General features: G+C 40.8%; 1 protein-coding gene and 1 pseudogene across 1 annotated transcript; both read right to left on the minus strand.

The window, feature by feature from the left end:
- Nucleotides 1-961: 961 nt before the first annotated feature.
- Nucleotides 962-119,701, minus strand: RASGRP1 (RAS guanyl releasing protein 1). Its single transcript, XM_043988003.1, is given in 24 exon segments — nucleotides 962-3,944; nucleotides 7,559-7,941; nucleotides 8,554-8,706; nucleotides 11,546-11,582; nucleotides 13,622-13,766; nucleotides 19,064-19,143; nucleotides 19,145-19,210; nucleotides 21,393-21,497; nucleotides 23,342-23,364; nucleotides 23,367-23,421; nucleotides 26,177-26,268; nucleotides 26,271-26,291; nucleotides 26,294-26,372; nucleotides 26,374-26,451; nucleotides 27,517-27,633; nucleotides 29,614-29,735; nucleotides 29,738-29,786; nucleotides 33,400-33,455; nucleotides 33,458-33,552; nucleotides 37,886-38,017; nucleotides 38,603-38,665; nucleotides 46,900-47,005; nucleotides 110,257-110,438; nucleotides 119,377-119,701. Coding segments are annotated over 24 exon segments (2,418 nt in total). The 5' UTR covers nucleotides 119,418-119,701; the 3' UTR covers nucleotides 962-3,806.
- Nucleotides 83,738-83,910, minus strand: LOC122743213 (annotated as a pseudogene).
- Nucleotides 119,702-144,179: the final 24,478 nt, after the last annotated feature.

Here is a 144,179-nt window from a genome sequence, read left to right on the forward strand (position 1 = left end):
CTAAAGACTATACTGCTAATTCACCCAATTTTGAAGGTCTACTCTGAGGCTGAGCTGTCTTAAAATTTGAGGGTGAACTAAATAACTAGCTAGTACCAAACTTGCTTCACATCCCATCCAGTCATTGATCTAACATGTCTTGTCCTCCCTCCATCCTCCTGAATCAGCATCCTCTGGATCAAACCTCTGGAGACATGCCTTTTCTGGCTTACCTCTTCCACCCCTGCAGGTTAATGGACTCAATTTTGGAGTGAATTATTAACTTCATTCATTGAGTAATACTGGATGCTCTAAGTCCAAACTTTGGTCCAGCCTAACTACAGACAGATTTCAAATATGGGCCTGGATTGGTGATTCAGTGTCTTTTGACATTAACAGACTAGCTAAATCAAGAGAGGTTCATCACTGTTGATGGCAAGGAATTAACTTAGCACATCAATTTCTAAAGACTACTTCCTAATTTTAGATATTGATTGTGACCTGTTCACGTTTAGCACAGTTCCTGGCACATAGTAGATAAAAGCTTGTTGATTGGAGGGGGTACCCATGCTGTCAAAATTACAGAAGGTAGTACTAATGAATGTTTTAGCATGACTTTTCAGTTTCTCAAATTGGTTGTGAATTAGTGAATCGATGTGCTTGAATACTTTGCCGTTTCTTTGGACTATATACTGGTTTTTTGTGTGTGTTTTGTTTTGGTTTTTTAGTGGGGCAGTGAAGGTTAAGTGACTTGCCCAGGATCACACAACTAGTTAGTGTCAAGTGTCTGGGGTCAGATTTGAACTCAGGCCCTCCTGAATCCAGAGCCGGTGCTTTATCCACTGCACCACCTAGCTGCCCCTTACTTTGCCGTTTCTTAAAAGCCATAGGTCAACATCCCAGTATTTTTCAGGCAGTTAAAAGGTCTAAAGCAAAGCTTTTCTGATTATCATTAGTTAGAAGAAATCACACATGATGATGGTCCTAATATATTTTATCATATAAATATTAAACAAAGGAAGCTCACATTAGGTATCAAAAAGACTTTACAATCTGTACATTTGATTTTTCTGTCAGTTCTTTTACATTATACAACTTTGGACAGGTTTACAAATGACAACAAGGGAGGGTGCATCACAGTTACACGTACCAGTGAAAAATGAGACTGTCTACTAACAGTAACACTTCTGAGAATAGACATCTACTGTAAGCACACAAGACCAGAGGTGGTTAAATTGTGGTAAAGCAGGTATTAACAAAATTGTTGCTCCACTTCAATCCTGTAACTTCCACAACTTCATAAGAGTTCATGTAAAAAGCCTGCCAAGCTCTGTTCATTCTTTGTATAGTGGTTCTTACCTTGGGGTCTGTGAACTTGGTTTTTTAAATGAATATTTTGCTTGACTATTCTGATTTAGTAATTTTACATATTTCATTTTATTCATTTTAAAACATTATTCCAAGAATGGGTCTTTTGATTTAGCCAGACTACTAAAGGGGTATGGATTCATGACAAAAAAAAAAAGAAAAATTTATATATATATAAACAAGCCCCTGTGGGCTTAGTGGTTCTGGGAAAATTTGTGGCAAATTAGCCACCTCTCTTCTGATGAACTTAACGGTACCTAAGTAAATGTTTGGGGTCATCTGGGAATGTTTCTTCTGGTTAGTGAGGATGGCTTTGGGAAAGCTGACCATTCAGAATTTAAAAGTGAAAGCCATCCCAAGATAAAAGATGAAGCCAAATTCTCATTTGGTAGAGTGAAAGGGAACCAAAACAAAAGTTGGCAAATCCGACAATTTCAGACAAACCAGGCTAATTAAGTTAAATGATGCATAATTCCACGATGGTGGACAAGGTAATTAACTCAAATTGTGTTACAATTGACTAATAAAAATTTACCATACCATACTTTGCATGTAACAAATGACAATATAGTGTAAATCCGTGTGCAAGATATTTTACTATTTTCTAATTTCAGACTACCTTGGTGTGTTTGGAATTAACATAGGAATGTCCAAAAATTGTACATATTTCACATTCACATTTTTTACACAGGAAAGAAAAACCTCAGCCTACATGCAGACACGATATTTTCTATACACAATGTATACATATTTACAATGTCAGCTATTATCGAAACTACTCGTCTAATTAGCTTATACCTCAGACAGTTTTACTAAGAAGAGAGGGTATAATCTTTCTCCAAAACACATACATTGAAACAAAAAGAAAAGAATTTTGTCATGACCAGCTGAACTTTCAAAGGTTTCCCGGAATTAAGAATTAATTGCAGAATAAACAGAAGGGGTTAAGAAAAAAAGGAACTCTTTCTAGCTACAGTACAATGTAAATGCATGTACCAATGTGTTAGTTGGCTGTGTCACACATCTTTAATGCATGCTCATCAAATACAAAAATACATGTTTGGAGATAATGTATGTGTTTTTCTCAGCTACCACTGATGCTTAAGCCATATGATAGGGTAATAGATTCCCAGGGACTTAATTTGATGGCAGTGGACTTAGGAGTTACAGTATCTGGCCCTGCCATTTTACTAGGCATATAATCTTAAAACAAGTCACTTCTGAGATTTCATTTTTTCATAAATAAAATGGAGGTGATAACTCATATGCTACCTATCCTGCAGAGTTGTCTTCACCATTTATAAGCCAGGTAATCCTGAAAAAACACCCATTTCTTTATCTGAGCCTTGTTTTCTTTTCCTTTGAAAAAGGACTGGAAAAGATAGTCTTTTAGGTTCTGCTAGCTTTAACATTTCTACTCTAAAAGAAATGATAAACGTGCTTTGCTTGTATTGTGTATGGTGCTTTATAAATGTTAAAAGCACCAAATAAATGGGCAGTCATGAAGTTTGAAGACAGGATCTTTGTTCTGATTATGATCATCATATAGACCAGATAGTTGAGATGAGAAGATAACCTCCCAATTGCACATAGTGATATTTTGTTAGGCTCTTTAAATGAGGACAAATGAGTTCACTTTCAGGTAGAAATGTCTAGGGATAGAGGAAGGAGAAGTGAGATTTGGAAGAGTGAGAGAAAAGGACAATGGCCACCCTACTGGGAAACCTAGGGACACCCAAAAGACAGAATAACTGGCCAGTCTTCTTCAAAAACATGGGATAATGGTGTTGAGATGATCCATAATGCCTCACTGAGATTAAAGGTGCCAGGATTGGAGGAGGGAGATGTAAACTAGTCTACTGACAGACTAACATTCTCTTCCTCAACTCTGATGGGAAGAGGATACTGTTGCAGACTTGAAGCAAATTGAATGGGTGGGACAAAATGAATTCTGTCCTCTCGGGTAAAGTAGCTTCTGTCCCACAGGACAGGTTTCTTAGGGCTGAGTTTAGAATTTAGTCTGAAGTACATAGAGATCATTTGAGGTTATAAAAGCGGGATTTCAAAAAAAGTTGGGAGCCTTGTCAAGGTCTTTCAACTCCCTGAGAGCTGGGGGAGGAAGGTCGTGTTGGAAGGAGATGTCTATTGCATGGAATGACATGTATTGTCTAGCTCCTCCCCCTCCCCCCCCCCCAGCTAGGAGAAGAATGGGGAGAACATCTCTGGAGAACACCCCATTGAGAACATACTTCTTCCTCAAATGAATGGGAAAAGGAATGAGGGTGTGTGTTTTTCCATGAACATTTTTTGGGGGGGAGTTGAAAAGAAGGTGTATATTTTAAACAGAGTACTACCTCTCTCTAAATCCCAATATCCTGGCTTTTCCCTATTCCTTTGTGTTTGATAGTTCTGGAGAAAGTTGAGGTCTACATGACTCCTACATTCTCCCAGCTTCAGGGCTAGGAGCAATCTTGATGTTCACTACGGCTCAGGACATGGTTGTTGCTTCTTTCAAGCCGGAGAGACTCAATCTTCTTCTGAGCAAACCTTAGTTCAGTCCTTAGAACTTCGTTGTCTGCCTTCAGAGTATTTATTTCCTGAGGAGAAAGAATGAAGAGAATGTTTTAAGAGTCGCAGTGAAAAGCAAATCCAGTTTGGTGATGTTCCAGTACGCTGTCTTTGATTGGCATATCCCATTCACTGTAGGGCAAATTAAAAGTGATTTTCAAGATGGTCGGTTTTTTTTTTCTCTGTGTAGAAAATAACATCTTAAATATCAAACCAGCATGTGCAAAGAACAATTAGTTCTTGGTTTCATAACTCAAGAATGCATTTGGCTCCCAGGTATGTTAACCCATTATAGTTGGAAACTGGGATCCCCTAGACCCATCTGTTTCGGTGCATAAGCTCCCAAGTTAGCAGGTTGGAGGGTAGCAAAAACACCAGACAGTCAAGTCAGCAGGGGCCTCAAGTGATCACTATTAGATCTTTGGTAAGAGACATGTAATAAGAGATTTTTCAGAATTTAATTGGGAGAAGGAAACCGGCTCTGGTCAGGCAAAGTGAAGAGAAAACCAGGGATGGGGGATTGGGCTACAGCAAAGAAACACGGGAGGGTTGACAGTTGTGGCAGTTTTTCACTCCATCCCACTCCCTTAACCTCTGTAACAATCCATGTGGTTCAACACATTTCACATCTCACTTCTACCCACTGCTTCTTTTCATCTAGAAGCATCTGCCAAAACCGAGTTTTTCCTGCTAGTGAGAAGCAGACAAAACTCTTGAAGATCACTTGAAGCTCCACTCCAGATGCTGAGTGGATTTGCCATATCTGCATTTCCAACATTCTCCTTTCCACAGGGCTCCTCATTCCCAGAATTGCTTTTTGATGTTTTGACATTTACCCCCCTAAAAAAGTCCATTACCCAAATCTCTATTTTGTTGCTTTCTGAAATGACAGTGTTCGTGGAGCATTTCTCCCTTCCCTTATTTCAGGCAAAAGAATTCCTTTCCTTTCCATTAACACCAAGAGACTAGCCCCTTTCTCCAGCTTCATTCAGTTCAATTTCTGAGTGCCAAGCTTTGATGAAGGCCTGCAGGGCTGAAGGGTGAGTTCCATAACTATAAGGCAGACACATCAGAGAAAGACAGCATGGTATAGTGGACAAGGCATTGGGCTTGAAGTCAGGAAGATGTGGATTCCAATCTCACCTCAGACACTAGCTTTGTCACCTGGGCAAAGAATTTAACCTCTGAGTCCTAGTTTCCTCATCTGTAAAATGAGGGGATTGGACTTGATTTCCAAGTTCCATTCCAACTCTAAAACTATGATCCAGTAAAGTTGTGAACCTTATTTCTTATTTGCAATGCCTGGTTTCTGAAAAGCCCTTCCAACCTCAGTGCTGTGGGAAAAGAGGCAGGTTCAACCAGGATTTCCCTCAGATTTGAAATCCTGGCTAATGAGGATGTTCAGACCCTTGATTCCTTGTCCTGAAAAGGTGGGAGGTGATTGAGAAATGAAAGGTTAGCAGGTAATATTGTAGCAAGGGTATCTATTGAATGAAGTAAGTCATCCCCTAGCTCACCTGAGCACCCACACACAAAGAACTCACTGAAAACCTGCCAAGTCTGACACCTTTTTTTTTTTGTTACTGGTTGAAGGAATGCCATTGCCAGCTTTGCCTGTTTTTCCCAGCACCTGCTTAACTGTTCTCTTTCCTTGAACTACCCCACCCCTAACTCAATCTCTGTTAAACTCCCTGCCTGCTTTCCCTCCTAATTCTCCACCTCTAACGGGCACACACTCCAAACTGACCCACCCACTTTCTTGCCAGAGGGAGGCCTAGGTATCTAGGAAGGATCAGCGATTTCAAGCTGAAAGGAACTACAAAGGACTGGTCTATTCTGGTCTACTTAGTGGGAGGCAGTAGGGTATAGTAGAAAGAGCACTGATTCTGGAGTTAGGATTCAAATCCTGTCTCTAAAGTTTGCTGCCTGTGTGACTTTGGGCAAATCCTGAGCCTTGGTTCTCTTTTTTGAAAATAAGTGGGTTGGGATGGAGCCAAGATGGTGGAGGAAAGGCAGTGAGTTCCTGAACTCATGACACGATCGCTCCAAAAATCACCCAAATAATGCCATAGGAAAATCCCTGGAGCAGCAAAACTCACAGAAGAATGTGCTGAAATCATCTTCTAACCAAGAACGGCTTGAAAAGTCAGAAGGAGGGAGCTGCTGTGCTGATACAGGAGTCGAGCCCAACCCCACAGTCACCCTGACACAGATCCAATCCCAGGAAGGCCTCACCAGAGAAGCAGACCCCCAGAGCCTCTGAATCAGCTGAAGCACCAGTGTTGTCTGGAACTAAGCTCACAGTCTGGTGAGTGGGCTGAGCCCTGGACAGGGGGGAGACTACAGGGGTCTATGCTGGTGCTAAGGCAGAACTTGGATTTTACACCCCTGCTGAGAACCAGGAGGTAGGCTCAAGAAGCAGTGGCCCAGGTCGGGATGGGGCTCAGGCTCATCGGAGCTAACAACCACAACACACAAAGCTGGTTGATTAGCAAGTTGGTCTGGGGTCATCTAAAGACCAGGGAACAGGCCTGGTGAATGAAGAACCTGATCCTCCTTAAATCATACCACTTGGGACTTCTTAAGCTTGGGATACTGCAGCCTGGAAACAGTGCCCCACTTTAAGGAGCTAAAAGTCTAGTAAAAGAAAGGCAAGATGAGCCGACAGAGAAAGGGGAGGACCATAGAAAGTTTCTTCAGTAACAAGGAAGACCAAGGGGCACCCTCAGAGGAAGATGTCAACATCAGGGCCCCTATATCTAAAGCTTCCAAGAAAAATACGAATTGGTCTCAGGCCATAGAGGTGCTCAAAAAGGACTTTAAAGATAAAGTTAGAGAGGTAGAGGAAAAAATGGAAAGAGAAATGAGGGTGATGCAGGAAAGACATGAGAAAAAAGTCAACAGCTTGAAAAGAAAATAAGTGGGTTGGACTACATGGTCTCTGAAATCCTTTCCAATGCTAATATGGTTCTGGCCCAAACCCTTCCAACTTAGAGATAAGAAATTTGAGGCTCAGAGGGGTTAAATAAATTTTTTTTTTTTGTGGGGCTATGGGGGTTAAGTGACTTGCCCAGGGTCACACAGCTAGTAAGTGTTAAGTGTCTGAGACCGGATTTGAACTCAGGTACTCCTGAATCCAAGGCTGGTGCTCTATCCACTGCGCCACCTAGCTGCCCCAGGTATTATCTTCATTCTACAAATGAGGAAACAGGATTAAGAAGGTTATGTGGGGGCAGCTAGGTGGCGCAGTGGATAGAGCACCAGCCCTGGATTCAGGAGTACCTGAGTTCAAATCCAGCCTCAGACACTTAACACTTACTAGCTGTATGACCCTGGGCAAGTCACTTAACCCCAACTGCCTCACTAAAAAAAAAAAAAAAAAAAAGGTTATGTGACTTGCACTGGGTCAACTTGCACAAGTGACTGCGATGGGATTCAAATCCAGGTCTTCTGAGTCTAAACCCAGTGTTCTTTTTATGTACCAAAGGTAGTTCCATTCCCTCACTTTACCATATCTGTCCAGTGACTGACTGGTTTCAGATCCCTAATGAGGCATGATTCCTGGGCTTTCTGACTTCAGCTTTCCCCCCTGTCTTCTTCATTAGGAAAAAGGGGAAGGGATAGGAGATGGGGAGAGGAGTACCTGCTCCAGATCCTGGTAGGTGGGGAGTCTGAGGTGTCGGAGGTCCTCCTTTGATTTTGTGATGGATTCCTTGTTCTCCCACTTCACAAAGGCCCGCTTACGGACCAAGACTGGGCTGGGACAGGGAGACATGGAGCTGGGCAGTAGATAAAGAGTGTCCTGGGCTCCCTTTCTTGGAGAAGACATCAAGAACGATCCGCTAGAGCCTTCATGGCCAACCCAAGTGATTGCCTCAGTCTGTGTGCCCTTGTGGGCCATGGCCCGCTTGAGCCGGACAGAAATCTTCTGAGCTGAGACACCCATCAGCATTATTGTCCGATCTTTGCTCTCCTCGTTGTGTTCCATTGCCTCCCCATTCACTAGGAAAGGTCCTTCCTCCGATCCTAAGGGTAGACATACAATATTTCAGCCAAGACACCCTTGAAGAGTTATAACAAGCAATTTTCACAACTGGGGCAGCAGAAAACATACCCCAGAAGAAGTGACACAAAATGGACCCTCAAATCAAAAAAAGGTGAATAATGCTGGAAAAAGTCAACTACTTCACAACTTTAATTTGCTGCTTTGAAATAAAGGCTATACACCAAATCAAATCAATTTTTAAAGACATTCATTTGAGGGAATAGGTGAAAAGAGACCCTAGGACACTTCTCATAGTGGGGAGACAGAGACTCTGAGACACCTCAGAGAGGAAGCTCAGCCATAAATAACTAAATATAACTAATACAAATAATTATTCTTGCTAACTAGGGGCCAAGCCCAGACAGACAATTCTAAACTGAAAGACTGCAAGTGTTAGCAACCTCTAAATTTCAGTGCATAGGGGCCAATGGTCCAACTACCCTACCCTAGTTATGACCCATGACTCAAGGTTCTTGGATGAGATTGTACCCATAGTGGGAGGTGCTTGATAGGACCTTGCCTGTCCTTCCTGCCCCATTCCATCTCCTATTCCCCAGATCTCAAGATAGCAGCTCCAAGTCCCACACACTTACCATGTAGTGGATCTTTGACTCCTAGTGGGCAGAGGGTAGATGCCAGCCCAGCAGAGGTGCTGTTCTCCGCAGGCAAAGCTGGGCTCTTGGATCTCTTCTTGCACTCAAACACAACCAGATCCTTGCATTGTTTGTGGCAATTCATCCCACAATCTGTAGACAAAAGTCCTAGTCAGTGATTCAGTTTCCTTTCCTTTCATCCAATTTAAATTAATAATTATTAAGAACCTTCTATGTGTGTGGTGCTGTGTTAGGTTCTGGTGACATAAAGACAAAAGTGAAATAGTTCCTGCCCTCAAAGAGTTTATATTCTATCAGCAATAAATCTGTATACATATTGTACGCAATGTGTACACAAAATGACATAATACATGGTACTGAGGAAGAGAATACCAATGAGAGGAGAAGGGTGGAGGTGATAGAATCAGTGATGGCTTCATGGAGGAGAGAGAACCTAAATTGAGACTTCAAAGAAGTCAGCTTTTCTGAGGTAGACATGAGGAAGTGCATTCCAGGCACGAGGAAAGGCCTGTACAAATAAATACAAGGAAGCAGGAAGAGTGTGAAGTTCAGGGACCAGCCCGTACCACAAGCAGGAATGAGGACTAGATAAATCCTGATTGGCACTAAGCTTTTCCAAGCTCCCTTTGCAGTTCTTTCTGAAGCTAGGAAACTAGATAATCTCTTCACTTGGAAAATTTGGAACCTTTGGAACCTTTTGACCTCATTGGAATAAGTAGCAAGGGTCATTCTTTTTTTTTTTTTTTTAGTGAGGCAATTGGGGTTAAGTGACTTGCCCAGGGTCACACAGCTAGTAAGTGTTAGGTGTCTGAGGCCGGATTTGAACTCAGGTACTCCTGACTCCAGGGCCGGTGCTCTATCCACTGCACCACCTAACTGCCCCAAGGGTCATTCTTAATGAGCTAATCTATCAAACAGGTATTTTGTGTCTCCAAATCAAAGGTTATTTTGTCTTCTCTCAAGGTTAGGAGATTAGAGGCAAGCTGTGAGGGAAGTGCCCAAGGCAAATAGATGGTCTCCCTGGGAGATTCCCGCCAACCATCTCTTGCTCCTCACTTCTGAATACCTTGATACCTGGATTCAGGATTCTGTCTTGGGGTATGCTGAATGGAGACATGCTAACCAGAGTTTTGGGCCATCACTTAGAATCACAGAGTCTGCATACATCCTGACAAGGATTCATTCCGCCTACCTGAAAAAACAGCCCATTCCATTTCCATACACCTCTAATTGTATTAGACCATTCTTCCATGCACTCAGCTGAAACCTGCCTTCCTAGAATTTGTCCTGCTCATGGGTTAAAGTGCTGTCTTTTGGGGTCAGGCAGATTCAATCTAATGCCTCTGACACATTATAATCTTTCCATCATATGAAGATAACACCACATTTTAGGAGAGACATCAGCCAACTGGGGCCAATTCAAAGGAGGGCAACTGTGATGGTGAGGGGACTTGAAACCATGCATTTGATGATGGGTTGAAGGAAGTGATGCTATTTAACCTAAGACTTGAAGTGAACATGATTTCTGTCTTAGGTCACTTAGTGACCTATATAGTCCCTTCCAATTCTGAGAGTCTGTAATTCTAAGTGATGGCCCCCAAACCATATAGTCTAAGTGGTGCCCAGAACTGAACTGAGTATACTCCCATAAGCATACTCCAGCACAGACTTTGAGGAGACTATATCTCCTCTTTTTATATATACTAGGTTTCTAGTAATGCACACAAACATTGGGCTAGCTTTTCTTTTTTTTTCTCTTTTTTAAAAATGTATTTATTATTTTGGGCTAGCTTTTCAAAGCAATAACCATTTGTCCCATAGGTGTGGCTCTTCCACTGGGACTGAAGGGCTTCTCTATGCTGGCTACAAGAGAAGCAGAGACCAAGATCTTTTCCTATGCCCATAGCATAGGTAGGGAAGAGATCTCTACCTTTACCTTTACCTCTACCTCTGCCTCTGCCTCTACCTCTCTGTCTATACATACATGGATACATACACACACACAAACACACACGTGTATATAGATACCAGCATACACATACACATATATGTACATATGCACACACATACACAAGTATAACATGTATATCTATGTATATGCATATATATATATACCCTTACATGCACACATACATGTGTATTATATATACATATACATACACAGTTATCCCTTCCACATCACGACTTTCTCTGTTGATGTTTCATTATATTGTTGTTTTTTTTAAGTGAGGCAATTGGGGTTAAGTGACTTGCCCAGGGTCACACAGCTAGTAAGTGTCCAGTGTCTGAGGCCGCATTTGAACTCAGGTACTCCTGACTCCAGGGCCAGTGCTCTATCCACTGTGCCATTTAGTTGCCCCTGTTTCATTATATTATGGTTCAGCATAAGAAATTAAATAGGAATTTTGGGGGTTTTACAGAAGCTGCAGACAACATGCAAAGGCTAGCAGAAGACACAGAAAAAGTTTAGAAACTCAGAAGTATATAAAATATATGCATAATATTGTATAATATTAATATATTTTATCTTTTAATACTGTAAACACCCTGTAAAAGAAAAAGAAAAAATTCAGACTTCTCTGGTATGAAGGGAAGGCCAAAAAATTTTATGTGGATTTTCCAGATTGCAGGGGTGTTGTACTCCTAACCCCTGTGATATATGGAAGGGATAACTATGCATATATTTGTGTATACACACCTATACACAAATATATGTATGTATAAACATTTGATATAGATGTAGATATAACTGGTCATCAGAACATGGTGATTATCACCCCCAGAGGGGGTGGATTAGAGAAACTAGTTTGGAAATGAATTTGAAAGCTGTAGAATGAATGGGTGATGGCCAAGAGGATTTTCTTCCTTTGAAGAAGGCATGAAGAGCTTATAAGTTGACTCCACCTAATATTTCTAAAAGTCACTAAGTCATTGGTCAGCATACAAAACAACACAGAAGCCTGGAATTTACCTTTGCACCGATAACCTTGCTTTATCACTCCCCAGAGCTATAAGGCAAACATGAGACATGTTAGAAAACCTCCTTCCACAATGGTGGTCCACTTCATCCATCTTGTTTGATTCCCAATGTTTTGAGACCTGATATTTCTCCTCCCTGATCCTATTTCCCCCTCTTTGTATATTTGTCTTCTGGGTTGCCACAGCCAAAGAATTTGTCATCAAGTGGTCAGTCTACTGTTGACAAGACTCTCCAAGCTTAGCTAGGTTAATCTTTGGAAAGCAGATATGGTCTACCGCCTGGACCACGTTTAAAGCCTTCCCTTTTTTTTGGGGGGGGGGAGGGGCAGGGCAATGAGGGTTAAGTGACTTGCCCAGGATCACACAGCTAGTGTCAAGTGTCTGAGGTTGGATTTGAACTCAGGTCCTCCTGAATCTAGGGCCAGGGCTTTATCCCCTGTGCTACCTAGCTGCCCCCTAAAGCCTTCCTAACATGGGTAGAACCTGCCAGAGATCAGGATATGTGAAAGTAGCCCTAGACAATCACAGGTCCTCTCCATGGAGGAAAGAGTGTCCGATTAGGATTTATGGAGATGACTTTAGGGAGAGAGTCACCATCTCCCCTATGTCTTATCCCTTATGTCCCTGAATGGTCAACAAGGAAGCTTATGCTAGTTCAGAGACTAAAGTGCTCAGAGAAAGTCAGCAGTGGGGCAATAGTCCTTTTTTAGCCTCAAGGTACTAAAAGTCCTAGAACAGACTGCTTTAGCCTTTCAGATAGTCAGGGGCTGGGTGAGACAGAGCCCACTCAGTTCTTCTTTCATGTGGGCTCCTTTTAGCTCAGATTTCATTGCTTTCCCATTTCATCTTGTATCTGAACACTTTTTATTTATTTTTGTCTGCTATCAAAGCACCTGCCCACCGCATTTCCCTAAGGCTTCATGCCTCAGAAGGGGAAAACAAACCATTTTAGGGGCAAATGCTTTGGGGAGGATAGTAAGGTATAGCAGGAGACACAATCGGAAATGAGAATCCGATGTCAGTCTATTCACAGGATCCTAAGATTTAGAGCGGGAGGGGACCCATGGTCTAGCCTCTTCACTTGGCAGATGAGAAGACTTGATTGATAGGGAGGGTAAGCCAAATTGTAATCTATGTCAGTGTTCAAATTTGAGTCTCGTTCCTCTGATTTCAGAGTGAGTGAGTGTTCATTCCACTGAGATACACTGCGCTGTGGCTACTTTTTAGGTTCCTGGGCTAAGGTAAGAATTCAGACACTTGCTAGTTGTGTAGCTGTAAGCAAGTCACTTAAACTCCGTCAGCCTCAGTTTCCTCATTTACAAAGGGGAAAATAATGGTACCAACCTCACAGGGTGCTGTGAGGATCAAATGAGATAGCCTGTAAATTTTTTTGTAAGCCTTTAAAGTTCTATATTATGTAAATATTTGACACAATTGCCCATGTGTAACCTCTATCTGATTGATTAGTGTCTCAGGAAGGGGGGTGGGGGGGGAGTAAGGGAGGGAAGGATAGAATATGGAACTCAAGCTTTAAAAAAGTTTAAAAATGTTTTAGCTTGTAATGGGAAATAAAATATATATTAAAATCAAATAAAATGAATCATAAAAAGTTCTATATTAATTGTAGCTGTTGTTATTGTCATTATTATTGCTTTTGTTGATAAGGGCAGCTAGGTGCACAGTGATAGAGCGCTGGCTGGGGAGTCAGAGAGACTGAGTTCAAATCCAGCCCCAAATACTTACTAGCTATGTGACCCTGGGCAAGTCACTTAACCCTGTTTGCCTCAGTTTCCTCATCTGTAAAACAAGCTGGAGAAGGAAATGGCAAACCACTCTAGTACCTTTGCCAAGAAAATACCCAATGGGGTCATGGAGAGTCAGTCATACAAGACTGAACAAAAACAACTATTGTTGTTATTAGGTTCTTGGAGTCAATGCCTATGTTGTGGTGAGTATATGAGTAATAACTGGCCACCCTTTTCTTCTCTCCTTCCACACCTCCCCTGTCCCCACCCTTCATACCTTTATCTCCCCTCTCCAGTCCCAAAGGTACAGAAAGGAAACTCACAAATCCAGCACAGTTGTCACAGAAGGTGGGCTTTAGGTAAGTTGTTTCCTGGAAATTATGAGGAAAGCCAAGGCCCAGCTTGGAATAGATTGAACTGGCCCTCATGAAGTAGGCCGTGATTTCATCCCGACTGATCAAGCCTTCCCTGTTGGCAGACCAAAGAAGGAAAGGGATGAATATGTGGGTGTGGAGTCTGATGGATTGGTTGTGAAGGGATGATGAGCACAGCTGTTACCCAGAAACTCCCTTCCCCACTGGACCTGGGCATTTCCATGTTGTTTCTCCCCCTATGGTTTTTCATCTTTTTGTATGTCCTGGACCCCTTGGGCAGCCTGGTGAAGCCTATGGAGCCCTCCTCAGAATAACATCTTCAAAATCATAAAATAAAAATAGGGGTACAGAGGAAACCAAATCTATTAAAGTTATCAAAACATTAAGGAAACAAGTCCATGGACCCTAGGTTAAGAACTTTTGCTCTAGTGGCAAAACCCATATTCCTTAGAGTTAGACTCATTTTATGTCCATGAACTCATTCATTGAAGAGGACTCAGTTATCAGGACAATGGGACACAGGCATGGTTGGAAGAGAGACACTTCCAACTTCCATGGCATTAGAAAGCTTTGTGAATCTGGAGCTGCTTCTCTCTGTCTCTCTGTCTCTGTCTCCTTGTCTCTCTCTGTCTCTGTCTCTGTCTCTCTCTCTCTCACACACACACACACACATACACACACACAGTTTGCATCTGATACCCTCTAGACAATATTTCCTCCAGTAGAGAAAGCAGGAAAACTGTCATCCACCTGCAGCCCATTCTTCGAGCGAGACCCTGGTCCCACAAATTGTCTTCCCCATCCTCCCATCCCAGAATTATTTAACTAGAAGAGCAGATGGAGAAGGAGCCAAGGTATGAGGGGATATTAAGTACTAGCTTTCCCCCTTATCTCCTAGGTAGAAATGGGGATATGTTACAGTATGAGAAACATAAATTGGATATAAGGAAGAATTTCTTTTCTTTGGAATGTGGGTTACTAAAGTAGATGATGGGGTCCTTTCCTGAGTTTGTTTGCCTGTTTGTTTGTCTGCGGGGCAAGGAGGGTTAACTGACCTGTCCAGGGTCACACAGCTAGTAAGTGTCAAGTGTCTGAATACGGATTTGAACTCAGGTCCGGTGCTTTATCCACTGCACCACCTAGCGGCCCCTCTGAGGTTTAAAATGACATGCTTTCCTCCAAATCTAGCATAGTCTTGATGGAATCCTGCCTGAAAGCACTATCAAGGATGTAGTAAGGAGTCTTAAAAAAATTTCAGGGGCAGCTAGGTGGCTCAGTGGATAGAGCACTGGCCCTGGAGTCAGGAGGACCTGAGTTCAAATCCAGCCTCAGACACTTGACACTAGCTGTGTGACCCTGGGCAAGTCACTTAACCCCAACTGCCTCACCAAAAAAAAAAGTTTTCATTGATATCATCTGTTTCTTACATTATCCTAGTTATCCCAAGTATCTCTCCCTTTCCAAAGAGCTATCCATAGAAAAAATAGTCATTTTTATGTGAAGATCGGCTGATCTAAATACATTAAAAAAAGTCTGAAAACATATGCATTATCTAATATACCTTCCACCTCCACAAAGACATGTCCTCTCATATGTTTTTATTCAAGACTTGCTTTGCTTTTGCTTTTGTTGTTGTGTCATTGTTATTTCCATTTCTATTGTTATAATTTACTGTATGTTTTGTTTGCTTGGCTCTATTTATTTCACCTTTCATCAATTCATATAGATCTTCCCATGCTTCCCAATATTAATCACACACATCATTTCTTATAGCACATAATATTCCATTACGTTCATGTACCATCATTTGTTTAACCATTTTCTAAGCAATGGGCGTTTACTTCATTTCCAATTCTTTCCTATCATAAAAAGTGCCACTATAAATATTTTGGAGTATATGGGGGCTCTTTTCTTATCAATGACTTTGTTGGGGGTAATAAGCCCAGCAGTACAGTCTCTGCTTCAAAGGGTAGACATTTTAGCAATTTCCTTTCCATGATTCCAAATTGCTTTCCACAATGTATTATTTCATTGCTCCACCAACAATGTATTAGTGTGTATATCATTCCACAATCACTCCAACATTGACTATTGCCATTTTTCAAAAAATTTGGCTAATTTGCAAGATGTGAGGTGAAACCTCAGGTTTGGTTTGATTTTTCATTTCTCTAATTATTAGGGATTTGGACAGTCTTTGAATATTATGTAAAAGAAAATGATAACGCAACACACCAAAATTTCTGGGCTATAGCTAAAGCAGTCCTCAGGGGAGAAATTATATTCTTACAAATATACATAAACAAAATAGGAAAAAGAAGGATTAATGAACTGAATATGTATTTTTTAAAATTAGAAAGCCAACAAATACACAAACCTAAAATAACACAAAAGAGATATTAAAATTAAATAAAAACAATCAATGTAATTAATCATATAAAAAACCAAAAACACCCCCAAATCACAGGACCATCTTAATAGATGCAGAAGAAGCTTTTGACAAAGTACAACACTTCTTTATGCTAAAAATATCCTACAAAGTATAGGCACAGAGTGACCTCTTAATTTTAATATGATAAAAAGCATTTATCTAAAACCACAAGCAAGTATCATATGCAATTGGGGATACACTAGAACTTTTTTTCAATAAATACAGGAATGAAGCAAGGATATCCTCTCTCCCTACTATTATTTGATATAGTTCTGGAAATGGCAGCAACAGCAATAAGACTAGAGAAAGAAATTAAAGGCATAAACTCCCTTTACAGACCATCTCTCTTCACCCATAGGAACATTCATCAGTGGAAACCCCTCTCACCAGCCAATCACGGTGTCCTTCTTTTCTCACTCTTTTAAATCTTTCTCCCCCCCTCTCCCCCTTTGCAGGCCACTCTTTTTCTGATACCACAGGGGTCAGCTTCCCCTCATTGCTAGCCCTTGATTCGACCCTAGCACATCACACATTCTTCTCTATCTTCCTGTCTTCCCACTCCCCTCTTTTATGTACCCCTCCATGTTGTAAAGTAGTCCAACAGCAACAACAACAACATGCAACAACATTCACCTGTAGCAGGTTGTTTCCAGGTTTTGTCCATAATGCCCCAGGCCCTCCTCTTTACTGTTATCTCTAACAGACTTTTGCCTTTACCCTTGTCTCATTGTGTACATTTAGAAAGGAGTTTTTAACTAGTCTATTGCTATTGCTGTCCTTGCTTGATGCATTTATTCGCTCTTTCACATTCATTCTCTCTTTATTGTCTGTTGTTTTGGTGTATTCTAGAAGCAAATAGTCTCTTAGGTTTTGATTTTCTTCCTAAAAACATTTCAAATGCCTTTTTAGCATCCATCTTTTTTCCATGTATGGTTGATTTTGTATGTATTTATTTCCATTTTTTTATTTTGAGGGCAGGTCATCGTGGGCTGTATCCTGAGATCCATTTCTCTCAGAACACATGATTCCATTCCCATCCTTTGTCTTCTGGTAGGTACAGAATAGTTGTATATTATTTGAATTTCTTTTTCTTTGTATTTAAGGTTTGCAGAACTTGTTTTTGAATGAATTGTTAAATTTAACCACTATGTGTCTTGGAGTGTGCAGCCTTAGGTTTGTTTTTGTTTTGCTTGTTTTTTTTTCTTTTCTTCTTCTTCCTGGAGCTGATCTATGAATTCTTTCAATTGCCTATTTTATTTCTTTGTTCAGAAGTTCCTGGAGAGTTCTCTTCTCTCTGTTTTCCTGCTTTGTGATGTTAGGGTTTTTTTTTTTTTTTTGTCCTATAGTATTTTTTTTTTTTTTGGTGGGGCAATGAGGGTTAAGTGACTTGCCCAGGGTCACACAGCTAGTAAGTGTCAAGTATCTGAGGGCGGATTTGAACTCAGGTCCTCCTGAATCCAGGGCTGGTGCTTCTATCCACTGCACCAACCTAGTTGCCCTATACTATTTTTTCTAGGAGACATATATTAGGTTGTCTGTACAAATCTTGTCATCAAGATCTGTATGTTCTGCTTACATAGTGGTTATTTTCCTTTTAATATTACTGGATTATTTTTGTTGTTGTTGTTTCTCTTCTTCTAGATGGTCTTTATTGCATTCTCAATCTACTGTTCCTCTTTTGTTTGTTTCATGAGACTTGCTTTCACAAATCCCAGTTTTTCTATTCTGCCCATTATTTTTGCTGTATAGGATATAAATTCTGCTTTCATAATTCTCATTTGTCTTGTGAACCTCTCAGGAACAGCGTGTTGTGGTTCCATGTTCTCTTCACATTCCACAGGGTCCTCTGTCTCATCAAGTGTGGCATTATTTTCCTTGGTTTTGCAGTTTTTATTCATGGATGCCTGAACGCATTGACTAGCTCTGAAAGCCATATTTCCTTCTGTTGTTAATGTTTTCCCTGTTGATTTATCTGCTTATGTTCAAGGTCTTTCAGTTTTCTTCTTCCTGAGATCTTTGGTAATTTCAGTGTCTCCCTACCTTTCCCTCCCCCCCAATTTTCCCCCATTCATTTTCTGATTGTTCCTTCCGATGTTTCCTTTGGGGCTGAATTTCAGTGTCTCAACCTCCTCCCAGGTGAGCAATTCATGGTTCACCAGCCTAGATCTCTGCCCCAAGTGACTTTTGGGTAGTCAGAACCTGCTCCATCTGGACGCTGTACTCTTTCCCTTGGCTTAGTGGAGTATTCACAGCCCCACCTTTACATAAGGTGGTTTTTCCTTGTGACCTTTCCCACTTCCTCTGTTTCCTTAGGTCTCTGCCTGGCTGGGCCAGTTCAGAGAGCTGCCCCACTGATGCTATGGGGCCGTCCACCCCCAGCTCCATCAACTGACAGCTTTGTAGCAATGGCACTATAGGGTTGTGGCCAATGTCTATTTGTTGTGGCCTGGGCAAAGTTCCACAGCCTGGGGATGGGACCTCTATGCCACTGAAAGAAGAGAGGAAGGACTGGGGTGTTGGGATGGGTTGTACAGTAAGCCTGTGTTGGGTTCTTAGGTCTACTATTGCAACCTTGCTGTTGGCAGCATGGGTGGTAGGGAAGGGGTGCTGAATGAGCCTAGGGTCACTAAGTATCAATTCTAGGCCTTTTCTGACCTTCTTTTGGATTCTGGATGTCTTAGAGACAGCTGAAGTTGCTCTATCTTTGGCACATAATTTCTGTTTTGGAGAAGTCTGAAATGTAGTCAGGATCTGAGAAAATGTCTAGTCATCTATCTTGTTCCTATGACCTAGCAGAGAGTCTTAGCTGAAGGGAAGGGAATTGACTAGAGGTCCCATCTAGCCCTGTATTCAGTGTAAGACCATGGTAGTATGCCCTTGTGTGGACATATTCCCCTTGTAACACTGTTTTCATCCACAGAGACTCCCATCTATGTACGATGCACACACACCCAAGGCCTCACCTGTCTTTATCCATCACACAAAAGGAGAAGGGAAGCTGGCAGCAATCTTTTCAAAACTCTTCCTGGGAAATATATCCATCGTTGGTCATGATCATAGTTCTTGAAACAGACGTGGAATAAAGAGTAGAAAAGAGAATTTTCTGATGACTCCCAAAGAACCATTGATGATTTTTCATGTTAACTAAGAAACCAATGATCAGGAAGACCTAGATGAAAGCCACTTATTACCCTAGTAGGGGAATATTGAACCTTGCTCCTCAATCATCAACAAAGTACGATGTGTAAGTTACTCCTACATCCTTTGTCATTTCCATTATCTGGAGACTGAAATGTGCTCCCAATGCCACTAACACATCCAATATATGATTAACCTCTGGTTACCCAGCCCTCTTTGCTCATCAGAGATGGGAAAGCCCTCTTTCTCCCTCCCTCCTGCCTAGCCAAGCCCCAACCATCCTTCAAAACGTAACTCAAATGCCAACATCCTTACCATACTAGCCCACTAGGGGATCTCTTCTACCACTGAACTCCAAGTGCACTTCTCTCCTTACTGTCTCTTTTCATTCAGTGCCTTCATATTGTAACTTTTGGGGCTGGGTGGGATGAGTCTATGTATCTTTGTATCTATGTATCTATCTATCATCTACCTATCTATCTATTACCAGTCTGTCTGTCCATCAGTCTGCCTACCTGTCCATCTATCGTTCCATCTGTCCATCTACCAACCTACCTACCCATCTAGCATCCATCTATCCATCCATCCATCCATCTATCTATCTATCTATCTATCTGTCTGTCTGTCTGTCTGTCTGTCTATCTATCTATCGTCATCTATATATCTTTCTATCATCTGTCTGTCCATTCATCCATCTACCTATCTGCCTGTTTGTCTGCCTGCCTGCCAGTCCATCTGTCTGTCCTTCCATTTGTCTACCTACTTACCCACCTCTCTGTCTGTCTAGAGATCTATCTGTTTATTCTTTGCAAGTCTTATTACAAACTTCTGGAAGAAAGGGGCCATCTTACCCTTCTTTATATCCCCTTCAATATCAAGACAAGCACCTTGAACTTAGCAGGTAAACAATCAGTATGTATTGATTCCTGTGCCCCAATTACTTTGTATTGATTTAGTAACTAGCATTTATTAAATACCCACTAAGTACAAGACATTGTTCAAAATGGTCAATTTAAGTTGTTCTGTCTATCTCTTTTTTGCCTTCTTTTATTATCTGTACCCCTGTTCCCCAGGAAAAAAAAATTCCTCAAATAACTAAGAACCCTTAAGATAATTGGGATATTCCCTTGCCTGTATTTGTTACCTTGAGGTGCTGTCTATCTGGTGCAGGTTTGAGAGAGATGTATCTCTTTGCACTCAGGGGCTAAAGCATACTGTAGTGAACTGTTAGGAAACATAGCTCTTGCAGTTCAGAGTCATTCCCTCCATTCATTCTCATTCCTGCTTCAGAGGACAGCTCTCTATCTATGCCTTCCATATGTGTGGAAAGTGTTTCATACACATTATTAAGATTTCAAACTCTCTCCTGTTAAATCTTTTCTTTTTTAAATTTTTATTTTTTTTACCTTCTGTTAAATCTTTTATCAGAACCATCAATGAGGAGTAAATAAGGACTGCTCTGAGGTTCCTAACCCTTCTGTTCAATTTTTTAAAATTGGGGAACACTAACAAGGAGGAAAATGGCCCAAGGCGAGAGAAGAAACAGAAGTATGTTAATTCTAATTTAAAACTTAAGGGGTCAGCTAGGTGATGCAGTGGGATAAAGCACCCTCGCCCTGGATTCAGGAGTAACCTGAATTCAAATGTGACCTTAGAGACATGTGACACTTACTAGCTGTGTGACCTTGGGCAGGTCATTTAACCCTCATTGCCTCACAAAAAAAACAAAAAATCTCCCAAACCCCCTTAAAAACACGTAAATTCTTTTTTTTCTTCCCCTCTCCCCCCACCTCTGTCCTAGAGATGACTATCATTAGACACAAATATGTGTATATCATCTTTTTTTTTTTTTGTGGGGCAATGAGGGTTAAGTGACTGCCCAGTGTCACACAGCTAGTAAGTGTCAAGTGTCTGAGTCTGGATTTGAACTCAGGTCCTCCTGAATCCAGGGCCAATGCTCTATCCACTGCGCCACCTAGCTGCCCCGTATATCAGCTTTTAAAAATTATGCTATGTTATGGAAATGCTTGTTTTATTCCACTAACTCATTCTCATGAGTTCCAAAATCACCACCACATCTTTTCCCTCCTCTCCCCCATGGCTAACAATGTCCTTGCTTCAGGATCTCCCCTGTAGGAGCAGTTTTGTACTTACATCCACCATCCTCTGCACGTGTTTGCTGATGGTCTTTGGATCAGGTTTGGGAGATATTCCCGACGCCCAGTCTACTACAACTGGAGGCTTTGAAGGAGTTAGAGGCTGGGAGAAAAACATTCAGAGAGAATAACACTGTTACTATTACATGAAGTTGTAACTAGCAGCTCTCCCCAACCCTGACCCTACACAGAGGTTGATAGAGATTCATAGCTCTTAATTATCTGCAGTGTGAGAATACAACCAGAGGTTGGTAAGTTATTGCCCATTTTTGAATAGCCCAGGAGCTAAGAACAGTGTTTACTTTTCTAAATTAAATTTTGTTGTATTTTAAAATGTATGGCAGCTAGGTGGCACACCTAGCTTTAGAGTCAGGAGGATCTGAGTTCAAATGTGACCTCAGACACATACTAGCTGTTAGCCCTGGGCCAAGTCACTTAACCCCCAATTGCCTCTACATTAAAAAAAAAAAAAGTAAAAACTATGCTTAATTCTCACTAGTACAATAGTAGGCAGAGGGCCAGACAGCCCTTGAACCAAAGTTAGAAACCCTTGGTATAGAGAGTACAGAGACATACATGTCTTAAGTAAACTAAGGGCTATACATTATTTGGGTATAGCAAGGCAGAATTAAAAAAAACACTGGCCTTGAAATCAGAACCCCTGGGTCATAATTTAGATTTTCCATTACTAACTGTATAACTTCAAGAAAGTCAATTGACCTTTCTTGGCTTCATAGTTTTCTCATCAGGGCTGTTGTGAGGAAAGGATGTGGATTGGACCTGTGATTTCATCAACATAGGAAATTCCTGCATGTGGAGACTACCTCTGGAGATGCAAGTTGTTGGCACCTTCTCTGCAACTCAACCATTTTAGAGAGTTGTCTAGAGCACTGACACGTTAAGGGACTTGCCCAAAGTCACACAGTCAGTCTACAGCAGAGGCTGGACCTGAACACAGATCTTCCTCGTTCTGAGGATAGCTATCTATTGCCTTTGACTGTGAGGAAAATGTTTCATTGATGTTATTATCATTTCAACCAATCTCCTGTTGGATCTCTTATCAGAACCATCAACAAGGAGTAATAAGGGCTGGTTTGAGTTTCCCACCCTTCTGTTCATTTTTTTAAAAATTGGGAAACACGAAGAAAGAAATAGCTCAAGGCAGAAGAGAAACAGAAGTATGTTGATTCTAATTTAAACATGTAAATTTCTTTTTTTTTCTTTCCTCCCCCCAAGATGGCTACCATTAGATATGAATATGAATACACCATCTTTTTAAAAATTATACTCTGCTAGGGACATGCTTGTTTTATTCCATAAATTAAAAATAAAAAAATTTAAAACTTAAATTAAAAACAACAAAACCCATAAAAACATGTAAAATTATACTATGTTGTGGAAATGCTTTTTCATTCCATAAATTCAAATAAATAAAAAAATATAAAAAACCTCACTATTTTGAAAAAAAAACCCTTAAAAACAAAAACAAGGGGAACATTCTTTTAAATGTCCTTCCAGCAAAGTCCCCGCACCAACTTGCATACTTTTGAGGTGTGAGATTTTGAAGGTGCCTTTTTCTTAAGTGGACATCCTCTTCCTGTCCAACAGGAATGATAAACTTGCTCTCTCTTTATACAGAGGAAATGAAATTCAACACTCCAAGGTAGTTATCTTGGGCTTCACATGGTAGCACTCTCTTTACTCAACTTGCATTCATTGACTCTGGTCTAAGATCCTTCCCAAAGGAATGAGACCCACCCCCACCATTACACAAAGTTCCCTGCACATAGCAGTTATCCCACAAGGACTCGATAAAGACTTGTAAACTGGACTGCATTAGCATCCAAAGTTTGGTCTTTACAATGACCATTTCCAGACCTGCCTGCCTGTGTTGCATGAGGACACATGAATGGGGAGTGGGGGAGTCAGGATATGAAAAACTCTTACAGGGGCTTTGTGATTTCTTGGTCTCGGGCATAGGAAAGCTCATAGATTTCATCTTCAGTGTAGTAGAGATCCAGGGATAACTGCAGATCAAAAAAAGTCAGGTTAGTCTCTCAGATGGTTTGTCTTTTCCCTGCAGAATTGACGTAACTTTTCTGTTCTTAGTCTACTCTCCCTTCTGGGGCTGGTTGCCACAGCGAAGTCGATTTTTAACAACTCTGACTAAACATGTGAAATGATCCAATCTGGTGGTGTTCATTCATCCAAGCAAATAGTTGCTATTATGCAAAGGGTGGGGATTAGCTTCGGATCAGCGTTTGCGTATTGGGAACTTAATTTTTTTAGGAACTTTAAAAATAGCAATATGTTCACTTTCTCATTTGAGTGCAGGTCAGACTTGGATTGGGCCTTAGAGAACACTGAGTCCAATCTTACAGATAAGGAAAGTGGCAGAGCAAAGAATAGGACGAAGGCCTTCTGATACCCAGCCTGGGGTTTTCTCTACTATGCCCTTAAGTACTCAGCAAGAAAGGGATCTTACGAGGCCATCCAGCTCAACTTCCCAACTTTTTTTACAGATGAAGAAACTGAGTCCCAGAAGAGAGGTTGTGACCTGCCCAAAGTCAAACAGAGAGCAGAGGCAGGTTTTGAACCCAGGACCTCTGACTCCATTAGATTGTAAGCTCTTTGAGGGCAGGTGCTCTCTTTTTGCGCTCTTTTTGTATCGCCAGTGCTTATCACAGTACGTGGGTACTTGATAAATATTATTGATTGACTAATTCCTAACCTGGAGTTCTTTCTATTTCACCATGTGGGGAGGCTATGATGATCACGCTCATTTTATAAATGGATAAATGAAAGTACAGATATTTTAATTCATTCAGGACTGTAAAGGTCCTTTGTTGTTATGCAGATGTGTCTAACTCTCTGTGGCCCCATTGGAATTTTCTTGCAGAGATATTAGAGTGCTTTGCCAATTTCTTCTCCAGTTCATTATACGGATGAGGAAACTGAGGCAAACAGGGGTAAACTGATTTTCCCTAGGGTCACACAACTAGTAAGTATCTGCAGTCAAATTTGAACTCAGGTCTTCCTGACTCCAGGCCAAATGCTCAATCCTACTGAGTCACCCAGTTTGCCCTTGTAAGGGTCCTTAGAGATTATCTAATCAGATATGCTCATTTTTATATATGAGTTATAAGGCTGTAATGTGCCCAAGGAAGGAAGGAAATAAGCATCAATTAAAAGTCTATGGGGGCAGCTAGGTGGCACAGTGGATAAAGCACTGGCCCTGGGTTCAAAAGGACCTGAGTTCAAATCTAGCATCAGACACTAGACACTTACTAGCGTGTGACCGTGGGCAAGTCACTTAACCCTCATTGCCCCACCAAAAACAAACAAACCAAAAACAAAAACAAACAAAAGTCTACTATGTGCCAGGCACTATGCAAAATTTAATATTTTAAAAAATATTATCTTATCTGATTTTCACAATAACTTTGTGAGGTAGGTGCTATTATCTTTCTTTTACAGTTGAGGAAACTGAGGCAAGTTAATGATTTGTCCATAGTCATACAATAATTACGATAATGATGACAATAATAACTAACCTTTATAGAGTGCTTACTATGCACCTGTCACTGCGCTAAGAGCTTTACAAATATTATCTCATCTATTCCTCACAACAACCCTGGGAAGTAGGTGCTGTTATAGTCCCTTTTCACGGTAGAGCAAACTGAGGCAGACAGAGGTTAAATGACTCTCCCAGAGTCACCTGGTTAGGAAGTATCTAAGGCCAGATTTGAACTTAGGTCTTTCTGACTCCAGGCTCGCTACCATCCTCTGTACTTCCTGGGTACCTCTGCCACAGAATACATTAGTGTCAGAAAGGGACTTTGGCGGGGAAACTAGGTGGCACAGTGGATAAAGCGCTCAGGAGGACCTGAGTTCTAATATGGCCTCAGACACTTGACATTTATTAGCCGTGTGACCCTGGGCAAGTCACTTAACCCTCATTGCCCCCCCCCCCAAAAAAAGAAAGGGACTTTAGAACTCAGGTCTCACAAAAGGAATCTTGTCCTAATCATTCTTTTTTTTATTTTTAAAATTTTTTTAATTAAATTTTTTTATTTGGTGAGGCAATTGGGGTTAAGTGACTTGCCCAGGGTCACACAGCTAGTAAGTGTTAAGTGTCTGAAGCCGGATTTGAACTCAGCTACTCCTGAATCCAGGGCCGGTGCTCTATTCACTGCGCCACTTAACTGCCCCTTGTCCTTATCATTCTAATGGCTAGTGTCCTCTCTCCAAAACTTGCACTGCATTTATATATGCACATGTTGCCTCCCTGAGGCCAGAGACAGTTCCTTATCTGTGTTATTCTTTACGAGAGGACACATTGGCTGGATCATAGTAGAACCTTAATAAACATTCACTGACCGACCAGACCACACTGCCATCCATTCTCTGCCCTGGTTTGTCACCTGGTTGTTTCCTAAGGTTCTTGGGCTTTCTCAGGTATATGGGGAACATTCCCTATGTTTGTTCTCACCCTATCCCTTCTTGGAGGCAGCTAAGGTGGCTCAGTGGATAAAGCACTGGACATGGACTCAGAAAGTCCTGAGTTCAAATCTGGCCTCAGACTCTTACTAGCTGTATGCCCACGGGCAAGTCGCTTAACCCCCATCTGCCTTAGTTTTCCCATCTTTATAATGGGGATAATAACAGCAAATCTTTATGATGATAAATGAGATTATATTTACAAAGAACTTTGCAAATTTTATAGAACTATATAAACATCAGCCGTGGATTATTGTAATGATGGTGATTGGGCAGCCTCACCGTCAGCAAGTGCACCAAGTCCTTATTGGCCTCAAGGGGCGGTGCTACCTCCTGTAGTTGGACCAGCTCGTTGATGTGGTTGTAGAGGGCAGCAGCTTGTGGAAATTCACTTTCCGTCTTCCAGGTAGTCAGGCATGGCCTCATGCAGGGAGATCAGATCCTTGAGGTGTACACCGAGGATGGGAATCTTGAAGTGGGGTACACTCCCCATAGGCTCGACCGGTAGTGTCATAGTTTCTACAGGAGGACAGTAGCTCAGTCATTTCATGAAGAACCTGGGAGAGACGAACAACAAATCTGGTCACAGGGAGAGGGACAAGTTTTTTTTTGTTTTTTTGGTTTTGATGAGGCAATTGGGGTTAAGTGACTTGCCCAGGGTCACACAGCTAGTAAGTGTCAAGTGTCTGAGGCCGGATTTGAACTCAGGTCCTCCTGAATCCAGGGCCGATGCTCCATCCACTGCACCACCTAGCTGCCCCTGGGACAGGTTTTTTTTTTAAGGTTACCACTATTTACCACAATTTCCTTCCCATCAGTAATCCATGGGATGAGGGCAAAGGGAAGAGAGGGAACCCAGCAAAAACACTGAGGCTCTACATATTTCAAGGAAGAAAGTACATATGTGTGATGTGGCAGACACAGTGCTGGACTTGGGAGTCAGGAAGATCTGAATTCAAATACTGAGTCAGACATCACTAACTCTGTGACTTTGGGCAAATCACTTAACTTCCCCCAGCCTCAGTTTCTTCATCTGTAAAAATGGACATAATAGTACCTACCTCACAGGATTTTAGGGAGGTTCAAAGGAGATACTAAAACATGTCAAGTGCTTTGCTAAACCTTAAGAGATTCCCCCTTTCCCCTCTCTTGTCTCCCTCCCTCCTTCCCTTCCTTCCCTCCCTCCTTCCTTCCTTCCTCATCACATCTTCTATACAGACCTTTCTCAGTCCCACCAGTGACTACCACCTTTCCTCTGAGATTACCTATGATTTCCAATATTAATAAGGAGGAGGGTTAAAGAGGGAAAAGTAAAGGGAGGGAGACTTAGAATGTGAGCTCTTTTAAGGCAAGGACCCTGTTTTTGCCCTTTTTTGGTATATCAGTACTTAGCACAATGCCTGGAATACAGCAAGTGCTTAATAGATGCTTATTGACTGACTTTACCCTGTTATCACATGGCTTCCTTTATGTTTACATGCCCTATGTAAATAGGGGTCCTTATCCCACTCCTGGGCTGGCATGGGGAACCCAAATCTGTCACCAATGTAAGAAAGCTCTGGGCAGTTTTCTGTCCTGGGCCTCCTGCCAGGCACCCATGGGATGAAGAGGATGATACTGACCTTGCTGATCTCATGGGGAACATAAGAACTTGTCTCCTTCAGCCTGGAGATGGAGCTGTGACACAATCCTCCGATCACGGCCATCAAAGTGTTAAAGTTCTGCAGCTGATGGAGTTTCTGTGTTACAATCCCAATAGAACAAGTGGTGGTTAGCGGCACATATCCATCCATCACCCAGGGTGAGAAGAGCCTGCCTTTCTCTTTCCCTCTAACTTCCACCATTGGTTGCTGCACAAAATGGAAGACTAAGAATCTATTTCCAAACCTCTCTGTATTTCCCTCCTCAAATCTCATTTGAGACTCTGGGATATGAGACTGAGGCTAGATTTCCAAATCGTAATGCTTGAATTTGCAGTGGCAGCTGGTTTTATGGGGTCAACTTAGGCTTGTTATTCTTTGTTGTTGTTGTTGTTTTTGTGGGGCAATGGGGGTTAAGTGACTTGCCCAGGGTCACACAGCTAGTAAGTGTTAAGTGTCTGAGTCCGGATTTGAACTCAGGTACTCCTGACTCCAGGGCCAGTGCTCTATCCACTGCACCACCTAGCTGTCCCCCACTTAGTATCTTAAAACCTTGCCAGGTAAGCTCCTTGAGGATGACTATGGCATTTTTTTTGGTGGGGCAATGGGGGTTAAGTGACTTGTCCAGGGTCACACAGCTAGTAAGTGTCAAGTGTCTGTGGCCACATTTGAACTCAGGTCCTCCTGAATCCAGGGCCGGTGCTCTATCCACCGCGCCACCTAGCTGCCCCAACTATGGCATTTAAAAAAAATCTTTGAATACCCAGAAATATGACAAATGAAAAATCACCTCAAAAAGCCAGGGAGGGGGCAGCTAGATGGCGCAGCGGATAGAGAACCGGCCCTGGAGTCAGGAGTACCTGAGTTCAAATCCGGCCTCAGACACTTAACACTTACTAGCTGTGTGACCTTGGGCAAGTCACTTAACCCCAGTTGCCTCACTAAAAAACAAAAACAAAAACAAAAAGCCAGGGAGACCAGGTTCCCACCATTGACAGATACTGGCTATGTGACCCTAAGCAAGTTCCCTAATGCACTAGACAACTATCTAAAGCTGGAGACTGTAGAGATGGGTGCCAACTGCTATTCTTCTGGGAGTTTCTTAATCCAATGAAATCCTAGGTCAAGCAATTTAGTACAGTGCCTGGCACATAGTAGGCCCTCAAAAAAGACTTACTGTGTTGGGTTTATTGAACAAAAATGAGCAGAGTTTCAAGGCCCTGAAATAAACTAGGACCATCTTTCCCTGGTGTTTTCCTTAAGAGATCAGAAGAACAAGGATGCAGGAGCTGGAAGGGTATGAGAAATCATCTAATAAAGCATTGGGGAGAACCCTGTAGGCTGATATTCGTCTTTGGGGGGGAACATTTTTAATTGGCTGAAAATCTGTCTTGAGCCTTGTCCTGAGAATTGAGGTAGGTTGTTCAGTAGCACTGAGGGATTGCTTGGGCAGGAGCACAGAAGTCACTCTAACGATCTATTGAATAGGGTAGGGTTCATTAGCATCAAAATAATGATCAAAATGGCAGCGAGGTGGCACGGAGGGTAGAGGGCCAGGCATACAGTCAGGAAGACTCATTTTCTTGAGTTCAAATCCGGCCTCGAACACTTTTTAGCTGTGTGACACTGGGCTAGTCACTTAATTCTGCTTCTGGAAAATGTCAGTATCTTTGCCGAGAAAACCCAAATGGGGTCACAAAGAGTCGGACCATGACTGAAAACAACTAAACAACAACTGTTATCAAAGTCTTGGAGCTTTACAAGTTTTGATGATGCGGTTTATTTTTCACACCACATCCATGCCCCAATTTACCTGTCCCTTCCCCTTGTAACAAAGGGAAACAGTGAAGCAAAAGTAACCCACAATCAACTGCATTTAAATGTGTCAATAATATTCAGCATCCACAGTGGAAGAAGGAAGTATACTTCATTTTGTTTTCCTGGGACTTCTTCATGAATACAATATCCTGCTCCTCCCCACCACACCCCAAACTTTCCCAGAAAAGTACATTTTGGGAGAAACCTTAGAGGACTGACATGTTAGAGACCAAGGTCAAGGATTTGAATCAAGTTACTCACCTGAGCCACCTTAATGAACTTGATGAAGACTTCAGCCCGGAGTTGTGGAGTGGGACGACTGAGCACCATCAGTTGCACCCACTGGGAGATGCCATTGCATAAGGCAATGGACCGTTCCATGGTGGATTCTCTTTCACACAGCTATTCACAATGTAATTTTGATAATCAGAGAACTGACAAAAAAATAGAGGAATCATCAGGAGGGCTCTGCTCTATTTTTGGGGAAACCAACTGTGTTGCATTTGACACCGGGGTGGACAGAATCTGCCAATAACCAGATTTATGGAGTACTTTATAGTTAGCAAAGACCTTTCCTCATCATGCCTATGGGAGGTGGAATGAGTAACGCATTTATCATTCATCCAACTTAGAGATGGGGAGACTGAAGTTGATCAACTTGCCCAAAGTCACATCACCATAAGAGGCAGAGCTGGCCCTCGGATCCAAGACTGACACCAAGTCCTTTCAAATATCTAGCTAAGTGGTACAGTGAATAGAACACTGGATTTGGAGTCAGGATGACCCAAGTTCAAATCCTGCCTCAGATAGTTACTACAAGTTGTGTAATCCTGGGTAAGTCACTTGATCACTCTTAACCTCAGTTTCCTCATCTGCAACATGGAGATCATAATAACTTCAACATCACAGGGTTGTTGTGAGGATCAAATGAGATATGCGAAAAGTACTTTGCAAACTTTTAGCCCTTTATCAATACTAGTTGCTATTATTCCTTAATTATGTACCATAGGAACAATACCCACTTCTCTTTGACTCCATGTTCATAATAATAGCTCACTTTTATGCAGAGTTTTTAAAATGTTTACAATGGGCTTTCCCTCACATCACCCCTTTGAAGTAGGTAGTGTTAACATCAATGCTCCCATTTTGCAAAGGGACTTTAGGAAATGAAATGAGTCATTCTTGTTCACACAGTTATTAAATGTCTGGAGGATAGGAACCTGGTCTCCTGACTCTAAGGCCAGTGAGCTTACCAGTGTGCTGACACTCCCAGCTCTTACCACTATACCATACTGCCTCCCATAGGAACAGAAATGACACGCTCCTAGTAGGAAGGGACTTAAGAGGCCCTGATCCAATTCATAATGAAGTAAGGATCTATCCTGAAAAGAGATCATCCAGGCTAGGGATGACTGTCAATCCTGTGAATATGAGCTATGGAAAGTGTGACAGATCCCTCCTCTAGGCTCTTCCTGGTTCCCCCGGGTATTAGTGATCCCCCAAATTACTTTATACATATGTACATAACATATACACATATATCCAGTTACATACTTATATACTTGTATATACTTATATACATAATGTATATACTTTTATACACTTGTATATACTTATATATGTGTATATACTTATATACACTTGTAAATACTTATATACACAATGTATATACTTATATACACTTGTATATACGTATATACACAATGTATACACTTGTATACATTTATATACATTTGTATATACTTATATATACAATGTATATACTTATATACACTTGTATATACTTATATACACAATGTATATACTTATATACACTTGTATATACTTATATACACAATGTATATACTTATATACACTTGTATATACTTATATACACAACACACATATGTGTGTATATATATCATTTGTGTGTATATGTATGTATAAATATAAATATAAACAAAAAATGTCACATTAAGTATTTGAGGCCTAAATGTACATCCCAGTTGCTATGGGACCCCTTAACACAAATGTGCCCCTGCTAAATCAGCACCACCAATAGGAGGCAGGTTTTTTTTTTTCTGTCTCCAGCATAACCCATAACCTCTAAAAGGTGGTCACGTATTACATAGGCAGTATTTCAAATTATTGCTATTGCTAGTATGCGACCAGAGGCAGTGAAGCATTGTATTTTAGGTAAAGATTTCACAGGTAAAGGTAAAAAAATGTCATAAGAAAAAGGCCCCCAGGATTCATGTATGGGTAATGGCTACTGGATCTGGACCCCTGCAAATATGAGGCTTTCAGAAGAACCTGCTTCTTTAGGATTTCAACGCATCATTTCTCAGCATCTTTCTCTCTTATATGTATACATTCTTTATTTCCTTTTCCCTCTTAATGAGGGAAATGAAGGAAACATTAAATACCACTATCTATTTCCAATAGGAGTATAGAGAACATGACCTCTTGCATCCTTCCTCCATCCACCCTTATAGGCAAGATGATATTTTTAAAAGTGCCTAGATAAATACAGGCATCCTTTGAGAAATGTGCTATGAAGGGGCCAATTTCCAGGGCAGGGACTGGCTGCTTCTCATTTTTAAAAATTTTTCTTTGTATCTCCACTTCCTGGAACAGTGCCTGACACATAGTAGGAGTCTAATAAATGCTTGTTGAAGGAATGAATGAAAAGGAGTTATCAACAGAGTATGCCAAGGAAAATACCAACTATGAGTGCTCACTTTTGCAATGATTTCTCACTTCCCCCACAATTTATGTGACCACTGGCATCAAGTAGTTCTTCAGTAGGTCTGATTGGGAAGGCACTCCCAGGGTAGATTTCCAGGGGTGATAAACTACCCTCTTTAGTTCTGCTCTAATGTGATTGGTTGGAGGACCTGCTCCCTGATGGCAAGTGACATTGGCAAACCCAGTAGGGTGTCATTTGTTTGAGGCAGCTCCTTCTGTTTTGGGGTAAGGGTGGGTGGGTAAAGAGATCAGGGTTTAGGAGAGTGGCACATTTGGGAGAGTGATTTACCAAGTGGCTGTGGGGACAGAGGTTCTTGACAGATGAAGGAAGCTGCCTAGCAGTGGGGCTTCTTTTGCTTTGCTATGATTACAAAGGAGGAAAAGGCCTTTCTTAAGCTGCACTACCATCCTCCAGTGGCAGCACAGTACGAGCAGTTCCTCTGGCTCCACGTGCAGTGGTATTCCCATTGCCCTATGCTATTTGCCTGGGTTACAGTCTTTCAATGTAGTGCAATGGAAGGAGAGGTAGAGTCAGGACCCAAGAACCTGGGTTCAAATCCTGCTTCTGCCACTTTCGACATCTTCTGACCCAGTAGCTTTACCTTTTCTGGGTCTTAGTTTACTTATAGATAAAATAGGATGAAGAAAGAATTGGATTAGATGACCTTTTGGGTCCCTTCATGATCCTGGAATCCCTGATATCTTATAAGCACTACAAAGTGTTGGGTGGTGGCAATGTTTGGAGGGTGGGTGGTTTGTCCTGATAGTGAAGGTCACTGAGTAAAACTGGGAAGAGGGGCCTGCTGCCATGCTGGGGTCCTAGAAAGCTAAGGAGAGGCTGAGTCAAGGTCATGGTCAGAGGTGGGTGGCATGGCGGTGGCAGACGGATCACCCAAGTCTTTGAGATGTACTGGCGGAGAGTGTTCTGTTGGAGAACACTAGGCCAAGACTCAGGAATCCTTCAGGGTTAGAGGGATCTTAGATGCAGAGCCAGAAGGAACCCCCAAGACCATCCAGGACAACCCCTTCATTGTACAGATGATGAACCTGAGGTCCGGGGAGGCTGAGTCATTTGTCCAAGTTTACACAGACTCTAACTGCGAAAAGCAGGATTTAGACCGAGGTCCCTTGACTATAGAGCCAGAACCCTTTTCACTTCACCCTGAGTGAAGGTCAACAGGCATATCTGCACACCCCTTGTTCCTTGCTGGTTTATGCCCTGCCTCTTCTTCTTGAGTCCCAGCATGCATAGATCCTGTTGCTCAGGTAGGTGTTTTTCTCAGAGGCCCCAAAGCATTCATCAGAGTCCCGGAAACATACCGATATCCTGCGGAAGGACTTGAATTCAAGATAAGTAAGGTGCTCAGACAGCTCTCAGGCTCCAAATGATCAAAGAGAAGTGAGACTTTCCTCTTTTTACTGGTGTTGGGCTTTATCCTTTGAGTAAGCTTTCTAGACCAGTCTCGAGCATTGCTTTTGTTGTGGGAGTTCAAGACAGATAAAAACAGGAGATGGGGAAGGGGAGGGGGGAGAGAGAGAGAGAAATAAAGTTGCTTTAAAAAAAAACCAACTCCATTAACATTTCCCACAAGAATATAGATAACATTTCTTTGTCTAAAACAAGATGTTCTCAGAGTTTCCCCAAATCATTTTTAAAGATGACTGCAACCAAGAAATCTTGTTGGTTCTCAATAAGCTCTTCAAATATGCTCCAGGGTAAAATGAGTTTACTTCAAGTTAGTGGAAGAGCTTAATCACAAGCACTGGTCACAGACTCAGTTCCCTAATATTAGTTCTTTTGTCGAAGTATGTTGTATCACCTGCTCTCCTTGCTCCTCCAAAGTGTTCCCCATCTTAATTAATGGCTTCTATGACACTGGGTCTGATTCTGAAACTTAGATGTAATGAAGAGATGTATATAGATAAGAACAATGAGATAGCATCTTTACCTGACATTTTTTTTAAAATCCCCATTCACTGGTACAGTATATCCCCCAAATTTCACTAATCAAATACCTTAGGAAATGCAATATATTGATGGAACTCAAATGCTAGTCTAGGGTAAGAACACCCTCCCCCCAAATGGAAAGAAATAAGAAATCAAGTTGCCATTCCTAATGAAAACTTGGCACACATAAGTATTTTTGACAAACGCAGAAGTTTCTATTTAACACTTAAAAAGGAAAATATTGCTAGCATCAAGGGTTTCTTTGAGCATCCGTATTCCCATCACATGCAATGCCAGAGCTCTGTGGGATACACATGCTGTCCTAGGTAAATGTACAGAAGGCTGCTTTGGCATACAATACAATGATGTGGAAATTCCCTTGCATTCCTTAAGACAGCCAAGGGTGTTGGACTGGCCCAGGCTTCTTGTTATTCATTCATCCAGTTGTGTCCAATTCTCCATGACCTCATTTTGGGGTTTTTTTAGTTTGCCATTTCCTTCTCCAGTTCATTGTACAGATGAGGAACTGAGGCAAACAGGGTTAAATGACTTTCCCAGGGTCACAAGGCTAGGAAAGTGTCTGAGGCCAGATTTGAACTCAGGAAGAATCATCTTCCTGATTTCAAGCTTAGTGATCTATCCACCGCCGACTCATTCTGTTTACTCTTCCTCTTATTTGTTCACTGTATGTATTCTATTCTTTTAGCCTTGCTTTTTTCCCCTTTGTATGTTTCATAAAGGTCTTTGCAGATTTCTTTATATTACTTAGAATTGCAAGGGATCTGAGTGACCAACTTCTTAATTTTACAGGTGAGAAGCTGAGATGGAGAGAAATTAGGTAGCTTGCCTAAGGGTTACATAGGTAAAATGTAGCAGAACCTGTATTTGAAACTAGGTCTAGTGTCTCCAGATCCTACACTCTTTCCACTGTAACACACTATTATTGAATTTTTTTTTTTTAGTGAGGCAAGTGACTTGCCAGGGTCACACAGCTAGTAAGTGTTAAGTGTCTGAGGCCGGATTTGAACTCAGGTACTCCCGACTCCAGGGCTGGTGCTCTATCCTCTGCGCCACCTAGCTGCCCCTATTATTAACTTAAAAAAATCATACTATTGGGGCAGCTAGATGGCGCAGTGGATAGAGCACCGGCCTTGCATTCAGGAGTACCTGAGTTCAAATCCGGCCTCAGACACTTAACACTTACTAGCTGTGTGACCCTGGGCAAGTCACTTAACCCCCATTGCCTCACTAAAAAAAAAAAATCATACTATTTCTTTACATTAATGTATAGCAATTTATATAACCTTTCTTGAATTGCTGGAAATTTAGGTCACTTTCAGCTTTTTGCAATTATTCATGATTCTACCATGAAAATCTTTGAAAAGATAATTTTGGAAAAAATAAAAACAAAAACAAAAATCAGAGGGTATTTTCAGCAATGGAATTATCCAGTTAGATAGTTTAGTTCTTTTTCTAACTTTTTCTATGAACTGCCAAATTGTTCTCCAAAACAGTTTTACAAATCTGCTATCTGGAAAACTATTAATGAAGGCACCTGTTCCACCACAACCACTCCAACATTCAGTTTCATCAATTTAAGTTATTTTCTTACTTTTGGATGGGTACTTTAAGGTTGGTACTTTAAGGTTGTGTTAATTGCATCTCTTTGAATGATGAGGTTCAAGACATTTTTCACTATTTGTGTTTTAAAAATTGTCTATTCTCATCTTTTGAACACATTTATCTATAATGGAATGAGAATTCACTTTGCAGATTTTTTAACAGTTCCTTATAAATTTTAGATGCCAAGTTTTTAATTTATCACATTTGTCATGAGTGTTTTCCCAATCTGTCATTTTTCTTTGATTATATATTTTTTACAGTTTTTTTATTTTAATGTAGTTGAGCACACCTGTCTTGTCCCTAATAATTCTTTCTCTTTGTTGAATTAAAAAAGGGCATTTCTCCTCCACAATTAAAATAAGTGCATTATTCCTCTGTCTTCCATATTTCATTTTTAGTACTTGTTTTTATGTTTACCTGTCATCTAGGTAGAATTTGTTGTATTATATGGTGTGAAATATGGATTTGAATCAGTTTTCCACCAACTTGCTATCCAAGTTCCTCAAGTACATTTTTTTAAATCATGAAACCTTTCCTTAATTTTTATTTTCAATGTCAAGCACTAGTCTTTTGTCTATATTTGCTTGGGTATCTGTTACTCTAACTCAACTTATCTATTTTTTGGTCCAGTACCAGATCATTTTTTTTTTTTTGCAGGGCAATGAGGGTTAAGTGACTTGCCCAGGGTCACACAGCTAGTAAGTGTCAAGTGTCTGAGGCCAGATTTGAACGCAGGTCCTCCTGAATCCAAGGCCAGTGCTCTATCTACTGCACCACCTAGCTGCCCCCAGATCATTTTTGGTTTTTGTTTGTTTATTTTGTTTTTTGGTGGGGCAATGAGGGTTAAGTGACTTGCCCAAGGTCACACAGCTAGTAAGTATCAAGTGTCTGAGGCCGGATTTGAACTCAGGTGCTCCTGAATCCAGGGCCAGTGCTTTATCCACTGCACCACCTAGCTGCCCCCCAACTCTTAATATTTTATGAATGTCAGTCTTCAACAACATGTTGTACTTTATTACATAATATATACTCCCTTGGAGTAGGGCCAACTAGATGGCTCAGTGGGTAGAGCATTGGGCTTGGAGTCAGGAGGACCCAAGTTCAGATCTTAGCTCTTCTCCTTATTTCCTTTATGGCTTTGGACAAGTCATTTCACTTTTCTAGTCGATCCTCTGAAAAATTGTAGGGATTGGGGCAACTAGGTGGTACAGTGGATAAGAATACCAGTCCTGGAGTCAGGAGGACCTGACTTCAAATCTGGCCTCAGATATTTGACATCTTACTTGCTGTGTGACCCTGGGCAAGTTACAAAAAAACAAAACCAAACAAAATGAAGGGATTGGACCAAATGACCTTTAAGGTCCCTAGGTCCTTTCTAGCTCTAAAGCGAAACCCTGTGATGTGTTCATCAAATTAGACAAAGCATTTAGCACTGTGCTTGGAACTCAGTAGACACTTAATAAATGCTTGTCATTCCCCAACCCACACTGCCTCATCAAATTTTTACCAGCTCTTTCTGCAGTAGTCATGGCTGACAACACCATCACCACCACCACTGTCATGATAAGTAAAAATTTTAGAGCATATTTTACATTTTGCAAAAAAAAAAAAAAAGATTTACATGTTATCTTCATCTGATACAACAAACTCATGAAGTATGTAGTATATTAATTATACCCATTCTATAGATGAGCAAACTGAGGCTTGAAGACGTTAAATGGCTTGCCCAGAGTTACACTTTCAATATTAAAATCAATGGGGGCAGCTAGGTGGCGTAGTGGATAAAGCACCGGCCCTGGATTCAGGAGGACCTGAGTTCAAGTTTGGCATCAGACATTTGACACTAGCTGTGTGACCCTGGGCAAGTCACTTAACCCTCATTGCCCTGGAAAAAAACAAAACAAACAAATATTAATATCAATGAAGAGTCATTATCCCTCAGCCTACTTTTTTTTTTTTTAAACTAGGATCAATTTCTCTCTGGCCCAGGGATCCATCTCCAGCTACAGTGTCAGTATATTTTTGTTCTTTACTTCCTGGTTAAAGAATCAGGCTTTTCCCAAAGCAAAAACTTTTCCTAAAGTAACGTGAGTCATCCTGACAGACAGGAAGGCTTCTCTGAGCTTCTCTGCTCACAGCGGTTAGCAGCAGTTGCCTCTGTTGTGGCAGCCCTGCTATGACTGTATTACAGAAGCAATGTGACTTTGAAAGGTTACTCCAAACCTTGACACTCACATTTGAGTTGTGTCAATTAGGCGGCAGTGTAACTCCTCACCGTTAGCTTTCACCAATTCCTGAAACTCCTCCATAGTGTTTGTCAAGCTGGCGTCCAATTTAAACATGACCCAGAATTCTGTTATCCAATATCTACAAGGAGGAGATTAAAAAAAAAAGAGTCAGTTCAGAGTGTAAGAAAGAAAGGACTTTTTCCCTTGGGTAGATGCCCCCAAATCATGGTAGCAGGTCTGTGGCTTAATAAAGAGGCCTTAGGGGCAAAAAAAGGAAGAGTCTGGTTTTTATCCATTTTTTAATTTTAGTAGCTTAAAAGAAAATGTAGTCATTGGCGTCCGCTTGGCTTTAAGCACAAAAACACATGAAATTCAGATGAATGTGTGTTAAAATTGATGGGAGCCTTCATCATCTTTTGACATTTCCACTTATACTCTCAGTCAAACAGTTAAGAGGATTCAGGGATGAATTTGCATACTTTCTTGTGGTTAAAAGCATCGGAGTTAATGAGCTCAGTCACATGGACGTAGAAATTAGTATGGATTTCCAGAGTAAACATTCTGTCATTTACATTCCAATTCTGGGAGATACATGCAAGGAATGAGAGGAAAAAGGTGGAGGCATCCTGAGAAAGAAAATGGATATCACTGTCTCTCCCATACCCCCTATACTGACTTCCTATCTCCCAGCTCTGGAAAATGACTGACCAAACAGAAACCTTACCTTACAAAATAGCAGATCTTCAGACAAAGGTTGGGTGAATGCTTGGCCAAAGCATCCTTATATGTAGGGACTAGGTTAAGGAAAAAGGAAGCTCGCGCTCACCACATGAACATAAAACACGTCTTCTCCTTATTGGGAGGCACAAGTCCTTACAAAATACCTTTTCCTAGTACCCAAGCACCAGATATCATTATCTTCCCCACCTACTTCCCCTGCCTCCCTATTTTAGGATGCAAGCACTGAGAAGTATTCTCTTTACGTCATAGAATGGTGATTGGTTTTCTGTCTAATCCAGAGTTTGTTGTTCAGTCATCTCAGCTGTGTCTGACTCTCCGTCCCTAGTTGGGGTTTTCTTGGCAAAGATACTGGAATAGTTTGCCATTTTTCCTTCTTCAGTGTTTCGTGACCCAGCTAGAAAGTGTCTGAAGCCAGATTTGAACTTAGGAAGATGAGTTTTCCTGACTCCAGACCCAGCACGTTATCCACTGTGCCACCTAACCCATAGAAGCTATACTCAAAAAAGAGTGTTCTAACTTAAATGAGTTACAAGGAAAGTTGGTGACATCTTCAGATCAAAGGACCATAAATCTTTGTGGTCATATATTCTAGGCCTATTTTTTCAGATGAGGAATCTGAGGCTCAGGGAGACTCATAGGTCATCTAGTCCGAACCCCCTCATTTTACAGATGGGGAAACAGAGGCAAACAGGTTAAGTCACTTGTCCAAGGTCTCACAAGTGCCAACAGGTAGGATTTGAACTTATTTCTTCTGTCCATTTCAGATTCCTGAAAGTCAATTCTGGCAAGGCCCTGTGCTAGGGGATGTGGAGGGTCATGGCAACATGAGGATGAATAAGACATGGTCCCTTCATGGAGAATAGAACATGATGGGGGAAATAAAATAGGTAGACATCAGTATCACAGGATTAGAAAGAAATAAGGGTCATAAGAGGCACAAAAGAAGCAGTGTGGCACAATGGAGAGCCAGACTCAGTTAGGAAGCCTTGGGTTCAAATCCAGCCTCAGACACTTGACACTTACTAGTTGTGTGACCCTGGGCAAGTCATTTAACCCTGATTGCCTGGAAGAAGAAGAAGAAGAAGAAGAAGAAGAAGAAGAAGAAGAAGAAGAAGAAGAAGAAGAAGAAGAAGAAGAAGAAGAAGAAGAAGAAGAAGAAGAAAAAGAGAAAAAAGGCCACTGGATTTGTGATTAGGAAGTAACTGGTGGTGACTCTTCAGATAGAAGTTTCAGTGGAATGCTTGGGGCAGAAAACAAACTGTAAGGAGTTGAATCAGTCTGTCAATCAACATTTATTAAGTGCCCATGGACACGACTGAACAACAACAAAATGTGCCAGGCACTGTGCTAAAAGCTAGGGATACAAAAAGTGGCAAAACATAGTTAAGGAGCTCACAATCAAATGGGAGTTAAGCCCAAATAGGAGATGAGGAAGCAGATATAACAAATCCTCCTGGGTGAAGTTTAACAGTAAAGAGGAGAGAGATATACTAGTTATTTAAGTGGTTACTAGGGAAGAGGAACAAAGGAAGGAAGGAAACAAACATTTATTTATTTGTTTGTTTGCTTTTTTTTTTTTTTTGGTGAGGCAATTGGGATTAAGTGACTTGCCCAGGGTCACACTGCTAGTAAGTGTCAAGTGTCTGAGGCCAGATTTGAACTCAGGTCCTCCTGACTCCAGGGCAGGTACTCTATCCACTGTGCCATTTACTTGCCCCAGAAACAAACATTTATTAAGCACCTATTATGTTCCGGGCACTGTGCTAAGCATCTTACAAATATTATCTCATTTGATTTGATGTTCACAACAACCCTGTGAAATATGTGCCCTTGTTATCTCCATTTTACAGTTAAGGAAACTGAAGCAGACACTAGTTAAGTGATTTGCTTAGGGTCATACACCTAGTAAAAGATGAAAGACAAGAAAACTATGGCATAATTCTGTAAGAACAGTGTCAGGAGTGAGCTGAGGCTGCCAAGTAAAGCTTAAGATAAAGAAAAATATTTTGAAAAAATCTATATCCAGGGAAAGGAATAGGATGAGAGAAGGGGTAGGGCTGTCGCTCAGGGTGAAGGGGAAGATGATAATGGATGCCAGAGAGAAGTCCAAGCTGCTCAGCTCCGATTTTTGTTTGTTTGTTTTGTTTTGTTTTTTTCTGCCAAGGAGAAAATGATATTTGAATTGTGAAAGAACAGAGCAAAAATGGCTAATGGGGAGTTGAACCCCAGATAAGTAGGGAGATAAAGCACCTAACTTTCCTTTAAGAAATCAAGTCAGGGGCGGCTAGGTGGCGCAGTGGATAAAGCACCGGCCCTGGAGTCAGGAGTACCTGAGTTCAAATCCGGCCTCAGACACTTAACACTCACTAGCTGTGTGACCCTGGGCAAGTCACTTAACCCCAATTGCCTCACAAAAAAAAAAAAAAAAAAAAAAGAAATCAAGTCATTAGATGCCTATGTATTACATCCTCTGTTACTAAAAGAACTGGAAGATAAGATTTCTGAGACATTTTCAATGGTCTCAAAGAGTTCATGGAGAGCAGGAGAGAAGGCCCAGGACTGGACAGAAGGGCAGATATTGTTCTCATTTTGAAAAGGGGAAAGAAGGAATTGAGGAAACAATGGGCCAGTGAGCTTATCTCTGACTCCTGGCAGAAGCATGAAAAGTGATGGTTAGGGAACATCTAGTAAAAAAACGTGGTGGCGGTCACAAAGACCCAGCATAGCTTGCTCAGGAACAATGTGGATTGTTCCAGGCAGGAATCACTTCATTTTTCTTTCATGACTGAGAGAATACTGTAGATCTAGTTTACTTAGATTTCAACAAAGCATTTGACCATATCTCTCGTGCCATTCTTGTGGAAAATATGTGGGTTGGATAATACAGTTGGGTGAATTTGAAACTATGATAATGACTGGACCAAAAATATAGCTACACATGGTTTAATGCCAACTTTAAGTGAGCTCTCTAGGCAGCATGAACTTAGTCCTGTGTAAATGTTTTCCATCAGAAGCCCAGGTAAAGTCATAGACAGCATGCTCATCAAACTACAGAAGACACAAATGTGCTTAGAATAGGTAATATTTCAGATGACAGGCAGGAGCCCCAAAGGTTAAAATACTTGGGGAAAGTTCAATGAGATGGAATTTAATGAGGGTGAGTAGAAAGTCTTATGCCTGGGTTCAAAAAATCAACTCCCTAAGTACAAGATGGCAGCAGTATGACTATACAGCATTTCCTTTATTAAAAAAGAAAGAAAGATCTGAGGGTTTGTGTACCAAAAGCTCAATATAGGTTAATAGTTTGATATGACAGTCATAAAAATCTAATTCAATTTTAGACTGTATTGAGAAATCTAGTTTCCAGACAACCAAGGAGGTGATAAGCCCCATTGGATTCTGTCCTAGTAAGACTATACTAGAATACTAAGTTCAGTTCTCAGTGCCACGTTTTAGAGGGACATTGATAAACTAGAGAGAATTCAGGAAGGGAAGGAGGGAGAGAAGGGAAAAGCATTCCTTCTATATGCCACGCATGGTACATGGCACAGGGGGATACAAAGAAAGGCAAAAGGCAGCTCTTGCTATCAAATGGGGCCTCAGAGTTTAATGGGAGAGACAACATGCAAATTATGTAAAACAAGATATACAGGGGATAAACTGGAGATGATCAACAGAGAGTAGGCACTAGAATTAAGGAGGCTTGGGAAAAGCTTTTTGTAGAAAGTAGGAATTTAGCTGAGACTTAAAGAAGGCCAGGGAAGCCAGGGGGGAGAGAATCCCAGGCATGGGGCAAACTGAGAAAGCCTCCAAAGCTGAGAGATGTAGGGCATTGTATGAGGAACAACATGGAGGCCAGTCACTGGGTATCAGAGAACGTGGGGGGATATAAGGAGTAAAAAGACTAGAAAAGTGGATGTGTGTGTGTTGGTAGTGGTGGGGTCTTTATACAAAGATTAGTGGACCACTTGTCATATACATTGTAGGAGAGATTCTTGTTCGTGTAGATTAGTAGAGTTGGCTTATGATATTCTGTGATTCCATACTTTGAAATTTTGAGAATTCTGAACATTTCCTTTAAAACATCTCCCTTGAAATATCATAAAATAGATTTGTATTATGCAGGAGAGTATAATTTTTAGTATTAAAATATATGGATTTATAGAGTATAATTTTTAGTATTAAAATATATGGATTTATAAAAACTAATATTTAAAAGTATCCTTCTATTTGGTGTACTCTGGGTGACTGTTTACCTTGCCCACCTTAGTCTCAGCTCTCTAAAAGGGCACAGGTACCAAAATCAACTCTCTTACTGCTTGTGTGAACTTGGGCAAATTCTTTTGTAGTTGGGTTTTTGTTTTTTTTTTTTGAGTAGGGCAATTAGGATTAAGTGACTTGCCCAGGGTCACATAGCAAGTAAGTGTCAAGTGTCTGAGGCCAGATTTGAACTCAGGTCCTCCTGAATCCAGGGCCAGTGCTTTATCTACTGCACCACCTACCTGCCCCGACATTTTCATTTTTAATACAATAAATATCTAAAGATTATACACATAAAAGCTCTTGTGGTGGGGGGTTTCAACAATTTTTTTCTTTCTTTTTGCAGGGCAATGAGCATTAAGTGACTTGTCCAGGGTCACACAGCTAGTAAGTGTCAAGTATCTGAAGTTGGATTTGAACTCAAGTCCTCCTGAATCCAGGGCTGGTGCTTTATCCACTGTGCCACCTAGATGCCCCCATCAACAACTTTTAAGAGTGTAAAAGGGATGGGGCAGCTAGGTGGCACAGTGGATAAAGCAAAAGGCCCTGGATTCAGGAGGACCAGAGTTCAGGTCTGGCCTCAGACACTTGACACTTATTAGCTCTGTGACCCTGGGCAAGTCACTTAACCCTCATTGCCCCACCAAAAAAACAAACCAAAACCAAAACCAAAACCAAACAAACAAACAAAAACCACCCAAGAGTGTAAAAGGAACAAGAGACCAAAACCTTTGAGAACTGCTAGCTTAGCTGATCTCCTGAAGTCACAACCTCATTGGGTCCCCAGCCAGAGCAAAACAAAACAAAACCCCAAGAAGTGAGGGAATATCTCTTTTCAGCTGCTTGAGTCAGCTTGGGGGCATTGTGTAGTCACAGGGCATATGAAGAAATGAATATTTACAAGAGGAGTGACAGCATAGGGAAGCTCGGAGCCCCTGACTCCCTGTTTTCTGCAGCTCAGAGACCTTACTTTTCCTAAGCTCCACCCCTGCCTCCACTTCTTCCCATTGAATGCTCTTAGGTGAGTTTCCAAATGTTCCACCTGGAGTTTTCAGGCATTTGAACTATGTGAGGTCTGAATTTTTTTTTAATGGAAAAATGCAAAACAGACTAGACTGAGTGAAAAATTCTTATATTTCTGAGCAAGGGCTGAATTCGGAAACATCCTACATCAAGGGCAAAGGATTTTCTTGCTTGTAAATCTTGTTTATTTCTGGGTGGCAGGTGTGACCCATCCCTCTTCCAAGGGATGATGCCATGATGAAAACTGGCATTCTAGAACATGATAGGCTAGAACACAAAACAAGAAATGGCATTCATACAGTATTTTTAGGTGTGCAGAACACTTTCCACATATCTTGGTTGAGTCTTACAAAAACCCTATGATGTAGGTACTCAATATAGCAAGGCTACTTTTTTTTTTTTGGCAGGGCAATGGGGGTTAAGTGACTTGCCCAGGGTCACACAGCCAGTAAATGTCAAGTGTCTGAGGCCAGATTTGAACTCAGGTACTCCTGAATCCAGGGCCGGTGCTCTATCCACTACACCACCTAGCTGCCCCCACAATGCTACTTTGCAGGCGAGGAAGCTGAGGGACAGGAGAGGTTAAGTGATCTTCCCATGGTCTCCCTGACTCCAAATTAAGCACTCACTACATGGGGGAAATCCCAAGGGACTTCTCTCTATCAAAACATTTGGAGGGGCAGCTAGGTGGCACAGTGGATAAAGCACTGGCCCTGGATTCAGGAGTACCTGAGTTCAAATTCGGCCTCAGACACTTGATACTTAACTAGCTGTGTGACCCTGGGCAAGTCACTTAACCCTCATTGCCCTGCAAAAAAGAAAAAAAAGTGAAAAAAACCACATTTGGGGTTCATTCTTGGCTATTGAGTCACTCCCTGGTTCCCTCAGATTTCGGGGCAGCTGTCTCAAGACACCAGCTTTTATCTTTTTCAGGGACCACCTCTTGCAAATGAAGCACCCTTGTTTGGGTGGGGGATGGAGATAGGGAATGGGGATAGATGGACTAGAGGAAGATCTCCTATCTCTACTAGTTTTGCACCCGAAAAAAAAGAGGTAGAGAAACAAACAAGACCATCTTGGCCACTTGCCAGCCTTCCTGCGTGTGCTTGCATGATACAAGCTGTTGCTTCTAAAGCTTGTGACATCTGTAAGCTTTCTTCAGAGTCTCAGCCTTCCTAAATAAATGGGAAAATTGAGGACAAGACAGGCATGCTACAGGAATCCACCATCTGAGAAATGGAAATATCTCTTACATACCAGCTTCCCACATCTCCCTGTCTCCTTCCTTGGGGTGTGTAAGAATTTTGGCCGAGTTAGTAGAAAAAAAATCTTTTGTTTCACTTAGGATCTGTGTGCATGAGAAGGTCTGGAAGATGTCTGCAGCAACATTTTCTCAAATAACAATTACCAGTGAGAGTTTCTACCACCTTCCAAGATGAAGGTACACACTCCAAAGTGGACAAGGATTTTAAGTATCCTCAAAGAAATTTTCAATGAGATGTGCTTGAGCATCTTGTTGCTCACGAGATTCCTCTCAAATCTAGTATTCTGCGTGTCTCATTGTAATTACCCTCCTTGGTCTACTGGGAAGCAATAATGATCAGAAATGGATCCATGATGACATCATTGTTGCCATCCTCACCACTGTCATCACCATTGATCAGTCAGTCAACAATGATTTATTAAGGGCCTACCATGTTCTAGGCACTCTGCTAAGAGTTAGATCATAGCTCAAGAGGTAGAAGGAATCTCAGAGGCCATCTAGTGCCCCCCTTCATTTTACTGATGAAGACGCTGAGGGAGGAGAAATGATTTGCCCAAGGTCACACAGGTAGTGAACATCAGAGGTGAAATCTGAACCCAGGTCTTCTGACTCCAGAGTCACTCTTCTTTCCATTGAACCAAAAACTTCTGAATGAACAGGAAGAAATAGAAAGGTACAGTAGAAAAGATACTAGCTCTGGAGTTAGAGGACCTAATACTACCCCTGACACTGCCTACCTCTGTGACTTTGGGCAAATCCCTAAACTCCTCTGGGTCTCAGTGTTCTCATCTGTAAAATGAGGTCATTAGATGGAGTTAAATGCTATGAACTTCTGAGTCTACAAACAGGGGTGATGTCATTTTCTCTGTATGTACTTCCTCAGGCAAAGCAGAGAGCAGTAGTTTATTCATCTTACCCTTCGGGTCATAGACAAAATCACCTAGCACACTTTGGACATGTACTTCAGCTAATCTTTCTCTCTCTTTTTTTGGTGTGAGGCAATTGGGGTTAAGTGACTTGCCCAGGGTCACACAGCTAGTAAGTGTTAAGTGTCTGAGGTTGGATTTGAACTCAGGTCCTCCTGAATCCAGGGCCAGTGTTCTATCCACCGTGTCACCTAGCTGCCCCTTCAGCTAATCTCATTACAAATTCCCCTTGTGTTCTCAAAAGCTGATCTTCAGCTTGTGGGGAGTCTCAGGACCCTCTGGTGCTCCTAAGTGACTTCCTGGGAAGGAAGACTAAAGAACATTGAGTCAGTAGGCCCAATTCCTTGGACACAGAGAAGTCACATACATCTTCTCTGGTTTGTGTCCTACAACACATCACATCATTATTGCCTCCTGCAGTAATATTTGCAAAGTTTTTAGCATAGTGCCTGGTACATAGTAGGGTCTTCTTGTTGTTCAGTTATTTTAGTTGCATCTGACCTTTTGTGACCCCATTTGGGGTTTTCTTGGCAAAAACACTGGAGTGCCTTGCCATTTCCTTCTCCAGTGAATCCATTCACTGTCAGGCAATCAGAGGTTCAATGACTTGCCCAGGGTCACACAGCTAGGAAGTATCTGAAGTTGGATTTGAACTCAGGTCTTTCTGATTCCAGGCTCAGTGCTCTCTATCTACTGAGCCACCAACTGCCTCTATAGTAGGCACTACATAAATGTTTATACCCTTCTGTCTCCCCCCATTTCCCCTTTCTGCCCAGCTTGAAAACAAGTTACGGTGTTAAAGGATATAGTGAGATGAGCTTTTGGAGCAAGTCGGTAGAGGAGATGAGAAGACGGTGCATGGTTAGCATTACTTGTAGCAGCTGGTTACTCCGACACAGGTTTCCATCTGTATCTAGAAAAGTAAATTGAAGCATATGTATTAGGCATGGGCAGAAGAGTGGTAACCCAACAGAAACACAAGCCAGCTATAAGGGAGTGATTTTTTTCAAGTTTTTCATTTATTTGGAAACTCTTTGTGCCTCCCTGCCTTTCCCTTTTCTTTTCTTGCCTCTTCTCCATGCCTGTTCCTTAGCCTTTGTAACTCCCATCATTTAGAGCATTTCACTGCTTATTAAAATCTCCTTCTGAAGGTGACAAGAGGCAGGGAGAAGAGGGAAACTCTCATCAATCCATTTTTGGCCTTCGTCACCAGATGGCTGGGGAGGGAGGAGGCTGAGGCTGATGGTAAATGTGGGAGCTGGGGGTTATTTGTGGAATCCGCTAACCTATGGTCTGTCAAATCTCCAACAGCATACGCAGCAGAGGACTGATGGCATCCGTTTCAGCATTCCTAGTCCAACCTGGGACTGTATTCTGCACTAGAATTCTGCATACTGATTTTGGAAAAAAGCGGCTGAATTTGCTGAGCGGCCAGTATGGAGTATAGAAACACAATTATAATTGAGAATTCAAAGTTACTGGGTAAAGAGCCTGATGTTTCCTTTCTGGACCTCATTCAAAGTCATAGGGGAAGTAAAGCAAGCATCATTTTCTGAATTTTACCAAGTGATCAAAGACTCAGTACATTACCTGGGCTTAGGACCTAGGAGCTTAGGTTCAACTTAATAACTGGCAGATCTTTGTTTTCATCACCAGCTTTTTTATTAAGGTCTTGAACAATTTGTGGCTTGTGTAGCTTCGATTGGTTAATATGCCTATTTTAATCTCCCTGTGTTGTTCTTTTAAAATGCCAAATATGACTTTATTTTTCTCGAGTATTCATGTGGAATAAATTATGTTTTTTTTTACTAAAACCTTCATTAATTATTTTGAACCACAGAGATATAGTAGTATCGTTAAATAAATTTCAATTTGATTCAAAATCTCTTCCTATGTGCAGATTACCATATGAGGTCATAGGATCATAGATTTTGTTCTTTTTTGTTGTTGTTGTTGAGGCAATTTGGGGTTAAGTGACTTGCCCAGGGTCACACAGCTAATAAGTGTCAAGTGTCTGAGGTCCAATTTGAACTCAGGTCCTCCTGATTCCAGGGCCAGTGCTCTATCTACTGCACCACCTAGCTGCCCCTAGGATCATAGATTTAGAGATGAAATGAACTTTAGAGGTTATTAAGTACAGCCCCTGCATTTTATGGTGAAGAAACTGAGGCACAGAAAAGTTAAGTGATTTGCCAGAGTAACTTATTAAGTACTTGAGATAGGATTTGAACTCAGTTCTTCCTGACTCCAGGTTCAGTGTTCTATTCACTATGATGCCTAGCCACTTAGGTACTGGGGGAGATTTCCTATTTAGATAAGATATTGTCTGTCTCTGACTTCATGGAACATATATTTCTTTTTTTTCCATAAAAGTATTTTATTCTTTTCCAATTACACGTAGAGATAGTTTGCAACATTTGTTTTTATAAGATTTCTAGTTTCAATTTTTTCTCCCTCCCTCCCCCCTCCCTAAGACAGCAAGCAATCTGATATAGGTTATATATGTACAATCACATTAAACATATTTCTGCATTAGTCATGCTGTGCAAGAAGAATCAGAGCAAAAAGGAAAAACCTCAAAAAAGAAGAACAAAACAAAAAAAATAGAGATAATATGGTTCAATCTGCATCTAGATTCCATAGTTCTTTTTCTTTTTCTTTTCTGGATTTGGAAAGCATTTCACAACATGAGTCCTTTGGAACTATCTTGGACTACTGCATTACTGAGAAGAGTCAAGTCTATCACAATTGATCAACACACAATGTTGTTGATACTGTGTACAATGTTCTCCTGGTTCTGCATGGAACATATATTTCAGGACAACAAGGGAAGGATGATTGAAATCTGAAGGAAGGGGACAGCTAGGTGGCACAGTGAATAGAGCACTGGCCCTGGATTCAGGAGGACCAGAGTTCAAATCCGGCCTCAGACACTTGACACTTACTAGCTGTGGGACCCTGGGCAAGTCACTTAACCCCAATTGCCCTGTGCAAAAAAAAAAAAAATTCTGAAGGAAAACATCCACCGGTAATGCCCCGAAGTACCATTGGCACTAGGTATGCTCTCCTCATCCTTTTCTACTCTGACCTCCAGCCAGACTCAAAGAGGACTAAAGTAGAAAATGCTGAGGAATGGAGACCCCGGCTACATGTAGCCTGGGACTACAGGCTATTATCAGCTGCATCTGGATGCAGAATCTCTAGAAACAACAAGCACTTGGTTCTCCTTCACCATACAATTTTCCTGGTCACCACTAACACTGTCCCTTATATTCCTTATTTCAGCCAATGGAAAGGACTCTACCTAGGAAACTTTTTTTTTTTTTGGTGAGGCAATTGGGGTTAAGTGACTTGCCCAGCGTCACACAACTAGTAAGTGTCAAGTGTCTGAGGCCACATTTGAACTCAGGTCCTCCTGAATCCAGGGCTGGTGCTTTATCCACTGCGCCACCTAGCTGCCCCCTACCTAGGAGACCTTTACACTAGAATTCTTTTTTTTTTAAGGCAGGGCAATGAGGGTTAAGTGACTTGCCCCAGGTCACACAGCTAGTAGAGTATCAAGTGTCAGAGGTCATATTTGAACTCAGGTCCTCCTGAATCCAGGGCAGGTGCTTTATCCACTGCACCACCTAGCTGCCCCTACACTAGAATTCTAATTGGGATCTAGGCCCCAATTTAGTCTACAGGTTCCTCCATACTTTCTTTTGTCTTTGTCCTCTCACTCCTGCAATCTGTCTAGGTACTCTCATCCCTATCTGGTCTGCCCATATCCTTCCCTGGTCCTTCCCCATTTTTTTCTTCCTTTTCCTCTGGGACCCCATCTTATTGTTAACAAATTTCCCTTCATCCTATAAAAGTACCTTGCTATGTAAATGTAATTATTATTGTTGTTCCTCTCACACTCTTTTTACCTTCTAATGCCCACCGAAACCTGATCTTTTTATAAAAACATCTGATGTCTTACCATCCTCTCCATTGGTTACTGTCCCTTGGATACACTGGGCTAGGAGTAGGCATACCTCTTACCCTCCACTACAACTCACAGAACTTTCATTTTCAATGATCCAGCCACCTCTCTTCCTTTGAAGTCCACTCTATCCATCTTTATTTCCTTGTCAAGATCCTTGGTGTTAGCAATTACTGACCTCCATGTCACTCTCCCGCTTTTGTCACTGGCTCACAGTCTTCCTCTCTCCAATCCATTCAGCTTGGTATTACTTTGAACGCCCTGATTTCCAAGTTTATCAGCCTTTTTTCAACTCCCAATACTCTCACAGAGCAGTGGCCTCAAGCCCATTGGCCCTACTTCTAGATGGGGCCCCATGGCCATCATTAAGGGGAAACAGTCACTTTGGAAAAAGAGGCCAAGAGCTCCCAGAGAGTCAGATCCACCTTCCCCTGACCCCTAGCCTGCCCAGACATCTATAACCATCATCCTGGGACAGTACCGTTGTGGAGACTGGACCCAGCAGCAAAATGTGGCTTCTGCAGTCACAGCTACTGAAGGCTCAGAAAGAAAAGTTTTCATTGCCAGAAATCTTGGCACAATCAAAGGGTTCAATATCAGAAATGGATATGATTTTTATTAGTGGTGATAACACGAAAGAAGATGCATTACCTTCTGCTTTGCTGCTGTACCCCAAAGAGAACCTTTCTATCTGACTTGCAACTGAAAACCTCTTGTATGTGCCAACCCCCTCTTTAGAATGTGGGACTCCCCTTTGAGAACAGGAACTGTCTCCACTTTTCTATTTGTAGACCCCCAGGGCTTTACACATAGTAAGCACTTAAAAATGCTCATTTGGGCCAGCTAGGTAGTGTAGTGGATAAAGCACCAGCCCTGGATTCAGGAGGACCTGAGTTCAAATGTGGACTGATGTCCTCAGACACTTGACATTACTAGCTGAGTGACCCTGGGCAAGTCACTTAACCCTCACTGCCTCACAAAAACCAAAACAAACAAAAAATGCTCATTCATTCATTTCCACTCCATCACAGTAACTCATGTGGGTGGTCATATCTTAGATTTGACCACTGGGGCAACTAGGTGGTATAGTGGATAGAGCACTGGCCCTGGAGTCAGGAGGACCTGAGTTCAAATCTTGTTCTCAGATACTTTGCACTTACTAGCTGTGTGACCCTGGGCAAGTCAATTAAGCCCAATTGCCTCACCAGCCCCCCCCCAAAAAAAGAAAGAAAGAAAAAATGATTTGACCATTATCTGAAACTATTTTATCTTAAATGATCTTAAAAAATTTCCCTCACTAACCATAATTCCCTCCCTTTCCACTTCTCTCCTTGCTTTGTTAACTATCACATTCCCAAGAGTCCTAATTTTCAATTTTTTTCTCCACAAGCCTTCCATTCCATCTTCATACTCCCTCTCTATTAGCAGATGAACTTATGTATTTTTACTGAGAAAATGAATTCTTTCTCACCTATTTTATCTAATTTCTTCTATCAACTAGAGGCAGCTAGATGATGCAGTGAATAGAGCACTGGGCCTGGAATCAGGAACACTTGAATTCAAATCTGTCCTCAGAACTAGACTGGGAAAATCCCTTAATTTCTGTCTGTCTCAGTTTCTTCACTTGTAAGATAGGAACAGTAACAGACTTACTTTTCAGGTTTGTTGAGAGGATCAAATGAGATAATATTCGTAAAGCATTCAGAACAGTACCTGGCACAGAAGAGGCACTTCATAAATGCCTATTTCCTTTTATTCCACAACTCAAAAACCTCTATTTTCATCCATTCTCTCCTGTTTTGCTTCATTCTTAGGATGGGGTGGCCCTTCTTTCAAACAAGGCCAAATTCCTATTTGTGCCCTTAATCCCCATCACCTTTGGGAGCAATCTCTTTCATCTTCAATCCTTTCCTATTGCTTACAAACATATCCAGTTCTCTCCATTCTTAAAGAAGACCTTCCCAAAATGTGGCCCTGTTGTCCTCTCAAACTATTGTCCCACATCTTTTACTTCTAGACTCATAGAAAGAGTAGTCTACCCTTGCCTCTTCACTTCTCACCATCCACCCTCTCCTCAAGCCCTTCTAACCCCACCTTTCGAATGAAAATATTCTTTCAAAGATTAATCATTATTATCTATTTCCCATGTGTGGGTCTCTCATTCATGATCTCTATGGAGGTTCACTCTCCATACTGATGTATATATGTACACACACACACACACACACACACACATATATATATATACATATACACACATACATATAAATACAATCTATCCATCCATCCTTCGATCCATCCATCCTTCGATCCACCAATCCATTGATCCATCGATCCATCGATCCATCAATCCATCCATCCATCCATCTATCTATCTATCTATCTATCTATCTATCTATCTATCTATCTATCTATCTATCTATCTATGTTGCCTTACATTATGGGAGGGGAAGGTTCCATTGCAAAAAATTTTTGCATTATTTTAATTTTGTTAAATGCCTTTTCTTTGAAATGATTAAGTCTTCTGGTTAACTAGAGAAAAAGTAAACACATTTGAAAGTACTCCAGAAGCTAAGTCCAGGGTGAGCACGACTAAATTTATTTTTTTTTTAAACTTTTACCTTAACACGTTTCCTTCCAGAGTTTCAACACAACTCATCTTGTGAATCCTCACACCTTCTTTGTGGGGGTGAGGTGGTATTAAATGGCTAAGCACTGAGAAATGGGTTACTCATAGAAGGAGAGGGGAAAGAGGGAAAAGAGGGAAAGAGAGAGGAGAAGACTTAACTCTTCAGATTTCCAATTCAGACTCCTTGCCAATTTGTCTCTGCCTTCCCACCCCACTATTTTCCAACATAGGATCAAAAAATCACAGACACCAGAGCTGAAAGGAATCTGAAAAAGTTACTTACTCCAATTCTTTCATTTTAAAGAGATAGCCTTTTATCAGTTGGTAGTGAAATTAAAGAAGATGCATGACCATCACTTGGCTGATGCTTCTGAAAGACCATGGGACCCCTCTACCCGACTTCCAACAAAATCACATGTGTTATCTCCTACCATCAGAATGTGAGCTCTTTGATCGTGGGGACTGCTTTTTTACCGTATGCCCAGAACCTAACACAGTGCTTTGCACATAGTAAGCACTTAGTAAATCTTTTTTTCATTCATGAAGAAATGGTCTCAGAAGTTCAATGTCTTGCCCAAAGTCATACAGGTCATAACAAATGGCAGATCTGGGTTTCAAACACAGGTCTTCTGACTCCAAATCCAGTGTCCTTTTCACTGTACCATGTTATTTTCCATCTGGGAAGGTTTTGTGTTTTAGAATGGATAATGTTTCAATGGAGATAAAACCAGTAAATGAGAAGAGAATAAAAATGAGACAGAGTGATCCTGAAGGAGATGAGAGCATATGGTACTAAGGGCACAGATAAAGAAGTTTAGCCTTGTTAGAGAAGGGCTACCCCATTCCATTGACTTTTAAGAAGCCTAGCTTCTGTTCTTGGGTCTTCTGTGTATGTCACGCCTATAAGACTGGAGCAGAGCTGTACTACCGCTCTGTCAGGCAACCAGGTGGCACAGTAGATAGAGCCCTGGGCCTGGACTCAGACTGATCTGAGTGCAAATTCAGTCCCAGACACTTACTGGCTGTGTGACTCGGGGCAAGTCCCTTAACCTCAGTTTTTTCAACTATAAAATGGGAATAATGGAACAGCTAGGTGGCGCAGTGGATAGAGCACCAGCCCTGGATTCAGGAGAACCTGAGTTCAAATCTGGCCTCAGACACTTGACACTTACCAGCTGTGTGACCCTGGGCAAGTCACTTAACCCCAACTGCCTCACCAAAAAAAAAAAAAAAAAAGGGAATAATAACAGCACCTACCTTCTAGGGTCATTATGAGGATCAAATGAAATAATATTTGTAAAGCTCTTAGCGCAGTGACTGACACATTAAACAGGTGCTTAATACATGGCTGTTTCCTTCTTCCATCATCATCATCCCACAAAGTTTATGCTCTTTGAAAGAAAACACTAAGTTTTCAAATAGGCTTATTGAGGGAGTGGCTTTAGGAGAAACATTGTCCAAACTGCTCATTTTTATTTGGATATGCTGTTATTACTGCCACCAAATGATTTAAGTATTTCAGCGAATAATTATAATTTTTTGTATCCTCAGGTTTATTATAACGTAGGATATCATATTAAAGATCTAATAAATAAAATGTGTAATAGCAAAGTGTGCTTGCCTGTCTGCATTACCACATAGTCCCTGCCACCTTCCATAAAAAGAATTATTTTTAAAAAGTGTTTGAAGGTCAGTGAATCATAGAAATGTCCTATTCTCATACTCTAGCCCTTTACTTCATGTTCCTAGAGAAGCATTTCAGGCAAGAATCCTTGCTTGAAATCCAGCTAGAGAGGAAGGACATTTCACATAAAAGGATCACTCCTTTATGATACCAGACAGTGACCAGGAAGGGCCAAAGACAGGACATTAAGTCCAAAGGATCAGTTTCCTCATCTGTAAAATAATTAAGTTGGATAAAAGTCCTTGGAGGTCTTTTCTAGCTCTGAATCCATGATTTTTTTTTTTTTGCAGGGCAATGGGGGTTAAGTGACTTGCCCAGGGTCACACAGCTAGTAAGTGTCAAGTGTCTGAGGCCGGATTTGAACTCAGGTACTCCTGAATCCAGGGCCGGTGCTTTTTCCACTGCGCCACCTAGCCGCCCCCTGAATCCATGATTGATAATAGTTAGTGTTTATATCATGCTTTAAAGTTTGCAAACAACTTCAAAAACATTATCTCATTTGATCCTCCCCCAAAACCCTGAGAGGCAGGTGCTATCATTACCCCATTTTACAGATGAGGAAACTAAGGCAGATAGAGGTTAAGTGACTTATTCAGGGTCAAAGAGCTAGTAAGTGTCTGAGGATGGATTTGAACTCAAGTTTTCCTTTCTACAGATACAACCCCATTCACTATTACCATTTGGATTGGTCAGACAACAGGATGTGAAGGTTGAACTGAACCATTGTTAACCAGTGAAAACCACTCTGATTAGTCCCAGTCTTGAGGGATCCATCTATGCTAAGAATAATAAACCCCAGAGACCAGGCATTACTCTTCTCCCACCCACTCCCAGCCTCTTGCTGGATGGTACAGTTAGACTTTCTGGGTTAGACTCTTCCTTCCTCTCTACTCCTCATTTCTTATGAGGCAGTTTAGAAATACCCTTATTTTCCCAGCCCCAACCATTCCATCCTCTGGATGACAGGGCAATCTCCTATTTGTACCAGTTGGTTCTTTGTCCAAAACTCTATCTTAGCTTGAGCCCTGAGGTACTCTGGGCCTTCTCCTGGTATTCAAAAGCTATTGAATGGCTTTATGTCTGGAAGTCAATACACCGTTGCTACCCTCAGATAAGGGAAATGGGGACCACCCAATGAAACTGTTCCTTGTTGGCATCTGCTCTCTCTCCCTCTCTCTCTCTCTTTGACAGCAATAATCAAGTCTCTTTAATGGCCACCCCTGTGTGGCTCTGCTGCTCTTCGTCCAAACTCTCCTGCACGGCCCTCATTTTCTGCTTCCCCATTTGTCCAGCTCATGAGAGCACACTTAGAACCTGAGATGCCTAGTTACCCTCCACCTCTAAACAGGCTTTCTAGTCACTTCCTCATTTGGCTGAATCCTGACAGAGCTGTTCCCTTCCATCTGCTCAGAAACACTTCCTGCCAATCAGGGCCCCATGGGAATAAGATGAAGATGGGCTGAGCTCCAAGACTCTTGGGTTCCTCACAATATGTAGCTGCTTTTCTTCCTCCTTATTCAACAAGAGATATGTGTGATCAACTCCTTTATTTTCCCATAGGAAGAGATGTAGCTAGTCAAGGGACCCAGGATTCCTATGTCACCATTAAATGCATTGGATTTGTTTGGGGTCTTTGTACTCTCCATTTGTTGTCCTGGTCAGAAAGTCTGGTACCTCCTTCTAAATGTTTCTTAGGAAGTTGAATCTTTAACAGATACACAGAATTTAGCACATATACAAGTCCATAATTTTCCTACCGTTTAATAATCATCCATGCTTCCTCTTCTTCATCCTGTGTTTTGCAACTTACTACCCATATAACCTTTGACAAGTCACTTATGAACTTCTTTGGGCCTCAGTTTCCTTTACTGTAAAATGAAGGGATTGGACTAAATAACCTTGACAATCCCTTCCATCTCTAAAGCTGTAATTCCATGATCTGAGGAAGATTGAAAACTACCAGTTGTAACGCACACATGAAAATACATGCATGCCCACCTGAGAGAAACCTGGAAACTTAGTATTCTCTGTCTCTTCCTTCCCTTTTGGTTTGGTTTCCATGGAAACCTGTGGGGATGTGTGGGATGATGCTTAGGTTCTCTAGGGCGATAGGGGAGCAGGAGAAAGGAATGGTGAGGAAGGAATAAAGTACCATCTGACAATGGGATCGTTGCTAAGTTTCCTTTGGAATCCTGCTAAGTTTCCTGGTATTTTACCTGGTACAGGTTTTTCTCATGAGAAAAGAAGTTCATTGGGGGCAGCTAGATGGTGCAGTGGATAAAGCACCGACCCTGGAGTCAGGAGGACCTGAGTTCAAATCTGAACTTCGATACTTAACACTTTTTTTTTTGACACTTAACACTTACTAGCTGTGTGACCCCGGGCAAGTCACTTAATCCCAATTGCCTCACCAAAAAAAAAAAAAGTACTTGATGCTTATAAAATGCTTTATATACTTTATGCCATTTAATTCACACAACAATCCCATGAGGTAGGTAGGAGGTTCAAGTATTATTAGTCCCATTTACAGACAGGGAAACTGAAGTTCTGGGGAGTCTAACTGACTTGCACAAGGTCACAGAACTAACAATGTATCCAGAAATGGAATCCAGGTCTTCTGACTCCAAGTCTGGGGCTCTTCACAGCATATCACCCTGTCATCTCCAGCATGTTCCAAACTGACAAATTCTGGCTGAAACCAGGGCCAAAATATGACAGCCAGATCTTACTTGAGAAGTGTGGGGAAAAAATGGTGAATTGAAAATAAACCCTTAGCTTATGGTAGCTGTGGCTGGGTCAGGAAAGATAAGTAAAGAAAAGCTTTGGGAGAATGCTTTGGACTCATATAGCTTCTTCCAGGATATCTGCTTGAGACATTTTGACTAGCATTATCTTAGTCATCCTATAAGGACACCTCCAGGACCTTGGAAAGGGGAAAACCATATTCATCCCATTTGACAGATGGAGAAAATCATGGTCAGAAAAATATAAAGTAAAAGCAGAAAAAGGAATCCGTGTGTAGTGGAAAGAGGACCCATCTTGGCAGTGGATGGAGACAAGAAGACAGGAAGTGTCCCTCAGACACTTAGCATTCATATGACTGAGCAGTCACTTAACCTCTGCCTGTCTCTGTTTCCTCATCAGTGAAATGGGGGTAACAATAGCACCTACCCTCCAGGGTTATTGTGAAGATAAAATGAGACATTTGTAAAGCACGGTGCTAAACTTAAAGGGCTATATAAATGATGGCTTAGAAACAACTGATTTCAGAAGAGGCAAATCACTGTCTCCCTCTAAGTCTCAGTTTCCTTATCTTTAAGATCAGAACAAAAATACTTGAACCAAATCTCTGGAAAAATCATGGTGGGGCACCTAGGTGGTGCAGTGGATAGAGCACCGGCCCTGGAGTCAGGAGTACCTGAGTTCAATTCTGGCCTCAGACACTTGACACTTACTAGCTGAGTGACCCTGGGCAAGTCACTTAACCCCAATTGCCTCACTAAAAAATAAATAAATAAATAAATAAATAAATCATGGTAAGGGAAACACTTTGTAAACTGGAAAATTCTGGATTATTGTTAGTGGTAATGATTATTTGGCATGGGTTAGACAGTGCAGCACAGTGGAAAGAGCATGAGATCTGGCCTCTGAGGACCTGTTCCACTTATTCCTGCTACTTCTCTGGGCCTCAGTTCCTCATCCGTAAGGCAAGGGGGTTGGAGCTAATGATCTCTGAGGTCCCTCCCAGCTCTAAAATAAGATCTAGTTTCCAAATTACTGAAATTCCAATGGCTGGTCTTATTCAGGCAAGATCGTTGGGCCTGACCTGACCCCACCTCTCCTCTGGCTTCTCTGCCCCTGGGGCATCCAGGACTCTTGCATTTACTCAGGCAGCCCCCACTTTCTTGATTTATCCTGGCTTTCCCTTGGCCAGTTTCATTTCCTCAGGACCTGCTAGAGATGACTAGTTAGCTAAACTGATGGACTAATTCTCCCCTCAGGTATTAATGGCCCATAATAACTGGAATGTGTTACCCCCCTCAGGAGGGTCAGTGATTCCATCCAACAAACATTTTAGGTGTCTTCTCTAAACCATCTGCACTGTGCTTGGGACTGAGAACATGGACTGAAAAATAACGTGTTCTTGCCCCCAGGGAGCTTAAATTTTAGGGGAGATAAAACATCTACTCAGGCAAGGATCTTACAAAGATGGAAGATGGGAAGATGGTAGTAGTGATGACGCTCCCTTCTGGGAGACTCAAAGTACTCTGGGTCAGTGATATCAAAGTCAGGAAGAAATTGAGGGCCACTGAACCACATTTAAGGATCTCTGCAGGCCACAAATTGACTTAGAAAACCACATATTACCATTATCTATGTTCTATTGAATTTATATAGTTTTTGTTAAATGTTTCTCAGTTCCATTTTCATTTGGTTCAGGCAGCCCTGGGGGTGTTGCAATGGTATGTGTCCCAGGTCTGCTTGACATCTCTGCTGTAGGCCATGGGCTCGCTCTTTCTTTCCACCTTCCTTCCTTCCTTCTTTCCTTCCTTTCTTTCTTTTGAACTGTAGCCCTAAACTCCAGGGTTGGTGCTCTTTCTGCATCACCAAGCTGCCCCTGGCCATGGGTTCTTAATTGGTTTTGTGTCATGGATTACTTCTGCCATCTGGATCCCTTCTCAGAATAGTGTTTTTAGATGCAAAAATAAAATACATAGAATTACAAGGGAAGTGATTATATTAAATGACCATTATAGAAAGAGAAAAAACAAAGAAACTTGTTCACAGCAGACCTCAGGTAAAGAGTCCCTCTCTAGGGGAATGTTGAGGAGGAAGTGAACGCCTTTCAGCTGGGGGGATTGGTGGCAGCTAAGTAGGTGGTATAAAGGATAAAGTACTGGTTCTGGAGTCAGGAAGACCTGAATTCAAATCTAGCTTCCCACACTTAGTAGCTGTGTGATTCAAAACCACTTAACCTTGTTTGCCTCCGTTTCCTCATCTAATCTGTAAAAGGAGTTGGAGGAGGAAATGGAAAACCACTCCACTCTCTTTGCCAAGAAAACCTTACATGGGGTCATGAAGAGTTGACATGACTGAATAACAACAACCCAAAGGAGTCTGTACTTGAGTTGAGCCTTGAAGGAAGAAGATTCTCAACATAAATAAGGAGAAAGTATTTGAATTTTCCAGGGGTGGGCCTGGGAGATAGTCTTGTGAAGGATGGAGCCTGGAGGTGGAGATCCTGTTAAGGTAATTCCTGATAGTTTGGTTTAATTGGAGACTTTGTAAGGGAAGAAAACATGAAATGAGGCTGGCCAGGTAGCCCATAATTGCATCCAGAAAGAGAACGGATAAATAGAAGAATGTATAGACTAATTTACATATATACATATGTATATTACATATATGTGTACATATAATATATCTTTTCTATCTATCTATCTATACCTATTTGTATCTAGTGGTAGCCATCTCTGGGGCGGGGAGGGGGGGCGGGAAGGAAGACAAAAAGGAAATTTACCTGACAACTTTGTTGTCTATTTAAAAGGAATAGCAAGTTGTACATAGTAGATTTGCAGTTTCATGTGCAATCATCTTTTTTTATTTATTGTTATGGAAATACTTGTTTTATTCCATAAATTAAAAGGAATAACAATTAAATGAAAAAAAGAAAAGTAAAAAAAAAAATATGGCTGGCCGGGTAGGCTGGAGCCAGATTGTAGAGGGCTTGAGATGTTAAAAGATGAGTTTATATCATCCCAGAGGTGATAGGAAGCTGGTGAAGGCTTGACTGTCATCATCACAATAAGAAGCATTTATACAGAGCTTTAAGCTTTGCAAAGGGTTTTAACCCAAAAGACTGAATTTCTAATTGTAGGGATGGCAAACCAGGGCAGGAGATGGTTTGGGGCTGGGAACCTTTCAGCAACACCCACCTCCATCTGAGGCTGGCCTTGCTCTTTGCACCGTATCACCTCTCTTGGCAAACCAGGATATCTAAATATAGAAAGGAGAATTGGGAAGCCGACTGCTTTGGTGATGAGGGCACGTACCCAGGCAGAACGTTTTTCTGATTCTATTTATTTGTGGCAAATAGGGACACAGTGTCACAGATCAACTCTACACCTCAATTTAACCATTAGCTATAAATCCAACTTTCTCCTCAACATGAAGTTTAAGTAGGTCTACTAGTAAGGAAGGAAATGGCCTGATTTGGGTTTCATCTTGTCATATCTCAAAGAAGCTGGGAGGGCTCTTTAGAGATCATCTGAGAAATAACCTGCCCAAAGTCACACATTGAGTTAATGGCAGACCCAGGCCGAACACTCAAGTCTAATTTTCTACTGAATTTTCTACTACCCCATGCCTCAATCTTCTCTTGGTTCCTACCAAATCTTTGGTATATAGAAAACAAAAAGCAATTTTGTGTTACACCCCTATAAAATCCATCCTGGGAAGCCCATGCTTTTGATAGGTCAGGCTGGCCAAACCCTGAGGCAACTTAGCAGACCAAGATTCTTACCATTCATAGACTTTAGAGTTATATAAGGTTGTTAGCTAGTTGAACCTCTTTATTTTATAGATGGGGAAACACAGTCAGAGCGTTCACCCTGGTAGTGAATGGGAGGGCCGGAATTCAAATTCAGAGCTTCTGATGCCTCATCACATGCTCTTCCTACTTCACTAGGTTTCGGTGCCTCCTCGCCTCTCTGGTGGCCTGGTTAGCAGCAGTGGGGAAACAGTGCCTCTCTGCCTGAAGATAGCTTTCAGTCATCTATGCTGCCCAGCAACAATATGACCTCTGGCAGAATAAGTCTCTGTTCCCTATAACCTCTCTCCCCTACCCTGAGACAGATAACCAAGTCCACTAAATTCCGCTTCAATCCAAAGATTCTTATAACGACTGTTGCGAATATGGCCAAGAGTTATGCCTCCTTCAACTCGACAACTCCCTATGATACTTTTCACACACACACACACACACACACACACACACACACACACACACACACACACACACACCACCTTCCCCCTGAAAGCTTAGATCACTTAATAGACACGGTCTTGTTCTTCTCTCTTAACAATATCATAGGGAGATGAGAAAAGGCTAGAAACTCTTAGCCCCTCTTTCATGCTGGGGTCAACTGAAGTCCAGGAAGGTTCCTTTATAAGATGAGTCATTAGTGCAACCAGGTATGGCATTAATGCCAATTCCCCTGAAGCCTGAGCACCCTTCCACATTGGCCCAGGCCTTCCTCCTTCTACTAGATTTTCCATTTTTGTGAATCCCATTCCTTTACTTAGCAGTGCCAGACACATGGGTGAGCGTATGTGCACATACACACACGTGCACATACATGCACGTGCACACACGCGCACACACACTTATCTCTGGGCATGATTTTTCTTATGAAGCGTGGAGCTCTATGTAAAGAATGACCTAGTTTTGTTTTTTGAGGTTTTTTTTTTTTGGATGAAAGATCATAATCTATAAATGTCTAACTGAGAACACAAGCTCCTGCTGAGAAAAAGGGCTTTTAGCTGCATTACCTCTACTGAGCAAGGTGCCTGGGTTTCTTGTTTCTCCCTTGAGATCTCTTACTCACTTCTAACTTGCCACCTCCAAAGAAACAGGGGGCTGAGAGAGTGGGGAATACAAATTGTCCCTTCCAATTCTGCACATTAAAATATCAGCCCGCAGGCCCTGGGGATAAAGTGAAAAGGGAAGAGAGGGGGCATCCAGGCTACAGCAGATAGACCACTGGGCCTGGAGTTAGGGAGACCTGAGTTCAAATCCAGCCTCAGGCATTTACTTGCTGTGTGAACCTGAGCAAGTCACTTAAAATCTGTCTGCTTCGGTTTCCTCATCTATAAAATGGAATAATAATATTACTTCCCAGGGTTGTTGTGAAAATCAAATGAGATAATAATTATAAAGTGCTTAGCAGAGCGCATGGAACATAGTAAACAAACACTATATAAATGTTACCTATTATTATTATTATCATCATTAACTGGATGTAGTCATTATTGCCTTGAAAGAACCTCAGGGGCAGCTAGGTGGCACAGTGGATAGAGCACCGGCCCTGGAGTCAGGAGTACCTGAGTTCAAATCCGGCCTCAGACACTTAACACTTACTAGCTGTGTGACCCTGGGCAAGTCACTTAATCCCAATTGCCTATCTAAAAAAAAAAAAGAAAGAACCTCAAATACCCAATGCAGTTTGTCTCATTCATTCATTTATTCAATAAACATTTAAGTGCCTATTATGAGGCAGGCACTATGCTAAGCACTGGTCTCCGGAAGTTGTTCCAATGGACAACCCTAACAATTTTAATCCACTTCTAGACCAAAAAAAAAAAAAATCTAACATTTCCATTTATTAAGTAATTAGGTCCAAACAACTGAATAAATATTTATGCCCTACCAACTTAGTCTCTGTTTGAAAAAGATACTACACATAAACTGAAAGAAAAATCCTTTTATTTTATTATTGAATAACCACAATTAGTAATGTGTCTCTCAAACCTTGGAATCAGATTGCACACTGCCACCCTCATTTCCTATTCTACATTGATTTTTGCTTCATATTTCATTTTTATCATTGCAACTGCTGAAAAAGGCAGCTTCAGAGTTGTGATGTTACAAATGATAAAGCAGCTAAAATTACAAATAAATACTTTTCAGCTTCCTTTTATGTATTATCTTTCCATTAGATTGTAAACTCTTCGAGGGCAGGATCTTTTTTTTGTTTTTTTGTATTCCCAAGTGCCTGGCACATAGTAGGCAGTTAATAAATGTTTGTTGAATTGAATTGATCCACTGTGCCACATAGCTGCCTATAATTTTTATTATGGATTTTTGTATTTTATTATAGATTTTTTTGAGAGATATAACTCCTTATAACTAACTCCCATTACAGTAAAAAGAAAAAAAGAAAGAAAGAAAAAGAAAACTTTCAGTTGTGTTTACTTGAATAGGCTTTAGACCTATATCCATACACCCCTAGCACCATCTGAAGGCAGGAGGTGGGATCTGATAGCCTCTTCTACTCCTAGATTCCAGGGCTTGAAATCTTCAATACAGGGAAAACTGAACTGTATGTAGATTTGGGGCAAGTAAATATCAGATCTATACAAATCTAAAGTAGAGAAATTATAAGTTTGCTGCAAAGAAAAAACCTTGGCAAATGAATCATCAGTCAAGAGCCACAGAAGTAGTATATTTCAAAACATCCAAAGCCACCAACTGGCACTGTGTATTCATCTTCTGACAATAGCATCTGACAGGCATCACTGGCAAAAGAAAATGTTCTTTCTAGTTGGTAAATGGCAGAGAAAGAAGGAGGGGGGTGGAGAGAGAGACAGACAGAGAGAGACAGAGAGAAACGGAGACAGAGAAAAACAGAGACACAGAGACAGAGACAGAGACGGCAAAAGACAGAGGAAGAGAGAGGGAACAAAAATACTTGAATTGGGGAGAATTTGAAGCACTAAAGCAGGAAACCTGGCATTCTAAGTTCAGTCACTGACTCTCCTGTGTAACCCTAGACAGTTCTTACTATCTTGCTAAGCCTCATTTTATCCATCTGTAGAATGGAGTCTAATGACACTTCCACTTCTTCATCTAGGGATTTTTATAAGAAATCTGTTGTATTGTGACTGCTGCCCCCCCCCCCCCCGCCAAATTCATTTCTTAGTAGTTCCTCCCCAGTAAGCTATCTCTTGTAACAAAGAAAAAAAAACACTAACAAGCATATCAACTCTCTCTAAAGTATATACATATGAAGCACTTGGACCCCATAGATCTCCACTTCCAAAATGAAGGAAGACTGAAGATGCTTTAAGAATTGAGGGGCCATATGTAAAAAAAAAAAATCTATAGCAACTCTTTTTGTGGTGGCAAAGAATTGGGAACTGAGCAGATGCCCATCAATTGGGGGAAGATTGTACAAGTCATGGTAATGTGAATGTGATGGAATACTATTGTGCTATAAGAAATGATCAAGGGGATGGTTCAGAAAAATCTGGGAAGATTTGTATGAACTGATGCAAAGTGATGTGAGCAGATCCAGGAGAACAATTCACGTGATAAAAGCAACATTGTAAAGATAACCAACAGTGAAAGATTTAGTAATTCTGATGAGTACAATGATCCTCCCCAATTCCAGAGGACTTGTGATATAAAATGCTTTCCATCTCTAGATAAAAAACTGATGAGCCTAGAGTTCAGATGGAAGCGTATTTTTTCTCTTTCTTTCTCAGAACATGGCTAATACGGAGATGTTTTGCATGATTTTATATGTGTGATAGGTATTATGCTTCTTGCCTTCTCAATGGGTAGGGGTGGGGATAGAGGAAGGGAGAGAATTTGGAACTGAAAATTTTTAAAAATTGAATAAAAAACAAACAAACAGAAAGGATTTGAGGGGGTGGTGAGAGGAAAAAGGGGAAAGGGATAAGATTTCAACCATCCTACTCCTAAAATTAGAAGAAAACAGAAGGGCAGAAGGAATCATAGATAAGCAGGACAGCTTTGAAAGTTATATGCTGACCAGAGGGGCAGTCATCAAATGGAGGAAGGCTGAACAAATTATGTTATATGAATGGAAAAGAACACTATTGTGCCATAAGAAATCACAAGGAAGATTTCAGAGAAACCTAGGAAGACTTAAATGAACATATGCAGAATGAAATGAGTAGAACTAGGAGAAGAGTTTATACTATCATGCTGTAACAACATGTAAAGAGAAAAAGCTTAGAAAGACTTAAATCTGATCAATTTAATCCCTCTTAAATCTAGTTCTTTCCTTCTATTGATTATTTATAATTCATCCTACATATTACTTATTTATAATTTGCATATTTTCTCCCCCATTATACTGTGAGCTCCTTGAGGGAAGGAAAGGACTGTCTTTTGTGTTTATTTGTTTGTTTGTTTTGTATCCACAGTGCTTAGTGTGGGGACCAATTTTTAATTGGGGAATGTTAGCTAAGCGGTTCGCCACAATATTAAGGCAAGGAAAGAGACCGGCAGCCTCCCTCAGAACAGGATTTATTTTAACAAGAACGAACTTAAAAAAAAAAACCACAAACAGGATCAGTAGGATCAGGGGAAAGGAAATAAAATGGGGAAAGGGAAATTATACAACCTGAAAAAATACCACCGCCCAGGAATCAGTTGAGAATACACAGCAGCACTCCTGTTGCCTTCCAGCTTCCAGCTAGAATGGCGAATTCTCCTCCCCCTTCCCAGCAAACCCCAGCAGCCCCCAACCAATTGGCTGGCTGCTCTGACAGTCACATGATTGCCCTCACTAGGCTTCCAATCATTATAATTTTGCCAGGCTCATGTAGGCATTGGTGAGTGGTGATGACGTGAGGTACCAGCATCATGGCAACGGCTACAACCAGTGGGTGGAGCACCGTGAGGTTTGTGGAGCCCCAGGCCAGTGCGTGCTGAGGTTTTTTTTTAATTCTAGCCAAAAGATGGGGGTCATAAAAACCTCAAATAACAATTAATTCTTTACATTAGCCTGGCACATAGTAGATGTTTAATAAATGCTCATTGATTGACTGACTGACCAATGGAATGACCAACCACAATTCTAAGGGACCAACGATGATACATGCTACACAGTTTTTGAAAGAAAGTTAATGTACTCAGGGGACAGCTAGGTGGTGCAGTGGATAAAGCACCGGCCTTGGATTCAGGAGGACCTGAAATCAAATCCAGCCTCAGGCACTTGACACTTACTAGCTGTGTGACTCTGGGCAAGTCACTTAACCCTCAATGCCCAGCAAAAAAAAAAAAAAAAAAGAAAGAAAAGAAAAGAAAGTTAATGTACTCATGATGCAGAATGAGATATATTTTCAGACATGGCCAATGTGGGAATTGGTTTTGATAGGCTATGTACATTTGTTACAAGATTTTTTTTTCCCCTTCAAATTTGGGGTAGGTGAGAGAGAAAGGAAGTTATATGTTGGATTTACTATATACTTGAAAAGTAAGCTCTATATAGTAGAGATTCAAAACTCATGGACAATCCTGTTCTGTTCCATATCACATATAGAAATGCTCATTTTGGGAGTGTTCGAATTTTTAAAAAGGATTCAGATCTATAGAATCAAAGGAACTGTAGATGTTTGGTTGTTTCATAAGTATAAGGTATAACAGTTATTATTCAGTATCATCCAAACTTAGCCAGGGCCTGTGGCTCCACAGTCAGAGAAGAGCCTTCTTACCTCCAGGCAGGGAGAGCCACAAGCATAGATTGTTTTTATTTTTCATTATTTATTTATTTATTCATTCATTCATTTATTTATTGTGGGACAATGGGGGTTAAGTGACTTGCCCAGGGTCACACAGCTAATAAGTGTCAAGTGTCTGAGGCCAGATTTGAACTCAGGTCCTCCTGAATCCAGGGCTGGTGCTTTATCCACTGCACCACCTACCTGTCCCATAGATTGTTTTAAAAACCTGTTCCAGTGTTTACAACTTTTGGTGTTCTGAAAATCTGAAATCTAGCCCCAATCCCTCTTGTCACACTTTGATCCCCTTTTGCTTCTATGAAGTAAATTATGAATGTTTTATTTGTCATGTTGTACAGAAGGAAAGCAAGCAAACAAGTGAAAAAGCAAACAACACCACACGTTACCATCTTATACTTCCAGAAGAAAATAAAGGCCCTTCAGAAGAAACTGAATTTTTAGAAATTTATATATATATGTGTGTGTGTGTGTGTGTGTGTGTGTGTGTGTGTATACACTTGCCTCAGATATGTTTTCTAAAATGGTTTGTTTATTATGCTCCATGCACTAGGTTTGTTCTCTGCTATCATGTTGAAGGGGCTAGGTCAGTGACTTGTATGTCAAGTTTTTAGACACCAAAGACAGTATCAGTCAGACTTTTAAAAATACATGGGCAAAGATTTGGGGGAATAGGTGACTGTTTATGTCTTTCATTCCAGGGATCCTAGGAAGGCTCCTCTTCACCCTAAATTCCTGACCTCCACTATTGGATAGTACTTGAAGGTCCATAAAAATTTCATTCTCTTAGTTTGTCAATAGGAGTCTTTGTTCCCATTAGAAACCAGTCATTTGGGGCAGCTAGGTGGCGCAGTGGATAAAGCACTGGCCCTGGATTCAGGAGTACCTGAGTTCAAATCTGGCCTCAGACACTTGACACTTACTAGCTGTGCGACCCCGGGGAAGTCACTTAACCCCCATTGCCCCACAAAAAAAAAAAAGAAAAAAGAAAGAAAAAAGAAAAGAAACCATTCATTTATAACTACATTTGAGAGAATTTACCATGAAAGAAAATTTTAATAAGGATTTGGGGAGAGCTTAAATAGAATAAAGGCAAGAAAGACAAATGGATCCTCTTCTCCCAGCCACTCCCTATCCCCCATAATTCTGCCTATCCACAGTCTTGAGAGTAAAGCTGGTAATCTCATTGGAGTTTCACAGTAGATGAGGACAAATTCTTTGTCAAGTTAAGGAATGTGTCTTAAGTGACTTTGTTATGCTCAACACTTAGATCTGTGATGGAGAGGGAGAAATGCCCATGTGTACAGACACATGCAAGAAGGGATGAGATTTGGTCTCTGCCCTCAGGGACGTTATAATCATGCTGATGGTAGAGACCCTGAAGAAGCTGGTACTCTACTGTAGGGGTCCTTTATCTTTTCTCGGTCATGAACCCCTTCGGCATTCTGGTGAAGCCTATATACCCCTTGTTTAGGATAATGTTTTTAAATAATTTAAGGAAATACTAAGTTTCCATTGGAGGTTAGTAAGAAAAAAATGTGTTTTTTTTCCATCTAAATTCATAGACCATCCTGAAATCTATCTACCTGTGGATCCCAGTTTAAGAACCTCTGTTCTACTGTAACCTGTATCAGCTACATGCTTTACTAAGCCTAAAAGGAAAATGAGCAACAGAAAAGGGGGAAACTGAGGTTTGAGTGGGGCCTCCCAAACCAGGGGTCAGGCCATGAAGAACCTCCTGGGTTCCCTTAAGAGTGAACTAACTCTGGGGCAGCTAGGTGGTGCAGTGGATAAAGCACCGGACCTGGATTCAGGAGGACCTGAGTTCAAATCTGACCTCAGATACTTGACACTTACTAGCTGTGTGACCCTGGGCAAGTCACTTAACTCTTATTGTCCCACCAAAAATTTTTTAAAAAAAAGAGTGAACTAACTCTATTTTGAGATTCTGATTTTCTTCCCTGTTAAAATAAAGTAGGGAGGAGATCTACCAAAGCTTGACTCAAAAGTCTCATGGTACATGGAGGTATCTCTACTTGGGATGATAAACTTTGGCAGGTTCAAACAAACTGGAAAGTGTTCAAGAAGGGTCTCCAAAATGGATTTCTTCTGAGCTATGCTCTGAGAGGTTCAGTGGGAACTCAGAGATTACTCAATATAATCTCTGTCCCACAAGGATAGAAGTATCAGCAGATGCTGCAGTTCTCTCTGTGCCAGCTGTGACTCTGGTGGCCTAAACTATCATTCCTAAAAAAGAGAAAGCAGCCTTTACCGTTTTGGTTCCCTGCCCAAGGTGCTGATCTAATTGCTGCCAAGAGAGTTGATCAGAGTATGCAAATCCTATATCATCAAGACATCTCTAGCCTAGAGGCTGGCCATCAAATGATAATAAAATCAATAGCTAAGATTTATGAAGTGCTTTAAGATTGACATATTTTATGTCTTCTAATCTTTACAGCAACCTTGGGAGAAAAATGCTATCATTCCCATTATACAGATGAGGAAACTGAGGCTAAGAGTGGTTGTATGACTTACCGATGGGTCACACAGCTAGTAAGAAGCAGGATTTGAACTCAGAGCTTTCTGAAGCCAGTCCGAGCACTCTAACTATACACCTTAGATTTTGATTATAGCAACTCATGAAGGCCAAAGCAACTCTACCAGAGGGGCTGTAAATGCATGGGGTCAGGGAAGAGAAATATCAAAAAGAAAATGTAAACCAAAAGAGGGATAAGTACAAAAAGAGACACAAACACAGTCTCTGAAAATCTATGGTGGCAGTATAGAATCCTGACTGCAGTGATAAGAATCAGGTAAATATTAACTATATCAGAGATGGGAGAGACATCAGATGACAGGCAGACAGAAGTTTAGTTTGGCCATGTAATAGTTTTGAGCAGATTACTTCTATTATCTGAGCTTCCAGCGATATGTAATCTCCTTGAGGGTAGAGTCTATTTGTCATTTTTGTTTCTGTAGTCAGAAGGCCATGTCCAGTGTATGGCATATTTTAGGTATTTAATTATATTTTACTTTTTAAAAATGAGCAAATATTTATTATTTTCTTTTTCCTATCTCTTCCCCTCTACCCACTGAAGGAAAAAAAAAATCAAAACAGTTGTAACAAATATGCATAGTCAAGGAAAACAAATTCCCACAATGGGTAACTCAGAAAATATGTAGCACATTTGGAATAACTTCTTCTTCTTCTTCTTCTTCTTCTTTTTTTGGTGAGGCAACTGGGGTTAAGTGACTTGCCCAGGGTCACACAGGTAGTAAGTGACAGGTGTCTGAGTCCGGATTTGAACTCAGGTCCTCCAGAATCCAGGGCCGGTATTTTATCCACTGTACCACCTAGTTGACCTGAATAACTTCTTTATATGTAAAAGAAGGTGGTGGTGGAGGAGGAGAAGAAAAGGAAGGACAAAGAAAGAAAAAGAAAGGAGGGAAGGAGGAAGGAAAGAAGGAAGAAAGGAAGGAAAGAAAGAGGAAGGAAGAAAGTGTAAAGTTGCTATCTAGTTTATCGTCTAAAATATCTAATGAATGGTCACCAATAAATTATAAGCTTTAGCAAGAGTTTAGACTTTTAAGCATTTGTTTTTGTTTTTTTTTCAAGGCAATGAGGGTTAAGTGACTTGCCCAGGATCACACGGCTAGTAAGTGTCAAGTGTCTGAGGCCAGATTTGAACTCAGGTCCTACTGACTTCAGGGCTGGTGCTTTATCCACTGCACCATCTAGCTGCCCCTACTTTTAAGAATTTATTAAGGAGAATAAGAATTTGGTGAAGAGAGAGAAAGAGGCCTAGATGCCTACAGCTATCTATTTCAGGGAGCCAGCATTTTTGCTCCACTCTCCAGGAGAGTCCTGAGGAAAGAGAGTGAACCACACCTTCTTTGTCCCACAAGCCTCCTGTCTAACCCAGAAACATCAAACGTCACTTCCTGATGCCAAGGAACTGACCTCCCAAACCACATGGCTTGCCCTCAGATGCCTTCTCCTCATGGAGGAGCTTTCATACAGTAACTCTCCAGCAGGTGGCGTCACTCCAATTGTTAAAGAAGGAAGGAAGGAAGGAAGGAAGGAAGGAAGGAAGGAAGGAAGGAAGGAAGGAAGGAAGGAAGGAAGGAAGGAAGGAAGGAAGGAAGGAAGGAAGGAAGGAAGGAAGGAAGGAAGGAAGGAAGGAAGGAAAAAAAAGAAAGTAAAAACTGGAAGCAAGTTTCTAACCTATGAAACTTTTCTTCACCCCCCCCCCAAAAAAAATATTTCAGGTGAAACATTTCAGCAGGTATTGTAATACAACATATGCCCCAAGGCCATATGCAACTCAAGTCATTTCTGAGACCTTCTTAGCATTTCTACTTGCATACCTAGAACTAACCACACACCTCCTGCAGAGTCAAACCACTAAGTGAATACCCAATTGAACCAAATATGTGAATGTCAGGGGTGTGGTTAGGTCATTTTACAGTAAAGAAATGCTGGAGTCTGGGAGAAGGGGTAATGAGATCTTCCAATTAGGTTAGTTTTTGCTGAACTACGTTGTTTTTAGAAAGGTCAATCATTAGCACTTGCTAGTTTTCTTTTCCTTTGAAGTTGTATTAACCAAACTTACCAAGTCAAGAACTATTTTTCAAACATAGAAATATTTAAGCGAAGCCAATGTGCTGCCAAGACTCATGGCCTCCCACAAGTAGAAGGATGTTGCATGACCTTGGACAAAGCATTCAGCTTCTCAGTTTTTAAAAATTGTAAAATGAGGGATGGAGGAGTTTGATTAGATGACCTCTGCCTCTTTTAAAGAAACCTAAGGGGGCAGCTAGGTGGTGCTCTAGGATAGAGCACTGGCCTTGGATTCAGGAGGACCTGAGTTCAAATCCAGCCTCAGACACTTGACACTTATGAGCTCTGTGACCCTGGGCAAGTAACTTTACCCCTGTTGCCCTGCCCCCCCCCCAAAAAAGGAAACATTTTGGAGGGTACATTATACTTTTGATTAATGCTAAACTTGTAGCTAGATGGTGAAATGGTTGGAGCAACAGGTCTGGACTCAGAAAGACTCATCTTCCTGAGTTCAAATCCAGCCTCAGACATGTGCCAGCTGTGTGACCCTGGGCAAGTCACTTAACCCCATCTACCTCAGTTCCTCATCTGTAAAATGAGATTGAGAAGGAAATGGAAAATTACTCTAGTATCTCTGTCAAGAAAATCCCAAATGGGGTCACAGATAATCAAATACCACTGAAATGAGTGAACAACAACAATGCTTGCAGTCTACTACCCCACTTCCCTTCTTTTTTGGGGAAGCAACTGCTATCTAGCCAAGCCTTCCCTTCCTCTTGTACTTGTGAATTTGATGTTTTTGAACCCCAAGTATAATAATCTACCAAGCTCCTTTTGGATCCTGACTCTACCATCTAATATATTAGCTCACCTTCCCAGCTCTCCTTTATTTATACATTTGATAAGCCTATTGTCTATGCCTTTATCCAAATCATGAAAATAAATAAATAAATAAATGTTTAACAGCCCAGGCCCAAAGCCGGATTTGGGGAGCTGTCCTAAGCTGTATCTAAAGATCTTTAGTGGCCTGACCAACATAACCACAACCTAAGCTCTGTAAAGCCAGTCCTCTCTATACATCTGATGAAGTCCTTTATTACAGCTGTACTTACACTCTTACTTCAGGGCACTGGATCAATTTAGAGTTTAAAAGAACCTTCCAGGTCATCTAGTTCAACTCCTTTATTTCTAAGAGGAAAGAAATAAGACCTAGAAAATGGGAAGCGACTTATTCAGGATTCATGGGGTTAATAACAGCCCTTCTCCAGCTCATTTTACAAATGAGGAAACTGGGGCAAACACGGTTAAGTTACTTGCCCAGGATCACTCAGTTTTTAAGTGTCTGAGGTCAGATCTTAACTCAGGTCTTCCTGACTCCAGGCCAGTGTTCTATCCGTTGTGTCCTAAACATCAACAACAAAAACAGAAGTTTCAGAATTCAAACCCAGGTCTTCTGACTCCAAATTCAATGTCATTTCTGCTGTGTCACATTTTAGTCAATGCAATTATTGCTGCTGAACTATGCAAAAGTGTCTAGCAAGATTTTAAAATGTCTCCAGGGTTGGTCCTGAGGGAAATTACAATGTAGTAGATTTTGGAGCCAACTTTTCTTTTCCTTTCTTATTCTTTTTTTCTTTTTTCTTTTGGTACCTTGAAAATCCTGGTCAGTTGCATACCAGGTCGCCCTTCTATTCAATAAACCTTCAGCAGCTCCCTATAATCTGTACGTTGTGTGTGTGTGTGTGTGTGTGTGTGTGTGTGTGTGTGTGTAAAAATCTCTTGCTGGGCATTCAAAGCCCTTCATAACCTATCCTTAACATTCTAACCTCCCCCTCCCCTTTTACACCTTATATCTCCTCAAGCTGTTTCTTGAATAAGACACTTCATCTCTTGATACTGGGCATTTTCTCTGGCTGCCCCTCATGCCTAGAATGTTCTTCCTCCTCATCTCTGTATCCTGGCTTCCTTGACTTCCTTTAAGTGCCAACTAACGTTCCATCCTCTTCAGGAAGCCTTTAATAAAAAAGGGAAAAGGACCCACATGTACAAAAATATTTATAGCTGTTCTTTTTGTGGTGGCGAAGAATTGGAAACTGAGGGGATGCCCATCAATTGGGGAGTGGCTAAACAAGTTGTGGTATGCATGTAAAAGAATACTATCATGCTATAAGAAATGATAAGCAGATGGATTTCAGAAAAAAAAGTGTAAAGACTTAAGTGGACTGATGCTGAGTGAAGTGAGCAGAACCAGGAGAACATTGTACACTGTAACAGCAACATTGTGTGATGATAGACCTAGCTCTTCTCAGCAATACAATGATCTAACACAATGCTAAAAGACTCATGATGGAAAATGCTCTCCATATTCAGAAAAAGAACAATGGAATCTGAATGCAAATTGAAGCATACTATTTTCACTTTTGTTATTGCTTTTTTTGTCGTTTATTCTTTCTTGTGGGTTTTCCCCCCTTTTGTTCTGATTCTTCTCTTACAGCATGACTAATGTAAAAATATGTTTAACATGATCATAATGCATAACCTATATCAGCTTGCTTGCTGGCTTTGGGAGGGGGTGGGGAGGGAGGGTGGGAGAAAAATTTGGAACTCAAAAAAATATTTTTATACACAATTGAAAAAAAAACTTTTTAAAATCCCAACAAAATAAATAAATGGGGTATATGGAACAAATTTTAATTGGGGAGTGTTAACTAGGTGGCTTGCTGCAATATTGGGGCAAGGATGGAGACCAACAGCCTCCCTCAAAAACAGAACAGGGTTTATTAACAAGAACAAACTTAAAAACACAAGCAAGATCAGTAGAATTAAGGGAAAGGAAAAAAAATGAGGGAATGGAAACAGTACAACTTGAATAACACCACCGCCCAGGGATCAGCTGAGAACACAGCGCTACATCCTCTCCCTTTCCAGCTTCAAGCTAGAATGGCGAAACTCCTCCCTTTTTCTTCCCAGCAGACCCCAGGCTGACCACACACAGCCCCAAGCCAATTGGCTGGCAGCCCTAACTGACAGTCACATGACTGCCCTCACTGGGCTTCCAGTCATTATAATTTTGCCAGGCCCATGTATGCATAGGCAAATGGTGATGATGTGAGATGGCAGTGCCATGGCTACAATTAGTGGGTGGAGCACTGTGCCATTTTTGGAGGTGCTGCGCCTGAGCCCCAGGTTAATGTGTGTGCAGGGTTTTCAACAATCCTAGCCAAAAGATGGTGTCATAAAGCCCTCAAATAATAATTCATTATTTATGGGGGGGGGGGGAGAGAAGAAGTGTTTGCCAGAGGCAAGAAAAGAAATACACAATCACTGCAGCAATGCAAACTGAAAGGACTACCCCACCCCCACAAGAAAGGTGAATGTTGCAAAATTACAAATGAGCATGGCTCAAAAGATAACATAATAGCTAGCATTTGTATAGTTTATTATGCAGGTAGGTGGCACAGTGGATAGAGTTCAGGGCCTGGAGTCAGGAAGACATCTCCCTGAGTTCAAATCTGGTCTCAGACACTTAACTAGCTGTGTAACCCTGGGCAAATCACTTAACCCTGTTTGTCTCAGTTTCCTCATCTGTGTAATGATTGGAATGATACCACCTACTGGAGACTTGCTGTGGGAAAGCTCCACCATGAGGAAAATGCCTCAGAGACATTGTGGCTTTTCCTTGGCGTCAGGAAATGACGTTTGCTCATGGGTGCTGTCTATCAAAGCTACCAGCCAATCAACTTGAGGAGCCTCCTATTTTCTGGGAGGAGACAGGAAGGAGGAAAGGGAGCCTGCGCGGAGAGCTCTTGCGCTTTTGGGTTCCTGACTTGGTGGTGGTGGCGGCAGAGGACTTCACAGGAAATTTGAGAAAAGATAGGAATGCCAGGCTGTTGGAATTCTGTTTCTCAATCTTTTTCTTTCTATTTTCCAATAAACCCTTAAAAACCTAGACTCATTTTATCAGTGATTTTAGTCAGTTCCCCCCCCAAAACTGGGGGAACAGATTAGAATCCACATTTAGAATCTTAAATTACACATCTGGAAAATGAGCTGGGGAAGAAAATGGCAAACCACTCCAGTACTTTTGCCAAGAAAATCCTACATGGGGTCATGAAGAGTGAGACATGACTGAAACAAATGAACATCAATTTATATAGCACTTTAAGGTTTGTAAAGTGCTCTACAAATATCATATCATTTTATCCTCACAACAAACCCAGAAGGATAGGTGCTCTTATTATTCCCATTTTACAGTTGAGGATACTGAGCCAGACAGAGGTCAAGTGACTTGCCCAGGATCAAATAGCTAGAAGTTGTTTGGGGCAGGATTGGAACTCAGGTCTATCCTGACTCCAGGTCCAGCACTTTGTCCATTACATTACCTAATTGCCTCTAGAGATATGACCCTCCCTGTTGTTGTTCATCCTTCCCATTGGAAGAGGACCAATGACATTGTGGGGTGATGTTTTGACTTGTGAGGGAATTGGATTTAAAGGTTGCACAAAGTCACCAACCTCACTCTCTCTTCCAGAGTCATCTAAGTCCAGTGGCAAGACAAAAATCAAGGTGACTGGGGGCAGCTAGGTGGCGCAGAGGATAAAGTACCAGCCCTGGATTCAGGAGGATTCAGGAGTTCAAATCCAGTCTCAGACACTTGACACTTACTAGCTGTGTGACCCTGGGCAAATCACTTAACCCTCATTGCCCCCCCCCCCCAAATGAAGGTGACTGATGATGGCCTGGGATGCAGTAGATGATCTTGGTGAATGCAGAGATGGGAGGTCCAGGGGTATGGCACACTGCATGTGTTTTTTGCAATCTATCAATCAGTTATGCTGACTTTTCTTCTTCTTTTTTTTGTCTTTAAAAACTACTATTTTGTTATAATGGGATGGCTCTCTTGGAAGGGGAGGGAGAGGGACCCTGGGGTCAATCATGGCAATGCCAAGAAATGAGTCATTTAAGGGTCACTAAAATTTGCAATGGCAAGAATTAGTGGGAGAGATTGGTGGTGAGGGTGGGCATGGGAATGTGTTCCTAAAAATCATATTGCACCGATATTGTGAAGGTGGCCAGCTACTCTTTGGAGAGTTTTAAATTGCAGGGCTGGGGGCGGGGGAAATGGTTTTCTTTTTTGGATGCTTAGAATACAGACCTAACTAGTCAGGAGAATGCATTGATCAGGTGTCTTTTAAGCCTAGAATGCAGCAAACAGATGTTTTAGTATTATACTGTGCCAAGTACTTATTAAGCACTAGATTTCTATGGATTGAGAATATGTGCTGACAAATTTGCTTGTTGTTGTTTTTTTTTTTTTTTGCCTAGACCTGTCAATCATCAGTGATTAGGAGTTCCTGGTATGGCAACTCCCTCCACTGATACAGAGTGGTAGATCATCTGTAACTTAAGAGTCTTAGAAAGTTGACCCAGCAGCCCTTTTCTGGTGCAAAGAATTAGAAATTGAGAGATGCCTATCAATTGGCGATAGCTGAACAAATTGTGGGATGAGATTATGATGGAACACTATTGTGCTATAAGAAATGATAAGCAGGATGCTCTCAGAAAAACCTGGAAAGACTTACATAAGCTAATGCAAAGTGAAATGTGTTATATACAAAGTACCAGCAATATTGTAACATTATCAGCTGTGAATGACTTAGCTATTCTCAGCAATACAATGATCCAAGACAACTCTGAAGGACTTATAAAAAATGTGATCCATCTCCAGAGAAAGAACTGATGGTGTCTGAATACAGATTAAAGCAGAATTTTTTTTAGTTTCTTTTTCTTAATTTTTTTGCCTGTTTTCTTTCACAACCTGAATAATATGGAAATGTTTTGCATGCCTGCACATGTATAACTTATATTGAATTGCTTGCCATCTTAAGTGGGGTGGGGAGGAAGGAAGAGAATTTGGAACACAAAGTTTTAAAAATCAATGTCAAAAATTGTCTTTACATGTAATTTGAAAAAAAATAAAATTCTAAATAAATGAAAGGAAAAAAAAAAGAAAGTTGTCCCAGACCCTGAGAAATTAAGTGATATTCATTTAGTGATATCCATGTTCATAATAGCTAGAAAAGTGTCAGTGGTAGAATCTGAACCCAGGTCTTTCTGACTGTCAATGGCTGGCCCTCAATCCATTATATGCCAGGCTATCTCTCTCATTTGCCTTGGTTAAGATAAAGTTGCATTACTAACAGACATCATATACCTAAGGCCAGGGTTTGGGTTAGTAGGAGCAGCAGAGAATATCTCAAATCATTCTATGTCTTAGGAAAACAAAGTTAAAAGGGGAAGTTGGAGAAGTGTGACAAATAACACTCGTCTGCATCATGGCTTAGCTTCCCAGAGTTCAAAGGTCCCCTGATACATCCTATGCAGTCTCATTTCAAGAAGTAACATTTCACCATTGAAACCATATAGGCTGGGACCCTGGATAACCCAGCAGTGCCACAAAGTCAAAAAAATTAAAAAAAACCCCAACCTTCCCTTGGAAAAACTGCCCACTTAATGTCCCTTATTCCTGATGTCTGAGGAGCATGTTATACTAAACACACACAGTAGCACTTTAATAAAATGCTTACTGATCAGTTGACTGTTATAGAATCAGAGTCCTAGATCTGTGAATTTAGAGCAGCCCTGGGCAAAACTAGTTTTAACTTCATTTGTTGACATATTCCTCTTAGATCTATAGGAAGATTTAAAATGAGCTCAATAGAGAATTTCCTTGTCTCTAAAAGTACAGACAAGGTCTAATTGTCCTAATAGATTAGAATGCCCAGAATCTTGAGGTACCAGAATTCTGAGATATTGGGGACTGTGGAAATAGGAGACAAGCATTGTGGTCAGAGCTAAAACCTAAGAGAAGTTTAATTTTGTATTTCTCTTATTGCTAATGGTTTGGAATATTTTCCCATATACTTATGAAGATTTTGCATTCTTTATTTTTGAAAACTTTGCCGACTAATCCACTGAGGAATGGTTCTTAGTGTTATATTTTGTGACACCCTGGTTCAAATTCTAGCTTCACTACCTGTGTGACCTTGGACAACTCATTTGACTTTTTCAGGCCTCAGTTTCCCCATCTGAAAAATAAGTGAATTGACCTAATTGATTTATAACTTTCTTTCTGGCTCTAAATCCCTTTATCCTAAGAACTGCAAAAGAGGATGTGATAAATACTGAAGAAAGGTCCATACAAAGTGCTATGAGAAATTGCAGGAGGGAGAATTCACCTTGAACTGGAGATAGAATAGGAGCGTCAGGGCAGGCTTCATCATGGAAGTGATGCTGGCCCTTGGAGGAAAGAAGGAAAGGTTTTGGACAGATAGAAACTGGCATATGGAAAAGTCCATTCCAGGCACAGGGCATACATGGAATGAGCAAAGGCACAGAGATAGGGGACAAAAAATAAAGATGGGGAACAGTCAATAATTCAGTTTGTCTGGAAGATAGAATATCCAAAGGGGCTTAGAAAGACATTAGATGAGAGAATAAGAGCTGCTCACTAGAACATAGACTCCTTGAGAACAGGGGCTTTTAAATGTTAAAATGTGTGTCCCCAGTACCAAACACAGTGCCTGGCATATAGTAGATGCTTAATCAATGTTTGTTCATTGATTGAACCAGACTGGATAGAGAGTTGGCCTCAGAAACCAGAAGACTTGGGTTCAAAGGTGGTCTCTAAAATATACTGGCTATGTATATTTTATTCTTTTTGGGGGGGGCGGGGCAATGAGGGTTAAGTGACTTGCCCAGGGTCACACAGATAGTAAGTGTCAAGTGTCTGAGGCCGGATTTGAACTCAGGTCCTCCTAAATCCAGGGCTGGTGCTTTATCCACTGTGCTACCTAGCTGCCCTCTAAGTATGTTTTGGAAGAACTTTCTCACTTTCTTAGGCACCTAACACATAAAAATAATGTTCAGTCGTGTCTGACTCTTCATGACCCCATTTGGGGTTTTCTTGGCAAAGATACTGGAATGGTTTGCCATTTCCTTCTCCAGCTCATTTTCCAGATGAGGATACTGAGGCAAACAGGGTTAAGTGATATGTCCAGGGTCATAGCTAGTATGTGTGTGAGTCCATATTTGAACTCAGATCTTCCTGACTCCAGGCTCAGCACTCTAACTACTGCATCAATTAGCTGTCCCTCTAACACATGGTATACACTTAATATATATTCAGTAAATCAATGTCTAAAGGCTGCCAGGTAGCAGGAGACACTGCCAACCTGTAATGGCAGGGCAGCTACCTCATTTGGAAGTTCTCTGTACTATTTAAATCACAGATTTAGTTCATTATCCCCTCATTAGAGAGACTTTTTAGCAGCTTTAGTAAAAGTGGGTGAAAGGAAAGATACAATTGGTGATCAAAATGAGACTTTTGGGGTTCTTACATTGTAATTATCTGTACTACCCTCTCTCTGCACAATTAAACATTATGTCTAAGAGACTGTTCACATTTTATTTTTCAATCTAATTTATGATTTCATCTTTTTGAACCCCTGGGGATACCAAATCTGATACCATTCACCTGAAGCAGTTTCACTTGAGCATATGGATGGAAGAGAGAGACCCCTTCCGAGCCAGGTTTTATTTAATCATCCCTTTTGACTCACTGGAACAGGGCCTCTAGGACCTGAGTCACCCCATATGTTCTCCCACAGACTCCTGCCCTCACCCGCCTCTTCTCTCAAAAGTACAAAGGTCACCACCTGTTTAAACAAAAGTAAAAACAGAGAACTTTCTCCTCCACAGGTTTGCTGCTCCAAAGCACCCATTCTTGCTGGGTGACAAAACCCAAAAGAGTTTTTTTTTTTTCTATTTCATATTCCTCTTGGGAGGCTGTTGTGTTGTTTGTCTTAACTGGGAAAATATTCCTTATGTCTGATTGGATTCTCATTGAGATGGAAAACAATTGAAGCCTATTGAGGCCAGGGACTTCACCTTGGCTAAAACCATACATATGTATATGTGCATGTGCATGTGCATGTGTATGTGTATGTATACGTGCATGTATGTGTGTATGCTCTCTATAAACACATATCCATAAATTATACATATACACAAACATGTGTGTATTTATTTATATAGACATAATATACATAAATATATACATACATATATCCAAAATCTAAATATATGTGTATATGTAAATATACATTCCACCAGTGCTTCACACAGAGTAGGCACTTAATAAATATTTGTTTAATGGAATAGAGTTTCTTTTCTGTAATTAAAAATTACAGAGAAAGGCCCGATCTGTACTTGGTAGAGGAAGTTCTTTACTGGGACCTCCCTATACCGGTGAAATTCAAAAGTTTCATCTGGTTCAAAACTATACTTGAATATAGTAATTAAGATCCCGTTGACATAAAACACAGAATTGCTCTAATGCTTTCTATTTTCTAGATTTGACAGACTTAAAGGTTTTGTATTTTCACCTTTCTCTGCACAATTTATTTTTCATCGTTCAAATGACATTGAGAGGCAGTGTCCATTGAATCATTGGTCCAGTTCTTTTATGACATTTTGTGCTCTTAGCTTCTTCACAAACATCTAAAAATGTAGAGATCACCTCAGCACATGAGACAATAATTGTTGTAGTTCAGTTGTGTCCAATGCTTCATGACCCCTTTTAGGGTTTTCTTTTTTTTTTGGCTGGGCAATGGGGGTTAAATGACTTGCCCAATGTCACACAGTTAGTAAGTATCAAGTGTCTGAGGCTGGATTTGAACTCAGGTACTCCTGAATCCAGGGCCGGTGCTTTATCCACTGTGCCACCTAGCTGCCCCCTTTTAGGGTTTTCTTACCAGATACTGGAGTAGTTTGCCATTTCCTTCTCTAGCTCATTTTACAGATGAAGAAACTGAGGCAAACAGGGTTAAGTGACTTGCCCAGAGCCACACAGCTAGTAAGTATATGAGATTTGAATTTAGGTCCTCCTAATGCCAGGCCTGGTGCTCTATTCACTGTGCCACCTAGCTCCTTTCTGCCCTTTAGAGTTCGACAGAATAAGTTTCATCCCTCTTCCATATGACAGTCCTTCAAATATTTGTGATGTCCCTCCTCCCCGACTACCTTTCAAATCTTTTTTTCTCCAGGCCAAATATGTTCAGTTCCTTCAACCATTCTGCATCTACGCCTTCCAGGCCCTTCACTATTCTATCAACCTGTGAGATCTTTGAGAGGAGTACAGTGCACAGTACATAGTAGGTATTTAATAAATGATTGCTGACTTGACCTGAGTGCTTTTCTTCATATAACACTTTAATTTATCACTACGTCCTTCTTGAATTATGTCACACAGAACTTAATTTAATATTGCAGTTATGGTATTATCATAGAACAATGGAACTATTAGTTGCTTCATCCATATCATATACCATATTTCCATTAATGCATCTTAAGAGAGCATTAGTCTTTTTTGGGGGGAAGTTGTAGAGGGGGCATCCAGGTCATACTGTTGGCTTGCAAAGAACTTGTAGCTTAATATTCTAGATCTTTCCACACACCCCTTCCCCACATTAATTAGGGTAAAGCTAGGTCACCATCATCCAGTACTTATGTAGCTGATTAAAAAAAAAAAGTTCTCCCTCCTCTGACCCATAAAAATATTTTGTTGTTGTAAATAAAGATACTGAATGCTCGTATGGTATTATAAATGTGTTGTTCTAAATGTAGTAATACTACTAACTAAATAACTAGCATGTCCACAAGTCTGCTACATTAATTATTAGTATTGGTAGACATTAAAGTATAATTATGTGTATATCTCTTGCCTCCTTGAGGCCGGGGACCCTGCCACACTTATTTTTGTACCTTTCACAATGTCTGTTGTAGAGGCTTACATTTTTAGGAACTCGGTAAAGGTTGAATCCAATGAAACAAATGCTATGCATTATTTCCAGTTAAATTATATTGTTTTAGTCCACTATTCAAGCTTAGCAATTTGGAATATAACTTTTAGTGTATTTCCTATCCAGTATGGCAAAAGGAAAGATTTATGGATTTAGGACCAGAGGGCCAAATAACAGCCCTCACCACTTAATTCTGGACCTTGATTTCCTAAACAATAAAATGAGGGGTTGGTCTATATGACTTTTAAGGCCTCTTCTAAATCTATTATCATGTTTCCAGCTTTTTATTACTTGTAAACGTAGAGGTCATGTTGTCTATGTCTTATCCAAGTCAATGACAAGGGGCTGAACAGGACAAAAACTGGCCTCATAGGACATCCGGATGCCACTTTATACACATGTAAGATACCCCAGAAACTTCATCCTAGAAAATCACTTCGCCCTTGGAATTGACACTTTGTAAATGCCCCAAGACTTTTGGCCTCTCCCTCTGATTGGATGGCTCCTCTTAGAACCTCCATTTAAGGAAAGATTCAGGCTACCCATCTTGTCATTTCACACCAGGCTGCCAAATGGAATTCTCCATCATGCTTCTGTACTGGCTACCATCCTCTCCCCCTCTCTTGCTCCATTTTAGCTTTTTATGTCTTACATATATTGTCATTGCCACATTTCTTCATCTTGTTCCCAAGTTCATAGACTTGTAATAAGCTAGAAGGGACCTTAGAAATCATTTATTTCAATATCTTAACTTCCAGATGATAAAATCAGGACTCAGCAAGATAAAATGACTTCTTCACAAATACATGTTAGAGGCAAAGAAGTATGGGAAATTAGGTCTCTGGGATCCTAAGCTTTCTAGGAACAGCCAGGTGGCACAATGGATAGAATACTGGGCTTGGAGTCAGGAAGACTCATCTTCATGAGTTCAAATCCAGCCTCAGACTCTTATTAGCTGTGTGACCCTGGGCAAGTCACTTAATCTTGTTTGCTTCAGTTTCTTCATCTTAAAATGAGTGGGAAATAGCAAAACACTCCAGTATCTTTGCCAAGAAAATCCCAGATGGGGTCACAAAGAGTCAGACACAACTGAAAAATAAAAAAGCTTACCAGATCACTATTGCCTGCTACTATTGTAAGAGTCTTAGCCAAAGGCCAATGAAAAATTACATGATACATTCCTCTCATCTACTAAACCTGAGATCTTATTGATAAGGGGAAATTACATTCTCAAATTCCCATCTGCATTTCCACACCAGTAGAGGTATTAAAATGGACCTCTAACTAGCAAGATAGAAGTTAAGTTTTCTGAGAATCTTTAAACTATAACATTGTTCCGCTATTCCACCACTGATTAAAAAAATCCCAACAATCAACATGTTAAGTATTATTTCGCTGTTGTGTCACCAGACAGAGGAAATTACAGGTAAGTTAGTTCAACCATTCATGCCCACCTGAGCACATATGAGTAAATGAGTAACTCCATCTCTATTCTACCTTCTTTCTGCCCTACATGGCCCTAGACGATCTTTTTTTTTTTCTTTTCTGAGTTCATGCTTTATTTCAAGAACTATGGATCACATTGTAAGTTGACAGCAGGCCTTTCAGCCAGGGAACTTGATGATGGGCAAAGTAGACATATCCATAAACACACACGTATACTGTACTCCATTTATGTTGCTTTCACAGCTGGAGTTTTTTTAGACCTTGCCTTGAAGTAAAGTATGAGCAACGGGATTCCTCCATAAGTGGACAGCACATAATTCTTTCTGCCATTAAGGGTGTATGAATTGAAGTATTTCTTAAAACCAGTGAATTGATACTGTCAGATTCTGGACCTGCCATAATTGAAATCCCAACTGTAGAATCTGCCACAGCTGCTGACCTTCACTGTCTGCTGCCACCGTCCCCAACCCCGATGAGCCTCCTAAACAATCTTTATCAACGCGAACAAAACCAACAAACCAACAAACCAACAACCTAACCTGACTCCCTTAGAGTGTCCCTTATTGAAAATCCTGAGTTTTGGCCACCCTGTAATGCAAAGATGAGTTTGAATTTTAAAGTATTTTCTTCATTTGTTGACTTTTTTTTTCTTAAGATGTACAGGAAAATCCAAAAGTAGCCCAGTAAATACAACAGACAACCACTGTCACCATAAAGTGCCACATGCCTGAGGTTAACAGAAGCCTCTGACACTGGCGATTGTTGGAAGCAGGGCAAAACAGGGTTTTTCAGGGGTGGAGGGAAGAATTGTTTTGGGGGGCATTGAAAAGGGATCCTCAGAGTGAGTCACAGTGGGACCAGAGCTCAAATCTGCGTGGCAACTAACAAACAAACAGAAAGAACAGCAGAAGGGCCAGCATGTGGGTGTGTGGTATGACACAGCTCTCTTCCTGGAAGCAGACAGACTGAGCCATGTCAGAGATCAGCCTTGAAGTGACACTTTGTCTTACCCTCTAAATAGCTGGCTGGCTTCCCTTGCATCTGGAATTAAAGAATCCCGAGATCAGAAGATCTCAGAAGACATTGAGTTAGCAGGCAACCGATCTTAAGGTCACCTAGTCCAATAAAACTGAAGCCTAGAAATGTTAGGAATTTGCCCAAGATCACATAGGTAGTGGATGACAGAGCTGGGAGATGAATTCAAGTTTTCTGACTCCAAACCCAGAATTTTTTTCCATTACAGATATTACCTGTGGCAGGATATAGACACTCCCCCTCCCCCAGATGAGATCATTCTGGAACACAGAGCTCTTAGGAACATGGGGAAGAGAACCCTAGTATTATTAGCAATGAATAATAAATGAGTAAAACATGAACTAAAATTATAATAATTAAATTTAAGGTTGCTATGTAGAAGGTGATTTACATTTTAATATATACTCCTACCCACCTTAGAGGACTGTTGTGAGGATCAGATAAAATAATATATATTACATTAGTTATTAGGACAGTACTATAAGACAATGCCAGAGGGGGCAGCTAGGTGGCGCAGTGGATAAAGCACCGGCCCTGGATTCAGGAGTACCTGAGTTCAAATCTGACCTCAGACACTTGATACTTACTAGCTGTGTGACCCTGGGCAAGTCACTTAACCCCCATTGCCCCGCAAAAAAAACCAAAAAAAACAACAAAACAAGACAATGCCAGATATAAGAACAATAGGGACCTTCTCTTTCCATTTTTTTTCTTAATCTAGACTCGTCGGAAGACACATAACCAAAATGGTGGCTCAAGTACATTAGTGTGGTAGAAATGGACAAAACAACAATAATAACAGTATCTCTTGCCTGATTCCTCCTTGAAATGAATACTGCCTAACAATGGGGCACTTAGCACATATTCCCAGGCCCTTGTTTCTCCTTTCTCTTTCCAAGTTGACTTTGATGGATTCCACTTTCTGGTCTTCTCCTTCACTATATATTCCTTTTAGTCTTTATTTCTTATCTCTATTTCCTTCTTACCCCCAAACTATCCTGGCAGTATTTCTTCTCCTTGAGGACTCCTGCATGAACTATAGGACAGCTAGGTGGTGCAGTAGATAGAGCATTGGCCCTGGAGTCAAGATGACCTGAATTCAAATCTCATCTCAGACACTTACTAACTGTGACCCTGGGCAAGTCACTTAACCCCAATTGCCTTAAAACATTCGAGGCCATCTCCAGTCGTCCTGATACATATCTTGCCACTGAACCCAGATGGCTCTGGAGGAGAGTGAGGTTGGTGACCTTGTACATCCCTCCCTCAATTAATTCCGATTCAGTGTAAGTCACAACATCACCCTGATGTCACAGTTCTCTTCAAGAATGAAAGACAAACAACAACGACATGAACTATAATAGCTTTGGCCTTGGCCCATGGGAATCAACCTTGAGCCTTCTCATGTCACTGTGCCAAGATTACACCATTTTATTTAGGAATCCATTGAAGATCCAGTGCCCAAATCCCTGTCCAGACCTATTTTGTTGTGTAGAATGACTCTTTCTACACTAGCTTAATCTAGCTTCTTATCCTTCCTGATTACCTGACACCAATGGATACTGGTATGTTGTTGTGTTTTTTAACTATATATATATTTTTTTCTATTGTTATTATTTGTGTCCACAAAATATTATTATAGGAAACTTCAGTCATCAAGTCAGTTATATTGTGATTTACCCTTATATAGTAGAGAATAATTTAATCATTTCTGTATAAAATCAGTGTTATCCTTGTTCTCTTAGATATATGTGTACACATATATACATATATGTGTATACATACATATACACATATACATATATGTGTATGTATGTATATAAATATATGTATGTATGTGTGTGTATGTATGTGTATATATATATATATATGATATCACTTTACCTGGTTTACATACAGTCAGTTCTCTGAAGCAGAAAGAAAACCTGACCTTTTTAATGATGGAGAAGTTTGCTGAGAGGTTGTCATTGACCATTGATCATGTTTCATCAAAACAACTAAAACATTCAGTCATCAATCAAACTGATATTTAGTATTACATAGATAAATCTTAGACTGGCATCCCAGTGTAGTAGAAAGGGCAATAGATTTACAATCAGAGGACATGGGTTCAAATCCCACCTCCACCAATTTCTAGCTGTGCCTTCTTGGGCAAATCACTACCTTTCTTCGCCTGAGCCTCCTCACACAGAGAATAAAGGGGTTGGAGGCAGTGATTTTTAAGGTTCCTTTCGGCTCTAAAGCCTGTAAGCTGAAAGCTCATGAAAGGCAAAACCGATTTTTCCTTGGTCCATATAATAACCTAAGAAATAGCAGTGGTGGGTAGGTGAGTAATCAGATAATGTTGAGGAAGGGTTAAACATCCTATTAGTTGCTTTATCTCTTAGACCTCAGCATGCAATATATAAAGACCGCATCCTCCCTCACTTCAACATGTTGCCCACCTAGCAATTTTTGTACCTAATTAGCTAGTGCATATGAATGAATAGATTAGTAGAGCTGTAACTACATACTTTCTGATGCTATTACATAACCACACTAGCTATCTTGGATCAATTAGTCATTGCTAATTTAGTTAGCAGTAACTAATCATATAATTAAATTGATTCCTTCCCCTCCCAGCACAGAACATTTCTGATCTGATCTGCCTCTGCTTTATTCCAATAATTTTCTAATTTCCTTTTTTTAGTGACTATCTTTATTATTTCTCTGACTATAAATCAGTTTCCATTTTGATGTTCACCCCGATCTCTTTTTCCTCTTATCTCTGACTGTAAACAATAGTCATTGCCTGATTTTTTCCCCCCTGTGTTAAGGGCTAAAATTCTAGCTAAACTGTCTAAAATATCTAATGAGTGGTCACCAATAAATTATAAGCTTTAGCAAGAGTTAGACTTTTAAGCATTTATTAAGGAGAATAAGAATTTGGTAAAGAGAGAGAAAGGCCTAGATTCCTATCTATTAAAGGAAGAGCACATTTCTAGCTCCGCTCTCCACCAGAGTCCAAAGGAAAGAGAGCCAGACAGAGCGCTAGTCTCTTCCTTCTTCCTCCCACTAGCCCGAGTCACTTCCTGATGCCAAAGAAAAGACTCCTGGTCTTGCCCTCAAAGACCTTCGCTTCATGGGCGGAACTCTTCTACAGTAAGTCTCCAGCAGGTGGCGTCATTCCAATCATTACAATTTCCCGCTTTGTTTCCTCAAGAAACGGTACGTTTCCTTGATGAAACACCTGTTAAGAAGAGTTTTAGTAGAATATAAGTTCCTAGGGAGCAAGGACTAGCTTAGCTTAGTACACAGTTGTTGAATAGAATCCTCTTGGGTTCACAGACTCATAGTTCTAGAAAGGACCTCACAGACCATGTAGTCTAACTTTCCTATTTTACAGATGAAGAAATTGAGGCCTGAGGAATGTTAATGACTTGCCCAAGGCCACACAGGTAGTAAGCATCAGAACTAGAATTTGAACCCAGATCTTCTGACTCTAAAGACAGGGTTCTTTCCACTCTACCATGTTATTGTTGTTCTCTCAGTTTTGTAACAATTCACCACCCCCCTCAAACTTTCACACCTTTTAAAAGTGCTATATGGGGGGCAGCTAGGTGGCACAGTGGATAGAGCACTGGCCCTGGCTTCAGGAGGACCTAAGTTCAAATCCAGCCTCAGACACTTAACACTAACTAGTTGTGTGACCCTGGGCAAATCACTTAACCCCAATTGCCTCAGCAAAAACAAAAAAACCCAACAAAAACAACAAAACAAAACCCCCCACAAATGAACAAAAGTGCTATATGGTATATATTTATTTTTAAATTTAAAAGTGAGTTAAAAATCATTTAAAAAATAAATTTCTTGTAGTCTCTACTCCCTGACTCTCTACCTCCATCTTACACACTGATTTCTGTTCTACTTCAGCCCCAACCTAACAGCATCTTTTCATCTCTAGGACTTCTAGTCCCATTTTGGAAGGTGCCCTCCTAGACCACAGAGCTCCTTCTTTTCACTGCCTGCCATGCCCCAGACTTTTCCATCTAGGAATCCTAGGTGGACTAAACTGTGACATTCTAAAGGTCTCCCAATATGCCTTTCTTGGTTGGTTGCTCTAACAGCTTCCATGGAAATAATGTCCAGAGAGTTAGTAAAGAAAATGGGTTTGCAGGAGAACATTGTACACAGTAACAGCAACACTGTGTGATGATCAACTATGATGGACTTAGTTTTTCTCAGCAATACAGTGATCCAAGACAGTTCCAAAGGACTCATAATGCAAAATGTTCTCCCCATTGAGAGAAAGAACTATGGAGTCTGAATGCAGATCAAAGCATACTATTTTCACTTTTTTTATCTTTCTCATGGTTTTCCCCTTTTATTCTGATTCTTCTTTCACAACATGACTAATGCAGAAATATGTTTAACATGATTGTAAATGTATAACCTCTATCTGATTGCTTGATGTCTTAGGGAGTGGGAGGGAAGGAAGGGAGGAAGAAAAATTTGGAGTTCAAAATTTTATAAAAATGGATGTTGAGACATTGTGTGTTGATCAACTGTGTTAGACTTGATTCTTCTCAGCAATACAATGGTCCAAGATAATTCCAAAGGACACATGATGGAAAATGCTCTCCAAATCCAGAAAAAAAGAACTGTGGAATCTAGATGCAGATTGAACCATACTGTTTCTAATTTTTTTGTTTTTCTTTTTTGAGGTTTTTCCCTTGTGTTCTGATTCTTCTTTCACAGCATGACTAATGCAGAAATGTGTTTAATGTGATTGTACATACATAAGCTATATCAGATTGCTTGCTGTCTTGGCGGGGGAGGGGAAGGAGGGAGAAAAATTTGGAACTGGAAATCTTACAGAAACAAATACTGAAAACTATCTCTACATGTAACTAGAAAATAATAAAATACTTTTATAATTTTAAAAAATGAATGCTGAAAACTATCTTTACATGGAATTGGAAAATGCTATTAAGCCAAAAAATGGGTTTGATACTATAAGCTAATCAATCTATTTATTTATTTATTTATTTAAATTTATTTATTTTCATTTCCAAATTCTCTCCTTCCCTACATCCCCTCCCTTACCCATTGAAAAGATAAGAAATATGAATCCTATTAGATACAGGCCAATATAAAGGGTTTTCTGAAAGAAATGCTTGTCTCCCTCCCCTCTTCCCACAAATACCCATCTGAAATTTTCCATATTTAAAGGTGAAAGGTTCCCACAAAGAATCTTGGGCAAGCTTTAGCCTTTTCCCATTTACTACCACAACTAAAATCAGTTCTCCTTAATTCAATTAGCACTAAGCTTTTTGAAGAGGCTTCACAACACTACTCTTCTTGTAATGGCATTAATTCCTCATTAACATAATTTCTGTTGCCAAGCAACATTCAAGGTTATGTGCCATATTTGAAGGAGTCGTGCCAGGTTGTTTAAAAAAAAAAGACCACTCCTTTTTAGTACAGAATAGCATCTCGAGAAGACTGCTCTCCTCATTGGGAATGGAAGCATCAGTGCTAACTTCAGAACTATTTTTTGACCAAACCTCTGATTTCATTGATGCAGGGAGCTCCCAGTGAAGACATTTCCTCTACCAAAGTAGATTTGCATCTGCTCTGGAAACTAGAGACTTAGAGAGTTGCCTGAGGTCATTGAGAGGTTAAGTGATCAGTCATCCAATCAGTATTTCTAAGAGTTGGTCTTCCTGACTGGAGGTCAGTTCTCTAGAGATTCACTATATTTGGCTGCTTCCTTGAGTACCATATTCCTTTTTGATTTTGATTTTTTTAAAAAAGAATTACTCCCTTATGGAAGGCAAACAAAATGTACTTTACAAATGAAACTAAAAACAAAAGGTAAAAATGAAAGTAGGCTCACTGTTTGCAGGTGTCCTGACTTCCACAATATATCTTTACCTTTTGATGTGAAACTCAGTCTAGAAATGTACAAACAACAGATGCATATATGGCTGGTTCTCTCCTCCCCGAACCCTTCCCCCGTACCCCATTTAGAAGGGCACTTAGTAACTCAGATGGAACACAAGCTCATTGAATGTGACACATCCCTCTAAAAAAACCCCAACAACCCTGAGTATTGCCTGAAGGTATATATGATGGAGAAGGCATGCTGCCTTGGCTTGCAAGGAATAAAACTATAGAACACAACAGACATCCATCTGTATCCTGCAGACTTGTTAATATCTGATATTAGTTATGCCATCTCATTAGGAACCCTTTCCATAGGGATTTGAATGGCTTATCAAACCCATTTGTTAGGGGAGGAGAAAAAGCTCTGAACAACTTGGGGACCAAATTCAGAAATAAAATTCCAGTTGTCTCCCCACTCAACAGCATTAGCAACAAACATTTCAGAAGAATTGCTGGATTGTATCTCTAATACTTTGGGTTTAACTGGGGACAAATCACTTAATTTTTCTGAGTCTCAGCTTCTATTTGTGTAAAATGGTCAAGATCCTCATTCCACTGATCTCATGGATTCGATGTGAGTAAAGCATTTTGCAAACAGCTGCACCAAGAATAATAGCTAGTATTTAAATATCACCTACTATGTGACAGGTACTGGGCCAAATACTTTATAAATATTATCTCCTTTGATCCTCACAAAAACCCTGGGAGTCTAGATGCTATTATTACCCTCATTTTACAGTTGAGGAAACTGAGACAATCAAAGGTTAAAGTGACTTGTCCAAGGTTACACAGCTACTAAATGTCTGAGAGTGGATTTGAACTCGGTCTTCCCGACTCCTATGCTTTATCTACTGAGCCACCTAACTACCTTGAATGTACATTACATAAAGGTGACCTGTTGTTATTAACTCCCTGAATACAAGGCATTTTTGTTTAAATGCCATGGACTCGGCAAAAGGCCAGTTAGATAGATGTTATCAATATTGCTAAGAAAGTTATATAATGGGAGTACATAAGACATAAACTGAATCAGAGATGAATGTAGACAACATATTAAATATTAATAATATAAGCATAATTTACATATTGGCAGCAAAACTAGCCAGTGGAAATGGCTACAGCACTGGGCCTAGAGTCAGAAATCCCTGAGTTCAAATCCAGCCTCAGACATTCATTAGTTGTGGGACCCTGAGAAAATGAATTAACCTGTCTGCTTCCATTTCCTCAACTATTAAATCAGGATAATAATAGCACTTACCTTCCACAGTTGTTGTGAGGATCAAATGAGATAATATTTATAAAGTGCAAAGTATAGCACCTGATACATAGTAGGGGCTTATTAAATATGTGTTTCTTTTCCTCTTTTACATTTTTATGGAATTGAGGTTAATTAAGCAGGTAGGTGTTATATAGTGGATAGAATGCTGGTCTTGGAGTTAAGAAAATTTGAGTTTACACCTTAACTGAGATGCTTACCCTGGGCAAGTCATTTAATCTCTTTCAGTCTCAGTTTTCTCATCTCTAAAATGGGGATAATAATAGCATCTAATTCACAAGGTTGTTGTGAGAACCAGTTAAAAATGTATACATACAGGGCAGCTAGGTGGCACAGTGGATAAAGTAATGGTCCTGGAGTCAGGAGAACCTGAGTTCAAATCCAGCCTCAGACACTTAACATTTACTAGCTTTGTGATCCTGGGCAAGTCACTTAACCCCAATTGTTTTGCCAAAAACCCCACAATTGTACACACACACATATATATATATATCTAGGTATATCTATGTATCTAGACATATAGATATATCTATATAGACTACATCTATGTCACATATCAAATACACGATCACATATATCTATATCATAATACATGTGTATTTATATTTATATGCACATATATGTGTGTTACATAAGTCTAGACTTATGTCTATATATATTTGTGTCATGTCATATATCATATATGTTCACATGTCTATATATCAAAGCTATATTTGTATACACATATATGTCTATATATGTGTTATATAGGTCTAGACTTACATCTATATACAATATATTCATGTCATATATCATATACTATCACATATATGTTCACATGTCTATATATTTAAACTATATTTATATACACATATACATATATGTCTAGATATCTACATCGATATATTGCTTTTGTATTATCGGTGCCTTGCATATGTTAAGCACTTAATAAATGTTGGTTGGATTGAATTGGCCCCCAAATCCTCAAACTGGATATAACAGAAATCTCACAGTAATTATGGTACAAAGCAATAAGTCTAACAATCAACAATTTCTTGTAGGCCTCTGGCCTTAGGAAAGAAGGGTGGATAGTTGAGTTGAAGCCTTTGTCATTCTAGATAATACAAGCAAGAGTGCTGCCTGATTATAAATACAGACATCCATCTATATCCTGCATACTTCCTGACAAAGAAAGTCAAGTCTTGTACAGTTCATAATTAACCAACAGATTAACCAATTATAAATTTCCAAATTTATAATTGGGGCTCTAAAATCCATTTTCATTTAACAAGAAGTGATAGAAACAGAGGAAAGTACCCACGTGTGTGAGCGTACCTCCAGGCTAATGCGGAGAAAACCTCATTTATAGAAATATTTTAACATCCAAATTGGACTCCTGGTTTCACACATGCTCAGAAATTGGTTCTCTCTCTGGTCTGAATTTCTAAAATCTTCTCTCTTATTTCCTAATACTACCCTGCTCAAAAAATCTCTAGCAGCTTCCCAATTCCTAAATGAAAAATTTTTTTTAAAAATCCTTAGTCTGTCATTTAAAACTTGCCACAATCTGGTTCCCACCTACATTTCCACTTATTTCCCATGACTTCTTTTCACCCACTCTACGTCAGCCAACTGGGCCTACTAGCTACAGCCCAAAACCCGATCACACATCTTCCATCTTTACTCAGGCTGTCTATTCCCTGTGCCTGGAATGCACTCCTGAAATTACCCTGTATTTACTTCCCAGTACACTTGTCATACTTCCCCTTTGCACTCTCAAAAGGATGTGAACTCTTTAAAGACAGAGAATACAGAGAATATTTCATTTGTCTTCATAACTCCAATACCTTAAGGACAGAGCCTTGCACATTTGTTGCTGTTTGGTTGTTTTCAGCTGTGTCCAACTCTGTGACCCCCTTTTTTAGGGGGGATTTCTTGGCAAAGATACTGGAGTGCTTTGCCATTTCCTTTCCTTTGCTCATTTTACAGATGAGGAAAATGAGATAAACAGGGTTAAGTCAGGGCTTCTTAAACTTTTTCCACTTGTGACCCCTTTTTGTCTGAGAGATTTTTACATGACCCCAGGTATATAGATACATAAAATAGGTATGCATAGCCTTTTACTGTTGCCAAATTTTTCACAATCCCCACATTCATTTACATGACCCCATATGGGGTCTTGACCCATAGTTTAGGAAGTTTTGGGTTAAGTGACTTGCCTAGGGTCACCCAGCTAGTAAGTGTCTAAGGCCAGATTTAAACTTAGATCTTCCTGACTCTTGGCCCAGTACTCTATCAACAGAGATATGTGGCTATCTCCTAGGCAAACAGGGTTAAGTGACTTGCCCAGGGCCACACAGCTAGTAACTGTCTGAGGCCATATTTGAACTCAGTTCTTCCTGACTCCAGGTCAGGCATTCTATACACCTCACTACCCAACTATCCTGCCTTGAACACAGTAAGCACTTAATCAATGCTTGTTGAACTGAATTAAAAAAAAACACACATGGGGGAGCTAGGTGGCGCAGTGGATAGAGCACCAGCCCTGGTGTACTCAGGAGTACCTGAGTTCAAATCCAGCCGCAGACACTTAACACTTACTAGCTGTGTGAGCCTGGGCAAGTTACTTAACCCCAATTGCCTCACTAAAAACAAAACAAAACAAAACAAAAAACCCATACACAAACAAACCCAACATTTATTCATTTTCTGGCCTATGCAAATGAATAACCTACTGACCCTGACCCTGTTGTAAGAGAGGAACAATGCTGTATCTTTTTTTTTTTTTTGAGGCAATGAGGGTTAAGTGACTTGCCCAGGGTCACACAGCTAGTAAGTGTCAAGTGTCTGAGGCCAAATTTGAACTCAGGTCCTCCTGAATCCAGGGCTGGTGCTTTATCCACTGCGCCACCTAGCTGCCCCCTGTATCTCTTTTTACATGAGAATTTGTAACCTTCCTTGATTTTCAAGATCCTAACTTTGAGAAATTTTGAAAAGGAGCTTGAAAGACAGTTCTAGGAACAAGGCTCGCTATTATTTTCTGATGAGACAGTTAAACACCAATAACCAGAATACCTGAGTCATAATTTGACCTTATGTTTTCATCAACGATTTCCACATTGTTTCCAAATGGGTTCAGCATCCCTGCATCCTGCATTGTGAGGACGGCCACCTGAGAATCCGGAGGCAAACTCATATCCCCAAACTGTGAGCCATCCCAGAGGAGCAGGGGCAGAACATAAGAGAGTACCAAATGATAAGAGCAAACAGCTTTAACCATTATTCTGGAAAAAAATTCTGAATTAGTAGTGACAAGTTCCACAACTATTCCCAGCCTTTGACCCAATGAGCTCACAACTCAGTAAATACTCCAAGTAGATCAAACAAGAAGAAGAAGAAGCACATACTAATCTCAGGAACTGTTCTGAGGTCTGGAAATATCAATACATGCAGAAAGAAAAGATAGTTCCTGCCCAGAAGTAGCTTACATTCTGATGGGGAATGACAAGACACAGGTCAAAGAGAAGTCAAAGGGAGAAAAACCCAATATCAACCATCGTATTGGATACAGCAGCACTTTATGTGGTAGGAAAAGATGGGAAACCTAAAGGGCTTTTACTGATTGTCTAATGGACAAATATAGTTGTAGTACAGGAATGTAAATATAATTATATGTTTAAAATTAGTGTATGTATAATTATACGTATGTAATACATATGCAAATGTAATTAATTATACTGTAATAAACGATGAATATGAAGAATGCAGAGAACCATGAGGAAGAGTTGTATGAACTGCTGTAAAGTATATAGAACCAGGAGAATGGTATACACCATTGCTATAGTGGTATCAATGAAAACAATGCCAAAAAGTGGCTAAATGGAAGAGCATTGACTGGAGTTAGAGGACCTGGGTTCAAATCCCACCTTTCATCCTTGGTATTTTTGTGTAAGGGCAGTTAGCCAGCACAGTAGATAGAGTGCCAGACCTAGAATCAGGAAGGCGCATCTTCCTGAGTTCAAATCTGGCCTCAGACACTTCCTAGCTGTGTGACCCTGGGCAAGTCACTTAACCCTGTTTGCCTTAGTTTCTTAATCTGCAAAATGAGCTGGAGAAGGAAATGGCAGACTACTCCAGTATCTCTGCCAAGAAAATCTCAAATGGGGTTGTAGGGAGTTGGAAATAACTGAAAACAATTGAACTGGAAGAACTTTTGTGTAACATTGTGCAAGTTCCGGAACCTCCATGGCATTCAATTTTCTCTTCTATAAAGTGAGGGGATTGGACTCTATGAGTTATAATAACCAATCTCAGTCCCAGAGAAGAGAGATCAAGCTATATGATCTTCAGAGTCTCTTTCAGATCCAAATTTATAAATAGGTGAAGAAATAACCCTCCTTCCTATAGGTAAAGAGGTAGGGGAGTATAAGTGTGGAAATGTCGCATACCCCGTCATATAGATTGCAAGTGGGTTTTGCTTAGTTGATTTTCTTTGTTACAAGGAAGTATGTTTGTGTGTGTGTGTGTGTGTGTGTGTGTGTGTGTAGGGTGCCTTCATTGAGAAATAACCAATGTCAGAACAAAAGGAATTAATAAAACACTATATAATCTATCACATATGTGTGTGTGTGTGTGTGTGTGTGTGTAAGAGTAAATAAGTTTTCCCTATTTCACTTTAATGATGCCAGGTGCTAAGCTAGAAATTACGCTCATGGTAAGTGAGCAGTCTCAAAGGCCTTGGGTACTGCATGATAAATACCTGTCAGAGCTATGGCAGAGATGTTTCTCAGAATCAATCATTTCCTGTCAAATTGCATCATGGCCTGACCCTACATCAGGGTGTGAGGAGCAGCCGTGCTTTCATCCGTTGCAAGAAAGGGCTGCTACAGTGAGCTCTCTGTATCATTCCTCCCATTTCAATGTCCAGTTGCTGCAACCCGGGCTTTCTAAGAGAAAAGCCCCAAAGTCGGTGCTCAGGGGGCTGGCTGGTTGCTGCCTCCTGCACAGGGGGCATTGCTTAAAATGCTCCATTATAAGTGTGGTTTTGTGTGCCCAAAAGGTGTGCACACCTCTAGTCTATGGTTTATACTGTGTGACTTCCTGTTGAATTGACTGTGGGACTTTCTCTGCCTGGTGCCAAAGGGTGTCCCCCAATTCTGTATAGCCCCTTGGACGTAATTAATTTCCCTGAACACCTTAACTTTGCTTTACCACTGAATCTCCATGGCCCTAAAAATAATATGCAACACATATAGCGCATTAAAAATTTCATACTGGGGCAGCTAGGTGGTGCAGTGGATAGAGCACTGGCCCTGGATTCAGGAGGACCTGAGTTCAAATCCGGCCTCAGACACATAACACTTACTAGCTGTGTGACCCTGGGCAAGTCACTTAACCCCAATTGCCTCACCCAAAACAAACAAACAAACAAAAATTTCATACTGCTTTACAAAGGCTCATAGTTTTAAAGTTGGGAGGACATTTCAAGGATATGAAATCCACCCTCCCACATTCATTTTACAGATGAGGAAACTGAGGACAAGAGAAGTTAATTGACTTGCCCAAGGTAACAGAACTAGGAAATGTCTGAGGCAAGTAGGTGCTATCTTTATCCCCATTTTACAAGTAAGGAGACTGAGATAGGATCTCACAGGGGGTGCATGTCTAGGGCAAAATTTTACACCTAAGTCTTCCTGTCTGCAAGTACAACAGTCTATGTGCTATGCCAAACTTTCACTAACTTCTTTCTCTCTCCTCCATTTAAAAAATATGATACTGACTTAAGTTAATGACCTCATGTCTGGAAGGGCTTAAAGAGGAGTTCTTAGTTTGGGTCTATAGACCCAATCAGAGAGTCTGATGTGTGTGTGTGTGTGTGTGTGTCTTTTTGGAGGCACTAGGGGGCAAGTGACTTGCCCAGGGTCACACAGCTAGTAAGTGTCTGAGGCTGGATTTGAACTCTGGTCCTCCTGACTCCAGGGCCAGTGCTCTATCTATCGTATTACATATTTGCCCAAGTCCATGAATTTCAAAAAATATTTTGCTAGTTGTACTCTAATATTATTTATTTTCTTTGCATTTTATTTTATTCATTCAAAAACATTGTTCTTAGAAGAGCTCTATTGTATTCACTACCCTCAAAGTAGTCTTTGACAGAACTGAACAAGATGTCAAGGGGAGACTGAAAATACAGGTAGTCTTCTAAACACTGAGCTACGAGTCTTTCTACAATCCTGGAAGCTGTTGAGCCACATGCAGATGGCTGTACACAGATAGGAAGCACAAGGGATGGAGCTCTGGTCTGGTGGGGTGGACTTGGCATCTAAGGTTCCTTCTAACTCTAAATCTTTGACATTATAATCCTGCAACACTTTTGAACGTGCTATGAGATGATGGTCTGTGTTCTCTTGAATCATTCTGCTATTCTATAATGAGGACCTCTACTGAGATCTTACTTTGGTGCTTCATCATGGTAGAGACATCACCTTGGATTCTGGTAGACCATGTGAGTGGCATGCATCTGTTACATGTAGAGAACTTTGAGCATTCCCATTCCAGTTTGACATAGGACAAATTTAAAAAAATAATAATGAGACAGCTCGGTGGTACAGTAGATCAAGCGCTAGACCTGGAGTTAGGAAGGCTTGAGTTCAAATCTGAACTTGGACGCTTACTAGTTGTGTCACCCTGGGGAAGTAACAACCTCTGTCTGCTTCAGTATCCTCAACTACAAAATGGGAAGCTTAACTCCCAGGGTTGATGTGAGGATGAGATAATATTGTAAAGTGCTTAGCACAAAGCCTGGCATGTGGTAGGTAGGGAGTATTTGGTAAATTATTATAGTAATCTATTGAAATTAATCTCTCTTACTTCTGATGTGCATATGAATAGTAAATTCTAGAATTTGTTTCTTTTCATATTGAATACAGGATATGGGTAGGTCTTGCTGTTTTTCCTTCATTCTTGAAGAGGACCATGACATCATGATTTGCACTGAATTGGATTTAAGTAAGAGAGGGTTGTGCAAAGTTACTAACCTCTCTCCTCTGTAGCCATCTGGGTCCAGTGGCAAGACATACATTAGGATGACTGGAGATGGCCCTGGATGTTTAAGGAAATTAAGATTAAGTGACTTGCCCAGGGTCACAAAGCTAGTAAGTGTCAGAGGTAAGATCTGAACTCAGGTTCTCCCAACTTCAAGGCCAGTGCTCTATCCACTGTACCACCTAGCTGCCCCTGTTTTGAAAACCAAGGGATAAAAGAACCAAAAAAGGTTGGAAACTCTAGTTCTAGGCTTATTCAGTGATGACCAGTATATCACCTCCACCCCAGGTAAATTTCTGCTGTAGGAGAAGTGTGTTGATAACAGTGTTACAATCAGGGGAGCAGAGAAATAGTGAATAGTAAAGAGATAAAGGTGAAAAGGAGATAGCAGGATAAAACTACTAAAAATGTCAATTTGAAAATTACTTGCAAATATGCCACACAGTTTAGATTTGAGCACCAACATAGCACCAAACTGCTAAGATGTATAGCCCAGTGGTGTCAAACTCAAATAGAAACAGATCCTTGCAGGCCTCATATTGCCTTAGAAAACCACAGATTAATATTATCTATGTTTTATTATATTTTCATTTATTCTGTTAAACATTTCCCAATTACATTTTAATCTGGTCTTGGCCACATGTGGCCCTCCCAGATAGTTCCACATCAGTGACAAATATAATGACCTGGGTGCAGAGGACAAAAAGGATGCAGAGAAATTAGAATGTGTCCAGTGGAGGGTGATTGAGATATCAAGGGAACTTAAGATTGTGCCTTTTAAGGATTGATCAAAGAAACTGGGAATGTTATCCTAGAGATGAGAAGACAGAGAGGAAACGTGATGCTTGTCTTTCGATAGTTGGACTGCTGACATATGGAAGAGAGATTCAATCTGTTCTTCTTGTCCTCAAAAGGAAAAACAGAAAGGAATGCATACAAGTTTCTGAGAGACAGATTTCAGCATTAGGTAAGGAAAATTTCCCTAACAATGCTATTTGGCTGGTTCAGACCAGTGACTTCATTATTGTAGGACCCCCCCACCCCAAATACAAATCAGCAACTTGTTTCTCTGTAACTATTGGAGATATTCCAAAGGGTAAGGGCTGCTCAGTCAGTCAATAGTCATTTAGTTAGACATTACTGTGAGGAGACGCAGCTAGGTTGCTCAGCAGATAGAGCACTGGGCCCAGAGTCAGGCAGCTATGAGTTCAAATCTAGCCTCAGACAGCAAATCATTTATTTAAATCCTGTTTGCCTTAATCCACTGGAGAAGGAACTAGCAAACCAATAATACTAGTCCTATACAAGTAGAAATACAGTCTCTGCTCTCAAGGTGCTGACATTCTAATAGAGAAGACAACACATTAAAGGGAGCCAAAGTAGGTGGGAGAGGGAAGGAGGGTACCCTTAGGAGCAGGACATGGTAGGGAAAGGTAGTCTCCTGACCCCAGATATCTTCAAGCAGACGTTGGATGGCCCCCTGGACACTGTAGAAGGGATTCTTATTCTGGCCCACATTGGACTAGGTGGCCTCTGAGCTTCTGTGATTCATAAACCTCTAGGAAATTCCTAAACCAGACCATTGTATTAGGAAGACTGAAGGTGCGGTTTCCACAGCAACAGAGAACAGCTTTTTCATCAGATAGTTTTTGGATAATTTTGACCTGTTGTGTATCTGTCATGGAAAAAAAAAGTTCCCACTTGGGAATATTAAGAAATTTCTGAAAAGCAGAGGCCCAGGTCGTTAGCATCAGCTGAACATGCATGCAAGTGAATAAGGAACAAGAAAACCAGTAGCAGAGGTGAAGTGACTTGCCCAAGGTCATACATTTATTTAATAAGACTTGAACCCAGGTTTTCTGCCTTCCAGTTCAATGCTTGCCCATTACATTATGCCAGTACCAGAAGGGACAGGAGACAATGAAGAAAGATAAGAATACCACATGGCTCTGGAACAGAAATGCCTTGGCAGCACCTCCCTGGATTTCACTACATGGAAGGAACATCATGAAGATGAATGAATTTTTAAAGTATTTATTAAATCCTTTGTTGTCATTGAGTTGTTTTTCAGTTGTTTCCAACTCTTCATGACCCCTTTTGGGGTTTTCTTGGCAAAGATACTGGAGTGGTTTGCCATTTCCTTTTCTAAGTCATTTTACAGATGAGGAAACTGAGGCAAACAGGGTTAAGTGACTTGCCCAGGGTCACACAGCTAGGAAGTGTCTGAGACCAGATCTGAATTTAGATTTTCCTTACTGTAGGCACTAGCATTCTATACACTGTGCCACCTACCTGTCCCTAAAGTGATGTGTGTGTGTATGTGTGTGTGTGTGTGTGTGTGTGTGTGTGAGAGAGAGAGAGAGAGAGAGAGAGAGAGAGAGAGAGAGAGAGAGAGAGAGCTATCTTTAGGAATGGAGATTGAGGAAGAACTGCCATTGATTAATATAGCATTCTCAAATAAATAGCTCAAACTTTTAGAGTACTAACCTCACAGATATTAATTTTCCTGATCTTAAACACCAAGGGAACTGATATCCATTCAGTGGAGGATATACCTAGGGGCAGCTAGATGGTGCAGTGGATAGAGCACTGTCCCTAGAGTCAGGACGACCTGAGTTTAAATCTGGCCTCAGACACTTACTAGCTATGTGACTTTGGGCAAGTCTTAACCCCAATTACCGCCCCACCACCACCACCACCAAAAAAAAAAAAGAGGATAGAGCTAAGGGCACCTAGGTGTGATAGTAGATAGAGCACTGGGCCTGGAGTCAAGAGGACCTGAGTTCAAATCTGACCTTAGACACTTACTAGCTGTGTGACCCTGGGCAAGTCACTTAACACCAAGTGCCTCCCCCAAAAAGGATATAGTTCTTGGTACAGCTATAGACTTGAACCCTACTTTTCTGAAGTTCTTTTCTAGCCTGAAGTTCTCTTCTAGACTGTGTCTGAAAATGCCATCCCGTGTTAATGGGGCCTGTTATAGGGTAAAAACAGCCTCGATGATCTCATAGGCTCCCCGGCTACCTCTGACACAGATGGTGTGATTCACACACATTTGACATCAAATGTACTGCCTTGTGTTGATTTGCCTAATTATTCTCTGCTGAAGACTAGATTAAAGCATTAATATAAGCAGCATGAAGAACGTGTCCTCTGATGAAAAGAGACAGTGGGAGTGGGCTGGCTGTGGGGAAGGCACCGAACCCTATGACTCAGGGTTGCTCCTTTAGGCTTCTGTTCACTGGTCGTCAACCTTGTATACTGCCACTGGAAAGCTTAGGAGAGGTCCCCTTGAAATATGGGAATGACTGTGTGGGGGTCCCCTGGTCACCAAGGCACTATGTTAAGCCCTTTCTCAGAGAAGAGTGAGAAGTACTCACGAATGGTTAATGTTGAAGAGGTCACCAAGGCATTCTTGGGAACACTTGCTCAGGTTATGAGAGGCAGCTAGGTGTCAGAGTAGATAGAGGCATTGCAACTGAATTCAAATCCCTCCCCTTCCATTTACTAGCTATGTGATGCTGGGCAAATCACTTTAACCTCTGCCTGCCTCAGTTTCCTCATTTGTAAAATAAGGATAGCACTTAGCTTCCAGGGCAGCTGGATGGTACAGTAATATAGAGAGCCAGGCCTGGAGTCAAGTCAGGAAGACCTGAGTCTCAGACACTCCTTAGCTGTGTGACCCTGGTCAAGTCACTTAACCCTCTTAGTCTCAGTTTGTTCATTTTTTAGTCATGTCCAACGCTTTGTGATCCCATTTGGGATTTTCTTGGCAAAGATACTAGCGTGGTCCTTCTCTAGGTCATTTTACAGATGAGAAAACTGAGACCCATAGCCTCATATCATTTTTACAAAGTGGGGTCCATTAGATATCATCTCATCTAACCCATTCATTTTACGAATGAGGAAACTAAGGCCCAGATAGCTATTTATTAGTGGAGTCTTGCCCAAATCATGAATAATGATTGAACACCCCTCTATAAGCTCTGTACATTGAGATCCCCAACATCTTTATTCTTTATATTTTATAACACTTACATCTATACTCTTTAATTTGTTTGGGTAGGGCTTGGGTACAGCTCTTAGCAGAAGCAAATCCTCCTCCCAGAGGTCTCTTTGAGGACAGGGTCTATCTTTACTTTTGAATTTGTATCTCTAGCAGACAGAACATAAGTAAGTACTTAATAGAACTGCTAAGCAGTACAATAAATAGAGTTTTTGAGGCCAGGAAGACTCATCTTCCTGAGTTCAGATATGGCCTCAGACACTTCCTAGGTGTGTGACCCTGGGCAAGTCACTTAATCTTGTTTGCCTCAGTTTCCTCATCTGTAAATGAGCTGGAGAAGGAAATGGCAATCTACTCCAGTATCTTTGCCAAGAAAATTCCAAATGGGGTCACGGAGAGTGAGACAACACTGAAAGGACACAACAACAACAAACTATGTTCCAAGCACCATCCTCAGCGCCAGTTCCCAGACAGCCCTTCCTCTCAAGGAGTTCTTGGTCTAATGGGGGAGATAACATGGAAGCAGGTATTGACAGATAGTGATAAATCAGACATAATCCACAGAGGGAAGGCATTAGCATTAAGGGGGATCGGGAAAGGCTTCCTGTGGAAGTCAGGGTTTTAGCTGGGGCCTGAAGGAAGTCAAGGAAGGCAAGAGAGGGAGATAAGAATAAACGAGAGATATTTGAGGCATGGGAGACAGCCAGTGAAAATGCTCGGTTTGGGGGGCAGCTAGGTGGCGCAGTGGATAAAGCACCAGCCCTGGATTCAGGTGTACCTGAGTTCAAATCCAGCCTCAGACACTTGACACTTACTGGCTGTGTGACCCTGGGCAAGTCACTTAACCCCCATTGCCCTGCAAAAAAAAAAAAAAGAAAAGAAAATGCCCGGTTGGGAGACGGAGTATTCTGTGAGTAAGGTACAGGAAGACCAGCAGATGATGAAGGACTCTGAACAGCAAACAGAGGATATGACTTGGAGATCAGAGTCAATCAATCAACTAACAAACATTTATCAAGCACTCACTACACGCCGACCTCTTGGCTGGGTGCTAAGGCTACAAAGATAAAATGAAAAACTCTTAGTCCTTGGGGAGCTTCTGTTCCATAGGGGGAAGATGGCAGATACCCAAAAGATCCTAGCTCTAAAGCTGGAGAGGATCTTGGGAGCCCATATTCTCATTTTATAGATGAGGAAACTGAGGTCCAAGGAAGTTAAATGACTTAACTAAGGCCACAGAGGTAGTAAGTATTTGAGACGGGATTTGAACTCAGGTCCTTTGACTCAAGGGCAGCTAGGTGGTGCAGTGGATAGAGTGCCAGGCCTGGTATCAGGAGGACCTGAGGCCAAATGTAGCCACAGATGCTTACTAGCTGAGTGACCCTGGGCAAGTCATTTAGTCCTGTTTGCTTCAGTTTCCTCATCTATCAAATGAGCTGGAGAAGGAAATAGCAACCCCCTCCAGTATCTTTGCTAAGAAAACCCCAATGGGGTCATGAAAAGTTGAATATGACCGAACAACAACATGTATAAGGTAATTTTTTTTTTTAATTTGGATGGGAGGAGTGGGAATGGGGAAGGTTAGGCAGGTATTAGGAAAGGCTTCAAGTAAGCAGTAAGTAGCATCTGAGCTCAACTATTAGACCTGGCCTTGAGGCTGAACTCTGTCACTAACTTGAGGCAAATCATTAAACTTCTGGGATGCTAGGAACAACTGTCCTATCGGTTTCACAGGATTTGGGGCCAAATAAAATAATGGTTGGGAAAAGAACCTGCAGCCTTAACAAGCAACACAAATAAAAGATCTGTTCAGATAACAGGGCATCAAAATGCTCTCTCTCACTGAATGACAAGCCATTTTGCCATACCCTGAGATAGAAATCTCTATTTTCAAAACCCAGGATTGCAATGGGCAGTCCCTTTATTCCCAGGCTATGTGGGAATCACACCATAGCAGGAGGTACATGGTGCAACATGTGGCCATTTGGTGTGGGGAATGGGGAGGAAGAAGGGGATGGACAGAGAGGACAGTGGGAGAAGAAACGCCTAGCAAGTAGAATCCATCTCTACTCCCCCACCCTCCCTAAGAAGTAACATGGCTTTCAAACCAGCAAGGAAAGCAAATTCTCTTCCCAAAGGTATATTACCCAGATTTAAAAGCAAAGAGAGAAGCAAATCACAGATGAGATCGGCTGTCACCCATTCTCCTCTAAGACACAAAATGTTCTTTGCTTTAATGCCTCTTTCATGTAAATGCTCCTATGAAGAGAAACTCCCAGCACTTAATGCACAAAAATCCCCACTGGCTCTTGTAACCTGGAAGACAGGTTTATCGCTCCCCCTTCCATGTGAAAGTCCTGTGACCACTCTTGTGAACTGCACAGAAGCATAGAATATGAGAGCTCAAAGGGATTTGAGAGATCATCAGTTCAAAGCTATCTTCCTAATCTCCCCATAGTGCAGATGAAAAGCCCGAGGTCCAGAGGGATGGAATTTGTTCCCTAAGGGTCATAGTTAATAGTGGCTGAGCTACTCAAGGATCCAGGCCTTCATTAATCTAAGGCTTGAATTCATGTGATCAAAAATCTGGGGCTGAAAGAGACCTCAAAAGCTATCAAGTCCTATCTCCCCACCTTACAGATAAGGAAACTGAAGCACTGGGAGGTTAATCAATTTATTAAATTTTATCTGTAGCCTGATGGTTGGTCCGACTGCTACAAGTCTCTCTACTTCAGTCCATCTTCCATTCAGCTGTCAAAGTGATCTCCCTACCATGTTACCCCCATCTTTGGAATGGGTGTTGTCTCAGACCAACTGAGACCTGGGAAAGACCTTAGCTTAAAAAGGCCAAGGTCTCCCACTGCATTTGGGATCCTCTCTCGTCATCTTGATCTATGTCTTGCCACTGGATTCAAATGACCCTGGAGGAGTGAGTGAGGCTGGTGAGCCCTGCCTCACTTAAATCCAATTCGATTGCAAGTCAAGACATCACCCTCCTGATGTCATTGCTCCTCTTAGAGAACAAAGAACAAACAACAACAACCTCCCCTGCCCTCTTCAGTAAACTCCAAGATCACCTCATAAAATCCTCTGTCTGGCATCCAAAACCCTTCATAATCTGGTCCTGGCCCCCTCTACTTTTCCAATCTTTTTAGGCCTTACACTGCCCTTCCCCCACCCTCCCTCTACTCTGTAAACCAGGGACAGAGATCGGCCTCTTAATCTTCCAACAAGACACTCCAACTTCTCACTGGGGGCACTTCCCCTGGCTGTTCTCCAAGCCTGGAATCTTCAACTTAGTCATTTATAACTTTTGGCTTCCTTCTGGTCCTAGATAAAATCCCGCCTTCTACAGGAAGTCTTTGCCTATCCCCATTAATGTCAGTGCCTTCCCTCTACTGATTATTTCTAATTTATCTAATTTATCTAGCTTATTTGTACATAGCTGTTTGCATGTTGTCTCTACATTAAACTGGGAGCTCCTTGACAGCAGGGGCTTTTGCCCCTCTTTGTTGTATCCCCAGTACTTAGCACAATGCCTGCCTTAAATAAGTACCTTAAAAAATGCTTATTGACTAATTCTCCCCAATTATCATCTTACTTTGCTTCTCACTCTAAAATTCATTTATTCATATAGATGTGTATGGGAGAGAAATAGTTTTCCTGTTCATCTTTGTCTTGTTGTTGTTTTTTTTAATTTTTGGTGAGGCAATTAGGGTTAAGTGACTTGCCCAGGGTCACACAGCTAGTAAGTGTGTTAAGTGTTTGAGGCCAGATTTGAACTCAGGTCCTCCTGAATCCAGGGCAGTGCTCTATCTACTGTGCCACCTAGCCGCCCCCATCTTTGTCTTGGTTTAAAACTTGTCTTTGGATATTGATGGAACACAGACTGAAGCATGCTTTTTTGTGCTTTCATTTTTTTTTTTTATTCAAGTCTTCTTATACAAAATGACTAATATGGTAATGTTTTCCATAATTGCACATGTATATCCTATATCTGATTATTTATCACCTGGGAAGGGGAGGGAAGGATAAAATTTGGAACTCAAACTTTAAATAAAAATGCTAATTATTAAAAAAAAATGAATACTTGTCTTTGGCTGTATAGATATCAGTGTATCTCTGTCTTTTTTGCTTTAAGCCCTTGCATGGCAACATGTAAGAGTGCCTAATGTACATTGGGCAAAAATGAATTGACCAATACATGCTTTTTGGTGACAATTACAGTGGTTTATAAAATTAGCCAGATAGTGCAGTGGAGAGAGTTACAGGATCTGGACTTAAGAAGAATCGAGTTCAAATCCAAACTCAGATACTTACTGGCTGCATGACCCTGGGTATGTCTCTGCCTCAGTTTCTTCATTTGTAAAATGGGGAAAATAATAGCACCTTCCTCCCAAGGTTATGAGGATAAAATGAGATAATATACATAAAGTGCCTTGCAAACCTTAAAGCACCACATAAATACTAGTTGTTATCATTATGATGATAATGATGTCTGGTGGACTTTTTAAAGCTTTCAGGTTTTTCAGATTATATCATAGTAACTTTTGAGATGTTATAAAATTCTCATGTCCTTTGACTGAGGAAATTTTATTTAGGGGAGTTGAATTGAGCAGATTATCTCATAGAAGGTCTCATGTTTAGATATGGACTTGGTTCTTCTAAGATTTCACACAGAAGTCCTAGATAAGGATTGAGAAATCAGCTCTGGACACATAAGATCACAGGATTTCAAGTGAGAAGACCTGATTTGGGTCATGCCTTTATTACCTCCTGGATGTGTGACCTTCTACAAGTCACTTTACTTAGAAATTCTGATTCCTCATCTGATAAATAAAGCAGTTGGCCTGGACTTTGCATGAAGATCCCTCCTAGCCCTACATTCTGTGAGGCATCAAGTAAGGTCCAGTGAAAAAAACACTGGTTGTCCTGTCAGAAGTTGTTGTTTTCCAGTCATGTTCGACTCTTCGTGACCCTATCTGGGATTCTCTTGACAAAGACTCTGGACTGGTTTGCCAGTTCCTTCTCCAGCTCATTTTACAGATGAGGAAACTGAGGCAGAGTTAAGTGCCCAGGGTCATACAGCTAGGAAGTGTCTGAGGTTGGATTTGAACTCAGGTCTTCCTGAGTCCAGGACCAGTGCTCTATCCACTGTGCCACTGCCTCTGCTACTTACAGCCTTTGTGACCTTGGACAAAAGTCAAGTCGATTCCCTAAGCCTCAGTTTCCTTATTTATAAAACGAGGGAGGTGGATTACATGGCCTCTGAGGTCCCTTTCAACTGACACTATATCTAATTCTAGGCCTGTAAGAGCCTCTTACACGGCAGGGGGGAGGGGGAATAGGGATAGGATGTGGGGAAGAGAATTGCCTCACTAAACCTAACATTTCTGTGCTTCAGATGTTTCAGTTGTATAATGGAAAGAGGCCACTTTCTTAAACAGCTCTCATTGCCATTCTGAAAACCAATCTAGGAAGACATTTATCAACACCTTTCACCTTTCCAAGGAAAAGTTTATTACTGATGACTTTGCAGTCAGGATTTTATTTTTTCCCTCCAAGTCTTTAGCTGTTGCTGGGTTTGTTTTTTTGTTTTTTGCAAAATAGATCATTTTAGAGGGAAAATCCCTTTATTCTGTTCCCATGTTTCCACTTTACCAGAATGATTACAGGTTCTAGAATAAAGAGAGAATTAAAATGAAGGTGAAACCTGAAATGTCATCAGTAAAATTGCTAAATTTACCCCTTCATTCTCATGCTCAAAAAGGTCTTAAAGGAGTAATGCATTGCTCTAATCCTGAAACACATAGCAGGGAAAAAGGGATTTTTAAAAGTTAACTGAAAAAGGAAGTGGTATGGTGGAAAGACTTGGAGGCAGGTGAGATGGGTTTTAGTCTCAGCTCTGACATTGCCATGTTTACCATGGGCAAATCACTTCACCCTAATGAGTCTCAATTTCTTCCTTTGTAAAATGGGCATAATAATCCTTTTACCTACTTCAAAAGGTCATTGGGAAGAGAAAACTTCATAAACCTTAAAGAGTCATAGAAATGTGAATTGTTCTTAGTCTTGATCAAAATTCAAGGGCCAGATAGGCTTCTAAAAACTGAAGGTAATCAGATAAAACTAGGCTGATATTCCCTGAAGATCGTTCTGAGTCAAATTTCTATCTTTTCCTGATTGGGACCTAGCCTCTGTTTCATTATCCAATAGCTCTTCCTTATCCAAAAGGATGCTCATCATGTGCTTGCTCCAGGTTTCTTGAGGTAGGTCCTTCCATGGCACATGAGCACACACAGCTAGCTATCTGTCTCCCAAAGGGAAAAGGATATAGGGACTGTGTTTTCATTGGTATAGAAAATCTCTACCAATGCAGGTTGGCATTTTATTGTCTTAGAGGGTTGCCTAGAAAATGGAGAGGTAAGTGACTTGCCCAGGGTCACAGAATCAGTACTTGTCAGAGGCAGAAGAACCCATATACTACTAGCTCTGAGGCTAGCTCCGAATTCACTAAGCCATGTGGCCTCACAAAGGGAAAGAAAGAAATACGGGGGACCTTTAGGAATGGCGGTGGGGGAGGGGATTTTTCAACAAAGAAAGGTATCAGGAATATTCTCAAATCTGCATTTTGATTACAGTCTTTCCTTTTGGAGAGGAGAGGAGGCAACATTTTGAGGACTTTTTATCTGCGATTTATCTCTAAATAATAAGAAAAAATCCCCATCATTTACTGAATGAAATAAAAATAGGGCCACTCTTAAGAAAAGAGCTTGACTCTCAGTTATGCATCTCCTAATGTTGAGGCTTTTTAGGCAAGGCGTTGGAAAAGTGAAAATCATGAATAATTCACTGGGTATTATGAGTGTAGCAGAAGATGCTTATTTCTTAAATTCTCTACCCTTAATAACAGGGCTGATTGTGAGAACCTCTTGTAATTCAAGCCCAAGCATTCTGCCTTTACCTACTCATTTTCTTAGTTTACCAAAACTGCCCTCCTGATTCCAAAGGAGATTATCAGACTTTATTTACCCAAATGATTCAGATTTCTGATTTTCTGTCAATCGGTATTTATTTTTTAAATGCCCTTGGAGTCCACAGTACATAAGGGAAGAAAGGCGACAATGCAACTCATAAGACAGTCTTTTAATACAATTTCACAGAAACCTATCAAGAGCAGAAAAACTCGATCCCAAGAAAAACATAACTCCCTTAGGGATAACTTTTTTCACTTCCTCTCACACCTCTCATCACGAACCATCACCCCCACATATTCATATGCAATATGTACTGGAGAGGAGACTGTCTAAAATATTTCAAAGACTGATTCAAAATCTTAGTACAAGCCAAAAATAAAAATCAAAAAGAGCTACTCTTCCAAACAAAATGTTCTGATAGGAAAAGAATTTAGGTGTGCATATGGATCGTACACAGGTTTTTACACACGGACACATCCATCCTAGATGGGAAAACTTACCAAAAGACTGGATGCACGTCTCAATGAGATCGTCCAGGCTGGCTCCTTTGGCTAAGTGTCCCAGCGACATCATCATTCGGAATTGAGCGATCTGGGCCAAGTTGGGTTGAGAGGGGAGAGGGTTACTTGACTTCACCTCTAGTCTTGCTTTGGGGGCAGCATTGCAGCCATGGGGAGGCTTCCTAAATGGAAAAGGGACAACCCAGTGAGTATGGATCTTAGAGAAGGGGGAGGAAAAAGCAGCCCGGGGAAGGAGCTGCAAGCTCCGCAGGCAGGTTGGAAAAGAAAAGTGGAGAGAGATAAGACAATTAAATCCCGGGAGTTGGGCTGGGAGAAGGCATAACCCTCCCACTTGGCAAATGCACCAAACAGACCGCGGGCTGTTAAAGAGACATTGCCCCGGCGAATGGGGAAGGTTGGAGTTCTGTGGAGCCCGACCTGGGGCACGTCACTTTCAGGTCTAGGCTTCTTCTGTTTATTTGGTTTTACTCTGGGATGATCGTCATTCCCAAAGGAGGAGTGGGGAGACGGGGAGAGAGCAGGGCTGAGGCTATTTCTCTACCTTTCTTCGGTCTAGGGACCAACGGGAGATTTCCCTGTTTTAGTCCTCGGGTCCCTCACTTGAATTTTAAGTTCTGTTTTCCTTTTCCTTAGCTTCCCCAGAAATGACTCAATTTAGTTAGGGCCATGTCAAAGATGTCGTACAATGTCAGGATGTTTTAGTAAAACCTTCAACCTACAGGTTTTGTTTTTTGTTTTTAAATAAGGGGCTTGGTGAGAGGCAGAAGGGAAAAAAGGGAAGGAAGAGATGTGGGTGATTGAAATCAGACCAGCCATGGGACTAGATTTTCACAAGGATTCTCTTTAGGTTTTAAGTTGCTTTCTTATTATTGGTAGCACAAGAAATCATTCTTGGCCATTTTACTATTAAAAAGTCCTTCCATCAAGGGAGGATGTAGAGTTTATTTTCACTGTATTGAACAAAAAGGGGGGCGGGAAGAGCTGAACTTAAAGCCTGGGGTCCATGGTTGTATCTGGATGGGTGTCTAAACTTAAAGGTTTTTTTTTTTTTTAAGTTTTTTAAGGGGGCAGCTAGGTGGCACAATGGATAAAGCACCGGCCCTGAATTCAGGAAGACTTGAGTTCAAATGTAGCCTCAGATACTTGATACTTACTAGCTGTGACCCTTGGCAAGTCACTTAACCCTCATTGCCCCGCATTCCCCCCCCCCAATTTTTTTAAAATTACATTTTAATTTTCACTAACCTATAACTGAGGACTGCTTAACTGAAGTGTGGTAAAAATTATTTCCATTTTTCTTAGAAAGGGTCCATAGTCTTCACCAAATTGCTAAAGGAGTTCATGACACAAATTAGGTTAAGAACTCTGGACTTGAGAGAATTTCCCTAAAATCAAGTGTCAAGGTAAAGTCTGAAACTGGCCATTCCCTTTGTGATTTTGATGATTCAATCCCTTGGTTTTAGACTTAACCATAAAGGGACCATAGCTCAACTGTGGAGAGAGGCATGGTTAGATGTGGGTATTTTGTTTTTATTCTCTCTTCGTTTTTTCAAAATTGTCATCCCCACAAAAGACATAAGTTTTGTCATAAGAGGCTTATTTGGGAAAAAAAGGGCAGGAGACCTGCAAGATGTTATCATCATTTAGGAAGGAAGCCAACATTTATTAAACAACTACTATGTGCCATGCTTTTCAAGGAGCAATTTACAAATATTACCTCATTTGGTTCTCACAACAACCTTGTGAGGTAAGTGCTATTATTATCACACCCAAACCAGCGAGAGGGAAGAGCAAGGAATGAAACCCTAAGATTTTACTTTGGTTACTTGTTGCGAGTACTGGTGGAGCAAAGATATGTGGAGCAAAGATAGAGCAGCAACTATTTAATGCATCCTACTCTCTGTGGTAGGCTTGAGGAAGATACAAAAAAATAAGGTATAGAGACAGTCTGCTTTAAAGGAGGTTACAATTGAAAGTAACTAGGTGGATAGAGCACTCACTACACTTGGAGTCAGAAGACTTGAATTCAAATATTAAGACACCTAGTGGCTGGGCAAATCCAATTAACTCTCTGCCTCAGTTTCCTCATTTATAAAATGAGGGGGTTAGACTCAAAATGATTTCTAAGGCTTCTATTATCTAGACTAAAAGGTAAAGCATATACATACATGAGAAGATAAGTAAGGGGAGAAGAGCCAAAACGCCAGCATAGAATAGTAAGAACAATTAAGTGCTATGAGACTTGAGAGAAAGAATTTCCAGTTAAAGTAGCTTGGAGAAGGAAGGGGTTTGGGGGGGGGGTGTCTCTTATAAAAGACATATGGTACATTCATGATCACTTACAACTAGTAACATAAAAAACCAAAATCTGAGGATACCTATAGATTTCATTTAGACCATCTGTTTAAAAGCAAGGGAAAAGACTAACATGTAACCTCTGCATTGATATGTTGGTAAATGTTTAACAATCGACTTTCCAGGAAAGAATGTATATACAACACACTTTTAAATTTAATTTGCATTATTAACATTTTCTTCATCACTGTCTTCAGTCTGGACAATAAATCAAGTCCCGATTTGCCAATTTCCAAGGTGTAAATGGGACAGCTAAGTGAGTGCTGGGCCTGGAGTCCCCAAAACTCATCTTCCTGAGTTCAAATCTGGTCTCAGACACTTACTAGCTGTGTGGCCTTGGGCAAGTGACTTAACTGTTTGCCTCAGTTTCCTCATCTGGCAAATGAGCTGGAGAAGGAAATGGCAAACCACTCCAGTATCTTTGCTAAGAAAATCTAAATGGGGTCAGAAAGAGCTGGACATGACTAAAACAACAACAAAGGTGTAACTGTTCACACTGAAAATTTAACAAATGGTTCTCAAAAGTTGGTTGAATTTGGTTCCAGCACAACCCAGAACCTATGTCACTAGGAGTGGGTCAGGCTAGGATCCACTCAGTTAAGTAAAAGTTAATTATTTACTGAGCATCTAGAGTATACATGTTATACAGTTATGGGTTTTTTTTAAACCAACTTTGCCTCTGCAGTGTGAAAGATCCTAGCAAAGCAATGTTGGTTCTAAGGGATTCATTTAGGTTTATAGACATTCCTCCTATGGGCCCACTCACAGCTTGAAAATCTCTCTTCAGTTGCTTTCCATCAGGCTTCTGGGCCACCTCCCCATCATCAAGGAATATTTGGGTATAATATAGTATTATTATAAGTTGAACATGATTAAAAAGATAACTCTTCCAGGAAACGGGGCAGTAGTGAGAGGGACAGGAATAAAAATCAAACTATACATTCCAAAGCTTAATATAAATGGGGAATTTCAGTGCCTCAGCTTACCTCTATTAGTGTGGAAGAAATGAAAAGTAACTGCATTGGCTCCATGATTTGGATTGCCTGTAGGTGTCAAATATTGCTCTTAACACTATCTCATCACATCCCTTCTCATACTATCACATCCTATCCCATCCATGGACCTAGATAACAGAGTCACCTGAAGTGTTGTTTCTTATCCACCTGTTTAATACAATGAAAAGGAAGCAGGGGCCAAAGGGAGAGAAATAAGAAACTACTGACTATGTAGAGGCAGGGGAAAATAGGAGAGAGGAATGGAGACACCAGAAAACAGTGACCTAACCCATTTTCCATTTGCTCCTCATTCCAGTTACTTTTGAAAGAGGTCATTCACTGGGTCAGTTTCTTCAAGTGCTCCTCTCCCTAGGGTTTTGGTTATAAAGGAATGTAAAGCAATAATGTGAGAAATTTCATCCTAGCCAATCTCTATGGACATGACAGTTAGTTAAAGTGGGCGGGCTGCTAAGAACTGAAACTCCTGGTCTGATCTCCCCTTTTCCTCTCTGGGATCTTACATTGGTCAGGTGTAAAGTCCCCTCAAGATTCTCTCCTTGACCAGGAGATTCTGATAGCTGATGAGACAGATATAGATGGGAGACTTTTCAGGGAGAGGCTGCAAGTTCCCTTTGTCAGGGATGTTGTAGAAGGGAATGATGGCAAGAGTCTGAATTAAATGCTAAGGAATCTCCCAACTCTGAGATTTCATGACTCTAAAAGGCACATGAGCACAGGATTATAATTCAAATAGATCGAGTTCTAATTCCAACCTTGACACCGATGAATTAAAGGACCTCAGAAAAGGCATTCTGCTTGTCTGCCCTTGGTTTCCCCATCTGTCAATTAAGAATTAGAATCATTGAATTCTGTGTATGCTTTGATTTTAAAATATTATGACAGGAGAGAAAAAATACTCAAATTTCATGAACAAAAAACAAGGGTCTCAAGTTGGAGGAGAGGTATGAAACAAATTCTTTGACTATTCTTCTTCTGTTAAAATAAACCATTGGGTTGACCTCATATAGTGGTTACTAAAGATAAAGCCCTCTGAAAGCGTACAAGTTTCTCCTTCTGCCTTTCCCTGGAGATTACTTCAGCCTCCAGGAAAATTTGATCCTTTAGGGAAATTAAAATCAATTTCTGATTCTCCAAAGCTACCTAAGTTTTAATTGGTCCACCCTCTTCTTTCAAATGCTGCCTTTTGGCCATTTCATTGCAGACCAATTTCTTGTCTAGCCAAGGAAAGAAAAAATGCAGATCAAACCACTTTGTGTCTTGTGATCAGCTCTTGGTAAAAAAGTTGGCTGGGAGAGAAAGCTAGAAACTATCTTCAATTCTGGGCTCATCATTAATCTAGCACACACTCATTCTATGCCAAATGCTTGGCAGGATGTTAGAAAAGTGGAGGATCACATTTAATTAGAGATGAAAGGTATTGAATCCAACCCTGTCATTTTACAAATGAGGCCCAGAAAAGTTCAATTTCCCAGGATCACACAGATAGTCAGTGTCTAAAGCAGTATTCCAATTCAAGCCTTCCTGTCTCCAAGTCCAATATTTTACCATCTAAAAGATACAAGATTTCTGCCTACTCAATATTTGTTTCTACACATTTGATTAGCCATTCATGATAGTGCTCCAGCTGATGAGAAGAGGGTTCATTGAAGATAGTTTGAGAAGTGATGATAACAAAAAGAAAGGCAATAAGGAAAAACTTGCTTAAGAGACTTTTCTTAGCTGTTATTTTTACAAAGAAACATTTTGAAGATAATTTAAAATTTTATAGGAAGTAAATCCAGAGGGACACGGTTAAGAGTGATGGCATGATGCAAGCAGAAGAGGCTGTTTTCCTGTCATGGCTGGGGAGATGCTGGAGAAGCTGGAGAACAGGATGGAGAGGACTTGTATCTTACTGGGACCATCTTAGCCTTTATCTTGTGAAGAAAGTAAAGAGCGTTTTGTTTTGGTTTTTCGGGGCAATGAGGGTTAAGCGACTTGCCCAGGCTCACACAGCTAGTGTCAAGTGTCTAAGGCTGGATTTGAACTCAGGTCCTCCTGAATCCAGGGCCAGTGCTTTATCCACTGCACCACCTAGCTGGCCCTAAGAACGTTCTCAAGAAGAGATTTGGCTTGGTATCTTGAGTGAACTGAATGGGTAACCTTCAGAAGTAAAAGGTTATTTTCAATTACAATGATTATTAGAGGTGATTCTGGCTCCCAGCTTTTAACAGCTAAAATATTGTGTTTTTGTGTTCTTGATTACAATTTCAATAAATTATATAGCCAGTAACTTTAATATTGTATAAATTCTTGGAGATTAGGAGTTTTGATATATATAGAGAGAAAAGTGACTCTTTATGGGGAGTTTTCTCCAGTTTATGAAATAATATATAATTAACTGGGGCGATCTGAGATAACTGATGAGGAAACAATTTACGAGAAATATACAAATATATCCTTGGATTGCACTAGAACCTGGGATGATGAGAATGTATATGGCCTAACTAAGGGTTGACCTACAAGTGAGAGTGGTCAACTCCATAACCTTGTTACTTATGTATTATTATTATTGTTATTTTATTTTATTTTTTGCCAGGCAATGAGGGTTAAGTGACTTGCCTAGGGTCACACAACTAGTAAGTGTCAAGTGTCTGAGGCTGGGTTTGAACTCAGATCCTCCTGAATCTAGGGCTGGTGCTCTATCCACTGCACCATCTAGCTGCCCCAAATTATGTTTGTTTGTTTTGCGGGGCAATGATGGTTAAGTGACTTGCCCAGGGTCACACAGCTAGACTTATGTATTATACAATGAAAATGTATCACCCTGGATTGGTCCTCATGACACCCAACTGACTTTGGGGCTGCCACCCCACTATCAAAGAATTCTCAAGAAAAGAACACAGCATTTGCCTCAACATTATAGATTTCAGATGGCAAATTAACTAGGATCCAGGGAGAATCACATAGTAGATCACAAAGCTTAGTAGAAGGGACTTGGGAATTCCCCAAATACCCCATGCCTTAATTCACCACCCTTCGTGTGACTAGATTTGTTAGTCTCTTTAGATTACCTGTAGGTGTCAACTATCTATTTTATCTCTATCCCATCCCATTCCTGGCCCCAGATAATTGAGAGTTGGCTGCAGTGTCTTTTCCTCCCACATCTTTAGTACAATGAGAAGAGAGCAGGCCTAGCCAAAGTAATAGAAGAAGCAATGACTCCCCCTAATTCTTATCTTGTTTTACATATGAAAACATTAGCACAATAGAGAGCTCTAGTCAAGATTTCATCTTATAGGACTAGTAATCTGTGGTAATTTTGTCCACAGTCATTAATGGGAGAAAACTATTTGGTTATCAAACTCAGAAGAATCATATAGGTCCAGGGCCTGGGAAACATCAGGGGAGAAACAAATAGGAACTCAAAGTATTCAGGAAGAGGGAAGATCTTCAGTCATTTCTAGTTTATCAGTTTAGAGCTGGAAGAGGTCTTGGAAGTTAAGTGGTCCAACTTGTCATTATACAAAAAAGGAAACTGAGGCTCAGAAGGGTTAAGTCACTTAACTACAAATAGCAAGTTGCTTAAGCAGGATTTGAACTCAGTTGATCCTCTGACTTAAATTTTGTACTTTTTGAAGGTGAGAGATGAACTGTGAAATACAAGGAAATGTCAGGCAAATACAGAAAATCTGCAGATTTTAAAGAAACCAAGACTTGAGGGTGAGGAGCCGCAAAAGAGATAATAAACTTTAATTGCAAAATTCAATTAGGGGACAAGAGGGAAAAAAATCTGGGAAAATGGACAAGTAATGAGTTCCTTATACTGTGAATCAAGAAACATGGGTTCTCTTGCCACTGACTCACCCATTTATAGCCTCATGACAAATCCCTGGCTGGATCTTTTTGTTTCTCCACGTCCCCTTTCTATGCTATGACTGCAGATAACAATACTTTTGTAAGACTTTACAGAATGTTTCAAAATCTCATCCCCTAAGGCACTAAGGTAGGTAACCATCTAAATACAGGCAAAGAGAGAGTTTCAAAGTCCAACACCCAAAGGGTAAAGTTAAAATTATGAGGGAACTTAGAACTCCTTGTCTCCTTCCCTCCCACCACACCAAAATAACTTAAAAACAATCTGGAAAGTGTAGTACAATCCAGAAGTTTTAACAATCTACTCTCCTGAAGGACACACTTTTACGTTTAATCGGCATTATTAATTTTCTTCATCACTCTCTTAGCTCTAGAGGACAAACAGAACAATAAATCAAACTCCCAAGTGTAAGTGCTCAAACTAAAAGATTAACAATCTCTTGGCCAGTCAGTATGAGTTGACTCGTCCACACCCCTGAATATGAAATAGGACACCGAGGTTCACTCACCTTACTGATTCACTAAACTTCCCAGAGCCTCATCTGTTAAAGAAGGGGTTAGGCTCAATGGTCTCTAGAGTTCCTTGCAGTTCTGAAGCAATACTCTTATATGATCACCTCTTTGGAATGAGGTAATAGGCTCTTCTAGGGATAGTTTGGGTGGATGACCTTTTAGTCTGAACTCCGGCCCAGGAATCCGGGAGGTGGGCTGGAATGGGAGAATGGAAATTGCTGCAACTTTATTTTCATTGGGTAGTAAAGACCTTCTAATTCCTCTCTTCAACTGTTTGACTCTGTACTCCCAGGGGCAGAGTGCCCTAACACGGGAGGTCTGCCGGTAGACAGATACCTGCAGCAGCTTAAATTGCCAGCAGTTTGGGGTTGTATCTCAGTTGCCACCGGTCCTCTCCCAGCCTCCAAGCCAGGTCATCCTCGCATACGTATTCACACATATTACGTTCGCTTTCATCCTCCCAGGCTCAACTTTTCAGGGTTAAGTACATCTGAGCAGTTGTTGGTTGGTAGGTAAGGTGTTGACAGGTTTCCGCCAATGTTTCTCTATCTCCCCTCATCAGATCGCAATCTTTTTGAGCACTGCAGCACAAACCCCGAGGGTTCTAAAAGTTAGACTTTCGGGGGAGGGATATGGGCCCCGGTTCCAGGTCGGTCCGATCCGCGGGCTGCCGCTAGATGGCGACGTTTGGACCCTGCGGTTGAGGCAGGTGCGGGCCACGGAAACTCCGCTGGGTGGGAGCCGGCCGGGGAGCTCAGTTAGTTCCCTAAGTGCCCGGGGAAAGAAGGAAGGACAGAAGAGGAGCAAAGGAGGATTCCGAGAGGGGACGGGGGAGATCAGGGATCCTCAGCAGTGATCCTAGGCTCTTATTTTAACCCTTGCCGAAAAAGTAATGGAGTCTTCGGCTAAGTCTTGTTCCCTACCTCCATCCAGCCACCCCAAAAGGCTCTCCATTCCCCATCCACTCCTGAGTGGGGCACCGGGGGTGGAAGACGCTTGTGCTTTTCTTGTGCTATCTGTCTCTTCGTCCCTCCACGCCCCCCGAGGCTTCAGGACAGATGTTACTTCCCCCAGTGCCCACCACCCCCATGCAGCATCTTCCCGAGAGTTCGAGTAGGGGAAGGTGAGAGAGCAGAGAGGTGGGGCAGGGACAGGAGCGGGGGGCGGGGGGGGGGGCGGCTCTCAATGATCTCAGCCTCAGACTACAGGGAGCAAGTGAAGGGGCCAGAAGCAAGAAAGTTAAGTGCCAGGCGTGAGTGCACTTGGCACGCGGCGGGCGGACTGTCAGGGGCCGCGGCGGAGCGTGGGGAGGGGGTGTCTCGCCTACCGCAGTGCAGCTATGCAGGGGTCTCGCACTTACCCCGGAGTTTCTCTCGCCTTCCCCAAGGTGCCCATGGCCATGGCCCTGGCGCTTGGCTGCCCGGCTCACCTAGCGAGGCGGGGGCAGGGAGGCGCGGGGCGCGGTGCATAGCTGCCTCCACGCCACGCCACCGCCTCCTTCTCCTCCTCTCTGGGCAGCGCTGCACCGCCCCTCACTCCTCCCGCTGTCGAAGGAAACTGAGCTGAACAGAAGGACTCACAGACTCTCTGACTCTCTGACCTCTCTCTCTCTCTCTCTCTCTCTCTCTCTCTCTCTCTCTCTCTCTCTCTCTCTCTCTCTCTCTCTCTCTCTCTCTCTCTCTCTCTCTCTCTCTCCTCTCTCCTCTCTCCTCTCTCCTCTCTCCTCTCTCCTCTCTCCTTCCTCTCACCACACCACCTGACACACAGCGATGCTATCTCTCCTATACGAAATAGCAGTTCCACTCTTGATTCTCTGAAACCTCTTCAAGTTCCCCGGTATTGCGGCCTAGGCTGATCTCTCTCATTCACACAGATACACACACACACACACACACACACACACACACACACGTACCGAGTTCTCTCTTTTCCCCTTCCCCCTTCTTGCTGCTGGGGAAAGGGGAAGATACAGTTCCTCTGATACCTAACTTTTCAAAGGAAACTTCACTCCAGATCACCAGAAACATGCCCCCCTTCCTTGCCCAGTCTGCGGTACCCATCTCCCAGTGGTCTGTTTTATTCCCCGCCCCCCCCCCATAGACTGCAAACTCCTTGAAGGAGCCTGTGTTTTACTTCTTCAAAGGCCCCTTACTCCATCACCTCCTATCCCCTCCCTCACCCCATTAGCTCTCTGTTGGGTACTTTTTTGTGTTGGTGGTGGTCTTCAACTGTGATTCAATCTGTGCAGGGAAACTCCCAGCAATGGAATTCCCTCCACTTATGCAGATGTGCAATCATTTTTCAACTTCCAGCCAGAAAAGAGTCGATTGGGTGGTTATTGAAAGAGTAAGTGATTTGCCCAGGTCTAGACAACCAGGATTTGCCCTAATTTGAACCTAGGTCTTCAGGACTTGAAAGCACTTAATAAATTCTTTTTGATTTGAGTTGAAATGCAAATTAGGACGCTTCTTCAATGAAAGAAGCAGGAGACATAAGCACTTCAACCCCTCTTGGCCTATCATGAGTTCCTGTGGTAAAAAGGCCAAAGTTAAAAAAAACAAACAAACTAACAACAACCCAACAACTTAGTGGCAAACCTTCTTGAGCCCAGTCTTTCTGGGCTAGACTCCCCTCCCATGAGAGAAACATAAAACCTCACAAAGACTTTCAATTTTGAAAGGACTTGTGGGCCTCTATTAGAACTTTTAAGAATTCAGTCACCTCTAGGCCAGGATTAAGCATGAGCTGACCTTTAGCAGAACCGAGCTGCTTTTTACATTTCTTTCTAGTGGTCCCTGGCAAGGCTTAACATCACATGCAAATAACCCCTAAGGAATAATGAAAAATAACTAACATTTATATATCAGCTTTAAGGTTTGCAAAGCACTATACATACATACACACATACTTGTATGTGCAATCTCATTTGATCCTCACAACCCTGTGTTGTTTGCTGGTGTTGCAGTCCAAACCAACTCCGTGACCACTGAAGTGGTTTGCCATTTCCTTCTCCAGCTCATTTTACAGATGAGGAAGTAGGGGCAAAAGGCGTTAAGGAATTTGCCCAGGATCACACAGCTGTTAAGTGTATGAGACAGCATTTGAACTCAGGTACTCCTGACTAACCCCAGCACTCTATCCACTTCACCACTTAGCTGTTCAGACAACTCTGTGAGGCAGGTACTATTATAATTTCCATTTTATAGATGAGGAAACTAAGTCATTTGCCCAGGATCACAACTAATATTTCTAACTTTAGTCTTCTTGACTCTAAATCTGGCATTTCATCCATTTCACCATCTAGATCTTATCTTGTACTTATTACCTTGTTTGAAATGTTCTCCCTTTCTTCTTCTTCCTCTTATTTATACTTGAAATCCTTCAAGATCCAACTCAGCTACCATTTCTTCCTCAAACATGTGTGTGTGTGTGTGTGTGTGTGTGTGTGTCCCAGGGTCACACAGCTTCTTCCTTGAATCTTTCCCTGGTTCTCCCTCCTTTCCCTCCCCTTCCCAGCCAGATGGGAATTTTCTTTCCTTGGATTTCATGCAGAAATTTAATCTCTCTTATACTCTTATCAGAGCATATTCTGCATTATGTAAATTGTTTAGTGGAGTAGATCTAAAGCTAGACTGTGCTTCAGGAATTTTGTTGTTCAGGTTGTGTCCAGCTCTCTTGACCCCATTTAGGATTTGCTCGCAAGATACTGGAGTGGTTCACCATTTCCTTCTCCAACTCGTTTTGAAGATGAGGAAACTGAGGCAAACAGGGTGAAGTGAGTTGGTCAGGGTCACACAGCTAGTAAGTCTCTGAGACTAGATTTGAGCTCAGGTCCTCCTGACTCTAGACTCAGCACTCTATCCACTGAGCCACCCAGATGCCCTTGTAAGGGTCCTTAGAGGTTAGCTAATCAGATCTGTTCATTTTATATATGAGATATGATATTATAATGTGCCTAAGGAAGGAAGAAAATAAGCATTCAAGTGCTTACTACGTGCACTCTATCCACTGAACCATGTAGGTTTTTAGGAATACCTGAATTAAAGTCTTGGCCTTTGATGGTCATGGAACATATGACCCTGGGCAAACCACTTAACCTCACACTGCCTCAAGGAAATTCTCTAAGACTATATTATTTAAGTTGCTAGATTGTATTGGTAAAGGGAGTTTCCTTGCTGGAAAGTGTCCTAAATAAATAAATCACAGATCAGGAAAAAAAAAAGACTAGGGCAGAAAATTGTGTCTTTTCCTCCCATCCCCACTCCCCTAAATACCTAGCCCAATGTCTTTTCCCTATTAAAAAGCAGATTTCTTGATTTGGTTTTGAAAGTGTGAAAACATGAATTTCTCAATTGAGATGCAGATGACAACAACCTTGGTTATTCTTTTGAAATTCATTCCCTTTGATGTAGGCTTTTCCAGCATTGCTTTTGCCGACAAGGATTTGGTTACCCCACTTATTTCCTGTCCTCTTCCTTGGTATAAATTTTCAATTATACCTGTTTGTTTGATGGAAAACTTAAATACAGAATCAAAGAATCCTAGAGATAGATGTGACATCAGAAGTCATCTGGTTTAGTCTGTATCTGAGTAGGAATTCCATCTAGAATATTCCTGACAGATGATCAACTAGCACCAACTTAAAAACCTGAATTGCTGGGAAACTCACCACCTAGAAGTAGCTAGGTTAACCCAGGGATAGAGCACTGGACCTGGAGTCCCAGAATTCAATCTGACTCCAGATACTTAGTATCTTTGTGACCCAGGGTAAGTCACTTGATCTGTCTTCCTCAGTTTCCTCATCTGAAAAATAGGGCTGATCATAATAGTACCTACCTTACAGGATTGTTGTGAGGATCAAATGAGATAATATTTGTAAAGTGTTTTACATGGCTTTAAAGAGCTGTATAAGTGTTAGCTATTATTATTATATATATTATTATTATTTTAGCTATTATTATTATTACCTCTTGAAACTGTCCCACTTTGGGCCTTGTTAAATGTTAGGAAGCTTCTCTTTATCTGGAAACTCAATCTGTCTCACTGTAACTCTTGCCCATTGTTCCTAATCTTGGCAGTTGGGGTCCAGCAAAGGAAAAAAAAAATCTAATCCTCTTCCAAATGACAGACAGCCCTTCAAATACTTGAAGATAGCTATTATATTTCTCCTGTCTTCTATGCAGAAAAAAAATGTCCAGTTTCTGCAGCTGATCATTGTATAGAGTCTCCCCCAGGCTTAGAATCAGAATTCTGCTTTGCCTAGTTTGACTGAATTCCCATGGATCTCATTGCTTCTTTTGGTTAGAGACTAATCTGATGTCCAGGGTCCTCTCTTCTGGTTTTCTCAAAGATCTATTTTCTCTCTCATTTCTGGTCCAGACCTAGTATCCAGCTGAAGTTTTTGGATTTCTATTTAAGATTGCATATCTCTTATGTGTTGTGTTCCTATTCACATCTATCTTTTCTCATTCGCTGTCCTTTGCCTCCAGCCTGCCACTTGATTCTCCCTTTGATCTATTATTCTCTGGATATAGAGTTATTTGGAAGGTTGCCAGGAAAAACTACTTTTTTTACTTAATATCAATTAACTATTATAACCATTTAACTTAAATAAGATCATATGATTTCCCTAAATTCTTATTTAAAAAGCCTCATTTAGCATAGAGGTGACCCTGGATTTTCTCTGGCTGTCCCTCATACCTGGAATGCTGTCCTCCCTCATCTTTAATTATTAACCTCCCTGGCTTCCTATAAGTCTCACCTAAAAACCCAGTTTCCAGAGCAAGGCTTCCCCAACTCCTCTTAATTCTAGTGCCTTTCCTCTGTTAATTATTTATTATTTATCCTATATGTAGCTTGTTTCATGTGTGTATATATATATATATATATATATTTGTTTGCATGTTGTCTCCTTCATTAGACTGCAAGTTCCTTGAGAGCAGGGACTGTCTTTGACCTCTTTTTGTATGCCCAGCACTTAGCACAGTGCTTGGCACATAGTAGGTGCTTAATAAATGTTTATGGCAAATATGGCTTTAGACACTTGACACTTACTAGCCATGTGACCCTGGGCAAGTCACTTAACCCTCATTGCCCCGCCCCCCCCCAAAAAGTTTATTGTTTTGAGAGTCTTTCAGCTTTTGTTGTTCTTAGTCATTCCAGTTGTGTCTGGCTTTTCTGACAGCTTTTACAGACCTAGAAAATTTGATTGCCTGAGGATCAGCCTTTCTAATAATTTTCATTGTTGTTCAACTGTTTCAGTTGTGTCTGACTCTTTGTCCCCATTTGGGGTTTTCCTGGCAAAGACACTAAAGTGGTCTGCCATTTCTTTCTCCAGCTTATTTTACAGATGAGGAAATGGAGGCAAACAAGGTTAAGTGACTTTATTCAGGGTCCATTAGCTAGTAAGTGTCCAAGATCAGGAAGGCCAAGAAGATGAGTCTTCCTGATTTCAGACCTGGTATCCTATCCACTGTGGCACCTAGTTGCCCCTCTCACTAATTATAGGGAAGCTCAATCACTACCATACCACTCCTGTCCATCTCTAAATGGTACTAAGAATAACTCAGTTCTTAGACCATCTGGAAATATTAGTATAAGGAATGGCATTCATAATGTGTGGTTTTTGTCCAGTCTTCGCCAACTAATTGACATATTCATAAAGGAACTAGGTAGTACTTCCAAAATATCAAAAGAAACAAAGGAAAATCTCTGACAAAATAGATGGGATCCCTATGGAAGATTTATGGAATCAAGTAGGATGAGAAGGCCTGGAAGGATTTAATTTGTACCAATTAAGGAGATATGAACACTGAGGAAAACACAAATTGGATAAGGCATAGGGTTATATAAAATAATAACAATATTAATAATAATAGCTAGCATTTATATAGAGCTTTAGGGTTTGCAAAGCACTTTACTTATTGTGAGAAATGATTATTTGGTTTTTTAAAAAGTTATATGTTGGGGTGGCTAGGTGGCGCAGTGGATAAAGTACCGGCCCTAGAATCAGGAGTATCTGAGTTCAAATCTGGCCTCCGACATTTAAAACTTACTAGCTCTGGGCAAGTCACTTAACCCCAATTGCCTCACTAAAAAAAAATAAAAAAGCTATATGTTGAATTTATTATTTACGTTAAAAAGAAAGAGTGAGATATGATCTAGAGTCAAATTCAATGCTTTATACATAAAGAGAAGCTACTTTTCAAAGACAAGGGTTTATATTCTCTTGGAATAATAAGGGACATTATTTTCATAAACATTAGTTCCTGGTCCAACCTTCCTTATTTTTTTTTAATCATAAAAGTATTTCATTATTTCTAGTTACATGTAGAATAGTTTTCAACATTTTTTGGGGGCTGGGGGCAATGAGGGTTAAGTGACTTGCTCAGGGTCACACAGCTAGTAAGTGTCAAGTGTCTAAAGCTGGATTTGAACTCAGGTCCTCCTGAATCCAGGGCCAGTGCTTTATCCATTGTGCCACCTAGTTGCCTCCTCAGCGTTTGTTTTTATAAGATTTCTAGTTCCAAATTTTTCTCCCTCCCTCCCTTCCCTCCCTTCCCCCTCCCCAAGACAGCAAGCAATCTGATAATGGTTATATATGTACAATCACATTAAACATATTTCTGCATTGGTCATGTTTCGAAAGAAGAATAAGAACAAAAGGGAAAAACCTCAAAAAACCAAAAACCAAAAACCAAAAGTTGAAACAGTATGGTTCAATCTGCATACAGATTCCAAAGTTCTTTTTTCTGGATGTGGAAAGCAGAGAAATGATTATTTGTAAGCAATATTTTTGGGGAGATTCAGAGCTTCTCCCTTCTTCCAAAGACCTGACCTTTAAAGGTCTGGTTTCTCCTTTATAATAAGATTGCATTGAATCTCTACATCTTGGTCAGACCTATCCTAATCTTGCAAGGAATCTGGGTTGGGAAAGATCATTGTGTTCTACCCAAACTTGGTAGAGACAGACCTATTTATCTAGATGTTCAAAGCCTTCTCTGTGGAGGGAGGGTCAATGGGAGGGGGGATTGAAGAGGAGGACATTCTTTGAATTGCTAGCCCAAGGCTGGAAATAATCTCTCTGTGCCCGGCTCAATTCTTAGCCCCATGATCACCTACTGTTTCAAGGGTATAAGCTCTGTGCTCCACCACCATGACTATATTTGGTCTGAGAGAGATTTCCAATGACCATCCTTTTATTAATAATCTGCTGGCCTAGGGGCAGCTAGGTGGCGCAGTGGATAGAGCACTGGCCCTGGAGTCAGGAGTACCTGAGTTCGGATCCAGCCTCAGACACTTAACACTTACTAGCTGTGTGACCCTGGGCAAGTCACTTAACCCCAATAGCCTCACTAAAAAAAAAAATAATAATAATCTGCTGGCCTAATTAATAAAATGATTAGGAGCAGCTAGGTGGTACAGGGGATAAAGCACCACCCCTGAATTTAGCAGGACCTGAATTCAAATCCGTCCTCAGATACTTGACACTTACTAGCTGTGTGACCCTAGGCAAGTCACTTAAACCCTATTGCCCCCTGCCCCCCCCCCACCCCCGACAAAATGCTTTTATCATACAAGAGTATGCTTGAAATTTGTTTTGAGGAATCTCTGTAGGCAACTGAAAAACAGCTGTGGCCAACACCCAGCTGGCATCCTGATTTGGGAAAAGTATGCTTCTGTTTTCACAAATACTATGCTATCAAAGATGGCTGGAAGTGAAACTTGGAGGGAGGAGAGGGATCTCCCGATGAAAATTTCTGAAGATCTGTGCCCTGCCTACCCATCTGATTTACATGTTAAATTCCCTTACTTTTAATTCAAGATTATAAAAGGCTACTATGCAAGGCACCAGGGATACAAAAACTAAAATAAATAGCCCTAAGAAATAAAATAATTAAATTACCAAGAAACTATGTCTCTCAAAATTTTCAATTGTCACAATATACGTACATACATAGACTAAAACTTCTGGTATGAGGACAGTTCATCAACCTTTGGTGTCCATCTGACACCCAACTCTTACCAGGTGGCTACAAGAACCTATAGCATGTGCAATGGCCTCACCTGATAAACAGTCTTGGCAAATGGACTAAACCAGGTTGAAGATAACTGCCAGGCCTTAACCTGTCAGTGAGTTAGGGGGATGTCTACTCCAAGCATATGAAGACTTCTTCTGGCAGAATGGATGGAGGAGAACAGTTTGTTCCAGTGGCCATGAAGGCGGCTGAAGCAGGCTCTGTGAAATGCTTAGAGCTTAGTCAGACACCAAAGGTGCCAAGGTCATCCACTGCATCCTGGGCTGTCACCATTTGTCCTGACTTTTGTCCTGCCACTACGACTTCAATGACTCTGGAAGAGAGAGTGAAACTGATGACTTTGCTCAACTCTGCCTTACTGAAATCCAGTTCACAAGCAAGTGAAGACCACCTCATGATGTCATTGGTCCTCTTTGAAAATGAAGGTTGAGGGGGCAGCTAGGTGGCACGGTGTTTAGATCACCGGCCCTGGATTCACAAGGACCTGAGTTCAAAACTGCCCTCAGACACTTGACATTTACTAGCTGTGTGACCCTGGGCAAGTCACTTAACCCTCATTGCCCTGCAAAAAAACCCAAAACCCAAACCCAAAACAAGAAAATAAAGGTTGAACAGCTAATGATATATATACATTTATGTGCATATATAGCATACATTACATATATATGGATGTATATATGCATACACCTCATATACATATGCACAAATGTATGACCTCATTTGATCTTCATAACAATCCTGAGAGATAAATGCTATTATTATCATTATTTTATAGATGAGGAAACTGAAGCAGGCAAGAGGTGAAGGGAAGTCCATCGTTACCCAGCTAGTGTCTGAGGTTAGATTCTAATTTAGGTCTTTCCCTTTTGACACTTAGTTGCCTATAGCTAGATAGACCTATCTATAATATATACATGTATGTATACTGTAGGTATGCATGTAATTAATATGTGCACATATAATATGTGTATATATACATATATGCATACACACATATACATGTGTGCATACACATGACTCGAGGGAGAAAGTCAGGGTTTTTTAAATCCTATATTTTATATACGCATATACATACATAAATATATACATATATATAGATACTATACACATATACACATAGCCACAGCATATTCAAACATATTAAATGAGGGACAATTAGCTAGTGAGGACTGAAGTAATATAGGAAGCAAAACTTAACTGCCATCTTGTTTTTCCTGCGGACTCTCCAAAGGAGGTGGTTATGTCCATTTGGAATCACTAAGTAGAGAACCATTTACAATCCTAAAATAGTTGATGTAGGCCTGGAATGGATCTCAGAGGATCTTCTATGAAACTCTCTCATTTCACATTTGAGGAAACAGAGGCTTAGGGTTTTTGTTTTGTTTTGGTTTTGGTTTTTGTGGGGCAATGAGGGTTAAGTGACTTGCCCAAGGTCACACAGCTAGTAAGTGTCAAGTGTCTGAGGCCAGATTTGAAGTCAGGTCCTCCTGAATCCAGGGCCAGTGCTTTATACACCTAGCTGCCCCTCCCCCCCACTGCTCCCAGAGGCTTAGGTTTTTGAAGTGATTTGCCCAAAGTAACAGGGGTAGTAAACATCAGAGGTGTCAGGTTTGAATCTAATTGCAATGACTTTAAAAACAATGCTCTTTCCACTGTAGGGTTGGAAGGAAAATTAGAAATCTTGGCCAACCCAGCAACCACAATGTTGGTTTCTCAGTGCTTTAAAAGAGCTGTTCAATGCTGTTATTTTCAGGAAGTACAAATTCAAGTGGGGATAGATGGAAGGAAAAAATACCACACCCAAATCTCTGGAGTAAGTACTTCTGTCCCAAGCTATGTCTCTAAGTGTCAGTATAGGCAAGTGGAGGGCCACTTAAGATTGTGGTGGAGCTAAGGGAGAGTGAAAAAAAAATGAATACAGATGAAGAAGACCAGACCGATGATTCATTATCCACTCTGTAGCACGAACCCTGTCTCCAAAGAGAGAATTGACCTCATTATTTTAAATTATTAATTTTTGTTTCCTAAACCACACGGTAAAGTTTACCTCTTAGTAGTAATGCTTCCAAATTTACAAATGGAAAAGCTTTAATATGTACATTTCTAAATTAGCAGACCCAGTTTCTTAGATCTTTCCTATAAAACTGAATGGTGTTTTACCACAGATGATATCTCTGCAGTCACACAACTGGCTGAAAGGTATACATAGTTTTGTTGTTCTTAGGTTGTTTCAGTCATATTTGGCTCGTCATGACCCCATCTTCGGTTTTTTTTTTTTTTTAGTGAGGCAATTGGGGTTAAGTGACTTGCCCAGGATCACACAGCCAGTAAGTGTTAAGTGTCTGAGGCCGGATTTGAACTCAGGTACTCCTGACTCCAGGGCCAGTGCTCTATCCACTGTGCCACCAAGTTGCCCCTCCATCTTTGTTTTTCTTGACACAGATACTGGAATGGTTTGTCATTTCCTTCTCTAGTTCATTTTACAGGTGAGGAAACTGAGGCAAAGAGGGTTAAGTGACTTGCTCAGGGTCACACAGCTAATGTGTCTGAGGCCAGAATTGAACTCAGATCTTCCCAACTTCAGGCCCAGCACTCTAAATGAATTGTTTTTTTCTTTTTTTGGTAGGACAATGAGAATTAAGTGACTTGCCCAGGGTCACACAGCTATTAAGTGTCAAGTGTCTGAGGTCAGATTTGAACTCAGGTCCTCCTGAATCCAGGGCTGGTGCTTTATCCACTGCTACCTAGTTGCCCCAGGCCCGGCACTGTATATGCTGTGATAACCTAGCTGCCCTTAAGGGCCTCCAGATGATCTTATTTGAAGATTTGCTCTGATTCCATCAAGCCATGGAATATTGCAGAACTTCCTAAGAAAGATTTATAACTACTCAAAAATACTTAGCCTAACTATCCACAGAGGAAAAACTAAGTGGATAAGGAATATTGGTTGACTAGACTATTATGTACAGTTAGATGGACAACTCATAGAGCTGATCCATTAGTACCTGTACCATGGCCAGATACTACAAATGGACAATGGTCCAGAATTGAATGGGAAGAGGAATGTGGGCTAGTTTGCCTTTGGGAAATTGCATATTTTTTTTTAAAGCATAACTTTCAACCTACTTCTACCAATTCAAATCAACAACTGTTTTGTAAATCATAGTCTTAGAGACTTTTGCCTAGGGCACCAAGAGCCAATGTAATTGTCCACAATAGGTGGGTATAGTGGGTAAGAGTTCTGGACTTGGAGTCATAACACTAAAATTCAAATCCAGCTCAGATACTTGCTGTGTGACCTTGAACAAGTCACTAAGCCTCATTTTTCTCATTTGTAAAATGGAGACAATAATAGAGCCTTTCTCCTGGGGTTGTTGTGAGGATAAAATGAAATAGCAGCCCTTTGCAAACCTTAAAGTGATATATAAATGTTGTTGTTATTGTTATAAAATGAGAATGCTTCAGAGGCAGGACTTGAACCTAGGTCTTCCTGACTCTAAAACTAGCTCTTTGTCTCCTAAACCTTGCTGCCTTTATAATACATTGTTCAGTTGTTTTCAGTCATGTTCAACTCTTCATGACCCCATTTGGGGTTTATTTGGCAAAGATTCTGGGGTGGTCTGCTTTTTCCTTCTCCAGCTCATTTTAAATGTGAGAAACTGGGATACATAGGGGTTAACTGATTTGCCTAAGGTTGCACAGCTAGTAAGTGTCTGAGGCCAGATTTGAACTCAGGAAGATGAGTCTTCTTGACTCCAGACCCGACCTCTATCCACTGGACTATCTAGTTGCCCACAAAGTATTTACTGGGCCTGAAAGGATTTACAAAGTTTTGGTAGTCTCTAGTGACATGCTAAAGCACCTTACTTCAGTCACGTTGTTATCAAATTAACACCTCTATTCAACTTTTCCCTTTGGAGAGTTAAAATCCTTTGTACCTGCCAAAAATATTGAGTAAATTAGCACTCCACACTCCCTAGTGAAGCCACTTTTCACAAGGATAATATTGCCACCAGGAAAGAGCAATAATTTAAAAGTTAAAATCATTTCAATCCATCAACAAGTTCCATTCAACCTCTACAAAGTGTTTGGGGGAGTGGGCAAGCATTAGCAATATTCAATTCTTTAAAATCTTAGTAGGCAGGGAAGCTAGGTGGTGCAGTGGATAGAGCACCAACCCTGGAGTCAGGAGTACCTGAGTTCAAATCTGGCCTCAGATACTTAACACTTACTAGCTGTGTGACTCTGGGCAAGTCACTTAACCCCAATTGCCTCACTAAAAAAAAACAAAAAAAAACCCCCCCAAAACAAAAACAAAACCAAAAAATCTTAGTAGGCTACAAATACCAAAGCTTGAACAAATCCATTGGTTAGTCAGCCAATCCAAGCATCTATTAAGTACAAACATGTTTTCAGGCACTGTGATAAGCACTGGGGAAACAAAAAAAGGAGAAAAGGCAGTCCATGTCCTCTAAGAGCTCTTCACAGAAAGATTTCTAGGAAATCAGAGATTAAAGAGAACACCCGTATATGTGCAAAACACACATATACAAGCATATGTATATATACATACATACATACATACATCTTCCTCTCATTGGTGGATCCATGACCTATCCAGAACTTCCTTGTCTAGGTTCAAACAGATATGTCACTGAAATCACATGTCTCTGGAGAGAAACAAAGAATCAGAACTTAGTGGTGTAAATAGATGAATCCTGTAAACATGAAATAATTCTGAAAATTGGAGATGGAGACTATTGTCTTAGAGTATCACCACTGGGTCGCTTTTTAGAGCATTCTGGGAAGAAAGCATGTACAAACAGATTGGCTACCTCAGCCCATTACTTTATAGCTTTCAAGTCGACTTACTTGTAGAAATGGGTACAGATCCTGGGGGACTTTCCTCACCCCTTTCCCATTCAACTGAGAATTATCCAATAAACCCAGTACCTACAAGATTGCATAGAATGCGTCAGTAGGTTCAGCAACGGTCCATGTGGAAGAGGCTGAGGAACCTGCTTTCAGGAGAATCAGGATGATGTTCAATGTAAGTGCTTTGGAGAGATTTTGTAGCATGTGTAGATCTATAAGTGCTTCTGGTCTGTTCCCATCTGCTAATCATGTAACAAAGGATAGTCTCTATGATTGGCTGCAGTTTTGGAACTGAAACTAGGGGGTACCTTCAAAAGGGTTTAGTTAACCATAGCCTGGTTGAATCTCTCTCTGGGTCTGACTTCTTCAAAGATGGTCTTTGGTAAGAGACAATACTATAAGGGGAGAGGCCACTTGGACCCTCTCCCTCTGAGATAGGACCTGTGGTGAGATAGGAACATGGTTCTTTGACTGCCTCAGCTTTTCTTTCATTTTAGGTCAAGGAGGTTAATAGGAAAGTTCTCACCTTGTGAATTTTAAAAGGTCAGGAGAGACAGCCTTTGGGATTCTGGAAGTCTGGGAATCTAGGAGGTAAGAGTTTAGTACAGAAATAGAATCAATACCAGGCTTTGCAGCTAGCCCAAAATCAGTTTCCCAAGGACTGAGGAGTGACCTTCAGTGCTCAGCTCAGCAGTAGCTGTGATCATCCAATGATGATGCCACATTTGGGTGTGAACATAGTGGTATCAATGCTCTGTAGAATCTGTGGTAAGGCTGAGGCCACTTTCCCCAGAGATCAATCTCCCTAGAGAGAATGTATTTCTAAGGTGTTGGGAAGAGGGAAATGTTTATATTTTTGTTCTCACTGTGTCTTCAAAAATAAATATCCCTTTGGAAAAGCAAATTGATGTTAATGGGTTAAGTAGAACTGAGATGTTAGTCACCGATTGGTAGGAAACAGTGGACAGAGCGCAACCTGTGGGGACTCAAGCCAATGGCATTAGAAAATACCCTCTAGAATTTTGCGGGTTTGGGTAGAAGTTAGATTCTAGGATAGTAAGCCCAGAGAGTACTTGCTGAACCAATACTCCCCCTCCTTTAGAACATAATTGGAACATTTTCTACTACTTCACTGATCCTCAGAATATGGATGGAAAGAAGCTAACAGGCTTTAGTTTTATGTTGTTGTTGTTTTTTTTTTTTGGTGAGGCAATTGGGGTTAAGTGACTTGCCCAGGGTCACACAGCTAGTAAGTGTTAAGTGTCTGAGGTCAGATTTGAACTCAGGTGCTCCTGACTCCAGGGCCGGTGCTCTATCCACTGCGCCATCTAGCTGCCCCTAGTTTTATGTTTTTATTCACCTGGATTTTCTCAGAGCTCTAGGAGATCAGAGGGGTTAGATTTTTGTTGCTGTTGTTTTTATTTTTTTTAAATAATATTTTTATTTATAGTTTTGAGTTCCAAATTTTATATCTCCTTCCCTCCCTCCCTTTCCCCCTGAGATGGTAAGCAATCAGATATAGGTTATACATATACAATTATGTAAAATATTACATATTAGTAATTTTGTACAAGAAAACTTGAATAAAAGAAAAAATAGAAGAAAGTGAAAAATAGCATGCTTCAGTCTTTGTTCAATCAATATCAGTTCTTTTTTTGGAAGTAGATAGTATGTTTCATCATTAGTCCTTTGGGATTGTCTTGGATCATTGTATTGCTGAGAATAGGTAAGTCATTCACAGTTCTTCATCAAACAATATTGCTATCTCTGTGCACAATGTTCTCCTGGTTCTGCTCACTTTGCTATGCATTGGTTCATGCAAGTCCTTCCAAGCCTTTCTGAATAGAGGGATTAGATCTTGATAAACAAGCAGAGAGAAAGCTACTGGGAATATTAATTTGGGACGGAAGAATTTGTCTCACCCAGAGATATCCCATTTTTGTACCTTATAATATGTAGCCTCCTAAATCGTGTCCTTGTGCCCTTTCTTGACTTCCATCTGTCCTTTATGAAGCTACCAATGTGTTTTTCCTCATGATTTTCACTCCTCTAAACAATAAACTCTATTGGTTCCCTGCTACCTTCAAGACAAAATGTAAAATCCTTTAGCATTTGCGACTTTTTACAACCTGGCTCCCTTCCTTCCTTTCTAGTCTTTCCTCTTGTTATACTCTGCAACCCAGCTGTTTCCTAAAAATGGCACTGTCTCCTGTCTCTGCGTTTTTACAATAACTGTCCCCCATGCCTTTCTTCCTTAGAATATATATTTTCCTTTAAGACTATGCACAGATTCTGCCTTCTGCAACTGTCTCCTCTTGCTTCATTTTGTAACTGTTCCTCTGCTCCTCTGCTCTCTTTAAAGATGGAGTAGAACTGGTGAGAGTGGGAGGGAAGATAGCTCTGATCTCTTCAGTCTTTTGACTTTCTTTAAATTTCTTTAAGTTCTTGAGTTTCTTTGAGGTCTCACAATTTATTCTGGGGCCTGTGGGGATGGGCATCTGAAAGAAGCATCCTAAGCAAATGTTTGAGTCAGTGGTTCCTCGTAGTCACAGAAAAGATGTATCTCAATAAGATTCTTGTGGTGAGCTTTAGTTTTCAGTTTTGGTTTGTGATGGAGGTGCTTTTTCGAATTTTTCATCATTTCTCAGCAGTGACCTATTAAAATGCTTAACTTCTTTCAATGGCCTATGAAGCACAGAATTTTCCAAAGTTAACGATAATCATACTCTCAGATTAGCAAAAAGTACAGAGGCAATGTGCTAGAATTAGAATCAGAAGGATCTGGGTTCAAATTCTGCCTCAGATACTTACTGTGTGACCCTGGATAGTGGATTTAACCTCTCTGAGCATGTGTCTTCATCTGTAAAATGGGGATAATAATGGCACCTACTACACACTGTCATTGTGAAGATCAAATGAAATAATGTATTCAAAGCACCATGAAAATCTTATGAATTTGAGCTATAATTATTATTCTTCCTGATGCAAATCAATCTAGTCAACAACAAACATTTATTATATGCTTTGTTGTCACTCAATCCTGTCTAACTCATTGTCACCCTGTATGGTTTTGTTTTTTGTTTGTTTCGGGTTTTTTTGCCAAAGAAATGGGAGTGGTTTGCCATTTCCTTCTCCAGTGGATTAAGGCAAATAGGTTTAGTTGACTTACCTACCTGCTCATACAGCAACTAAGTGTTTGAGGCTGGATTTGAACTCAGATCTTCTGGACTCTAGGTTCACCAAGTTGCCTCATTATGTTGTTTTTATTCAGTCATTTTGTAGTTATGTCCAACTCTTTGTGACCCCATTTGGGGTTTTCTTGGCAAAGACACTGGAGTGTGTTTGCCATTTTCTTCTCTAGCTCATTTTACAGATGAGGAAATGGAGGCAAACATAGTTAAGTGACTTGCCCAGAGTCACACAGCTAGTAAGACTCAATTTGAATTCAGGAAGATGAGTTTATGAGGTCCAATTAGTCTGTTGTTTTCCTTGTTTTGTTTGTCTTTGCATTGTTTATCTTGACTATGTTTTACAAGCTAATAAACCACCTTATTAACATTTCTTTTTTAATTTTGTAATTTTTCTTGTTTAATTAACAAACCTTTATTTCCTCTTCCTCACCACCCTCTTCAATAAATATTTCTCATTTTCAATTTGTATGTATATGCAACGGATAGGATCTTGTTGTCGTTGTTGTTGTTGTTGTTCTTCTTCTTCATAACTATTCTTGTCCCTAAACTTATCCTTATCTAAACTTCTGTAGCAGCTGTGCTGCCTAAACCAGTGGTACCTTGAGCTACCTGTTACCTGCAAATAGAGAAAAGGTCAGAGCCCTGAGGCGCAGCTGGGTAACTCCTTCTGGACCTGTCCAAAACTCCTCAGCACTCAAGCAATCAACAGAATGGATGAGGTGGGCTATCATCTAGAGACCTATAGAATTAAGCATGATGATAGAGTAGTTTCCGAGTATGAAATTCATTTCATGGTCCTTGACTATTACCACCCTCCCCACTTCCTCCTCTACTTCCTTTCCTGTGCACTGACACTAGTCTACTTTTTTTGGGGGGGAGGGCAGTTCAGAGAAGGAGAGAGTTCCTGGATTTTTATTACTCAGATTTGCTTACAGTAGAGGACAGAGACTTCTAAATTCTCCATATTCTTCTTTTCCTCTTTTATTTTTTTTTATTGCAGGAATACATATTTATGGAATAAAACAAGCATTTCCATAACATAGTATAATTTTTAAAAAGGATGATTGTACATGAAACTAAGCCATTATACCAGCTGCTTCTCCTTTGGGCTGTGGCAGCAGAAGTGGGCGGAGGTGATTTTAGGGAGCCTTCTCTTTGAAGATGTCCTGCATATTTTCCTCAAATCATGGGTTTTGATTATAAATGGTGAGGAGAAATACTCTCAAGTCTCTCAAAATCATTTTTACAGTAGATCAGCTAATGGGTTTTGCTAAGGCTTGATATCAGCTTCTGAGAGTGGAAAGATTTCTATCTCTGAGATATGCCAGGTAAATTTAGCAGATGGCTATGTAAATGTGGTACTTATACTAAATGCTTTGTTTACACTGCTTGGGCCAGAGGAGGGAGAACAGTTAAACTATTTTGGCTGTGTTAATGTAGCTGAAAAACACTGGAGCTGGTGGATGTAGCAAAGGATTGAAGTGAATTCCTTAAATGTCTTAATAATCATAGAAATCTCAATTTTCCTGATGCTTTTTCTTTTGAAAACTTGAAGTTGAAATTTAGACATAGCTTCTAGGGCAAGGGTTCCTAATCTGGGGTGCAACATGAACTCAGATTTCATGGATTCCATGAACTTGGATAGGCAAAAAAAAATTATGTCTTTATTTTTATTCATTTTATTTTCATATTTATATTAATTTTATATTTATAGTTCACATTTCAAATTGATAGCTTTTGGTTTTCTTTGTAATTCTATGTACTTTATTTCATGTATTTAAAAACATTATTCTGAGAAGGGGGGTATAGGCTTCATCAGAGTGCCAAAAGGGTCCATGGCCCAAAAAAGGTTGAGAACCTATTTTCTCTTCTTCTTCTTCTTCTTCGCTGGGCACTGAGGGTTAAGTGACTTGCCCAAGGTCACACAGCTAGTAAGTGTCAAGTGTCTGAGGCCAGATTTGAACTCAGGTCCTCTTGAATCCAGGGCCAGTGCTTTATCCACTGTACCACCTAGCTGCCCTGAAATCATCTTCCAACCAAGGACAGCTTGGAAGGTCATAAGGAGGGAGCTGCTGTGCTGAGACAGGAGTGGAGCCTAACCCCACACTCACCCTGACACAGATCCAGTCCCAGGAAGGCCTCAACAGAGAAGGAGATCCCCAGAGCCTCTGAATCAGCTGCAGCACTAGTGTTGTCTGGAACTAAGCTCACAGCCTGGTGAGAGGGCAGAGCCCTTGGCAGGGGGAAGCTTACAGGGGTCTGTGCTGGTGCTGAGGCAGAACTTGGGTTTTTCACACCTGCTGGGAACGAGGAGGTAGGCTTGAGTAGCAGTGGTCCAGGTCAGGGAGGGGCACAGGTTCATAAGAGCTGACAACCACAACACACAAAGCTGGTTGATTAGCAAGTTGGTCTGGGGTAATCTATGGACCAGGAAACAGGCCAGGCAAGTGAAGAACCTGATCCTCCTTAAATCACACCACCTGGGACCTTTTGAAGCTTGGGATACTACAGCCTGGAAACAGTGCCCCACTTTAAGGAGTTAAAAGTCAAGTAAAAGAAAGGCAAGATGAGCAGAGAAAGTTAAGGACCATAGAAAGTTTCTTTAGTGACAAGGAAGATGGAGGTACACCCTCAGAGGAAGATGTCAACATCAGGGCCCCTATATCTAAAGCTTCCAAGAAAAATATGAATTGGTCTCAGGCCATAGAGGTGCTCAAAAAGGACTTTGAAGATAAAGTTAGAGAGGTAGAGGAAAAAATGGAAAGAGAAATGAGGGTGATGCAAGAAAGACATGAAAAAAAGTCAACAGCATGAAAAACCAAATTGGCCAAATGGAAAAGGAGGTACAAAAGCTCTCTGATGAAAATAATTGCCTAAGAATTAGGATTGATGGAATCAGGAATATCTGAGTTCAAATCTGGCCTCAGACGATTGACACTTATTAGCTATGTGACCCTGGGCAAGTCACTTAACCCCAATTGCCTCACCAAAAAAAAAAAAAAAAGAAGAAGAAGAATTAGGATTGAAGAAATGGAAGCTAGTGACTTTATGCGAAACCAAGACACAATAAAGCAAATCCAAATGAATAAAAAAAATAGAGGGCAATGTGAAATATCTTCTTGGAAAAACTGCTGACCTTGAAAAGAAATCCAGGAGAGATAATTTGAAAATTATTGGTCTACCTGAAAACCATGATCAAGGAAAGAGCTTAGACATCATCTTACAAGAAATTGTCAGGGAAAATTGCCCTGATATTCTAGAAGCAGAAGGTAAAATAGAAATTGAAAGAATCTACCAATCACTTCCTGAAAGAGATCCCAAGAAGAAAACTCCTAGGAATATTATAGCCAAATTCCAGAGCTCTCAGGTCAAGGAGAAAATATTGCAAGCTGCCAAAAAAGAAAGAATTCAAGTACTTTGGAGCCCCAGTCAGGATAGCACAAGATCTAGCAGCTTCTACATTAAAGGACTGGAGGGCATGGAATATGATATTCCAGAAGGCAAAGAAATTGGGATTACAACCAAGAATCACCTACCTAGCAAAACTGATCCTAATCGTTCAGAGGAAAAAACAGGACTTCAAAGAAAAAAGAGGACTTTCAGGCATCTGTGATGAAAAGACGAACTGAATGGCAGATTTGACTTTCAAATACAAGACCCTAGAGAACAATAATTTGGATTTGGGGGACATACCTGGAGTTGTGCCAGTGAGTTACTGTCTTGTGTCTGAGGCTGGGTTTTGGCTGGGTCCAGGGTGGATGCTTTGTCTACTGTGCTGCTACCTAGCTGCTCCATGATGACATCTTTAGGGTAAAATTGAAGGGTGAGGGGAATGCACTGGGGGAGGGGGAAGGGCAGAGGTAGCATGGGGTGAAATCCCACATGAAATAAATAGGAAAGGCAAGGGCTTATGGAGTAGGGGAAGAGATGGGGGACGCACAGGGCAGTAAAAGAATTTTACACTCATCAGAATAGGCTCAAAGACCTTCAACTCATCAGAGTTGCCTCAAGGAGGAATTAACACACACACACACACAATTGGGTGGAATAATCTATTTAATCTGGGCAGTAAATGAGCCTAACACTCATAAGAATTGGCTCAAAGACCTCAATCTCATCAGAATTGGCTCATGGAGGGAATAATATACTCACTCAATTGGGTGGAGTAATCTATCTGACCCTGCAGGAAAATAGGAGGGGAAGGGGATAAAGAGAGAGGGGCAAAAGAAGGGAGGGCAGATTGGGGCAGGGGATAGACAGAAGCAAATCCCTTTTGAAGAGGGATAGGGTGAAAGTAGATAATAGAGTAAATATCATGGGGAAGGGAATAGGATAGAGGGAAACAGTTAACAATAGTAATCGTGAAAAAGAGAAAAGGGGAGAAAATTGTACAAAAAATATTTATAGCAACTCTTTGTGGTGGCTAAGAATTGGGAATTAAGGGAATGTCCAACAATTGAGGAATGACTGAAGAAGCTGTGGTATATGATTGTGGTGGAATGGTATTGTGCTATAGGAAATTACAAACAGGATGATCCCAGACAAACCTGGAAAGACTCATAAACTGATGTATAGTGAAGTGAGCAGAACTAGGAGGACAGTGTGCACAGTGACAGCAGTATTGTTCGATGAGCAATTGTGAATGACTTAGCTACTCTCAGCAATACAATGATCTGAAACCATCCCAAGGGAATAATGATGAAGCATATTATCCACCCCATAGAAAGAACTGATAAAAAGAGCACTGTGGATTGTACATATATAACCTGTTTGATGTCTTGTGGAGGGGGAAGGAAAAGGAGGGAGGGAGGAAAATTTGGAACTCTAAATCTTATGAAAATGAATGTTGAAAACTACCTTTACATATAACTGGAAAAAATAAAATAAATGTTTGCACTGGAAAAAAAAGTAAGGTCCTTGAGGGGAGGGACTTTTATGTTTGCCTTTGTATCCCCTGTGCTTAGCAGAGTGGTAGGTACATAGTATGCATTTAATAAATGCTTGTAGATTGTTGAGAGAATATTAATGTGGTAATGATTGTGGGAGTGACCATTGGTTCTTGAGGGTTTTGCCACTGAAATATAAGCTCTGCTTGATCCTCCTAAACTGAATATTGGTCCAATCATAGACTCTGTCCATCATCCAATGACCAGTCTGGGTAAGTTCCTAGAAACTCATCACCTGATTGGTTGGTGATTAATTTTTTGGTCACAACTATTCTTGAAGACCATTTCCTCAGGCAGGGAGTGGTAGTGATCTGTGTGGGAAGAGGGAGTACATGAATGAAATCACACATCCTTAAAGCATTGGAGAATAAATCTGTGTCATGATGCCTTGCACAATAGTTTTGATAGCATGGGGCCCAAGTCTTACATCTAAATGTGCATGTGGGAGTATTCTGAATGATACTTAGACAGAAGACACAGATCCCTAAAGCTCCTTCTATCACACACTTCCTTTCTCTGTTACTTGGTTCTGCACCCCCCCCCAAATAATAAATAACAATTAAAAAATGATTTGAGATCTTAGCTAAAATCAATTCAAAGAATTTATTCAAATTTATTTATTTATTTCATTTACTAATGGAATTATTCTGGACGTCAGTGATACAAAGACGACAACCTTAAGGGTAAAAATGGCTTCCACACAGATAATACAAAATATATGCAAAGTAATTTGGGGGAAGACATCAGTTAACAGATCCAAAAATTCAGGAAAGCTCTCAGTTACCAAGCCTCTAAATGACCAATATCTTATTTCCTTTGGATTTAAAATCCAATCTCTTCTATTTCTTCTTCCCTATAATCTTCCTTGCCTTGCACCCTCCCCAATTTCATACTAGTAAGTTTTCACTAAAAATAGAGTAAAACATCTCTCATTTTTAAAATAAAAGGAATCAAGCAATTCACAAATAACTATCTTTTTTTTCTCTAAGAGGTAAAATTATTTTTTCATGTAATACATTTTTCATATACTCTCATAAAACATCAATTTCTATTTATGTAATTGGATCATCAAACATCAATGAATATTGGCCTTCTCTTATTGCAAAGCTGTGAAAAAAAAGAGCAGGCTTCTTTTAATATCATTCAAGAACTTGGGCACTCTTTCCTATGGGTTACATGGAAAAGAATTAGAAATTAAGGGGATGCTCATCAATTGAGGAATGGCTGATCAAGTTGTGGTATATGAATGTAATGGAATACTATTGTGCTATAAGAAAAAATGAACAGGCAGATTTCAGGAAAACCTGTAGAGATTTACATGAACTGATGCTGAGTGAAGTGAGCAGAACCAGGAGAACATTGTATACAGTAACAACAACATTGTGCGATGATCAACCATGATAGCATTAGGTCTTCTCAGCAATACAATGATCCAAGACAATGTCAAAAGGCTCATGATGGAAAATGCTATTCACATCCAGAGGAAGAACTATGGAGTCTGAATGCAGCTTTAAACATACTATTTTTACTTTTTTGTTTTTTTTTCTTTCTCATGGTTTCCCCTTTTTGTTTTAATTCTTCCTTCACAACATGACTAATACAGAAATTTGCTTAACATCATTGTACATGTATAACCTCTATCATTGCTTGCTATCTTAGGGAGAGGGAGGGAAAAATTTGGAATTCAAAATTTTATAAAAATGAATGTTGAAAACTATCATTATAGGTCATTGAAAAAATACTATTAAGTCAAAAAAAAAGAAAAAGAAAATAATCAAAAGATCTGTGATTCCATCAGTGTAATTACAGCCCTTCTGTGCCTAAATAGATGGCCGCATGATTTGTTATGAACAAATGAGATGAAAAGTTAACCTGAATAGGATTTAGAAAGAACTGCTGGGGCAGTTAGGTGGCGCAGTGGATAGAGCACCGGCCCTGGAATCAGGAGTACCTGAGTTCAAATCCTCAGACACTTAACACTTACTAGCTGTGTGACCCTGGGCAAGTTGCTTAACCCCAATTGCCTCACTAAAAAAAAGAAAGAAAGAAAGATAAATGCCTTTTTGAAACCCAGAATTGCACCAAAAGATAGCTAGAAACTGTAGGATACCTCCAGAAAGGGAAACCGGGACAATTACAAGTAAGCAAACTGGAAGCCTGCCAGCACCGAGACCAGAGATACTCCAGAACACCTGAAGCCTAGAGCACTCTTCAGAGAGGAAATGGGAGAGGAAGCCCAGAGTGCTTAGATGGGAGATGGGAGAGGATGTAAGAAACCCTCTATACCCTGACTATGGATATGGTTATGGGAACTAGCAGAGCTCTGTCTTGTTTACTCTGGGTTTAGGGATGCGGTAGGGATAAATTCACAGCAATCTAATCTGAAATAGTTCAGGACCCAGGAGACCATATGAACCCAGATGAAACTTGCTTGCCTTCTAGGCACAGACACACCAGAGTAGGAACAAATCGGTGGCAGGAGCCCAGTTAATTGAGGTAAAGGCCAAATAGGGCTTGACTGTTCTGCCCCTCACACCATGCTCACTCCCATGAGCTTGCACGCACCCATGCACACACACACACACACACACACACACACACACACACACACACACACTTACACACACAGTCACTTGGCAAGGGTGGGTGGCTAAAAGGAAAAGTTATATCTGTGGGTGGGTCATGAGAGGAGAAGTGCACTATTTCAATGTTGGTTGAGTTGTGAATGACCAGACATTGTGGAAGGCAATTTAGAACTGTTTCCCCAAAGTTACTAAACCATGCATACTCTTTGACTCAGTGATGCCATTCCTAATCATGTAGCCCAAAGAAATCAAAGAAAGAGGGAAAGGATTCATCTGTACCAAAATTTAGCAGCTGTTTTTGTTGCAGCAATGAACCAAAAACTAAGGGTTTTGTTTTTAGTGAGGCAATTGGGGTTAAGTGACTTGCCCAGGGTCACACAGCTAGTGTCAAGTGTCTGAGGCCAGATTTGAACTCAGGTCCTCCTGACTCCAGGGCTGGTGCTCTATCCACTGCACCACCTAGCTGCCCCGAAACTAAGGGTTTGGGGGAACAAGTTATGACTGAAGGGATGGAGTCAGAGAAAGTTGGGAAGACACATGAATAAAAACAGAGATAAGCAAGCAGAACCAGAAGAACAGTTGACAGAATGACTATGTAAAGAATGTAAAGAAAAACAATTTTCAAAAATGTAATAACTATCAATGCAATGAGTACCCACACCTCCAGAAGACTGATAATGAAGCATATTACCATATCCTGACAGAGAGGTGATAGACTACAGGTACAGAATGAGTTTTACATTTTGGGAAATGGTTTAATGTGTGCATTTGTTTTGCTTGATGACTGTTACAAGGTAGGAGATTTTTTTTTTAATTTGGCAGGAGGGGCAGCTAGGTAGCACAGTGGATAAAGCACTAGCCCTGCATTCAGGAGGACCTGAGTTCAAATCTGGGCTCAGACACTTGATTCTTACTAGCTGTGTGACCCTGGGCAAGTCACTTAACCACCATTGCCCCACCAAAAAAAAGAAAAGAAAAGAAAAAAGAAAAAACAACAATAAATTTGGGAGGAAAGGTTTAGGGGAAAAAGGAACTAGTCATGGTAATATTCCCCTTCCCCCCAAAAAAAGAAGAAGAGAAAGAAAAGAAAATTATTGAAACATTTAAAAAATAATGCAATAAGAGAGGAAGGGAGCTCAGAAGGAGAGAGAGAGAGACACAAGCAGGCAGCTTTGAAACTTACACAATGAATGTATTACATCCTTAAAAATATACAAGCTGAATATAATAGAGATTGTAAATGTTTCCTATACAATCCTCATTATCTGTTCTTTGTAAGTGGAAATGTTCATGCTGGTGTTTGTCAAGTTCACAATAGCAAAAAATAAAATATTCTAGGACAGCTAGGTGGTGCAGTGGATAAAGCACTGGCCCTGGATTTAGGAGGACCTATGTTCAAATCCAACCTCAGACACTTGACACTCACTAGCTCTGTGACTCTGGGCAAGTCACTTAACCCTTATTGCCCTAAAAGAAAAATATTCTTTGAAATGGAAAAGATCCATAAAGATTAAAAATAAGCAAACAG

Source organism: Dromiciops gliroides, chromosome 2, assembly GCF_019393635.1.
Source record: "Dromiciops gliroides isolate mDroGli1 chromosome 2, mDroGli1.pri, whole genome shotgun sequence".
NCBI lineage: Eukaryota > Metazoa > Chordata > Mammalia > Microbiotheria > Microbiotheriidae > Dromiciops > Dromiciops gliroides.